Source organism: Lathamus discolor, chromosome 3 (genome assembly GCF_037157495.1).
Source record: "Lathamus discolor isolate bLatDis1 chromosome 3, bLatDis1.hap1, whole genome shotgun sequence".
Taxonomy (NCBI): Eukaryota; Metazoa; Chordata; class Aves; order Psittaciformes; family Psittacidae; genus Lathamus; species Lathamus discolor.
In genome coordinates this window covers 145850242-145972137 of record NC_088886.1, presented here as the reverse complement: position 1 = coordinate 145972137, position 121896 = coordinate 145850242, and the positions used below count along the sequence as shown (strand labels likewise).

General features: G+C 45.2%; 4 protein-coding genes and 1 non-coding gene across 6 annotated transcripts; 3 read left to right on the top strand and 2 right to left on the bottom strand.

The window, feature by feature from the left end:
- The first annotated feature begins 965 nt into the window (after positions 1-965).
- On the top strand, positions 966-15508 carry SFXN4 (sideroflexin 4). Its single transcript, XM_065672374.1, has 14 exons — positions 966-1184; positions 1264-1329; positions 4010-4084; positions 5033-5059; positions 5148-5202; positions 5972-5997; positions 8019-8069; positions 8155-8220; positions 8336-8404; positions 9601-9691; positions 11232-11347; positions 12319-12404; positions 13518-13632; positions 15129-15508. Exons 1-14 carry the CDS (start codon positions 1146-1148, stop codon positions 15204-15206), a joined length of 960 nt encoding a protein of 319 aa, XP_065528446.1. The 5' UTR covers positions 966-1145; the 3' UTR covers positions 15207-15508.
- A 6784-nt stretch (positions 15509-22292) lies between these two features.
- Positions 22293-36787, bottom strand: DENND10 (DENN domain containing 10). 2 transcript variants are annotated; one of them, XM_065672372.1, is made up of 9 exons: positions 36724-36787; positions 31692-31888; positions 30361-30440; positions 28696-28844; positions 28392-28503; positions 27957-28057; positions 26711-26818; positions 25807-25901; positions 22293-25126 (listed from the first exon to the last, which is right to left on the bottom strand). In XM_065672372.1, exons 1-9 carry the CDS (start codon positions 36776-36778, stop codon positions 24950-24952), a joined length of 1074 nt encoding a protein of 357 aa, XP_065528444.1. In that variant the 5' UTR covers positions 36779-36787; the 3' UTR covers positions 22293-24949. The 2 variants fall into 2 exon arrangements, with proteins under 2 accessions (XP_065528444.1, XP_065528445.1); XM_065672373.1 differs by lacking the exon at positions 36724-36787 and adding an exon at positions 32462-32524.
- An 86-nt stretch (positions 36788-36873) lies between these two features.
- EIF3A (eukaryotic translation initiation factor 3 subunit A) lies at positions 36874-72115 on the top strand. Its single transcript, XM_065672371.1, has 22 exons — positions 36874-37015; positions 41146-41336; positions 41534-41670; positions 44750-44913; positions 46241-46440; positions 47687-47895; positions 48662-48833; positions 49812-49916; positions 50409-50507; positions 51211-51327; positions 52262-52447; positions 55316-55663; positions 56209-56313; positions 58049-58162; positions 58436-58558; positions 59055-59208; positions 59722-59906; positions 61622-61710; positions 66120-66970; positions 68311-68485; positions 69031-69200; positions 70840-72115. The coding sequence occupies exons 1-22, from the start codon at positions 36967-36969 to the stop codon at positions 71079-71081; spliced, it is 4185 nt and encodes a 1394-aa protein (XP_065528443.1). The 5' UTR covers positions 36874-36966; the 3' UTR covers positions 71082-72115.
- On the top strand, positions 50874-51006 carry LOC136012418 (small nucleolar RNA SNORA19). The gene has a single exon (XR_010611717.1). It is a non-coding gene; the product is annotated as a small nucleolar RNA SNORA19 (small nucleolar RNA).
- A 6998-nt stretch (positions 72116-79113) lies between the features above and the next one.
- Positions 79114-80224, bottom strand: NANOS1 (nanos C2HC-type zinc finger 1). Its single transcript, XM_065672370.1, has one exon. The coding sequence runs from the start codon at positions 80139-80141 to the stop codon at positions 79353-79355; it is 789 nt and encodes a 262-aa protein (XP_065528442.1). The 5' UTR covers positions 80142-80224; the 3' UTR covers positions 79114-79352.
- Between the last annotated feature and the right edge of the window lie 41672 nt (positions 80225-121896).

Genomic DNA, 121896 nt, shown 5'->3' with positions numbered 1-121896 from the left:
AAACAGAAGCATAAGCTTGTGTTATAAAGTGAGCTTTGTAACAGGTACCAACACTGCAATGTAAGTTCAAGGGTAGAATAAAGAGCCTGATGTGGTGCCCAGTGATGCCGTGTGTTTCAGTACTTGCAATCTTTTCAGTCCCAGTATTTTAGTCCTGTTTTGTTCAAATTGCTATTAACCGTGCCCTTCTCCCAGTAAACCTGAACTCCTGCACCATAGTACGTGAAGTATGGAACAAGTCCAGAGGAGGCCACGAGGATGATCAGGGGACTGGAGCACCTCCCGTATGAAGACAGGCTGAGGAAGTTGGGGCTGCTCAGCCTGGAGAAGAGAAGGCTGCGTGGGGACCTCATAGCAGCCTTCCAGTACCTGAAGGGGGCCTATAGGGATGCTGGGGAGGGACTCTTCATCAGGGACTGTAGTGACAGGACAAGGGGTAACGGGTTCAAACTTAAACAGGGGAAGTTTAGATTGGATCTAAGGAGGAAATTCTTTCCTGTTAGGGTGGTGAGGCACTGGAATGGGTTGCCCAGGGAGGTTGTGAGTGCTCCATCCCTGGCAGTGTTCAAGGCCAGGTTGGATGAAGCCTTGTGTGGGATGGTTTAGTGTGAGGTGTCCCTGCCCATGGCAGGGGGGTTGGAACTGGATGATCTTGAGGTCCTTTCCAGCCCTATTCTGTTCTACTCTACTCTACTCTATTCTATGTTAGCCCCGCACAGCTCACTGATGCAGAACCACAGCCCAGTGGCGCTGGAGCAGCTGAAGCAAGCCACAGCCGCAGGTCAGTGCTACGCTGCGCCGGTACCCGTCTCTTGCCCGGGTCCCCGTAAGTCACTGTGCACGCGGCGGGGGTGTCTCTGCAGTCCCGCTCCTTGGCTCTGCCCTCCCGTCTGGCGCAGGGGGCCTCAGCTGGAAGGGGAAAAGCCGATCGGAGCTCTCCCAACCGCGACCCGGCTCCCCGGGGCTGCAAGGCCCCGGCCCCGGCCGGGATCCGCCTCACACCTCGGGCCCGGCCTCAGGGCGGCAAGGCGGCCTGGGCACCAGGTCTACCGGCGGGGGGACCGCAGCGCTGCGGCTCCGTGCCCGGGCGGAGCGTGCGGCAGCCGGACCGCTCCCCGGCAGCGCCGTTCCGGTGCCGCGGCTCCATGGACGCCAACCTGCGGTTCTGGAGGGCGGAGGGGCAGGTCGGCGGCGGGGGCAGCCGGGGCGGCGCGGCCCGGCCCGGGGGTGAAGCCCGGTCTGACCGCAACGCGTGTCCCACAGTCTTTTTTACAGAGGTTTCTGCTATGGGCGGACGTGTTGGATCCCCTGCTGCTGTTCAAGTCCTCCGTGAGTAGTTACAAGGCCCCTGAGGAAATACTAATTGCATAGATATAGATATAAAATGTATTTTAAGTTATGGTACCCAAGTCTGTTACAGGTCCTGCAGGCTCTATCAGTAGGTTTAGCTGGGTGAGCATGTCGCCAAAGTCAAATACAGGCGTGTGGGGTTCCACTTGTGAAGGCAAAAGTAAAATCTGCGTTAGTGGTACTTGCACGTGTGCCTGCAGAAGAGAAGGCTCCGGAAGGGGAGACCTGAGAGCAGCTCCAGTGCCTGAAGGGGCTGCAGGAAACCTGGAGAGGGGCTTGGGACAAGGGCCTGTAGGGACAGGCCAAGGGGAATGGCTTGAACCTGCCCAAGGGGAGACTGAGATGAGCTCTTAGGCAGAAGCTCTTCCCTGTGAGGGTGCTGAGGCGCTGGCACAGGGTGCCCAGAGAAGCTGTGGCTGCCCCATCCCTGGCAGTGTTCAAGGCCAGGTTGGACACAGGGGCTTGGAGCAAGCTGCTCCAGTGGAAGGGGTCCCTGCCCATGGCAGGGGTTGGAGCTTTAAGGTCCCTTCCAACCCAAACCAGTCTGGGATTTTATGTTAATGAATAGAATTACAGCCGAGTGCATTTCTCTGTATAATTAAGTAAAACAAAGGGCATTTCTAGACACCACCGCTTCAGCAGTCCTGCTTAGACCATGGCTGCTGTGCCAGCAGTTGAATTAGAATTAAGAACCAATTACAAACCAGAAAACCCCCAAAGACAAGAGCTGTGGAACAAGCAGCTGGACATGCTCTTTTTAGATACAGTCAGTTGTGATGTGGAGCTGTCACAGCTTTGGAGAGGACAGGTTTGCTGAGCTGCACCCCAGACACCCCAAATCTCTGCTGCCTAATCCACACAGCCATCCTCGTGGTGCAGCTTAGTCTGAAGCTCATGAAGGTCTTTGGTTCTCTTCCAAGTGGCTGTACTGAAATGGATCCTCCCCTGAGAGGAAGCACAAGTGCTGAATAGGCCCTTTTTATACCAGAGAATGATTATTGCAATTTTAACATTGATTATTGAAAGTGCGATACGTTGTTGGCCGTAACGTGTAGCTTCCAAATTTCGGGAACTGTTTTGACGAGAGAATTCTGGGGAAAATGTGCTTTTCTGTCCATCCACTTCTGTGTAGTTTTGTCAGGGGTGACAGACGAAAAAGCACATTGGATGAGAGTTGGCTGGTTGGTCAGTATAGAATCATAGAATCATAGAATAGTTAGGGTTGGAAAGGACCTCAAGATCATCCAGTTCCAGCCCCCCCTCCTATGGGCAGGGACACCTCACACTAAACCATCCCACCCAAAGGCTCTGTCCAGCCTGGCCTTGAGCACCGCCAGGGATGGAGCACTCACAACCTCCCTGGGCAACCCATTCCAGGGCCTCAGCACCCTTACAGTAAAGAATTTCCTCCTTATATCCAATCTAAACTTCCCCTGTTTAAGTTTTAACCCATTACCCCTTGTCCTGTCACTACAGTCCCTGATGAAGAGTCCCTCCCCAGCATATGCCCCCTTCAGGTACTGGAAGGCTGCTATGAGGTCTCCACGCAGCCTTCTCTTCTCCAGGCTGAACAGCCCCAACTTCCTCAGCCTGTCTTCATACGGGAGGTGCTCCAGTCCCCTGATCATCCTCGTGGCCTCCTCTGGACTTGTTCCAACAGTTCCATGCCCTTTTTTTGTAGATTGATTTTATTATTGTTCTTATTTAAGGGAAAACTCCATTAAAGCAGTAGAACACTGTCAAAATGTGTGTACCTGGGGTATTTCCTTGTCACTTGCAGAGTTAGTGTGTTGTGTCTATCTATTCATCTATCTCTATAATTATATATGGTATGCATGCATACCCCTATATGTATTTACATGTACAAATCACATGATTTAGTAAATGTACGTTATATAAATATATGTAAATGTCAACAATAAAATTTCATGGTATGTTCAGGATTTGGAGATCTGGGATTAGTTCCCACCTCCTGGAATTAAAATATGCTCTTGCAAATAGAGATGTGCCTGTTGAGGAAAAGTCAAACCATCTCATCAGTTCTCTCTAGAGGGGCAGGGTTTTATGTAGACTATGGATAACTACACGAGTTCACAGTTTAAGTGTACCTGTTTTCCATAATTAAAAGCTTAAGCCAAGTTTAAAGGAAGAGTGTATGGTCCAAAACTTGATCACACGTTTGCGAACATGCAGGAGCATCTTGTGATGTTGCGACTTGTTTCTGGTCGCTTTTAAAGGTCTGGTTTGGAATTCGGTTTTAAAATAGCCATCTAAGTGCCTGTGGCGATATTGGATGGTTGCTTTGGCAGCAAATCTTTATGTTTGCCAGCACACATGGGTAACTTTGAGTACAAGATTAACTCTTGATTTCAGTGAGGTTTTTCATGTACTTCAATTTCCAGTGCACTTGTGTAGCAGGTTGAGGGATTGATACAGAAAGGGACCAAGGGAGTCTGAATAACCTAAAGGTTTCTGTGGTCGTGAGCTGGTTTTGTGTCTAGGTGTGTTCTTGCTTTTACTACTCTGGTGAGGGACAGGTGCATTATTAGCTCGACATTCTAGGTTCGTAATTAGAATGTCTTATAAGGGATCTGTTGCACTCCAGAATACTGAAATCAGGGTTATTTTATCTGTTTGTTTTGTTTTTTCTCAAATACAGGACGAAATAAGAAGGACCAGGTTATCCATACAAAGCCCTGGGAAGACCCTTAATGAACCCATACAGAATGCTCAGGTATTTTGGAGTGCAGTGTATAGGAAATAGAGGTATCTTTTCTTCATGGCTGAAGTAGTTGATATTAATATAAAATGTAGCAGACAGAATACTGAGATTCTAATACAAGTGATAGCACAAGAAAAACTCACTGATACAGATATTTTTCAAATCTATCCATCTAAATTCAAATCTATCAAATCTATCAAATCTAGAATTCCTTTGGATTACTACTGACTTTAATGCCAAATCACAGTATTATCGTCCTGAAGAATGCTAGGTTGTATATTATATAGCTAAGAGATGCTCTCGCATCCCTGTAGGAATCATTGCTCTAAGCTTGTCCATCCTCACTTGGGGTGATACAGGTAGGTGATAAATATGCAAAGAACTTAATAAGCTCATTTAAATCTTCGATGTAACACCATACAGAGGGCAGGTTGGTTTAGTTGCACGTCTCACAAAATGAGCAGTAGCAATACTTGGGTGGGAAACCTACTCACAGAGTTAGTGGGAAGTAGTGCTGAACCCGTGCTTCATTAGGAGGAGTCTTTCTTTTCTTTTTAGGCTCAGTTCTTCCCATGTGGCGTTATACCTTGTGTGTCAAAGCCTGAAAGGAGAAATAAAAACTTCTGTGGTTCCAGAAAAGCTAAAGTCTTAACATAAGTGTTTGGGCTTTTAGCCATATGTAAACTGTTGTTTTCTGGTTGAAAACTAACTTTCTGTTCTGCCATAGTGTGTGCTTTGGTGCTGTCACATGGCATGTAGGATGTAAGTTATATTCAACAAGGAGTGTGTTGAAGAGTATGTTGTTAGGGACAAAAGTAATTACAGGGGTGTATACGTATATAGCACTATATTAAAGTGAGTTATTGGGGAAAAAAAAGGAAGATATAATAAATGTAGACAGAAGATTTTACCCAGTCTCTTCCAAAGCTTGGTTACTAACCTCATTTTCAAATTGTTTAGACAAAGCAAGCCTTCCTGCTAAGCCTGGTAAGTTCACAAAATACTTACATTGGGGTTTTTTTCTTTCTCATTCACATATGGCAACAGTGGTCTAATATTCCTTTTCTTATTTAAGTCCAGTGTGCATCCTGATACAGACGATATAATTCCTGTTTTGTTTAGACCTCCAGGTAAGTTCCCTTAAGAGAAGATTTGTGTATGTGACTGAAGCATCACAGGGGACTAGCTCATAGCGAGTAGCTGCTGTGATACTACAGTGGTACTCTCCATATACAAAAGCAAGTAGACTGTTACTTCTGTTAGTTGCATTAGCATAGCTGTTGAAGATGTATTTATTCCTACAATCCCCTTGAGGAATTTTTTCCCTGTAGTTTATCTGCTCATCTAGATGGAATTAGACTGAGCAGTCTCTGATCCCACTGCATAATGAGTTACCAAATCCCTCCCCATATAAAGCAGTCTACCATAAGCTTTCCTTTGGTGGAGGTGGCTACTGTATGAATTTACTTGCTGTGGTGACAGACAAAGTCTGCTTGGGTGAGGCTAAGACAGCACAGGTTACTAATCAGATATAACCACAGTGAGGCTATTTACTCATTATCTTGTATAACCACTCATAGCTGTGGTAGCTTTTGTTGCCACCTATCTCTTTTTGAACAGAGAGTTGATTTCTGTTCAACACTCAGTTGTACTGTTGAGTGGAGCTCACAAGGGCTCCTTTTGGCTCCAAGCTGTGACCAGGTATTCTGATTTCTGGGATGTGGAATGAGACACAAAGGTTAGAATTGGCATCTCTGGTGATGGTGTGTTTTTTGTGGGCAGTGTTTTACTTAGAGCTGAAACTAGAGGGGGGGAAATTAGGGGAATTTTCAGCTCAAGACCATCCATCTAGACTCACAGCAGTTATTGTTACTGAAATAAAGTTTTCTTTCTTTTTAGCCTTCCTGCCTATATCTCTTCCATTGGTGAGTAATCATGAAAGATAGTCATAGAATCATAGAATAGTTAGGGTTGGAAAGGACCTCAAGATCATCCAGTTCCAACCCCTCTGCCATGGGCAGGGACACCTCACACTAAACCATCCCACACAAGGCTTCATCCAACCTGGCCTTGAACACTGCCAGGGATGGAGCACTCACAACCTCCCTGGGCAACCCATTCCAGTGCCTCATCACCCTAACAGGAAAGAATTTCCTCCTTATATCCAATCTAAACTTCCCCTGTTTAAGTTTTAACCCGTTACCCCTTGTCCTGTCACTGCAGTCCCTGACAAAGAGTCCCTCCCCAGCATCCCTATAGGCCCCCTTCAGATACTGGAAGGCTGCTCGGAGGTCTCCACGCAGCCTTCTCTTCTCCAGGCTGAACAACCCCAACTTCCTCAGCCTGTCTCCATACGGGAGGTGCTCCAGTCCCCTGATCATCCTCGTGGCCTCCTCTGGACTTGTTCCAACAGTTCCATGTCCTTTTTATGTTGAGGACACCAGAACTGCGCACAGTGCTCCAGGTGAGGTCTCACAAGAGCAGAGTAGAGGGGCAGGATCACCTCTTCTGACCTATTTTTCCAAAGCCAAGTTTTATAGGGAGAGAATAGAAGATTTTACTCTTCTTGTATGTTCAGCACAAGCTTTTTAAAACATCTGTTTTATGGGAAGTGCTGAGTAACCTAGAAATCAAGCCATTAAGGAATCTCATTGGAAGTCCAAACCAAGTTAGATACTTTTCTTTCAGCAGCGTGCAAAGAGGTTGTTCTTGAATGAAGGTTGCTTCTGATGCAAGCTTAAATTCACTCAGCATTGAGAGCAAGGCTTGGTTTTGGTCTGTTTAACCTCCTACTGAACTGCAGTAGGAAGGAGTTGGAGCCTTGTGTTTTGTGTTTCAGACCCAAAATATGGGATTTTTTTCTTATGTAAATTGTGTGATTGCAAGGAAGAAATGGTGTTGTCAAGAAATTAAAGATGTAGAAATAAACTCCTATTACAGTGCTCAAACCTTGCACCATTTTGTTTTATCATCATAGAATAGTTGTAGCCGTAATTATATGCGTGTTTATTTGTTTAGATGTGTTTGGGTTTGGCCTATGAGTATACAGACTGAAATGTCATTCCATACAGAGATTACAGCATGGATTTACATGGCACTGCTAGAAAGTACAATGAAAGTCTCAATGGCTGTTAAATTCCTTAAGAACAGTGGTAAAATTAACAGAAATACTTCTTTTTGGTATTTACAGCTTAATGTTCTTTCATAGATGTGGTTAGATTCAGTGTTGGTATTAATAATAAAGGTAGCACGTTCACTAATATTAAATGCATTACTGTCCTCTTCACGGCTTTGGACATTCCCTGCCCTCCTCCTATTCATATTATCTTGATTGACTCTGTCCTTTGAGAGTGCTCCACACCTTGAGCATGGTTGGTCAGGCTTCAAGAAAGGCTTTATTAAAACTGAAGTTCTAATTCACTGTCTGAATTTGAGAAGGAATTGGGAAGTAACTCCTAAAAGCTTTGATCTTAGATCAGTAAGAGTTAGTATTCTATATCCCCACTAGTCAAAACCATCTGACCCTTTCTCATTCACTTCTTTAATTACATTTTTATTACCTTAGTTATTATATTTGCATCTATTTAAGCTTCACAGGTACAAATGTATTTGTTATTTGGGGTAAGAAAGCATCTTGCTCAAATGTTCTTGCATTTAGTGTTTTAATCACTGTGTTTCTGTGGTTTATATTGGATAGAAAAAGTGAGTGTTTCATATCCGTAGCAAGAAAGTGTGTTAACCTGGAGTTAAGGCAAATGGTTTTAGGCACTGACTGAAGCCTTTGACACTGCCGCAGATAGTAATATAGCCATCTGTTACAGATAGTAACATAGCCATCTGTTACAGACAGTAACATAGCCATTGTCTTCATGCTCTAGCCAACTACTGCTCACCAAAACCTTCTAGACTCACCAAACCTACTTTTCTTGTGGGGTTTTCCTCTTAGGTTATTGCTTCAACTCTTCAGCACCAAGCAAGGCACAACTTTTTGTATCAGGTAATTGCCTCTTTCTGTCTACATTTACGTGCCTTCTCGTCTCAATCCCAAATTCATTTTTTCTTGTAATCTCTTGTTTCTGCAGTTCTTGTTTCACCTGTACACCACGGGATTCACCCTCTTCAATGGAAATGGGACCCCAAAGGCTGAAGTATATATTGATCTTTATTTCTGCTATCATCTTAGTAGTACAAGACCATTTTGAACATGATTTATAAGGGGTTTACAAATGGACTTACATAGTGTGTTTCTTCTGTCCTCCTTAGGGGTACTCAGTTCAAGAAAAGCAGATCTTCCTCAGCCTGGGAGCTGTTTCCTATGCAGCATGTATTGGTGTACGTATTTGCTCAATGGTTGCCTTCCTAATAAGCTCTCCAGAGAAGGAGTAGGCACTGAGATAATCACACTGCCAAATCATCCTTCGGCATTGTGCTCTGATGCTCTACTCTGGTGTCTTGCCCCAGAACTGTTCAGGATAACAATTTTCCTGATCATCTGCCAGCCAATACCTTGCTTGTCTTCTTCTTATGTTTCTTTTTCTGTCCTTTGCATTCTGCAAGCTTAGGAAATGGCAATGAGAGGAAATAGGCAAGGTTTACAAACACAGAGTAACCCAATGGGTTGGAGTTGATATGTTTATGCAGTACTGTGGAAGACATCTGTCTGTCCCTAAACAAGTGATGAAATCATGAAAATACTGCACTGAATGCAAGTAAATTAGCCTTCCTGAGGGCTGCAGAGCTAGCCCTGTGCTATGCTGGAATAGGTATTTGGTTTCTGGAGTTTGCTATGTCAGAATGACCTCTGGTATCCTCATGACACTCATTGCACGTGTATTTGCCCCTATAATGCATTTCCTCACTCTCCACACTAAACAGTGATTTTTATAAGCCTTCTGGCAGAAGAATATGAGTATTCCTGCTTTTGTTAGAGGGACTTGCAGCCACTTTCCACTAGGCAAAACAGTCTGGCCAGTAGTGCTCATTGCATACAGAGGTCTGGGGAGGCAGCTATGCCTTTGGGTGAATGTGGGAGTTCTTCCCCTTTGTCTTCCAAGGGAGACTGTGAGCACTAGCTGGTATCCTGGCTGTTTATTCCTAAAGGAAACTTCCCTGTATTATGGGAATATAGAAATGGGCTGAAACCACAGAGAATCAGTAACAAATACACAAGTAAACCAGGTTTCCTGTTTGGGGGAGAGAGTGGTATGGGATGCAAGGCAGCCGGATGGGTGGCCAAGGAATATTAGTCAGAGGTAATTGTGTTCTGTCTTTATTATTCACACTGCTGCTGTCCTCTACATAATAATGTTTAATGCTTTTTTCATCATGATATTTTGTATTCTTATCTAAAAGAGTGATTACAGACACCTTCAGAGCACACCTGCATTTTGCTGGGATGTTAAACCAAGGCATTTATTTTTATAGATGATAACTATGTGCTACAGCTCTATTTTCCTAACCTGCTGCACACACTGGAATGCTGCACATTTCCTTTAATAGAAGGTCCCTGTTTTCTCCCCATGCATTAGGCTCTTCCTCTTGTCTTCATGAATCGTTACACACTGAAGAGTCCATTAACGCATCTAATCATTAAAAAAGTCCTACCTGCTCCTCTCCTTGGTGAGTAAAGAGGAACTGTGCATCGTGCAGCTGGTCTGAGGGCCGTTTCCTGACCCCATCTCACTGTAGAGTTATCTTGTAGAGGTGTGGTCTTACTGTTTCCTAGCCTCCTTCTGCAACTGCCTTTGCTGGGTACCATCCTTTCTGTGTGAGAGTTGATGCTCACTGATCAGTGGAACTGACTTCTTGATTCTTGCTGGTTTTCAGTTGTAAAGCTGCAGAGCACTCTCCTGGCCTTTGTGTGTGCATGACATGCAACTGTTTCTCCAAAGGTATCTAGGGATGCATTTCCCTTCGGCTTGCACATCATACTTGAAACCATCAGGACTGCCAGGACTGTAATAGATAATGACGTTGTGTGGCACATACGTGACACCAGAGTGCAACATAGCTCTGGGTGTGCACTCCATAGTTCCTTACTCATGCTGCTGGCTATGAAACTCTTGACAGCATAGAGAGTTGTTACACAGAATATCACTAACCTTGCAAGGTAGTAGCACTGAAACTCTCTACTGACATGGTGAAGTTGCACCAGGACAAGTTTCACTATTTGATGTCATTGACTGGTTTTCTAATGCCATTGAAGACATTTTTGGCTTTTCCTAGGGGAAAGCTGGTAGAATTAAAACACGTCATCTCCTCTGTTCCAAGTTAAGTGAGATGGCTCCCCAGATTGTTCTGAGGATCTGCATTAGAGCTTTCTGACTTGTTTCCCTTGGAGTAGGTGTCAAAGTGTGCTTCCATTTCCTTAAATGCAGAGAGAAACCTGAGGGTAATTGTCTAATATTAGGGCAGCATTTGAAAAGTGCCATCTGTTACACTGATGCATTTATTGAACAGCACTGCCCAAAAGTAATAAAAAGAGAAATCTACTGTTTCAAGCACAGTCAGTTTGCCAGGCTGACCAAGGTCTAGAAAAGAGAAAGGAGGAAACCACCAGATTATTAACTCCCATTAGATATGACCTTTGTAAGTGCCAAGGTTTGTGTTTTCGGTGACTGATGGTGGGATGGATGTTTTCAGGCACCTTGTAAAGCTGGGTTTGGAGGAGACTGGAACGTTTTCATCTAGGATCCAGCTGAAGCACTGCCACTTCTCTGCCTAGGTGTCTGCCACAAATCCATAATGGAACATATTAGAGCCAGTGTTCCCCTGACACCCTCCCTTTCAAATCGGGAATGCAGCCTTTAAGTAAAGTCTGTTCCCTTCTGGGTCTTCTCGTCTGTGCTGACCAGTACAAAACCTATCCATGACACAGATCCATCCACAAAGTACTCACGGCTTGAACTGGATGACAGCGATTGAAAGCTCTGAGTCCATAATGATAAAGCACGTTTTAGGATTGGGGCCTTAAAATCTAACTCAAGCTCCTCAAACAAAGATTAAGATCCCAAGCAGGTTTTTGTGGGGCAGCCTTTTAAGCTGCCAGGTTATTCAGTTGTGAGCTGCTGAACTGGAAGTGTGAAATGCATGTACTTATGAATGTTGCTATTGAGGTAGTTCTGGATCTTTTAAAGCCAAATCCTCTCTAACTCTGCAGGCTTGACGACTGCATTTACTGTGGTGGTGGCGAGAAGCCCAGAATTTGACAATGGAATTAACGTGATGGACAGAAATGGCAAGGTTGTAGGAGTGTCACAGAAGGCTGGTGAGAAGGTAGGTGACAGGATGGAGGCCTCTCCTGGTGTGCCTTTTGGTTCCTGCTAAGAGCTGAATGTGGTGCTGAGGGCTGACAGAGTTGGATATACTGACATGAAGAATCCTAGGTCAGGTGCTGAGCCTTTGGGTAGGCTTTGGGCTAGGTTTCTGGAACCAGATTCTACAACCCTTGTGTCTTCAAGGGCTAGCAGCCTCCCCTGAGCAATATACTGATAGTCAGAGTTGAGCCCCAGGGACCCTAGCACAGGCATTGCTGCTTTCCCTTGTCATCTTGGAAGGAGACAAGACTTCTGGACCTTCTTCTGATGGGACACCTCAGAGAAAAGCCCTGTATTGTACGTATCACATGCACCTCCTCCAGCGGGAATGTTATTTAAAGGCTGTGCCTCCCACAGGGTAGTGCCCTGATCTATAGTGTGCTGGTGCATTTTAGCCTTGGGCTCCAGCTGCTTACCCTGGATCTGCTCCTTGCTCTGCTCATCAGTGCCCGCTGTAGAGCCTGGCATAGGAACTAGGAGGAGTCATATTTTATGTGCTGTCAGTGACCCTCCTTTTCTATGCTGCTGTCCAGAGCAGAGGAAGCAGCTATTTGAGCATAAAGATTTATGGAGAGCTGGAGGGAGAACTAGTTAGGATGCCCAGAGGGTACAGCCATTTGGAAGAAGTTCAGCACAGCTTAAAAAGAGCAACCCTCAGCAAAATTACTATCATGGTAGGAAAACTCGATGTGGCATCAGTAGTCTCACTTACCCTTTAAGGTATTTCTTCGTCACAAGTGGAGTATTTGCCAGTTGTAGGAGTTTTGTTTCCATGTAAGAAAGAATTCCTCTGAGAAATGTTCTTATTCCTCATTATCCTGTTGCTTGAAACACCAGAGCATTAGACAAAGAAGTGCTCAGATAAGCATGCAGTATTTGAAGCTGCACAGACACTGCTTTAACATCATTGCTTTTCCTCTCTCCCTCAAGGCTGTTAAAGAAACAGCAATATCACGAGCAGTCTTGTTTGGGACAACGTTTTTCCTGCCACCCGTGGCTGTGTACCTTCTGGAAAGGTAGGAGGGGCTGCCAAAGGGCTGGGGTGCCTGGTTGAGGTGTCTGCTGGTGTTCAGTCTGGATGCTACCACTTGCCAACTCTTTCTTGGGTTTGCAGTATTGCCTTGGTACAAGTGATGATCTGGGATGTTTCTGTTCAGCTACTGTGATTCATTTAGATAAGTGAGTCTGGTTATGCCCACATCTGTGCTGTGAGGGTTTGCAGGAGGCTGTGTAAAGCTATGAGGATTTCCTCTCTGCTCTCTTACAGGAAGCATGCCTGTGCTCTCCTGGCAGGCTCTTTTCCAGCACCTAGCTTCCTTAACTTGATTTGGGTCCCAGTGTCTGGTGTACAGGGTAGTCACAGCACTTAGCTTAGATCTGTTAGTGCTGCAGAGGAAATACGGCTCTTGAATTTGCAACAAAAACTGGATCCCAGCTTGGAAACAGTTATTTGTATATTGTGAAACCTGCTCTTGCAACCTTTAGAAACCCTGTATTATAAGAAGAATTCATTGTATGCTTTGTGAGAGAATTCTTAGCCTGCCCTGAGCTTTTGGTAGGGATCATCTATATCCTGTACATAACACAAGTAGGGATCATCAACGTCATGTCATTTGGTATTGCCTAAATCAATTCCTTATCCCCTTCTTTAGCTTAAGGGACTCCTGTTACCAGAAGGCATAAATGCTGATGTAAGATAAAACTTTGAATATATGTGGAGTAATAAATTTTTGCACAAGGCAAAGTAGGACTTAACAAGAGGAGCTAAATCCAAGGGGAAAGAGAGTAATGCAAGAAAAATCTTAGGCACAGAACTGAGATGCTTTAAAGTACTAATGCAGCTCTTCTTTTGTCACTTCGGTCTTGCTGCTTGTTTTCTTAATCATGTATTGACAATCTAGACTTGGAAAATGCTGCAGCTAAATACAGAACAGAGGGGAAGAACAGGAGTTAGGAATAAGAGCACAGGACATCAAGTAAGGAAATATTCTTAGGATTTCTAAGCCTTGGTTATTACCCATTTCAGTGCTATTTCAACCACTAAAATAAGAGCTAATGTCTTTTGTCTCACTGTCAGGTTACTTTTCAAGCCTAAACTGACACATTTACTTTCTCAATGTCTTGGGCAGAGCAAAAATGGTAAAGACTCCACGTACTTTGGCTTTAATGAGAATGTTTGCGATTACATCAGTACTAACAGGGATGCTGCCGGTCTCGCTCAGCATGTTCCCGCAGTGTGGAGAGGTAAGTCCTGTCACAGGAACTGATTTAGGATTACTGTTACATTAAACAGGCATTCCAGAACTATACCCAGCAGTCTTGAGGCCATGTAGAAAACAAACAATAAGATTAATGTGGTTGTGCATTTTAAAAGGGGCAGCAGAGGCTGCTTGTGAAGGCTTATGCACTAGGCAGAGGATTACAAGGCTTTCTAGGTCTAAATTGCGTTGTGTGCTACAAATCGGCATTGGAAAGTGTAAATATAAATCAGGTTTTCACAGCACTTTGAAGCAAGCAAGGTCAGGAGAGCTGTCTCAAAGACTGAAACCAAGGCTCTTCCAGCACTGTTTTCAGTCCTGCTGGAGAAAGGGAAGATGTAGATGCAAAGTCAGCATGAGCTTGTCAGAGGTAAACCGCCTCACATGCGACAGACATCTTTTCACCTGCCTTATTGAACTGTGAAGTGTAATTGTTCCCTGGGAAGGGCAGCTTTCCTGGCAGGCACTAAATGGACAGGCTGAGAGAGCTGTGCTGGGGCAGCCTGGAGAAGAGAAGGCTCCTGAAGGGGAGACCTGAGAGCAGCTCCAGTGCCAGAAGGGGCCACAGGCAAGCTGGAGAGGGGCTTTGGACAAGGGGAATGGCTTTAACCTGCCCGAGGGGAGACGGAGATGAGCTCTTAGGCAGAAGCTCTTCCCTGTGAGGGTGCTGAGGCGCTGGCACAGGGTGCCCAGAGAAGCTGTGGCTGCCCCATCCCTGGCAGTGCTCAAGGCCAGGTTGGACACAGGGGCTTGGAGCAAGCTGCTCTAGTGGAAGGTGTCCCTGCCTGTGGCAGGGGTTGGAACTGGATGAGCTTTAAGGTCCCTTCCAACCCAAACCAGGCTGGGATTCTGTGTAGCCCTTGAACCTTGGGCTTTGGAGAAGGCCACGTGGGAGTTGAGCCTGGGATTCCTTTCTGCATTTATTTCCTCTCCCTTACCAGCACTGTGTGAATATGCTCAGAAAATCACAGACTGGCTCTTCAGTTTCCAGTGGTTTCTTCTATTTGCCTGAACTTTCTGGCACTGTAATCTCTTTTTTAGATTTCTTAATCTCTTATGGCAACAAAGGTAAACTGAACAGAAACCTGTTAGAAGCTATGTACTGAGTTTGGGGGTTGGTTCCCTTTGAATTTCCCAGTTGCCCAATCCACAGGACACATTCTCCTGGGTGCATCACCCAAATATATTTACAATTGGACTTGATGATCTTGAAGGTCTTTTCCAACCTAAATGGTTCTATAGTGACTGGAGATAATGGCAGTAATGCTGTTTAGATCTCAGGAGTACCTCCGATTTTAAATGAAGCATATTTCTTCCTTAGAAGGAAAAAAAAGCCCCAAAACAAAAACCTCTTGGAACCCCAAATCCCATCCAGTCTTGCTCCACACACTATTACAATCTGTGCAAAGTTCAATGCGGTATAGAGGGTTTATCTTATACTTACCAGGAATGGTGTTGATTCCCTTTCTCTGTACCTTGCAGATAAAGCGAGCAGACCTTGAGCCAGAAATTCTCTCATCTACAGAAGAAACAGAGTTCTTCTACAACAGGGGAATTTAGAGATTGGTTTAATATAGGAAAGCGTGCTCTGGTGGAAGTGAATTCTGAATGTATGAACAAATTCATCCGGCCTGTGCGCCTGTATCATGAATTTATGGTGGCATACATGCAAGACTTGATGTACAGGGCTGTGGTCTATGGAGAGGCAGACGTTGCAAAATGACACTGCAAGGCCCAGCCCACAGGGAGATACACATAGGACTTGTACCAGGAAGCAGCGTAACACGGTATTTGTCACAAACGGCATCTGGATGCTTCCTCCTGTGATTGATTTCTTAATTAAAGGATTATTGAATACAAAAGGGTGTGTTGCTGCTGATGTGGCTGCAGCTATTGACATGCTGCTTTACACAGCCGGTAAAGGTGGTTGCAGCAGTAGTCTTTTGGGTGAAGTTGAGCTGGTTCTTGGAATACTTACTCCATGGGTTCCATTGTATTTAGGAACACTCATTGCAAGGATGAGGCATGAGTGAGGTAGCCATTAAAGTGGTACTAGAGAAAGCAACCCTGATGGCAATATAATATGTGTTCAATAAGAACTCTTCAGGAAATGGGTGTCAGACTTGGTTTCAAAGGGATTCCTGTCTTTCTCAACATCTTTGAAGGAGTTTTGAGGCCTGATCCTCTTGAGATTTAGAACTTGTTTTTACACTGAAGCCACTGGGAAATCCTGTGGCTTCCTGACCTTGTTGTGGACAATGAGGGATCCCACCTTTGCAATTTGATGGTGCTTATCTAAAGAGAAAAGCTGCCTTTTGAGATGTGGCATAAGCATTATCCTGGTGATCAGTGCAGTGATCATCAAAATTAGCCAGGGGACCAGGGCTGTCTGTGAAGAGCTGCAGAAAGAGTTTTTAATACCAGATGTTAATGCAAATTCTTTTGCCAATAAACAGCCATGTCCAACACTTAATGCTTGATGAGCCATCGGTAAGCACATATATCCCCATCCTCATCAATAAAGAGGTTCGATAACCTCCATTTGAGTACACAAAATGCAGCAGACAGAACAGCATCTGTGGTAGCTAATGCACACCAAGCAGATGCACTCAAGCAAAACATAAAGAAATCAACAGGTCAATACATGCACATAAAATATTATAATGAAAACTTAGGCAGACAGAGTCCAAGAGGGAAGAAGACGGAATGGAAACAGAGACTAAGCAATTGCCAGTCACGAGTGATCAGCTCACAGGAGGGAGGGCAGTGAATTGTGCTTAGATTGGTGCTAAAGGGACTATTAGAATTACATGTTCCTACTTCTGTTCTGTTTACTTTGCTGTAGCTATTTGCAGTGCCGTGAATTTGGCCCATGTGTTTTGCCTGTTTCAAAAATAAGGGCAGTAATAGAGTTTATCATAGTGACTTCAGGGTGTGTGGTTGGCTCCTTCACATTCTGGACTGTAAATCATTGCAACCTCTCCATCTTATCTATGAGGATGGCTGCACAGGTTTGCTTAGAAAAGGAAAAATTAATATTTCTGCGTAAGATACATATGTGAGCCACATCCTTACTGTTTTTTTTTCTCGGTGGTATTGCTCCTATGCTTCTGGTGACACACCTAAGTCTTAAAGAGTACATCACAGACTTTACCACTCTGGCCTGCTTTTGAGACTTGGCAATACACACAGCAACGTATCTTTGGTGAAGTTTTCTCAGCAGTGCTATGCAGTCACTGTGATGTTGCACGCCAGCATCAACTTTCAGCATCTCACCAGTGTTGGCTTGAGACATATTTGTACTTCTCACCTGCAAGATGTACCTGTGGTGTACTTGAGAAACTGGAGATTGGTGAAGAGAGCTGTTTATTTATTCTAAATGGAACCTGAAACTCCTTGAGAAGGCAACAGCTAAACAGCAAGAATTTCCAGTCACAGGTATGGCAGAAAAGCTCTGTCTGGAGAAGGGATACTCCTCTTCGACATTTCCAACCTCTGCCTATTGTCTTTGTGTGTTAAACACATCTTTAGAATATCAGCAGTTACAGCTAGGCACACATACTGGGAATGCAAAGTAGTAGCTCCTGCATTATAGTAGTACTTGTGAGAAAGTGTGTCACTTTAGGCTTGAGAGAAAGCTAGGAGAAGGAAGTGTTAGACCAGGGGTAGTTTAACAGCTTCTACACTTGATTTTTTAAAACAGAGAATCCTGCTTTATGGGAAAAAAAAAAAAAAATCTGACCCAGAATTCCTCACTGACATGAAAAAGAAAGATGTTGCCAAACAAAATGAACTGCAAGGAGTAGATGATAATATTCTTGATTAATCTTTGTACCCACATATCACATATGATTAAGTAGGGTGCACCCATATGTGCATTGTTGATCCTAGAAAAATTAATTCCCACACAGGAGTTCCTATCCAGACATGGATGTGCAGTTTTCAGGTTAGTCATATGCAGGCTCAGAAGAGACAGGGTATATTCTAGCTAAAGTTCCAGGGTGATCTATCTACTGATCTAGCTCCTGTGGAGTCTTTCAAGAGAAAACTTGTCAATGCATACCCATGTGTTGAGTTACCACCAACCATTTAACCATGATGAAATAGCTTATTCTGGCACATGCTACCCATAAAATGCTTGTAATTAACTCAAGGGAAAAATGCACTAAACTGTAAAACATCAAAACCAGAACAGCTCTTTCAGCTGTGTATGGGATATACTGGGATAATTCCAGTACTGGGAGGTTTCCAGTTACAGGAGTGCTACTTGAAGTGGTATTGCACGGCTCTCATCAAAGAGGTTGGTGACAAAGCAAGCTTCTTCAGTGACTATTGATACGTGTGATGGAGGTCACAGGTGCCATGACACAGCCTCAAAGCTACGTGGGCTACTGACGGGAAACATCTCCAGTTAAGGTGGGAAGCATTTGCTCACCTGGGTCACTATAGAATTTTCTTCTTTCACTTGTTATCAGTTCAGCGTTCCTGGACTCCATTTAAGACAAATGTTCTTCACCCAAAATACAGTTTCCTTAATGTGTTGAGAGGGAGACTGGTGCTTCACACACACATTAAACACAGTGTGAAACGCTTATGCTAATGAAGTCAGCTGCAATTCCAGTATCTCAGCACCACATGAAATTGTGCCATTAGCTCACTCCATATGCCACATTAGAAAGGGAGTGGTTAGTAGGTCAAGAGAGGTTCTCCTCCCCCTCTACTCAGCCTTGGTGAGGCCGCATCTGGAATATTGCGTCCAGTTCTGGGCCCCTCTGTTCAAGAAGGACAGGGAATTGCTTGAAGGAGTCCAGCGCAGAGCCACAAAGATGATTAAGGGAGTGGAACATCTCCCTTATGAGGAGAGGCTGAGGGAGCTGGGTCTCTTTAGCTTGCAAAAGAGGAGACTGAGGGGTGACCTCATCAATGTTTACAAATATGTGAAGGGTAGGTGTCAGGATGATGGAGCTAGGCTTTTTTCAGTGATATCCAGTGATAGGACAAGGGGCAATGGGTGTAAACTGGAACATAGGAAGTTCCACGTTAACATCAGGAAGAACTTCTTTACTGTAAGAGTGACAGAGCACTGGAACAGGTTGCCCAGGGGGGTTGTGGAGTCTCCTACCCTGGAGATATTCAAGGCCCGCCTGGACAAGTTCCTGTGTGATGTACTGTAGGTTACCCTGCTCTTGCAGGGGGGTTGGACTAGATGATCTTTTTAGGTCCCTTCCAACCCTTGGGATTCTGTGATTCTGTGATTCTGTGATGTTAAAACAAGCGAAACACCAAATGGGTAAGTGAAAAGTAATGAGCTTGGCAAAGGGGATAATCCAGCTTCACATGGGGCTGCAAGCCACTGGGAGTGGAAGATTTAGATTAGTAAAAGACTTCTTCCTGAGGCACTGGCAGAGGGTGCCCAGAGAAGCTGTGGCTGCCCCATCCCTGGCAGTGTTCAAGGCCAGGTTGGACACAGGGGCTTGGAGCAAGCTGCTCCAGTGGAAGGTGTCCCTGCCTGTGGCAGGGGTTGGAGCCGGATGAGCTTTAAGGTCCCCTAAACCAGTCTGTGATTCAGTGGATTAGGGGTGGTGCAGAAAGCTCAACATGTAGTTGGACTTCAAATTACTTGCCAAAGGGCTTTACAGATACTAAAAGGTGACATGAATTTAAGAGAATGGGCATTTCCATCATAGGGAATCCATTGAAGAATACTAAATCCATGGAAACTACACCAGCAAAAGAAGGTTGTAAGTTCCACACTGCTGGTCAGTGGAAGGGACATCTGATTTATTTGCCTGTTGTCACTTTCTTCTTTTGTCTCATTTTGGTGGCCGTCGGGATATGACATTTGGCCAAACAGATATTTGTCGGACCCAGTACAGCTGCTTTCATGTGGTTTTGCTGACCTGCTACAGACTCAAGATCAAACCTTCTCCTGGGGGAATAATGTGGAAAGAAGCTCCACAAGTGTGGTAGGAGAGCCCGTGGTTGTGGTAACTGTAGGCAGAGGTCACAGGAGACATGGCTCTGCAATAACTGATGTTAAGATATGAGGTGCTGCTGAAGCTGTGTGTGACAAGGATAAATACACACTAAATAACATAATAATCACTTCCACAGCAATAATTTTACACCTACAAAAAGTCTGCCATAATTTAACTTCCTTTAGCACAACACACAGGTCACTGCTCTCCTATTGCTGGAGCATTAGATTTCTTTTTACAATGTGAGAGAACCAGTTTTTCCCAAGCTGCTCCATCCCTACAGGAAGACAACAGCCTAGAGCAAAGTAAGGCAAAACAGCAGGTCTTTTGCAGGAAAACAGTTCCTGCTGTGCTTTTGGCACTGAACAAAAGCAGGAAGTAGGGGGTTGAGTTTAGCTTCTTTGAGTTCTGCCTTTTCTGAGCCTTCCTCTAACGACATACTGCCAGATGAGAGAAGAGGACAAGGATGTAGCAGCACATCCTAAGGACCTGGAACCTGAGGGGAGCATGCTGTGAAGCTGTTCCAGGAGGACAGTATGGATACACACATCTGCAACAGCAGCCAAAGGAGACACAAGCAGGGAAGATCACATCAGCCTCTGCTCTCCTGAGCCAGAAGGACACTAGGAAGGAGGAGGCTTGCCCTGCTCTTTTTCCTTGGATAGCTCAGGGTCAGCTGGAACAGGGTTACAGTCTCAACCTGCTGCTCTCAATGAAGTGTTTGTCCCCTTCCAAATCTTCATTAACAGTGGCACCATTAACATCCTACAGTTAAATGCTCCAAACCCCCATTTGTCTATTAGTCCTATTCCAATAATGCACCAGAAGAACCTCGGCTGGGGTCTCATTCCACTCTCAGCAAACATTAAATGGCAGTGCAACGAAGACCTGCACCTCTCCCACTCCTTTTTAATCGTGATTTAAGAATAGCTAAAGTAAATACCAGTTCCATGAGCCACAGTGGGAGCAAGGAAAAGAAAACAACAGAACAACAAAACAACCCAAACCCCAACATTAGAGCAAAGCCAACAAATTGGAGATAACACATCCATAACCTTGAGTCGTCCTGGCAACCAGACAAGCCATAAATTCTCTGGCACCAGACTTGGATGTTTTAAGCAAATTGATGTCATTACAGCTCTGTGAATAAGGCTGATGGAGCAGAGCTGGTGACAGTGGCTGTTATTACAGCTGCCCATTAGCAAACTCTGCTGGCTTCTTACTGAACACCCCAGTTGAAACTTGCCACATTAAACACAGCACCCTCCAGGTTATTAAATCCCTCTTTGCTTTCCCCCTCTCTCTATTGCCCTAACCAGAATTTTCCAGAAGAGGAGGGCAGGCACCTGCCACTTAAATTGGGAACATGGGTGATTCAGCTGCTTCCCAAATCAGGGCAGGGAAAATACATTGCTAAAAAGGCCCTGACACCCTCAGTCCTGAAATAGAGCCATTGTGAGACTAGGAGGAGAACTGTCCAGATTTACTGGTAATGCAGTGAGGAGAACAAGACTGGGACAAGCAGCAGAGCATCCTGTTTGAAGGACCTGAGAGTCAGCACCTACAGGAAAACCTTCCCTTTGTAACATGGAACAGGTTAACAGCATGCATGCCCGAGGCAGGGCTGTCTCCTGCAGTTAGCACCACAGCTGTGTTAAGTGACAGTGCACTGGTGGTGGAACCAGTTTAAGGTGTGGTAAACTACGGTAGATGATTTCGGCTTCAAGGAAAACATGCCTCAGAACAGCACAGTGTGCTAACACTTCCCTACCTGCTCAGCTTGTCATCTTGAAATTGAGGAATATGGACATGAGGCTTCCATGTCTCTTAAATGGACTTTTAATATAGTAAAATCAGCTACTCCCATGTTAGGGAATAACCAGATCAAAGCATTTCCCCAGCTGGAGCTGTGTTAGCCCCAAGCCTGTAACACAGCCATGCTGTTCTTCCCTGCAGGCCACAGGGGTGGAGGAAAGAAGGAGGGAGGGAGTCCTGCACTGCAGCTCCTTCGCTGTCAGACAGGGAACAGCATGCTACACGGTGCACGGCATGGCTCGGGAAGCAGCTGTTGCCCAGGCTTTGGAGTCTCCTTGGAGTCTCACATCATTTGGCAGCTACAAGGAATGACCTCACCTGACCACAGATCCCTCTGACTCAGTCCAGCTGCTGCCAATGGAGAGGTGTAAGGCAGTGCGAGGCAGCTGCGGACTGCCCACACAGAGCTTTGCAGCTTGGTTTTTATCTAGCAATGAAGCTGCTTCAAACATCATCTCACAACACACTAGTGACAAATCCTCCTTAGCCCTTTTGGCAGCAGGCAGAGGCTGAAAGCAGAAGCAGCTTTCAGTAGTTCTATGACTAGGACTGTTTATGCTGCTCCCCATGGCAAGCCTTTGCCTTGTTCACCATCTACCTTCCAATGTCTGCAAACATAGTGAAGTTATACTCCAGCTAGCACAAGAGCTGGTTCATGCGAGCAGAGTGAGGCAGTGCTCAGGGAGCACCTTTTGCCTCAGCTGAAGAAAGAGCAGTGCTACAATTTTCACTTGAATTCCAGACTTTCAATTATTATACACCCCTTTCGAGGCATGTCTCACAGCAGGTCAACAGGAACCATCATTCACTACTTTGTATTTATCAGGAACAGAAAGGCAGTAGAACATGAAGGTATGAATGAAAACTTCATTTTACAGAGTCTTTGCTTCAAGGAGGAAGAAGAAAGAATGTCAACTGTGTCATCTGACTGCAAAACCAGCAACTGCACACACAGTCTGCTTGTACACATCCTGGGGAAAGGGAAGTGAGAAATAAGCAGAAATCCTTCCCTCTCCTGACCCTTCAGATTTTCCTATTCTAAAACTTTCTGAGAGGAAACAGTGTCAAAAGTCATTAAGAAAACACAGAACATCAGGAAAACCCCCTGAAAGCACTAAAGCTGGGGGGGGGAGGCAGCGGGGAAGGAAATACATTTTTCAAAGAGCTGACAAAAGAAATTAGCACAGATGACAAAACTGGTTGAACATGTAGTAGTCCATTTCCAACTTCCTTAACATCAAGCTGTAGCTTGACCCCAGTATTGCCAAACTACGAGCTGAGGCCTGTGACTCAGTGCTCACAGCTGTCCAAGAATAAATTTACATAAATTAAAGGATAGATTATTCAGGGTTCTTTTAATAGACATGAGCATGCTCCGAGTCCAGTTCCTTAAGTGCAAAATCATTTCATTGGTTTCACACACAACAGATCTACCATAAACCAGAGATTTTCAACTGGAACGTTTCCAAACCAGAAAGCAAACCAGGCATTCAACATTTAGTCTGTAACTGGGCTTCTCTGCTTTTTGTGGTTGTCTCTTAACAGCCAAACTACCTTAATGATACACCTGAAGGCTTTCTGTTTAGAAGAAATTGAATTTCTCTACAGTTACAAGGTGGTGGTAAGATTGAAAGTGTACTCTGCTTTTTCTTGGTGAAAGACTTCCAAATAGCCCCTGAATGGAATTTTCAGCATCATTTCGCAGTTCTGCTCTTCCAACTCTTGTAAAAGTCTCAAACCAGAAGCAGCAATATTAGAGAAACCATTAAGAAAAAGCATTAATGAGCAAATGGAGAAAGAAAAGCTGCAGAGCACATACAGGTAACCAAAGGCGACTACAGAATTCTTCTCAGAAGTTAAAGGAAAAAGGCACATGCTTCTGTGTTCAGGATTTAAACGGCAGAGGGAGTGTTTAACGTAGGATTTTAGACCCCTGAAAATAGGGGTTTATTCTGAAGCACTTTCGTTTACTGACTGCAATAACACCATTTTCTATATAGATGCCACGTTCCTTAATCACATTCCAAAACATATTTTCTTCACGTATCACACATAGCAAAAGACACCCCTGTTTTCAAACCAGTTGCACATGATTAGTGAGGAGCTCTACCAGTTTCATAGTAGCAAACATCCAACTATTTAACAATATAAATATTGATTACTAAAGTTTTAATCCTAAGTATAAAAATCTCTATGTAAAACCACATGCTAGCTGTACAAAGGCCAGGAAAAGGGTTCTTAATCCAAAGTGCTACTGCAGAATTGACTCATTTGTTGTGGCCATTTCTGAAGGAATACAGATTGTTTGGCTCAGTATTTCCCTACAAAGGCTCTAAGTTCTTCTCAGAAGATTACAAAACAGTTAGTTTCAGGCTGCTCAATGAAAGAACAATAAAAACCTCTTGAGTTATGGCTATGCAACCAAACAAGTAGGCAAATTTTAATTCCTTCTAAACTATCTTCCAGTTTTCACTATTACTTCAAAAGTTTCCATCTAGATTTAGGCTACACAGAGCACCATCAGATAGTACCTGTGTTACAGCTCAAGCAGTTTAAGAGGCTGATGTTCTACTTGTGGTACCTGACCATTTGAACATCACTAGTCCATTAGGCTTTAACTCATCTGGTTTTCTGTCAAATGGATCAGAGATGAGTGGCCAGGTATCTTCTCAGCTGAGAACACCCGTTTCTTACTTTACTTCAGCTGTAAAGCTGTGCTTGTCTATGACCCCCTCCCCCAGGGAAGCCCCATGTTACATACAGTCATCCTGTCCTCTTCTCCCTCCATTAGAGGCATGGGAGGGAGTGAAAGGGGGGAAAAACTCTAAGGCAAGAGTTCAAAAGAGGTGCTCAACTCCCACCTGAGCTTTAAGATACCTCTTCCTTTATTTACTAAGGCGACCAGATCAGATTTTCCCAGGCATCCTTTTTTACATCTAGACACTTTCAAGTAGAAAGAAGAGAACTCATCCATTTATTTGGGATTTCCAGGTATGAGGCAGTCCAGAGCAAGAGCAGAATCTGAGAGGCTCACATACCTGGAAGCCCAGAATGAACACTCAGCCCAACTGCATGTTCAGTGTATCCCTGTGCAGAGACCAGCACATCCAAACTGCACTGGATTTACACCTGCAGCCTGTGTTCCAGACCCCAGGAAGATGAGTCAGAGCTGTCTGACATCTGAAACCTGCAGGACAAACAGCCACTATAGTCGCGTCTGGCACAGCCTGGACACACAGGCCTGTGTCACTTGTATATACACTCATGTTCTGATATGAAATACAGGAGCCATATATACAAAATTATACTTGGGAAAGATAATGACATCAGCAATGCTCCCAAATATGCCTCCATATGTTCCCAGTCAAGCTCCAACATTCTACATTATCATGGTAAATATGACTTCACTCTTACACCTTTAATTTTTCCATATAAAATATCAGAGATACCTAGCTGTATGGCAAAGACGGTATTTTGGAATTGGTCCGTAAGACTGAAGTGCACCAAAAATCAGATTTTGAGCATTTGTTCAGCAGCTGCTAAATGAAAAAGGAAGTTTTCTGTAGCTGGTGGAAATCGCTTTTGTTTCAGAGCCTCAGAGTTCAGGGTTGGTTTTTCATTGCCATCAGAAGCTTCAGTAAGCGAGGCTAAAGTAGCCAGGATTTCTTTTGTCTTCAGAGAAATCTCCTTGAAAAACAGAAAACCAAGCAATGGTGTTAGGAATTTTAATGTTTTAACATACATTTATTAAAAAACCCTCAAAACCCAATAAAATCAATGCAAATTAAAAGTAAAATATTGATAAAGAGTGAATTTTAAATAAAGATCCCGTTTATTTTAAGGCAAACTTGCAACAGCTCTGTGTGTGACGCTGAATAAATGGAGCATAGCTTCTCCACAGGCTCAGCCTCTCCACAGGCTCAGCCTCTCCACAGGCCTAACTGAGCTCTTTTGATTAAGCTGCTCTGTTGTGAATGTCTAATAATCTATTAGATATTGGATACATCACAAAAATCAGGCTTTACAGCTGAGAAGCTGTATCTCAGTAGGACTTTTTCAAAGGTATTGACAATGCTATTGACAAGGTACTGAGCAAAAAACATGCTTCGCAGAATAAACCTGGGAAACTCATTTTACTGAAGTCTTACAATCAATACAGTATCTGAAGTTTCTTCAGCAATGTGGTTACCAAAGAGGTAATATAAAACAAGTCATCCTTAAAAACTTGTATGAAGAATAAAAATGCTCATTTGTACAAAGGCAGAGAGCAGGAGATATTAATTCTCAGGGACAATCTGCCCTCCTCTCCCCCCCTTCCATGAAGATTTAGCAATAACAGGAATTTAATTTAAAATTTCAATATTAACCTTAATGACTTGGCTGTCTGACTTCTCTGGGTCTTCTGCAGACTGAACAATTAGTTGTCCGATTTCTTTGTGAAGTTTTCCCATTGTCATTGCCTCTGGGTAAGGAAAATAAGAAAGCACACATTCACACAAAAATCACCATTTCTGTGGTACCTAGAAATGTGTATGAATAACAAGCCAAAATAAGGAGTCCTCTTCATGACTGATGTTTGAAATTCATCAGTAAAGGCAGTAATCTGTTGTACCAACAGCCATGCCAGCACAGGCAACCTGTCTACATCTAAAGTGGCCCTAAGCAGGTGATGAGGACCAGCAAGATGACAAGCAACATACAAGCTTTGCTTTCACATCATCCCCAATCTCCAAGTATTTTATACACTGCGATTCTAAAGACTCAGGTGATGTCTCTGCATTCAGCTGAAAGTCTCCTCCATGTAACTGTCTGACATGGATGTTTTGAAATCTCAGCTGTACATTTCATAGAGTCACAGAATGGTTTGGGCTGGAAAGAACCTTAAGACCATCCAGGTCCAACCCCCTGCCATGGGCAGGGACGCTTCACACTAGACCATGTCACCCAAGACTCCATCCAACCTGGCCTTGAACACCGCCAGCGATGGAGCATTTACCACATCTTTGGGAAACCTCTTCCAGTGCCTCACCACCCTCACAGTAAAGAACTTCCTTGTGTCTAACCTGAACTTCCCCTGTTTAAGTTTAAACCCAAGTCTTTCACCAGTCTTCCAGGGTGTCAATAAAACTAAAAGACAGAAGCTTACATGTTGACTTTTCAGAACCTGGATGGAAGAAGGATAAAGAATCCTTGACCTGCAGTGAGGCTGAGCAATTACTATCAACTCTGGAATAAAAGGCCTCTGAATCCAAACTATAAAAAGCAACCAACCTTTGACTAGGGGAGAAATGGTGATCTCACTATCTGCCAAATTCACAAACACATCATAGAGGTCTGGTCTACTGTTCACTTCAGAATCTGTGAATCCAGCAATGTAACCTAGGGAGCAGAATTTTGGCAAGATTAGGCTCTTCATGAACAAAACCAAAACCCTGCAGAAAACCACAGTCCTAAGTCTGTTCTGAGAATATTTGACATGATACGTATCGGACCCAGGAGGTTGCTCGCTTCACATTATCAATAATTTAACAAGCAATGTCCAGCAGAAGCTTAAAAATCAGCTTCTAAAATTGCCTCTAACTAACACTAATTGCAGTATAAAAAGGTTATTGATTTGACATTTTCAATTCTCTCCCTACCCTGCTACTAAAATTATTCATTTGCAAATGAAAAAGTCACTGAATTTCCTCTTTAAAAGAATCTGAATTCTGGAGCTCCTTGTCACTAAGTCAGTATTAGACTGGAATAGAGGAATAAACCCAGCAGATCTTATTTATAGCATGCCAGGGGAGCAAACTAAGAGCAGCTTTTCTCTGTAGAAGATGTTCTGAGAGCTGAAAAAAGCAATGTTGGTAATGCAGCAGAAATACTGAAGAGGAGTAGTCTTCTTGCTCATTACTCTGTGTAGAGAAGCCTCTTAATTGTCACATTATGTGTCATACTAATCTTTGCATACACCAAAGGCCTCTTCCTGGATTATATGTTAAGTACTATGCACACACAGCAATGTGTCATACAGATCAAACTCTTACAGAGATGGTCAAGTCTACCTGTGAGCAGGAGCCAGACACTTCACTGGCAGCAGTCAGAATAAAAATACAGAACTTAAGAGTTAGAAACTGGGGGGAAAAAATGAGGAAAGATTCTAAAATTCAGCTACTGGCTCTGTGTAGAAGTTGGTACAAAAGTACCTTATCTAAGGTGAGCTGCTTCTGTCCAGCAGTGAGACATTCAATCCCTCTGATCTCAACATCAGAAAAGTCTCAAAGCTGCTTTGCACCTGTGATTAGGAGTGGACTGATGTGGATCCAACAAGAAACACCAGATTAACTACTCATCATCTAACGCACCTGCTTAGTCCATTTGCCTTTTCTAAAGAAAATGATGCTGTTTAACTTGTAACAATACCATTAACAGCAAAATAACTGTATTTCCCCACCCAAAGAGCACGGTGCAAGAATTTGCAGAAATAGAAACTGAATTAAGTTTTATTTTCTGATGAATAAATTCTCCCTACCTGTGCAGGCTTTTAAGGCTTCCACTTCCGCTTCATTTAGATGCACATATGAATGAAGAATTGACCAGTCTTGCCGATGCCACACTAAAGTGGGCAAAGTCCTGGGGACATTACGTTGACACTTGACACAGTTGTATGAGTTATAGTTTCACAGTATTAAATGCATAAGAAAGAACTAGTCTGGTTAGGTCTCATTTGGCATGCAGATACATGAATTAAAGAGATTTCTACTATCAGTGCAAGCAGAGCTTATTGCTCATTCTACAGTTAAATCTCTCTGAGCTGAGGAAAACATGACTAAAGCCTTAAGAGGAATGTATCAGGATTCCAATAAACAGGTTTAAGAAAGCTTTTCTCCTTAAAATATGGGCATTTCTCTCAAAGAAGGTTCAAATATGTCGGACTTTTGAGGGCGGGTAGGGATTGATAAAGTACCTGGTAAACTCCTGAATAGCTTCTATTCTAGGATGGTACACGACAATTCTCTTCTTTAACATCAGTGCTGTATACAAGATAACTGTTTCCATTCCAAACTGAGATACTATATCTAGAAAAGAGGGAAAAATATTTTATAGAAGATACACATGCAGGTATTATCATTTGGTTTTTTGAAGAAGCTTAATGACAACAGCACAGATAATACTGTTAACAATATTTACTTGAAATGCACATAAAAAAATGGAGTGTATTTTATATTGTACAACAGAAATCAGAAGAGAGACTTTGGGTATTAAATAACCTTTGATGGAACCAGCAAGATAAGCCTTCCGAGCATCAAAATCCTTGCTGAGGAAAGATCCATTTTCTTCACTTTGGCAGATGCCCTTTGTAAGGACTGCAATGTAACTCTCCATCATCTTAACTGGACTTCCATGCTTCAGGTAGATTCTGTGTGAAAAGAAGAGAGTCTGGTGTTCTGACTGCAATCAGTACCAGCAGATATATGAACACAAAAAATCAAACCACAGTATCACAAATAGCAATGTTGTTGCCAAGAATTTTTATTCTGGACACCTGTTGAGATTCTAAATACTAAGATAGAAGTCTTACAACATGCAACAAAAACCATGTCTATGTTTTAGGATAAAAAACTTCCCTGTATTTACATTTGAGCTTCTATTTGATGAAAGGATCAACAATTTACCAACATAGAAACAGGACAAAGGAGTAAGCAGGTGTTCAGACTAAGGATTCTTTGCAGACTTGGAAGGTACCTGCTTTATGAAAAAGCAGCTACTACAGCAACCTCTATTATTACATGCATGCCATGTCATCAGGTAAGTTTTATTTTCTTTACCCATTTTTATCACTAGACATTCTTTTGTACACTTTGTTAAATGACAGAAGAAAAATATAAACATGTCCTTGATACCAATTTAAAATAAAACAAAACCAACACAAAACAACCATACCCCAGTATGCCCCATGTGCTTTTAGCTGTCTCAGAGACAGCAGAGAGACAACATAACCTATTTCACATGTTAAGGTATTTCAGGAGCAGCACTGAAGCTCTCAACTATGTATTTCCCTTATAAGCTTTAACTTTCCTTATGTTTAGAGGATTCCATCCTGGATTTGGAAAGAAATACTAGCTGATAAACCAGCATTAATGTGATCCACAACGAATGTAAGTATTTCATGTATCAGTGAAAACCAACAACCTCAGTTTTTCATTACCCCACAGAACTGGTAAGCCTGACAGCATACCAAATACAAACAATAACCTTACAACTGCATCTAATTAATTGCAATATCTCAGGGAACACTCTCAGTATCAAGAGCCAGGACCCAACTAGCTTGGGAACTGAAGGAAACTCAAAGAAAGATGCAGAGAAAAGATCACGAGAATGGGGACATGGAGGAAAGTGAGAAAAGGAGACAAGGGAAGAAGACAGCAGTCTGGTTGGAAGAGGAAGGAAGACACAAGCCACAGATCTTGAGATGCAGAGGGTTCTCATTTTCCTGCAGAAAAAGCAAAAGCATCCCTAAGTGCAGTGGAGGTCAGAGGAGCTACAAAAGAAATATCTTTAGTAAAGATGTTATGAATGGATGTAAGCTGCCGACCATACACATGGTGACCTCTGACTACATAGTGACCTCTTCCCAAATGTTTGTATGTTGTAAAAGTATGCTCTCAGAGAAAACTAGCAGGTAGGTGGTGGTGTGTGGCTGCAGAAGACACATTAAAGCCTACTGGGCATCTGACATTCATCCAATGCTTACTGCATGAACTCAAGTTAAGCTCAGATCAAGGATTTACAGAATGGGATCCACAGTTTATAGGACTGAGTTTCCAGCAGATTGTCAGACCAAATGCAAACCCAACACAATGCAACTGAATCTTTTGCTGTAGCAAGACCTCAACATGCACCCAGCAGTATCCCACAACAACTTTTATACAGACCTACAAAGTATCCTAGTGAAGGCTGCATATTTCTCTGGGTTGAAGTCTTTGGCCATCAGAACAATGGAGAAGTGGGTCACCTAGGTAAAACAAACACACACAGAAAAACAGGGCTTATTTAATGATCCCACATGAACAGTCTTTTTCACATTATTCAGCTTCCTACAGTGCTCTACCACAGTGTTTCAATTAAAACCCAAAAGTAAGCAGTAGCACCAGATCCAAGTCACTAACTGCAGAAAAGGCCTGGTTAAGGGATTTCTGATGTGACTCATTTCCACTGAGTCAGCTCTAGTACATACTATCTTTTGCTTAATCTACTGTCTAAGCATTGTTTTTCTTTAATCTCATAAGATTATTTTGAAGAGAGAGAGACATTTCTCTTCCCCACAGCAAGTAATAAACTTCCTGAATTTGTTGCCAAAGGAGGCTATGGAGGCAGACAGCATCAACACATTTAAAAAGAAACTGGAAAAAAGAAACCATGGATTGCAGGCCCATGAACAGAAATACTCTTGAACTTCCTTAATCCACTGATTGTGGGCAGGGACAATGTAAAGCTAAAAGTGTGCACACTATGATCAGGCTCACATGTCTAACTCAAATAGCATCTCCTACTGTTGGAGACAGCACTCGGACACATTGTGTTAATTTTTTTTACATCTTTAAGGTTCATAGGAGAAAGGCAAGCAACGTTCTGCTGTGGGCATGCGAAATTTCCACATTATCCTCGTACTAAACAATACAGCATGAAGGATGAACCTTGAATAAGCTTAACAGAATTTAATGATCTTCATAACAGGGAAGTATAGAAGATAAAAGCATATTTGTAGTCTTCCAGTTATCAACGCAGTGGCAAAGAAAGTACCTATGTAGCTCAACCTTTTAAATAAAAACCCCATCAAGTTCTATAGAAACAAGATTTTGGGACAGTATAAAAGACCTTTTGTAGAAGATTTTTGTTTTGTTTGGGTTTTTCTGAAAAAATAAAATAAATAAAAAAAACAACCCAAACGTAATTGCTGAACTTGAAACACAAAGTAATTAGAAACAATAGCATAAAATAGCATTACCATTTTTATGCAAAGAATCTATATTGGGTAATGAGTATCTCAACCCTTCTGCAATTCCATCCAATATATGACTGGGTAAAAACTGAAATGTGTGGACTAGTTAGCTGGGTAAAAGCTGCATTTGTGAGCACACAAAACCTCAAATACCTTCCCTTCTTCATAGCATACAACAGGAAACACTGTTTAAACTGCCAGAGGAAGCTCTGCAGAAGCCTTCCCTGCACTCTACTGAAGAAAAACCAGCTGGCCAAGTCCTACCTTTTTCAAGGCTGGAGAATCTTGAACTTCCACAGTTGTGATGTAGAACCACGACCTTTTATACTGCCCAAATACAAAGGTATGAAGCAATTTGTTTTCATCTGTAAGGCAGCACTTTCGCAGCAACAGACTCCTCAGTTCAGCTGTTATGGATGGATAACACCAAACCCACAAAGCATCTCCGTTGGTGTCTTTTTCTATGGTGGAAAGATGTTCACTGTGAGAATGCCAAACAGCAGCAAGGAAGTAAATCGATGGGTTAATCAGGTTTGTTTCCTGGAATTCGATTAAAATTCCACCTTACCCTGACCCTAGATATCCAGTTCTGCCACTAAGGTTCAAACTGCAGAGCAGCAGTTGTGCTATGAGTTTTAAGTGTTAATAAAGATCCCCTCTTGACCTGCTTGACGAGGTCAAGTAAGCACCAGCACTGTGAACAGACATTCCTATGAGCAAGGTATTGACCAGCAAACACCCAGACCAGCTCATTTATGATTTCTCCCCCTTTTCCTATTTCTGATTTCACACAGAAACCCCACAAGCCGTGAACTGAAGGCACTTTGCCCGAGCTGCGCACGGTTTAGCTCTGTAACAGGCAGACCGAGCCCCCACCCCTTGGCACAACCTCAGGCTGACAGCGCCCGGCCGGACAGGCCCTGCTCGGCGGGCCACCACTAACCAGCAACCCCCGGCCGACCCCTAGCCCCGGGCCGGCCCTCCCGGCAGCCCCCCCACGCCCCAGCGCGTCCCCGGCCCGGGCGGGCCCTCACCGATCAGCCCCACGGCCAGCAGCAGCTGCGGCTCCGGCTCTGCCATCTTCCCCCCCCGGCCCCGCCGCCTTCCGCCCTCCGCAGGCCCCGCCCCGCCCCGCCCGCCGCGAGTCCCCTCAGCGCCCGCCGCCATTGCTGAGCCTCCCCCCAAGCGAGGGCGCTGGCACCGCTTGTGAGGAATGTGGCCTGAAAGGAGAGGCTCTGAGGGCAATTGGTCCCCCAAGTCACGGCCAGATGTACACAGCCCTGAAGAACGGCCGCAGTCACAGAACCATAAAACCCCAGACTGGTTTGTGTTGGAAGGGACCTTAAAGCTCCTCCAGCTCCAACCCCTGCCTCGGGCAGGGACCCCTTCCACTGGAGCAGCTTGCTCCGAGCCCCTGTGTCCAACCTGGCCTTGAGCACTGCCAGGGATGGAGCAGCCACAGCTTCTCTGGGCACCCTGTGCCAGCGCCTCAGCACCCTCACAGGGAAGAGCTTCTGCCTAAGAGCTCATCTCAGTCTCCCCTCGGGCAGGTTCAAGCCATTCCCCTTGGCCTGTCCCTACAGGCCCTTGTCCCAAGCCCCTCTCCAGGCTCCCTGCAGCCCCTTCAGGCACTGGAGCTGCTCTCAGGTCTCCCCTTCAGGAGCCTTCTCTTCTCCAGGCTGCCCCAGCCCAGCTCTCTCAGCCTGGCTCCAGAGCAGAGCTGCTCCAGCCCTCGCAGCAGCTCCATGGCCTCCTCTGCACTCGCTCCAACAGCTCCACGTCCCTCTTGTGCTGCTGCCCCAGGACTGCAGGGGGGGTCTCCCCAGAGCGCAGCAGAGGGGATGAATCCCCTCCCTCGGCTGCTGCTCACGCTCCTTTTGATGCAGCCCAGCACACTGCCCGGGCCCACTGAGCTGCTCACCAACCAACACCCACCAGACCTTTTCCCCAGGGCTGCCCTCAGTCCAGTCTTCACCCAAATACGGGCGTAATGCACATAAAGGCTGGTTTGTGCTTCAAAGACGGCCCAGGTAAGGTGAGGAACATTCACAGAGCACAATGGCTATCCCTGTGTAACCACACATCAAGTTTATTTGTGAATTAGCCCATCTTATTTTCAAGTTTGGATGAACCTGAATACCACATATGGAAGCCATGGCATGCTAATGGTCCAGAGCAGCCACTGATGAGGAAGAATAAACTTCCAAATTACCTGGGATAACGACAGGAACATCAGAAGTGTCTGAAGAAAATGTGCGGTCCTGGAGACAGGCCAGTCCTGTTAAGGACCACACCTGGATGGGGAACACATTCAAGGGTATGATCCAATTTTCATAAGGTTAAATGTATTTAGCTGCCTTGTAAAAAGAGACATGAGGAGTCAGACCATAAAAGCTGCTTCTGATAGAAAATCATCTTGATTGAAGCCTGGAAAACTTTCAGGAACTTCAGAGAGATTCAAGTGGAGTGAGCTCCCAAATGGCAAACGCTGCTGTAAACCAGCAGTAAATACTGGGCAGCAAACCTGTGGTTCCCTGCCAGAGCCTGGGTGACCCCAGAGAAGACTGCAGGGTATTGGGACAGGCACTGGCTTCAGTGACACGGGCACGGGCAGCCTGCGGATGCTGGGAGGTGGTGTCTGGTACTCATCAGACAGACTTTTAAATTAACTTTATAAAGACAAGGACTTGTTCAGCACTATAAATAGATTAATGAAGACTCTACTGACTGTACAGCTGTGGTTTGAAACAGAAACAACCAGGCTGCCAGCGACAGTTCAGAGTGCAGACCGTACTTAAAATACCATGGTATATAAATGAGTATGTGGCCTGATGGAGGACACTGTGTGCAGTACGAGTCACTGGGCCCCAGAGAGATACCAAAGGACAAAAGGACATGCAGAAACTCCCTGTCGTGGTTTAAACCCAACCACAAACCTCGTTCACTCACTCCCCCCTTCTTGCCCTCCCCCTGCTCCTGGAGGGACGGAGAGGAGAATCGAAAAGAATGCAACTCCCACAGGTTGAGATAAGAACAGTTTAGTAACTAAGGTATAACACAAATCACTGCTGCTACCACCAGCAATAATAATGATAAAGGAAATAACAATAGGAAAGAATACAACACCTCAACACCAGCTGACCAATAACTCGCCCCACTCCCCCCAGCCGAGCACCGACCGATACCTCGTCCAACCCTGCAGTCCCAGCCCTTCCGGGTAACTCTCCGTTACATCCTGGGCATGACGCGCTGTGGTATGGAATACCTCTTTGGTCAGTTTGGGTCAGGTGTCCTGTCTCTGCTTCCTCCCAGCTTCCCCTCCTCCCTGGCAGAGCATGAGGCTCAGAAAGTCCTTGGCCAGACCAAACATTTGAGCAGCAACTAAAAACATCAGCGTTATCAGCTCTCTTCCCAGGCCAAAAAATGAAAACATAGCACTGTACTAGCTACTAAGAAGGAGAAAAAATGACTGCTACTGCTGATCCCAGGACACTCCCAAGTAAAGAGAGCCTGAAAAAGCAAGGTTGCTTCCCCCACCACCATGTTTTTTTACTCTAGAATGGATGCTCACGCAATAGAGCGGAAAGGGATCAGTGTTACATGGATACCCTCATGGTGCTAAAGCTTCCATACAGTGACTGTGTCTTTGTTGTTCTTAGTTTTAACTATTTGGTTTTTAGCAATAAATTGTGAATCATAGAATACCAGGTTGGAAGAGTCCTCAAGGATCATCTGGTCTAACTCTTCTGGGCAAAGCATGGCCTAGACTGGATGTACCCTGTCCAGCTGAATCTTAAGAGTCCAACTCTGGGGAATCCATCACTTCCCTGGAGAGATTATTCCAACAGCTGATTATTCCCACTGTGAGAAACTTCCGTATTGTGTCCCAGGAGTAACTTGTGCCCATTACCCCAGATGCAGATACCTGATTTTCAGTTGACCTGATTCTGTGGAATAACGATCATATATATTCTTGATCAGGTGGCTCTAGCTGCAGGTTACCCAAGTCATTTGGCCGACCTTAATTACGTAGTCCTGTGATTACAAACCAACATTAAAGTTTTACATTTTACACTGCATAATGGTTATGAAGCTTTCTGGTGGCCAAGCAAGAGGGTTGATGTGAACTGGATGCAAAAAGAAACCAAGTTAAGAGAATAAAGAAAGAAATGTACCAAACCAGAAACTCCAAAGACAGGAGCAGGCAGTGTTAAGTAATCATGAATTCATCCTCTACATCCATCTTCGTGTTTTGAAAACTCATACTTGGATATACTTAAGGAACCAGCATCAGACAGCCAGGTCTGCAGAGGGTCACAGCTACAATCACCATGGCACCGATGATGCAGCTGCAGAGGTGCACATTCCTGCCTCACACGGTGTGCTGTGCGGGTGTTTACTCATCCGAAATAGCCCATTAGTCACACAGTCACTTGCTGCTGTTGCACTGCGTTTGTTGCCACCATTACAGGAATTTGTGTGTAATTCACACACGTTTATACACCTTCCATTATCTCCATACGCCAATAATCACATCAGTGGCTTTGAAAAATACACACTGGCACTAGTAGTTATCACATGTACACTCTAATATTGCTGTTACTATTGCTCTTAAGAGGAATGGCTGAGTTCCTCTCAAGGTTTCCTAGATTTTTCACAGTAATGAAACCTGCAGCTGACAGTGACCATGTGGACACAGAAAGGCCTTTCTGCAAGTTCTTAACTGCCTCACAGTACAATTTCTGAGCCAGCTCAACAAGCTGTGAGGAGCAAAGACTCAGCCTACTTGATGACTATTTGCCAAAATCCTAGAATGCTTTGGGTTGGAAGGGACCCTAAAGCTCATCTGGTTATAGCAGGGACACCTTCCACTAGAGGAGGTTACTCCCAGACCTTGTTTCCAACCTGGCCTTGAACACTGCCAGGGATGGGGCAGCCACAGCTTCTCTGGGCACCCTGTGCCAGCGCCTCAGCACCCTCACAGGGAAGAGCTTCTGCCTAAGAGCTCAGCTCAGTCTCCCCTCGGGCAGGTTCAAGCCATTCCCCTTGGCCTGTCCCTACAGGCCCTTGTCCCAAGCCCAGGTTTCTTGTAGCCCCTTTACGCACTGAAAGCTGCTCTAATCGTGAGCTGCTGGTTACGATTCTTTTGATGCAGCCCAGGCCGCGGTTCGCTTTCGCACACTGCCCAGGAAGAAAACCTTCTGCATCGATTTAAGAGTGAACGCACAGCACGGGATGTCACCGCGGCACCAGCCACGGAAGCCAGCCACAGTACGGCTCTGCGCTAAGGGCTCACCGAGCGCCCCGATGCTCCGAGTCAATCCTCCGGTGCTGGACATTCCCCACCGCATTCTCCCAGAGCGGCCATACCCGTCTCGCACTCCCCAGCCCCACCCGCGCACCGGGAGGGGTTTCCGCTTCCGGCGGCGTCAGTGCGCGCGGGCGCGGGGTTGCCCTCCCTTTCCGGCCTCGCAGGCTGCCTGGCTGGAGCACGGAGCGAGCCGCCGCCGCCGCCCTGTGAGGAGAGGCCGCCGCCATCATGCCGGTGTACTTCCAGCGGCCCGAGAATGCCCTTAAGCGGGCGAACGGTCAGTGCGGGCCGCCCCCCACACCACCGCCCTCCCGCCGGTTCGCTTCCCCCGCTCCCCCACGCCGCGCCGGGCACCGTGCGCCGCTCCTCGCCCGCGGCCGTGCCGGGTCGTACTCGCCTCTTAAGCCCCTCCGCCGGCCCCAAGGCCCGGCGCCTCCCTGGCACTGGGGAGAGGCCGCCTGCGAGCGGCGCGGCGATTCCCTGCCGTGGGGAAAGCGCCGAGGCCTGCCGGCGTCGGCCGCACCGCATGGCGGAGGCGAGGCCCCGGCGGCCTCGGGGAGCGGGCCCGGCTCCGCCTCTCTCCCCGACGGGGCCCCTGGGCCGCCCGCGGGGGCAGACTCTGGGTGAAGGGGTGGTCGCGGTGGAGGGGTCTGTGTGCCGAGGGCAGCACGGCCCGGGCTCCGCGGCGCTTCAGCCTGCATCCCAGCGGGAGCTCTCCGACCCGGGATGGGGCTCGCTGCTGGCCCGGGGCTTCGCATGAGGTATCTGGCCCCCATCTCTCAGCCGATCCGGGGTCATTTCAAAACCGGGTCAGATCCCAGGCGGGATCTGCTTTATCCTGTGGACTTCGTGTTTAGGAGTGCCAGCCTTCATGTGGCTTTGGTGAGAATGTAAATGATTAAACTCCTTAAACATTGTGCAGGCTGATGCATAAGTTTGCCCAGGAATAGACTCCAAAGAGGACAGCACTGTAGATACCTCTCACAGACTGCCACATACAAAGCTGGACTGGATATATTTGTCAGCTCTCTCAAGCTAAATATAAGGCTTTGACACTTTTTTTTTTTTTAATAGTGTCCTATTTTAAGCAACTTAGCAAAACCATTTAGACCCTCAATTGTCACAGGACTGATTGCAGGATGACACTTGAACACATCCAGAAATTACAGATGATGTATGGGTCTTGAAATGACAGCTGAAGAAGCTGTGTAGTCTGGGGACTACATAATTGAAGTACTATGTATTTTAACTAGAAAATTTTAAATGAATTACTGCACATTCTTAGGATTTCCAGTCTAAAAGTTATTGTAAAAATCATTTGACGAAGATAAAAAGATCAAAGATAAATTCAGCTTCAGTCAGCTGCCAAAGATGGAGTTGTATTTTAGCAGTCCTTTTACTGGGAACAATGCTCATACAGTATATGAGCTTTATTAAGCTTCCGAATTCTTGGATAGAGTAAACTGTACTTGGTGAGCCAGTCACATTGCTGGAGCATGTCGTTTTGTTGTTGCTTTGCTGGTATTGGAGACTAGCTTTAAATTCACATCTCTGTTCTGACAAACTGAAGGGGTAGAGTAGAACTGAAGGATTGGAACTGAAGGGAGTGTTCTCTGGACAAACCTTAGCAGTTCTTACTTGACAGTGTCAAGCCTTGCAAACCCACTCTCACCATGGCCAAGTATAATAAAGATGTGAGAAGTTGTAGCTAAGGCAGATTGTATGTTGCAGGAAGCAGTTTAATGTTAAACCGGCGTGTCAAATTGGAGCATTTGGCGAGTTTCCAGAGTTCCAGTGTTTGTGTTTTATAGGTAAGGTTTAGGTGAGCATTTAGCAGCAATTTCTGCTTCAGGTTCTCAGTGTCCTCAGCATACATAGCAGATGTTTGGAAATAAGAAGAGCTTGAATGATTGTAAATATGTAAAGATACATAAGGAAGGCTGGTTTTCCTTATAAATGGTAAATGTAGGTCAAAGCCAACCCTTAGAGGGCTGGAGCAGCTGTGCTTTGGAGACAGGCTGAGAGAGCTGGGCTTGATCAGCCTGCAGAAGAAAAGGCTCCGGGGACACCTTAGAGTAGTTCCAGTGCCTAAAGCTACAGGAACAAGAGAGGGGCTTTGGACAAGGGTCTGTAGGGACAGGCCAAGGGGAATGGCTTTAACCTGTCAGAGGGGAGATTGAGATGAGCTCTTAGGCAGAAGCTCTTCCCTGTGAGGGTGCTGAGGCGCTGGCACAGGGTGCCCAGAGAAGCTGTGGCTGCCCCATCCCTGGCAGTGCTCAAGGCCAGGTTGGACACGGGGACTTGGAGCAGCCCGGTCTAGTGGAAGGTGTCCCTGCCCATGGCAGGGGGTTGGATCTGGATGAGCTTTAAGGCCCTTTCCAACCCAAACCAGTCTGGGATTCTTAGTGTTAATATTTGACATTGCTTTGTAGTCAAGGATGTAATGCAGCTTTTGGGGAGTAGTATTATAGATATTGAGCTTGCTCTCTTTCAGAGCTATTGGATAATGGCATCTTCACCTTCTGTAACAATGTACATTTTCTCAGATAGAAAATTCAGCTTAATTTGGCATTTTGGGGTAGCAGTAGTTGAGTTGTCAGTGTGTGTTAGCTAGTTCTTGACCACTCAGAGCTTCAGTTGGTGTTTTGAATACTTTTTAGCATTTTAAGTGGTACAACAGAATGTAATCCTAACAACCATTCAAGACTAAGGCTTTGCATTTAGTCTGTTACAATCTTAGTTTCCATAACTTAGAAGTTCCTACTGCAAGGCATGGTGTATTTGACTCCTCAGGTTCACTTTGTATGTGCTTCTACTACAGTGTCTGTTAAATTAGCCTTAATTAGGTGACTGGTTTGTAAGAACTTGCTTACCCAGAGTTAATGAGAAGTTTCAGAGCAGTATGAGTGAATTTTGTGCTTTGTCCAGTTGTTATTGCCCACTGTGGTTGGAGCAGCCTGGCCTGGCAGTGGCATTGGTGCAAGGTGAAACTTGCCTTTCAAGTTTATTTTCGGAAGTAAAAAATGGTAAAGCTGAGCAGTAATTGTCTCCGAAGTAGCACTGAGATAAAATAACAGTGTAAATTATGGGATGGAGCATAACGTTATTAATATTCCATTGATATGTAAAAAAAATTCTGCTGAATACTTTAAACTGCATTAGATCTGAATGTAACACTTGTTTTTGCTGGAAAAGAACTTGCTCATCTTATGCAAGCTCATTATTTACATAAAGTCAGCTCCAAATACACACTCCTCTGATACTGAAATGAAAACTGTGCTACTGCTTTCAAAATACATCCTTTAGGTATGTTTAGACATCTTTAGCCATGGCTAAAAGATTTATTTTTGAAAGCAGCAGCATGGTTTCTGTACTGAGATTCCAAAGGTCAGAAGCTCTGTCTGATGTCCGAGCACCTTGAGCAAGCCCCTGCTTTAATCCCTGGTGCCATAATTTCTTTAGGAATGTAGTGATTTCCAGAGTACAGGGAGTTCTGACTCCACTCCTCAGCCTGTAAGAGCACACTCATTTCCTTTTACCTGTACTCGACTTCTCTTTATCTTTTAAAGCTGTTTGCTTCCTATTCTGGGTGTTCTTTGATTTGTTTAACTTCTTAAGAGTAGGTTCTATGCAGTGCCTGTGTGTATACTGGTAGCTGACTGCGCTGCTTTAATATTTGCTGGTGGATGGTTTACTATACTGTACCGAGCAGAGCGTGTGGTATTATCGGAGATGGGAGTTGCTGTGATGCTGAGAGATGCTGTTGGTAACAGCAGCTGCTTAGGGAATGAGTAAATGGGGCACTGCTTTCAGCAGCGGGGCCTTAAAAGATGTCTGACTCTTTAATTGGACTGTAACAGCTTTTAGTGGAACTGCTCTAGAAACTGAATCTCTAAACGACTCTGATGGTCTAGAGATGGTTCTAAAACCAGGAAAAAAATTGAACAAAGTTTCTGAGTGAAGTTTGTTTCCTTCTTTTTCCTCCTTTTTTTCCTTCTGGGCAAGACTTTTTTTGAGCTGTTCACTGGATGGTTTGCATCTTGTTGAATGATATTAGTATGTCCTGTACTACAAGCCTCATGGTGTGTCTTCCTTGTCCTTCTTGATGTAACTAGCTTGAAAACTGGATGTGTGTACTTTATTAATATGTATGAAGTGCCCAGTCACACCTCGAGGGATGGAGACATCTCTGATGTCCTGAAATCTTCATGTTAATGGCATTCATTTGCCATTTTGTCATTGAAAGCCACCGTAGTTGCCTTTGCCACCACTTTTGTTATGGGCAAATAAATCAAGCCATCAATGGACTTTGGTTAGAGTTGATTAAATTCTTTGAAGTTTACACTGTTGAGCATAACATGCATCTTTTGGTTTGCAAATCTTTTACTAACTGGTTTTTACTTCCAGAATTCCTTGAGGTTGGCAAAAAGCAACCTGCCCTTGATGTTCTCTATGATGTTATGAAAAGCAAAAAACACCGAACATGGCAGAAAATCCACGAGCCGATTATGCTGAAATACCTGGAGCTCTGTGTGGATCTCCGCAAGAGCCACCTGGCAAAAGAAGGTCTCTACCAGTACAAGAACATTTGCCAGCAGGTATGGCTTCTATTTATTTATGGTTGTATTTGTAGCAAGCATAGTGTATGTCAGCTGATAGGAACTAAAAGTAACTGACTGGTTTTGAGTTAGAGCTAATCTGCCTTACAGATGTTCCTGGGTTTGCAGCATGTACGTTTTAAAACTTGGTGCTGTTGTGGGTGAAAACATCTTCCCATTTTCTGCCTTTGACGTAGGTGAACATCAAATCTTTGGAGGATGTTGTTCGAGCCTATTTAAAATTAGCTGAAGAAAAAACAGAAGCAGCTAAGGAAGAATCCCAGCAGATGGTACTGGACATAGAAGACTTAGATAACATTCAGACTCCAGAAAGGTAGGCGGCCTGTCTTCAAAATGTCGCAATTCACAGGAAAGCATCCTTATTTTCATGAAGGGTGTTTGCAATTCAGAGATATAAAGATGGTGGATTTGGAATGCAATACATGTGGTGTTCCAGAGGTTCTAAAGGTAGGAAAGCAAGGAATTTTGCATTGAACAAAATCCCATGTCTGAATAAAGAAAAGTAAAGAAATTAAGGACTAAAGAACAGAAAATGTAGATACAGTTGGAGCAGTTCTGGGAGTTGGGTATGGCTTTCTGAGGTCTGCTCAGATCTCCATCTGTAGTGGTATTGGAGAGTTTGTTACTGAAAGCTGCTCATTACCAGTTTAAGGTATAAATGCTATTAATTATATTAGACCAATTTAATTCCTCTATGTGGTAACCTCCAGTCTTTCTGACCACATAGAGTATGTGCAAACAAAAGGGAATGTTTCTTTATACTTGTTTGGGTAACTGATAATGGAAGAAAGGGCATTAAAAGTAAATTCAGGGTTCTAATTAACTGGGTGGATAATGAGAACATAGAAGGTAAGGAAAAAAGGATCAGTGAATATGTCTGCTTTAGGCTGTGTATAGACCTTCATTGGCATGTGGTGCCATGACAGGATAAAACTAGTCTCCAGCTCTGCGAGAAGACACTAGTCTGTTGTCAGAATGTTGTGTGGGAGAACTTCATAATCTGCTTCAGGCAAAGTGAGTTTAGTTCCAGTTGTATGTTTGTGTCTTCAGATGAATCCGTTGATTTAGGAAATGCTCACATTAACTCCAGTAGTGCAGGTATGTATGTGGTTACATCTGTGGAAGTGGGTGACAAGGTGGGGATGAAGAAATGTTTTAAAGCACTCCAGATGTGTTTGGAAGATGCCATCTGCCCATATCCTTTAAGAGAAATTAGAAAGTGTAGGGAATAAATTGAAGTTTCCTTAAGTCAACCCAAATTAAAGCTTGCAGAAAAAATAGCAAAGGGATCTTCAGCCATAATTGGAGAAATCCAGGGAAAATCGTGGTAAAATTCTAAGGAGAAGGGTTGAGATTAGCTACCTAGGTGTGCTCTGAAGATGAATGCAGTACTTTGCTACTGATTTTTGTAAGGTTATTAATTCTGGAATAAAGAGATAGGGTACTTTCCATGCTCTAAAAAAGCTGAGGTGAATGAAAAAGTCAGTTTTCTCCTCATGTTGGATAACAGCATCATTTCTAGCCTGGAGTTTTAAAAATACCATTAGATACTTTGGGTACTAAAGCTCTGCAGACACCCATCTGAGCAGACAGCCTATTTTCTCATCATCCATATGTAGGAGTAAGTAGTGGTCTTAACAGTTGCTGATGTGTTCTTACCTAGATTGTGATAACATTCAGGTCTTTATGATGAGTTTTGAAGGAAGGAAGTAGTACATGGAGTTAAAAGTCAGATCACATTCAGCACAGGCTTGCCAAAGGGTGGGTGACATCTGATTGTGTTAGAATTTTAGTTGTTAATTTAATGTTTTAGAGTCAAGAAATGCTAGAGATAAGAAATCCAGCCTGGGAAAAAGTGAAGCTATTGGTACCATACCAGAAGGGATGTTTGCAGTTGTAAGGGGACTAAAACATTGCCCAGTATGAAACTGGTGACATGTAATGACGACAGGAGATGGGAATCAAGAGTGAAGTCAGCGGGAATTCTTTCAATTAAAATCTTGGCACAGAAACTGAAAAAGCCAAAGTTGTATCTAGTGATGATGACAAATTGGAAAAAATTGTCAAAGTAGAGGACATTTAGTCTTGTGTAGGCGACTATGAGGAGCAGAGTTATATTAGTCGAGTAGTATGCGGAAAGGCATGGAGTGGAAGGCTGTGGATTTTCATGTGGCTCTGGTAGGAGTTGGGAACTCATTGGCTGCAAAGAAAGGAACATGTTACAGACCTTTTCTTTAGCCTTCAGCAGTTGGTTCAGGATGGCAATGCCAGTAATGTTATTTCCAGTGCCTGGGCAGTCTTTGTTACAGAGGAATCCTACTGATAGACATTGAAGATTGACTGACCTCTCTTTTCCTCATTCTCTTTTATATAACTGAGGACTAGAAAATGTGTCTTTCCAGTCACACTTTATCTGAACAACCACAGTTTCTGTAGTGATTTTTAGGTCCTGTGTTCTACACTTGTACTTTTTTGCTGGATTCACTGCTTGATCTGTTGGAGAAGGCTCTGGTGAAATGTCGTCTTTCATATCATATGTAGTGCTAGTGCTCAAGGAAGTAAATTAGAACTAGAAGCAGTGTGGTAGAAGAGAGTTACAGGAGTCGAGAGTTTGTATTAGAAGCATAGTTCAAAAAGGATTTTACGAATGAAGGGAAGATGATTCATTTTAAGCTTGTCATGCTGGGTGGTCTGGTTAGCAGAAAGGGATCATGTGGGGCACGGAATTTGTCTCAGTGTCTCAGGAATCCTTTCCAATCTTGTATTTCTGTGAATGAGGGAATGCAGCTGTGGCCACTAAATGCAAGGTTATCACATCTTCTGGCATCTTTAAGCATCTTTTTCATGTCAGAATTTTTAAAGGATTTGATGCTTTAATGTAGGTGTTCTAGGTTTTGATGTCTGCAGGTTGTAAGGCACACAATGTTTCTATGTCGTATGTCAACCAGAAATGAACTCTCTCTGGCAGCATTGCTGGTGACAGGAAGCTTCAGCAAGTGGGAAGGTGTCTGAGTAGATAGACACTTCAAGTGATACTTGAATCTAACAGACGTACAGTGAAAATCCTGGAGTTGGTTTCCTTCAGCTTTTAAGTGAGGGATACAAAAGCTACTGATGTCTCTTACCTCTGGAGCGTGTACATGGCAGTCATACATGCAGGTGCCAAAGTTTAAAACTTAGCAGCAAGAAAAATTATCTACATGCTTTAAAGGAAAAGGGAGAAGTCTGAGGGACCAATTTGAAAACAGACTGTGCAGCAGAATTAGCTGTTCACATTTGTCCAGTCTCACCTTGGATCTTGATAAGAAAAACTGGTGAAGATTATGGAGAATAAGCCACTTATTTTTCTTCGGGTTTTTTTCACCCCATTTACCTCCTTGCCCCAACTGTAGTGTTCTTTTGAGCGCTGTGAGTGGAGAAGACACTCAGGATCGTACTGACCGCCTGCTTTTGACACCCTGGGTTAAATTTCTATGGGAATCATACAGACAATGTTTGGATCTTCTCCGAAATAATTCTCGAGTGGAACGCCTGTACCATGACATCGCACAGCAAGGTAAGTCACAAGATGGAAACGTAAAGTATAATGAGGTCAAGAACTTCTGTATTTCATCCTGTAAAGCTAGAAAATGAATGGTTATTTCTATTTGGATATTGGAAATAGGTTAACTTCTCAAGTCTGTGTATGTACACACATACTGCTCTTAAAATTACATAGGTTCCTTAAAATCACTCAGGTTTCTGGCCACTCTTGTAACAGAAATTGCAAGGAAAGTTGTTTTTTTTTTTTTTTCTGGACATACTGAGAATATGGGAATTACTGGTCCTGTGTCTTTATTTTTTCTAACTAACTGATCAAAATTAGTCATGTTTTCACTTTATTCAGAATGGCAAATGTGTCTTCCATTAATGTGTTCTGTGTCAGGTACCTTCCAAAATGAGTGCACACAAAAGGGTAGTTTTGTGTAAAATCACGATGCGCTTTTAATTTTGACACAGGTGTAACTTAGGAAAATACTATGCAGAAGGTAATAGGACAAAGTCTTGTGTGATTTTTATCTGTCATTCTGTAAAAAGTGACTTTAGAAGAACGGATACTTATAGGTTCATCTCTTCTTAAGAGTGAGAGATGAGCAGAAAAATGTTTTCTTTTGTGTGTATAACTTGCGGGTCTGTATCTTTGAAGGAAGAGTCTTAGATTTTTAACTCTGGATCCGTATTTTGCAAGTACATTAGGGAGGATGACTGTGAGATGAGTTCTGGGTGCTTTAGTGTATTGAAGTCTTTGTGCTGCAGTGTTTAGACTTCTTTTTGTGCCTGTTTCTGGTAGCAATAACTTAGAATATTCAGAGGGAGAATGACAAATTGAAAACAGATTTTTGAGAGGAGCTACAGGAACAAAGACAGTTTCGGTTTTCCTGTGTCATTTCAAGTCATTTGAAAGCTTCATTTACCTTCACCATCTTTAAATGATTTGAGAATTGTTTTCTCCGTATTTTACAAAGCCAAAAGCTGAATTCATGCCATTCACAGAGTTTCATTTGCACTTAGTTCAAAACAAAATCTGGAATCTCTACTTAAATCAGAACATTTTAAAGAAACTCAAAGTATTTCCTTTACTCTGTCAGGTTAATTATGTGGAAGCATCTTAATTTTTTCAGGTCAAAAGGGAAGTGCTCTGCATTGTCACTAACTCATCATGTGTGACAGATTGCATCTTCTTTGATATGTTTTTGAGTTGTAAATGAAGATTGTTCAAATGTACTGTATTGCATACTTGAATCCCATTCAGAACTACCACGGAGTCACCACTTAAGGTCCTTTCTAGCCCTAACCATTCTATGATTACTGTGCATGCTTACTTTATCTTGTTTGTTTTGCAGCTTTCAAGTTCTGCCTGCAGTACACACGCAAAGCTGAGTTCCGTAAACTCTGCGATAACCTGCGGATGCACCTGGGGCAGATCCAGCGTCATCACAACCAAAGCACAGCGATCAACCTCAACAACCCTGACAGCCAGTCCATGCACCTGGAGACCAGGCTGGTGCAGCTTGACAGTGCTATCAGCATGGAGCTGTGGCAGGTATGCAGCAGGGCTCCTCTAATCACGCTCTAGACTACAGCCTTTCCGGAATCTGTTCCACGCAGATCATGTTTCATGGTATATACTCCAAGGTAAAGACAGAATAAAAGCTAAAGACTATAAAGTTTCAGTATCTAGAATGTGGTACTACATACATACTGAATACTTAGTCTGATGTACTTGGAGTACTGTGTTCAGTTCTGGTGTCCTCAACATAAGAAGGATATGGAGCTGTTGGAGCAAGTCCAGAGGAGGCCATGAGGATGATCAGGGGGCTGGAGCACCTCCTGTGTGAAGACAGTCCGAGAAGGTTGGGGTTGGAGGACAGAAGCTGCATGGATACCTTATAGCAGCCTTCCAGTGTCTGAAAGGGGCCTACAAGGATGCTAGAGAGGGACTCTTCATCAGGGACTGTAGTGATAGGATAAGGGGTGATGGTTTCAAACTAAACCAGGGGAAGTTCAGGTTAGATATAAGGAAGAAGTTCTTTACTGTGAGAGTGGTGAGGCACTGGAACAGGTTGCTGAGGGAGGAGGTAAAAATGCCCCATCCCTGGCAGTGTTCAAGGCCAGGCTGGACAGAGCCTTGGGCAACACAGTCTAGTGTGAGGCATCCATGCCCATGGCAGGAGGTTGTAACTAGGTGATCTTAAGGTCCTTTCCAACCCAAACCGTTCTGTGATTCTGTGTTCCTGCACAGGATTTCAAACCAAGCTTCTGCTGGTAGTAGTAAATGGTAAAGTAGCTGAAGTTACTTTGAGTTGTGAAAGTGAGAAGTTGGTGATGGCACCTTCACCTCTGCCATCCTGCATTCTTATAACCTACATCACTAGGAGGTGGTTGGTACACATTAGTGTCTGCTGCTGGGCTGGGGCCCCAGCAATGCTGCTGCCTCATGTTACTGTCCAGCCAGGGAGAGCATTATCAAAGCAAATTATTCCAAGGTGTTTTGCTTTACCAACCTTTCTAATGAGAAATTCCTTAGAAAGCCAAAGGTTGTCTCTTTTGGGGGGTTTGTGAATTTGAAGAATGTTCTGTGTTTTGTTTCCAGATGAGGTATGCAAGTAATTACATTTGAGGCATTTCCAAGTATATCTGTATTCTTAGGGAAACTATACCCATGTTTGATCACAAAAGTGATTTTTATGAAAAACCATAAAACCAATAAAATGTGTATTTTCCCCATTTTTGGATGCTGCCAACAACTTCTTTAAGGTGTTGTATTTGTTGCTTGGTTTTTTACTTAGGAAGCTTTCAAAGCAGTGGAGGATATTCATGGGCTGTTTGCACTGTCTAAGAAACCACCCAAACCACAACTGATGGCAAATTACTATCACAAAGTTTCAACTGTCTTCTGGAAATCAGGAAATGCTCTTTTCCATGCGTCCACACTTCACCGACTTTACCACTTATCAAGGGAAATGCGAAAGAATCTCACACAAGAGGAGATGCAGAGGTGGGGAAAGAGAGTTCGTGTGATCTTACTTTCTAATTTTAGCCACATAAGTTCAAAGATAAACTAAATTGTACCCCAGAAGAAGGTGATGACATGTATTGCTGTGAGCAGCTCTGCTTAAAGTGGCCAGTACTAATTGCCTCTAAAGAACCCTGGAGCAAGAAGGACATTTAACAGAGCTGTGAGGGTGCTGAGGAGCCGGCATAGGGTGCCCAGAGAAGCTGTGGCTGCCCCATCCCTGGCAGTGTTCAAGGCCAGGTTGGACACAGGGGCTTGGAGCAAGCTGCTCTAGTGGAAGGTGTCCCTGCCCGTGGCAGGGGCTGGAACTGGATGAGCTTTAAGTTCCCTTCCAACTCTGAGATGAAATTGTGCATCTGACTTGCACAGTAAATTGTAAAAATTGATGCAATTGATGTGACTGATACGGATTTGCAGCTGAAGTAAGTTTTTAAAGTTGCTTTCTGAAGATATAATTATGTAGTATTTTGATATATTTACAGTGGTGGCTTAAGTTTCTTTATAATTTCTGTGTATGTGTACTCATCTGTAAGTAATGAAAAGGTGTTATCAAAAACTTTCCCCTGGTTGCTGAAGAAGATTGTATTCTGTACTCTTATCATACAGCTAGTGTATTTTCTGTTACTGCTGGTATTTTTACACAGTGCATCATGAGTGCTACTCATTCCTTCTCTTGAGTTGGCACATCTGTGAAAAGGAATTAGCATTCTCTTGCAGCTGATCATTTGTGGTTATACTTTGTCAACAGGATGTCTACTCGAGTCCTTTTGGCCACTCTGTCCATTCCTATCACTCCTGAGAGAACGGACATTGCCCGTCTTCTGGATATGGATGGGATCATCATGGAGAAACAGCGACGTCTGGCAACCCTCTTGGGTCTTCAGGCCCCACCTACACGTGGTAGTCTCATAAATGATATGGTAGGTAGTGGTGTTAAGATGAGCAGCTTTGAGCCATTGGTTCCTCTTCTTTTCCTTTTAGAACACTGCTTAGTTACGGGACAGCAGTTTGAGTTAAAACGGCTCTATGGTTAACTGTGTAACTTAGGGCATAGTGCTAGCATTTCAGATTCACAAGAAGGACTGTTTGGAAATGGCAGCAATAACACAATGCTTGTGTGCCCTAAGGAGTCGGATTCAGTATCATCTCTTGTATCACCCAAGCAACAAATGTTGCTTTGAAAGTCTGAGGGTTCTGAAAGGGCTGTGAGCTAGAACACTCTAAGGTGTGTGATTAACTGAACCAAGTTTTAAATGTATCTTGGATAAGCACAGGTCAGATACTAAATAGCAGACTGTAAGGGCTTAAGTGATTATGAAATCTTCCTTGTGTTTAACGTGAAGGGAGGCTGTATTTCTCTTCCTTCCAGCCTTCATAAACAAATCAGGCATTCGGTCACAATTAGGTATCCTCAAAGGATGGTGAATTTCTTGCAGTCATTTACATGCACACCTGTAACTTAGATTTAAGGTTCATTTTACAGTTTACAATAATTCTTCTTGTATTTCTCCAGTTTGCCTTAAAACCACAATTTAAAGCTTCAGAAGTTTCCTCATGAACTGAGATATGTGGGTTTAGTTTAGATGTGGGCCTACACCTGTGTAGTAGGGCTGTGTCTTAGAAACAGCGAAGTTGAGGGTAGTACTCTGGTCTAAATATCTGTCTTGCCTATATGGTTTTTGTCTACTTTTCCATTTTTAGCTACAGTTAAGTGGTGTAGTGCAGAGTTACTGCCACTGCCATTAAGAATGCTGTAATAAAAATAAGTAGACTTCTCTATTAGAAGGTACATCTGGTGTCTATTTAACTTCTTAAATTTTAAATTCTTAACGTATAACTTATTTGTTAAAATTGTATTTATTGAGATCTTTGGATGTTTTCGTTGTTGTTGTCTGTAGGTAAGGTTCAACGTGGTGCAGTATGTTGTTCCAGAAGTGAAAGAACTTTACAACTGGCTTGAAGTAGACTTCCACCCGCTCAAGTTATGCAGCCGTGTCAGCAAGGTAAGTTTTATAGCTCTGTGTATATAGTAATTGCTCTTGACTAACATTAATTTATGGAGGAGGATTGGTGGGAAGTGGAAAAATACACCAACGACTGTTCTTACTATTAAAATGTAGATTATTGGGAGGTAGAATAATGTGATGTTGATGGGGTAATGTAAATTCTGCAATTGCTGAAGCACATCACATTCTTTTTCTTTGATAGTGGGAACAAAGAGACTTGAGGTGCTAAAAAGAACTTGAAGGTAAATTAGCAGCGTGGTAGATGTTGCCACTACTGTCAGTCGCCTTCATACAAAATATGTCAGGAATCCATTATAAAGTGTTCTGATTGAAAGATACACTTCAGAAAACAGTGTAGTAGCTGGACAGAGAGATGCTGTTTTTTCATGAGCTGTAAAACTGAAGTATTTAAGAACCATGCTTCTTAAACTTTAATGGTGAAGGTTGTAAGGGTTGATGCAGATAAAGTAACTTTCAGAATTTTGATAGGTTCTGAACTGGGTGAAGGACCAAGCTGAGAAGGAACCTGAACTGCAGCTCTATGTGCCTCACCTGCAAAACAATACCATCCTCCGCCTTCTGCAGCAGGTATGAGTAAAGAAAATGTATGTTCTCAAGAACGTAGAAGTTAGAAAATGCCTTGGAAGAACATCAAGTTGGAAACTTCCATGCTGAAGTAAAATTTTTCCATCAAATAGAAGCCCATTGTGATATTGAAGTACCTTTTGGGGGAATATAACCTGTGTCTTTGGGTTTGTACATCATCCAGATATAGCTGTAGTAGCTGTACTTAATAGTGATTGCATACAGTGCTGGAATCTCTTGCCTAGATTTTCTACATTATGGATCTCTGAGATCTTATTTAAGGTAATCCATCATTTCTTCAAACTATTTTTTGGAGTAAGCTCTGGTTGAGATATTTCAGTGGGGTTTTTGTGTCTAGATGTTGTATAAATGCACATTTCATTGACCTGCTTTCATTACAAGTGATGAGCAGTGTTATTTCTGGTGTGCTAAAGAACTAGTTGAAGGCTAATTAGCAGTATAGCTGTACGTAGCTACTGCTGCCAGTCTCCTTCATACAAAGAAGCCATTCAGAATGGCTTTGAATCTTAGCTTAAGTTTGACTACAGCACAGATACAAAATCCCAAAGGAGTATTTGCAGTTATATTACTATGTATACAGTAATTTCTTGGCAATTTACTAAGCTTTATAGCTTATACAACAGCTCTTTATTTCTGATCTGTTTTTTACTGAAGGAAAACACCTAATACTTGTGTTCACATTCAGGTGGCCCAGATTTATCAAAGCATTGAATTTTCTCGCCTGGCCACCCTGGTTCCTTTTGTTGATGCTTTCCAGCTGGAACGCAATATTGTTGATGCAGCCAGACATTGTGACTTACAAGTAAGTTCTTCTGTGATTCGTGTATATGAATCATGTATGGATTCATGTGTGTTACACTGGATGAAAGCTATCTGGTTGACATGGAATCCAAGGAAGACAATTGGTTCTGATGGAGATAAGCTAGAGTAAAATGTGACAATATATTAAGAACTGATGATTATTTACATTTTGATGTCTGTTTTTGATTTAGGTCAACAACCATTAATGTAAAGTCCAGTAGAAGTAAAAAGTTGAAATGAAATTTACTGAAACTTGCCCTGTGAGCCCCAGTCATTGAATCCAGCATATCCTGAAGCAAGTCTAACAAATAGGGATGCAAATTGCTGGCTGTGCTGCATTAGTTGTGCAAGACTGAAGAGCTGAGCAGTTGCTAATGTGTTTTTTTATCTAACCAAGTAACTGAAGGAAACCACCACTGTCTGAAATGTGCACTGATGTCTGAGATGTTTCAGCTGCTGTTGAAGATTGCCTTGTTGGTAAAGTTGTGTGTATTGAAAGAGTGACAGCCTGTAAGGAAGTGTTTAAGCTGGTGATGAGATACAAGTATTTTTTAGTAAAGGTTTCTTAGTATTTATCCATTTAGGTTTTTAGATAAAGCTTAGTTAATTCATTTTGGTTAACACACAATTTTGGCTTATATTTTAGATGTGTTGATATAATCTGTATTAAAGGCAGGATTCTTGTTTGGTGTATTACTAATGTGGAGGAAGAGGCAAGAATTTGTCGTGCAGTGCTCTCATTTCATAGAACCATTAGAAGTTTAGCCTCTTCCAGTGATGTTTTTTGTTTGTGTGGGTTTTTTTATACAAACCATGGAAATCAAACAAACTTTTATTCAGAGTAATTTCTGTTTAGAGCATCTGTTGACTCATATTGGTCATAGGCAGAGAAACAGAGAAATTGTTTAATACAATACTTATTTTTTCCCCCAAAGGTTCGCCTTGATCATACCACCCGGACACTAAGTTTTGGCTCAGACCTGAATTACAGCACTAGAGAAGATGCTCCTCTAGGCCCTCAACTACAAAGCATGCCTTCTGAGCAGATCAGGAATCAGTTGACTGCTATGTCCTCAGCTCTGGCTAAAGCTCTTGCAGTCATTAAGCCTCCTCACTTACTGGTAAGTCACTTTAAGTCTTCTTGAAGTGGTGACAGGTTCTGACATTTCCCCCATGTGGGTTGTGTGATGTTTATCTGTTACCCTTATGGAGCCTTTTGCTTGTCTGAGCAAGTGCTGCTTCCTGTAATCTGTTCTCAGTGCAGGGGTGATCAGTATTGATATGGCTGTCCCTTCCCTTCAGAACAATTGACCTGGAGGTGTTAATGTATACAAATGTAGTGTAACATGAATGTATTTATTCATGACCAAGTATCCTTCTGCATCTGTTATATAGTCATCTGGTCTAATAGACCTAAATTTTCTGGTTTAGCAAGACAAGCTTCTTTTGCAGTTGTGAGATCATAATTGAAGGAGATGCTAGTTTGCCTTTCCTTGACAGGAGAGGCAGTGAGCTATCTAATGATTAATTTAACGTGACATTGCAAGGCTCTGAGTAGGTACATTTTGGTATTTACTCAAATCCTTGTACATTTTGTAGGTGGGTTATTTACAGAAGTGTGTTGTTCTATTTTTTGGAGCATTCTGATAACAATCTCTGATCTAATTCGACAGTAATGTTGGGCTGCATTTCTATACTTGTGGAAATAAAAGTAGAAATGTAAGCTAATAACTTGAACTTTATACCTAAGTTTATATTGTAATGAACGTGTTATCTCAGATTAGGTATACCTTTTAATTTCATTCTTTTTCAGCTATTTGTGCTTGTGAAGAAGAGGCCATTCTTAAATGCACCCAACTAGTTTGTTTAAAATGTGCACAAGAGTCTTGAATTTAAATTGCCAGTGTTGAATATATCAGGTTTAGGATATACCATATAATAACTTACCCGTAGATGGCCCTATAGACGTAGGATTTGTTTAATGCACTTTTGAAAATCCAAGACCCTGCTTTCTTTATTCTTCCTGGAGAAACTGCTGTTGTGAAGAACCTGGAATGTAACTTCATGGTGGAATCTAAAAACATGAACAAAAGATCCCACAATGCAAGACCTGATCTGTCCTTGTCACTGCCTGTCCTCTTCACTGGGACTGGTGGCTTCAAGGTCGGACTCAGGGATGAGCTCACATTTCAGGTTCTCCAGAGTGCTGTAGGTGTAAAATCAGTCTCAGATTTCCAGCATGCTTTGGTTGTGGCAAGTTCAGCCTTCACTTCTCTTTAAGGAGCGGTGGTAATTCCTTCTTTTGCTTTATGTTTATGAAAGATTTCATAGAAAACATATACTTTTTTCATCTGGAAGCAAGGCTGATAGCAAGATGCCCATGTTAGATTCTTTATAGGAGTTGAAACGCTAATATTGTTAAGATATAAGCACACAAGTAGGACTATATCATGACACCTGTATACACCTCATAAACACCTTTATGGTGTTGAAGATAAAAATACTTCCATGTAAGTTTTCCCCTAAGAAGATTTTATTAGCGATTGCTATTAGATTGTTGGTGTGAAAGAAAAAACGTGCTTCAGCTGTACATTCATAGGTAGAAATGACAAATGGTCTTATACTTCATATTAGTACAATCAGCCGAATAAAACAAAAGTGCTAGTAATTACAGTTGTAAAATGGGAGTACAGTATCAAGGTTAACATCAGTCTGTGTGGTTAGAGAAGCTACAGAGCAAGTTGATAACTTTTCTCCTTGTTACTCAGGTCAAAACCTTACATTTTTGAGGTGCTTAAAAACGAAATATCTGTAAGATTTGTTACGATTCACAAAGCCATTGCATTCAGCTAAAGCTCCTAATTCTTTAGTTTCTGGCACCTCTGTTTATCTTTAAATGCTTTCAGATCTGCACCGAAGTACAAGTGTATCAGTGTTTTTGTTGAATGCCCTAGAAGTGACAGAGTACTAAAAATACCCTGGCGGTAGGTCACATTTCAGGAGCAGCATGACTGAGGGAGTTCAGTGAGCTGCTCAGGCTGCAGTGCTTTGCTGCTTGCTGGGGTGATTAAAATGGGCAGCTCCATGAGCTGGCACAGTTACACCTCTCCAGCATGAATCTCTACACAGATCTGTATAGGTTCTCTGGAGGAGAATGGGGAGGTGGTGAGAAGGCTGCTTGAAGAACAGCCTCGTGTCTAGATGTGTAGTGCTTTTTATAACTTAATTGGAATGGGTTTATATACAGCATTTATATCTAAATTGTTGACTCATCTGTTCTTTATCATCTCACAGATAGTGCTTTGCGTCAGTTAGGATATTTTTCTCTTTATGTTAGCTTGTTTGGAAAGAAAAAACCGTTAAAAACAAGGGAGCTTTGGTGTAATACAGTTTATGTTGTGCTGGACTTGCTGACACATGCAAAGACAAAATCGATTAACCTTCCCACCCCTTATTCAGTTAGACTTTTAAATATTAGTAATAATATTACTATTTTTGGACAGAAGAAAGAGTGAAACTTGTAGCTCAGATGTGTTACAGAATATTGTCTTTTACAGACAACTTTCTTGTCAGTTGATACTACCTTGTGTGCCACTTGGATGAGTGATTATTTTCAGGTTAGATAAAAGGAAGAAGTTCTTTACTGTGAAGGTGGTGAGGCACTGGCACAGGGTGCCCAGAGAAGTGGTTAATGTTCCATCTCTGGCAGTGTTCAAGCCCAGGCTGGACAGAGCCCTGGGTGACATGGTTTAGTGTGAGGAGTCCCTGCCCAGGCAGGGGGTTGGAAGTGGATGATCTTAAAGTCCTCTCCAACCCAAGCCGTTCTGTGATTCTATGATTAGATTGGCCATTGCAGCTTTATTTCCATGTAGTGACACATTTGGAGAATAAAACTAACTTTGAGGGTTTTTTGAGAAGCATTTGCTGTGCTTTGTGCGTTTTAAAGTGATACTCTATACGTCATTGTCTTATTCTTAATTTCAATTCAGCAAGAGAAGGAGGAACAGCATCAACTGGCAGTCACTGCCTTCTTAAAGAACTCAAGGAAAGAGCACCAGCGTATACTTGCACGTCGCCAGACTATAGAGGAAAGAAAAGAGCGCCTGGAAAGCTTAAATATACAGCGTGAAAAGGAAGAACTGGAACAACGTGAGGCAGAGTTACAGAAAGTCCGGAAAGCTGAAGAAGAGAGGCTGCGCCAGGAGGCGAAGGAGAGGGAGAAGGAGCGTATCCTTCAGGAGCATGAGCAGATCAAAAAGAAGACTGTTCGGGAGCGCTTGGAGCAGATTAAGAAGACAGAACTGGGAGCCAAAGCATTTAAAGATATTGACATTGAGGTAGAAAACTTACTGTTGATGTTTTATGTTTTTATGCTTTCGGTGTTACATTGCCAGGCTGTTGGAATGTCATTCATTTAGTTTTGAGCTGTAACTGCTCTTAGAAACAGTCTCTTGAAAATGAGACAGTTTGACACTTAACGGTTGGACTCGATGATCTTAAAAGTCTTTTCCAACTTAGTTGATTCTAAGTAAACCTTAAATCTCAGTTTGGATAGGACCTTTTTTCCCTGGAGGAATTAAATCCAGCTATGTTTGGGCTTTTATGTTTGTTTGGTTGAATGGTATCTGAAATACAGACTAGGCCTGCAGATCCGGTTTTGTAGTAACTGGACTGTGTCTCAATTTAAAATAAAGATACGAATGCTATAGAGTTTTTAAAACATAAAATACTCTTCCAGAAGAGAAACTGAGAATGTGTCTGAAGCAAATTACTTTAAAAGTTAAGGGGAGAACTGCAGAGAAGCAAATAAACCAGCCAACTGCATTTGTAACAGCAAAAACTGTTCGCTTTATTTTGTACTGATAACTTTACTTGGTTGTAGGATCTTGAAGAACTGGATCCTGACTTCATTATGGCTAAACAAGTTGAACAGCTGGAGAAAGAAAAGAAGGAACTTCAGGAAAGGCTGAAGAATCAGGAGAAAAAGGTACAGAGTATGAAGGGTACAAACCCATGGCTATACAATGCTTTAGTTAGTGTTTGTGAACTCCTATATGGAGAAGCAGATACATAGATATAATATTGTTGTTGAAAATGTTACTTTTTCACACTAAAAAAGGTAGATGTGTTATAAACCAACCGGGTTTCTGGTATCAGTGCACAAATGTGTTCTAATGAATGGGGTTGATTTGAAAAAGGACACTCAAGGTCTTTGTGAACTGAGTCTTGGTTGGGAGACTTGTAATTGGAAATTACTGAAAGAAGTTGGGGCCATTACAGAGAAGCTGAATTGATTCGTTGTATTCCTCACTAAAACAGAGGAAACGCCACTACTAGAGCTCTTCTAGATGACAGAAGAGGACATGCCTGAAACTTGGATGGCTATAAAAGCATGAGGAGCATGTTGTCATAGTAAATAGAAATACATAACCTGGGCAAGGTGAAACTTGCCCAGGACTTCCAGCTGTATTTAGGAATGAAGCAGAGGTTACATGATATAGTTGGTTATTCAGGTCACTTAAAACTGGCTTGATAACTAGAAAGTGGCAAAATTAGTTAAAAAGGTTCCAATGAGGATCTTTTTACTGCAGGCTATAAATCTGATTCTCACACGTTGCAAATTAGCAGAAAATACATTAAACAATAGAATTAGTCACCTGGGTAAATAGGATCTACCCAGAAAGGTCAGCACAGCTTCTATAAAAGTATAAAAGCATTCTAAGCCAGGGTTCCTCTTGGAGTTCTCTGAAGTGAACAAAACAGATGAGTAAGGGTGATCTGATTGGTGGAACTAAGTTGGATTCTCCAGAAAGCTTTTTACAGAGTTGTTCACCCAAGAAAATTTCAGCAAAGCAGCTGTGGGATAAAAGAGAGTCTTTGAATGATGCTCTGTTTAATAGATATATCTCATGTAGGGAAAGCATAAAAAATTAGCCCAGATCTTTAGCTTTATGTATTGAATGATAGGTTCCAAGCTTAATGTTCTTACTCAGGAAAGAGAACTTGGTTCTTCTGCGTCTCTGGTCTGTACCTCAAGAGAGGATGCAGTTGAACTGCAAGTTTGAGAGGAGGGATTACCAGTGATGCGGATTGGCTTCTGTGCAAGAAATGTCTGTGTAAAATAGTACCCCTATGTCTGAAAGATTTCTAGAGGGAGGATGTGGTACCAGTCTCTAAGAGTGTATCTGTTGTAACAGCTGATGGTGGGGAGCGGTTGTTCTTACACTGACTGCAAGGGATAGTGTACCAGGAAACTAGTAGGAGCCATATTCAGAACTACTTGTAGGGAGAAGGTGCGTCTTCATGCTGTGAGCCATGGACACACAAGAGTTCTTTCCAAAGTACATTTTTGCATAGGAAAACCTTCTATGAGTTCAAAAGAACAAGAGGAGGAATCCACCAATGACTACTAAATACAAAAAAACTTCAATACAGGCAATGCTGGAAGCTGGAAATTGATGATGCTGAGAGAATATTGTATATGTGCCTGTCTCCGTTCTTGCATCTTTGCTTAGGAGTGCATTTAGGTGCCAGCAGGAGAGGCAGGTTCTTGGTTAGGCGGACCTTTGATGTGGTCCAATATGGTTGTTATTCTGTAACAATAGTACATATTGCAGAAGTCTCCAGATATTGGGCTTTTCTTTGGGGCGTGCTGGAGATTGAGTCTGCCAAGATCTGGTCTTTGCATCGAGGCATGCTAAAGGTGTGTTATCTTTATTCAGATTGACTACTTTGAAAGAGCCAAGCGCTTAGAAGAAATTCCTTTGATAAAGACTGCATATGAGGAGCAGAGAGTGCATGATATGGAGCTGTGGGAGCAACAAGAAGAAGAAAGGGTAAGATGGTTTTTGTTAGATGATAAAGTCCATTAGTGGTGAATGAAAAATACTGGGATTTGCACTTCTTTCTTCCCCCACCTCAATCCAAGGGAAGAAGTTGGTGTAACAAGTGAAGTGTTAGCTTCACAGTTTCATTGTGCTAGTGGGCAGCAGTGTCTTCTGCCTTAGATCTGAAAGAGGAAAAGATTATTCCTAGTGGCTGAGGTAGATTCAATACAAATATATAGCAAGATTTTACTGTGTAATACTTTGTGTATTTTCTGTTTTTAGATCACCACTTTGCAGTTGGAGCGTGAGAAAGCTCTTGAGCACAAGAACAGACTCTCAAGGATGCTGGAGGATAGAGATTTATTTGAAGCCAGGCTCAAAGCATCACGACGAACAGTTTATGAGGTACAGGAGCTATGGTATTGTAATAAAATATTCCCCTAAAGTGAGGGAATGTACTTGGATAAGATAATATGCACAATAATATTGAAATACTACTACTAGGTGTTATAGCTTTGATTATTTGGCCATGTTGCAGCAAGAACTGTTTAAAAAAGACCCATCCAGCAAAGTATTAAGTTCAATAGCTGCATATGATTCTTTGCAACAGTATAGGTAATTTCTATATAACTTTAGGTGTAGATAAATTATTCAGGTAATTCCTTTCCTGAAAAAGCAGGTGAAGGACTGGAATTGTGCATGGTGATTGTCTTTTACATAGGAGTATATTCCCTTGTATGAAATCAACTGCAGAACAGGTTGCAAGGGCAACCAGGTGTTTTCCTTCAGCACAGCAAAGTTAATATGCTGCAGTTGGTTTGCTTTTCAGCTTTATTTAGCAATCTGTGTAAGTGTCTACCTCTTAAATGTTACAGTTCTGGTGTTTCCATGTGTGTTTCAGGATAAGCTCAAGCAGTTCCAGGAACGATTAACGGAAGAGAGGCGTAACCGCCTGGAGGAGCGCAAGAGGCAGCGCAAAGAGGAGAGGCGCATTACTTACTACAGAGAGAAGGAGGAGGAAGAGCAACGATTACGAGAAGAACAGCTGCTCAAAGGTACCATTGAAAACATGATCATTTTGTCCTTTGCATCCTTCACCCATTCCAGATGGGTATGTAGGTAACTCCTTGTTTCACTGTGTTGTGATATTGGATATCTTTTGACGTCAGTGGTGAAGACTCTTCACTGCTATTAGGTACTGTACTTTATTTTACCTGATGCACCCTCTGAATGCTTCTTGTGCACATAGAGATGAAGGTAAAGCTCTATAGGAAGAAGAGAAAATGAAAGCAAACGAATGCTTCCTGCCCTCCTGTTCTTCCAGAGAATAAAGGATGATGTAAGGGATGCTAATGAAAATTAAGTCTTTGAATTTAGTCATTTAGTTTGAGTTCTGGCCGCTTGTTTGTGCACATCTGAAATAGAATAGAAAGGGAACTTTGGTGTTGGGTCAAGAACTTAAGCACTGTAAGCAACTCACACCTTTCTTTATGAATTGCCTTGTCTGGTAGCCAGTTGCAAGGCTTTAGAAAAGGCAATACAGTGTATTTATGTTTCTACCTCTGCAGAGCGTGAGGAAAAGGAACGCATTGAGCGTGAGAAACGTGAGCAGGAGCAGCGGGAATACCAGGAACGGGTCAAGAAACTGGAAGAACTGGAGAAGAAAAAACGTCAGAGAGAAATGGAGATAGAAGAGAGGGAGCGTCGTCGAGAAGAAGAGAGGAGAGGGCTGGATGACCCGTTCTCAAGAAAGGTGGGTAATACCTGCAGGATTCTCTTCTTGTCTGCTCCTTCTTCTGTAGATGACTTGGAAGAAGATGGTAGCATTGGAAGCTTACTTGTAGGTTAATTCTGGTTTTGAAGTTGTAGCATAAGTGGCTAACTTAACAAGTCAGGTGATGGTCACTTAGTTTCAGCTCGCTGTCAGCATTTGGAATCTGCAGTTGAGTAATAACGTAAAAAAAAGAAATTGCTAAGACCTCTAAGTTGTTTAATAAAGACTAAAAAGAATATTGAATAAAACCACCTATTTCAGTAACACTAAAGAATGAAAGCTATATTGGAAGCAAGTGTAGTGACTCTTGCCAAAGTCAGGAATTACAGTAAATACTGAAGGAAAATCCCAAACTAAACATAAAAGCATAGTTTGATAAAAGATAAGAAATACTCAATAATTAAAACCAAGAGGTGTGTGCAACATTCCCACAAATATGAGCAACAGGAAACAAAAGCTAAAATAAATGCTTAATGATTTAAAAGAAAGTAACTGAGTACCACAAACCTACACTCCCACTTTCTCAGAACTTCTCAATAAGAGAACTAGCTTCGAGTTTCATCCACCATAGCCATAATCTGTGTTTAATGAATACTCCATTGAGTGACCCTGTGAAGATAAGTGATCAGAGCCCGTATAAATTGTTTTCATAGTCCATAGTCCAAACACCGCTGGTATTTTTCACATCAGAGGTACTCCCAGCCATGGGCACTTGATCACAGGCAGAAGCTGGCTCAGGTTCTGAGAGAGATAACTGTACCACTTAGAAAAATACCATTTGCAGTTTTGGGATTCTTTCTTTGCTTACTCTGGTTTGTTGGGGTCAGTTCAAAAGCATTTAAGTAGGCAGTCATGGAGTAGTGGATATGCAAGATCTTGTGCAACCTCTGTATTTCCTCATATTGAAGCTCTGACAAATAAAAACACTTTCAAAGAGCAGTTTTAATCCAGAATATCCTGTTATAATGAGGTTGTGTGGTGATGTGAAATCATGTATTTTGTATGGTTTATCTTATTTGCTTCTTGTGGTGGAATTAGGGAATGTGCTAGAAGTAGTTAAATGGTTTGTCTTTGTCCAGCAATAGTAAGAGAGAGTTCACCTGTATTAAAAAAGACAATATTCGTTACTGCTCTGCCCTTCAGCTAAACAGCTTGTATAAAACACAAATCCCTCACCTGTTCTGTGCATTGGGGTGCTCTGAACAAAATGGCTACACATAGCTTTCAGTTTATTCGGTTACATTTTCTGATCTGATTAGAAAGCACAAAAGCAAATAATTCTTTTCATTCATTCCTACTGTCATTAAGCAGCAGGGAAAGTGAAACTGTTAGAACCTCTTTTTCTGTTCATAGGTGGGAGCTGTGGCTCACTGTAGGTATTTATTGTTCATGCATTTGTTCATACACTTTTTAGTGTATTTGCATATGACTTACCCTACTAGTAAAGTATGGCACAGAGGGAAACATATTGTTTGTTGAACAGTGCTAGAAACACTAAAGTCAGTCAGTTAAGACCATACTTAAGTATGTAATGTAACATAAGTTACTCAAACTCCTGATAGTTCAGTGTTATCTACAATGTGACAGGTGAGTTTTTAAAGCCAAAGTATGCTCTGAAACAAGTAAATTAATATGTTGAAAATCTTCATTTTGAAGTATTGAGAGAGAACATTCTGATTTCTTTTGACTTGCAGGAGTCTCGCTGGGGTGATAGGGAGTCTGAGAGCTCCTGGCGAAGAGGTGGTGAGGCAGAATCGGAATGGCGACGAGCACCGGTGGAAAGGTAATCCCTGAGTTACTGAGCCCTGGTACTGGGCTCAGAATGTGTAGGCTGCCTTGATGTTGTCACTGTTAAAGCTGCACTAACTGAATAATACTTCATGCCTTACATCTCTGAAAGTTGCTTTTACTGAAACAAATCATTTGTAAGGATCTCAAAATGAGAGGGAGGATTTATCTTGGAATTCATTCAGGTAACATTCCTGGTTATTTTTTGTCCTGCTCAAACACCGCTATCAGTTGTGTAATTGTCGAATGGGGAAGGTTGACAAGCAAGTGCAGGGATCCTGGATGATGAAACAGTTTGAGATTTTCCATTTGGAAAACTGAGAGTAATATATAAGAACAGGATAGTCAAAATTCACAGTCTTAAAACTATTCAAATCCTGGAGTGATCCACAGAGCAGAAAATCTGTGCCATAGGTGAAAACAGTTCTGAATGAAGGAAGAATATTCCGAAGGTACTTTGTCCTTTAAAAACCAGCAACGCAGCAAAACCCCTCCCACAAACCCACACAAAACCCCAAGAAAGATACTTGTTCACATGTACGTATTTTAGGAGTTGTGGGTATGTTCACCTGTACTGATGGAGGTACCACTGTTTGGTCCAGTTGGCAATATGTTTTGTTGCTTAATAGCCTTCCAAGCAGATAGATTTTTACAAATGTCCAACCATGATTGCCAGTGCAGCAATTTATATCCATTACACTTACTCTGACTGCAATGAAGCAAATTCATTTACATTCTGTAGTTATTTCTTCTAACATTGGAAGAGTACCATCTCTCGATAAGCAAAATAGTCTTTTCTGTCTTTCCTTAACAGCTGTGTTGCCTTCCTTAGTAGTGATTCACTTTCTTGTGAGTTGCAACATTAAAAATGAAACTCCTGGATGAAGCCTTGAGCTATTAACATATTGCAGAAGTGTTTAATGCATCTAATTATATGCTTCAATGTGATCTTTCCCCCCCACCACACACACAGTGATACATGTGACCCATATTAATTTCTGAATCATTATAGCATAGGTTTTTTTTGAATAAGTGTTGTCTTAGTCATTTTGGAAGCCATGGCTGCCCCATCCCTGAAGTGTTAAAGGAACAGGACAAAGGGGATGGCTTTAACCTGCCAGAGGGGAGACTGAGATGAGCTCTTACGCAGAAACTCTTCCCTGTGAGGGTGCTGAGGCGCTGGCACAGGGTGCCCAGAGAAGCTGTGGCTGCCCCATCCCTGGCAGTGCTCAAGGCCAGGTTGGACACAGGGGCTTGAAGCAAGCTGCTCTAGTGGAAGGTGTCCCTGCCCGTGACGGGTTGGAGCTGGATGAGCTGTAAGGTCCCTTCCAACCCAAACCAGTCTGGGATTCTATGATTTCTCATACAGCTTTTGTAGAAATCAAGCTGAGTGACTGCCAAAGGGTTAAAATTAGGCATGTTTTGCATTGTTATGTAGCATGTTCAATAAAACTTTCCTTCTGTCTTTTACTAAAAGGAATATACTGAGGAATACTAGAAGGAAGTACCAATAACAGTTAAAATTAATAACACTGCGGAATTTCAACTAAAGCAGTGTTTAACTATTTTATTTTTGCTGAACTTAGGAAATAACAAAGTGATGAGGCCCAGGCATAATTGCAGTGAAAAGTTTAATTCTGCATTCTTTAGTAGCCCCATTCTACCTTCAGTTGGATTTTAATCCTAAAGTGGGGTATATTGAATACAAAGACAGCAGTGCAACCTCACTGTTAAGTAATTCCAAAGTGTATTTCTAAGTTGAGTGATAAATTCAGTAACAGCATCAGATTTAATTTGCAGCATGTAAGTACACCTATTGGATATATACCGTAAAAAGTCTTTATAGATGCTAGTCAAGGAGAGAAGCTATAAAATCTGTCTCACAGACAATGGAAATGGCACAGTCCTGGTATACATGTTCTTTTGGTACAGAGGTACCAAAGTCATGGAGCAACCGACTGTACCAAGCAGCAATCCCCAGAATGCTGAACTCCAGGGGACTGGCATGTTCCAGTGTTAGTCTGTTCCATATCATGCTTCCAGTTACAAGAAAAAAGATTACAGAGAGGCAGAAGAGTCCAGCAAGGGCTGTCTGCCTTTTGGACAGCTTTACAGTGAGGTATGACTATCTTGTGAGTATTTGCTTTGTTCCTTCACTCTGCAGGAAAGGTTAAAGTTCCCATAAGAAACAAGAGCAAAACACAACTAGGAAGAGAAGAAAGTCAATTCTGATACAGAAAAATATTACAAATATTGTAGCTGGAGAAACAGGTTAACATAGAAGTGCTGTGGAGGAGTTTAATTAAAAGCCAGTTTATTTAAAAGAAAAAGTAACCTCTTGTTCTTTAGATCACAGAAAATCCATAAAATGCTGCCAAGAACTGGGTGCTTGCTCAGTGAGACCATGAAATGGCAACTAATACAGACCTGGTGTTCACTAGAAGAGGCAGGGCAGTGCTGCAGGCTTTCCTACCTATCATAGCCCATTAGAGCTGTTACCGCCACAGGTTGTTATCCCAGAGGATCAACAAATGCGTATGTGGTTATGGTCAAAAAATACTAAAAGCTAGAATGTATAGAAAAGGGGAGTTGACCCATATTTTATGACTGTGCTGTTTGTGCCTGGGTTAAGACAAGCAAAACAGTTACAAACCTGACACTACAGTGTGGATCTGCACCAAGTTTGTGCTTTGTTTGGTAAAGCAACCTAAAGGCTTTCAGCTCTTGTAGGTGTGTGTGTAAAGTTTTGAGAGGTTATTGCAAAATGGAGATAGCAACTGGATTGCATTGCTAGCAGTGACTGCTGTTCAGTAATGTTCTTAGTATTCATGCATCCTCTGTTCTTACTCATCTATCAGATGCTGTTTGATTTAATGTCAGTAAACTTTTAAAGTGGGAGTTGGGATTTCTAAGAGGGAAAGAAGGACAAAAGCTGAAATCTGAACACTAAAGTTGTCAAATGAGAAAATATATAAAACCAACAGAGGTATAATTTCACCTGCAAGCTCAAAAATGGGTTTAAAAATCCCCAACCCCTGAAACAATACCAGAGTATGAATGAATGAAATGCTTGCTCAGTTTATGAACTTTATAACCATTTCTCTACATGTCTTTTTATGTCAAAATAATCAGGTTTTTGAAAGGAGATGATCCAATTTGAGTCTAAATGGAAGCTAACAATCTCCATGTCTTGTTTTTATCTCACAGCTCAATGGTAATTGCATTCTTCCAAAGCTAGGAAATAACACTCCTCTCAATTCTTCGATTTTCTTGAGCTGCAGAGTTGTCACAGACTGTTGCCTCTTTGTTCTCACCTCTTGCGGTCCTACATCTGTTGTTTTGTAGCAAGTCCTTGCTGTGCTTTTGTTTGTATTTTAGTAGCATAGTGGATTTCTTAACCAGGGAGTGGGTGGTAGTTGGTTGTTTTGGTTTTGATTTTACTTCTTGAAGCCATGAGATTCAGCCCCAGTGCATTTTCTCTTGCCAGGGAGCGGGTACCAGTACATCTCTGTGATGTACTGGTCCTTGTTTATTGCTCAGGAGCTAGCTTAGATAGGGTAATTTCCTGAAATAAAGAAATTAATCTGGTGACGAAGCCAACGCTTATGGTCTAAATCTGGGTGTAAAATCCTGTGGACATTGAAGTAAATGGTGCATCCAGCAAAGAGACAAGAGTGGAAGCCTCTTAATTGTTGTTCAGCAGTGTCAGATCTTTCCAGTGTTACACATCCAAACGTATTTTCAAGATGAACTGATGACTCAATAGCCCAGGGAACGCTCACCAGTTCTTCACATCCCACGTACATCCCTGCTAAGGAGAGTCTGTACAAGCACTGCCAGGGCCTGGTGCACCCTGCTCACTGTCAAGTGGTAGCAGTGGGTTGAGTCGTGAGTTTACTACATTGTGCAGCTCTGTCTAGTTGTGGATGCTGGTCAATGAAAGTATTGCCAATCTGTTGGGCTGGGACTTTGCCAAAACATATGAAAACAGGGACTGAACTAAAAGGTTGGCATGTGAGTGAAGAAGGGGGATACTTACTTGATGTGGGGGTTTTAATACTGGTTCGACTTAGCTCGAGTTTGTCAAATTAGGCTTAGTATAGAAGCCAAACCTCTTCTCTGTTGTGTTGCAGCCGATAACCAACAGGAACTGTAGTTATCCCCTTCAAACTGTAGTTCTGAAGGAAATAGTAAACTACTCAGTCTACTGAGGCCGTAGGGATGGCGACCTGCTGTTTTCCCATAGCAATAAAGGCAGTTAGTGCATTTGAACACTTGCATATGTGTTTGCAACCACACACTAAGTGGATACATTTAGAAATGGCCTTGAGGGGTTTGATACTGTCTAATATGTAAAGCTTTCCTGGATGTTAGCTTCTATGCTCATTCCCTATGGTTTTGTAGAGATTGGCGGCGAGGGGAAGCAAGAGATGATGAAAGATCTTTCCGACGTGCTGATGATCTACCTCGACGTGGTGACGATCTACCCCGACGTGGTGCTGCAGAAGAAAAGGAACGTCCTTCTGTGGATTCAGCAGAGGACAGGCCACCTAGACGTGAAGGGGAGGAGGACAGACCCCCCAGGCGTGAAGGGGAGGAGGACAGGCCGCTCAGACGTGGATTGGATGAGGACAGGCCGCCCAGGCGAGGTTTGGATGATGATAGAGGCAGTTGGCGGGCTGCAGATGACGATAGAGGTCCCAGGCGTGGAATGGATGATGACAGGCCACCTAGACGTGCTTTGGATGATGACAGGCCGCCCAGACGTGCTTTGGATGATGACAGGCCACCCAGACGCGGCTTGGACGATGACAGAGGCAGTTGGCGTGCAGCAGATGACGACAGAGGACCTAGACGTGGAATGGATGACGACAGGCCACCCAGACGTGCTTTAGATGATGACAGGCCACCCAGACGTGCTTTGGATGATGACAGGCCACCCAGACGTGCTTTAGATGATGACAGGCCACCCAGACGAGGGCTGGATGATGACCGGGGCAGCTGGCGTGCTGCAGATGATGACAGGGGTCCCAGGCGCGGGATGGATGATGACAGAGGTCCCAGGCGTGGGATGGATGATGACAGAGGCCCCAGGCGCGGGATGGATGACGACAGGATGTCAAGGCGTGATGACGACAGGGGGCCTTGGCGGAGCACAGATGACGACAGGCTCTCCAGACGAGATGATGACAGGGGCCCATGGCGTGGTGGTGATGATTCAAGGCCAGGTCCTTGGAGACCATTTGGGAAACCAGGTAAAATACGGTGACACACTAATCTTCCCTCCTAAGAGTGTCTTAACCCAGTAGGTAATGGATGTAGTGTACTTGGTGCCAGAGGTAGGAGAATCAGCTCTGAAAACATCTGGATTAATTTGGCTAATATGGGCACTCCGTTACTTAGTATAATGCAGACTTTTTGATTTGGTTGAATTAAAGATAAAAGAAGTGCGGTGTCCATTGCTTGCTTGGAAGATACCTAAAGGTCACAGAGTAATGCTGTGTGCAAAAACTACACAAGTTGAATGCTCTTGATGGGAGAGAAACATACTCTCTTAGCACACCTCGGTCTCTTACCCTTTCTCCTCTGTGTCTGCAGTTAACTTCCTCCTGAGGAGGATTTTGATACATCATTGAAGTGGGTCTGGTTTTGAGAGGCCTTTTTTATGTGTACGAAGATATTACTGGTGTTACCATGGCTCTTTTTAGCTTTGGTGTCTACCTTTGTTGAAGATCCTACTTTGAGCAGGAGCTGGTAGGGGATGTGTCAGGAGGTTGTCCACTCCAATCTGAATTATCCTGTTCTAGTCTAGTTTATTTCTAGTCTTAAACCATGTTGACAGTGAGTAGAACAACTGTTTCTGATTCTTTTTTGAGCTGTTGATGTTTAAATATTAAACATTATTTTAATCTGGTTCTTTTTATTCAGATTTATGTATTCACAGGCACCACATCAACTTCATAGACACTAATTCTGTAATCCAAACCTCTAGGAAAGTTACCGTAAATCTCAAAATCCACACTCCCAATAGTTTTCTCCTTTCTCCTCTTCAAAGAAAAAGCACAATAAAGAGCTCCCAGTCATAAATAACTGCATGATACTGCAGGACGCACTGTGTAAGCAGATGGTGAATGAGAGCCTTATTTTAAAGTAGTGCTTTAAAGAGCAATAAGCTCTTAAAAAGTTTTCTTGCCTTAAATCTCCTCCTTCGTAGATTTTCACAAAGAATCTGCTGTCTAAGCTCTAGTCCCTTTACTCGTTCTCATACTGAAGTAAAACCCCTCCTGCGCTTGTTTTGCCCAAGACCCTTGAGAGGTTTGTGCTTTCTGCCTGAAAGCTGCAGGGTGTAACCAGCTCTGCTGCAGTGTTTCAGGCAGAACTGATGGATAAGGTACATAGTAGTGTCCTCATATAATTCTACAGTGTGTTGTGTGTGGCTCCCACTCAACGTGCACGCTTTGTACAGGCATCTTGAGCTGGATGCTCAGAGATGAAAACCTGAAGAACCAGTTTCAATGAGGGAAGTAAAGGGTTCTTTGTCTCCAGGGAGGTCAGAGGTCAGGCACGTATTCCTTTCACTGTTTCTTATTTACAGGGGGATGGAGAGAACGGGAAAAGGCTCGTGAGGACAGCTGGGGGCCTCCCCGGGACTCCAGACCTCCAGGAGACCGTGAATGGGATCGAGACAAAGATCGTGATGAAAACGAGAAGGACCGGGAGTTCGACAGAGAGAGAGATTTCGATCGAGAGGATCGTTTCAGGCGCCCCAGGTTGGAGTCCCTGCCTAATGCTCCCACAATGTTTCTTTTTAAACAGCAGTGCCCTGTTGATAATGTGACCTGACTGAGTGAAAGAAACAGTGTTGGGTTGTATGAAGCTAAGCACTTGAAGGCAGTAACTGGATAGAGGCCATGCTGGACAGGGCTTGGAGCAGCCTGCTCTAGTGGAAGGTGTCCCTGCCCATGGCAGAGGGTTGGAACTGGATGAGCTTTAACGTCCCTTCCAACACAAACCAATCTGTGATAGTATGATTCTATGATTTTAGAGCCTTTTTTGTTACTTTTAAGACAATGTTAGCTGTTTACAGAAGAGATTCCACAATGCTTTACTGCGTTAAATTTATTTTTAACCTGTTCTCAAGAGAATTTCATGTTAGGCCTCAGAAAAATGGAAGAGGCTTTGGAAGTATGTCAGTACATTAAAGAGAGGCCCGCTGGGCCTGAAAACAGCTGTGCTGTGATTTAGCATTGCTGCTTTCCATAGCAAAGGTAAAATCTTAACATTTAGTCTTATTTCATATTTTGAATGGCAATAGGGATGATGCTGGCTGGAGAAGAGGACCAGCTGAGGAAACTTCTAGCTGGAGAGATTCAAGTCGTCGTGAAGACTGGGACAGAGGTGGTCGTGACATGAGAGATCGACGTACTGATGACAGAGATACACCCCTCAGGAGAGGACCACCCCCCAGATCTGACCGTGAAGAACGTATGTTTATTGCAGTGACAGGCCAAGGGGAATGGCTTTAACCTGCCCGAGGGGAGACTGAGATGAGCTCTTAGGCAGAAGCTCTTCCCTGTGAGGGTGCTGAGGCGCTGGCACAGGGTGCCCAGAGAAGCTGTGGCTGCCCCATCCCTGGCAGTGCTCAAGGCCAGGTTGGACACAGGGGCTTGGAGCAAGCTGCTCCAGTGGAAGGGGTCCCTGCCTGTGGCAGGGGGTTGGAACTGGGTGAGCTTTAAGACCCCTTCAGACACAAACCATTCTGTGTTTCTATGATCATAAGGCCTTCATGTTACTCTGACAGTGAAAGGATATGGTAAAGTGGGAATAAATTATATTTTCAGGCACTTAAACACCCTTTGCATAAGCAAAGTGACAGAAGCTTTAGTGTCATTGAGAATTCTTCCTTGAATCTTAACTTTTTTAGCTGCACTCTTTTCTAGCACAGTAGCATTTCACATCTGCAGGGGAAGGACAACATTTGAAATGTGCTGTTTTCATAGTACTTTTCATGTTCAGGGTGAATGAAATTCTCTTAGTGAAATTATCAAGACAGACCTCCCATTTTTGGTTCATTTCTGTCTCGTTTCTGAATTTCATTTCTTAAAATTGTTCAAGTATGAGGGGAAACAGTTCCAGACAAGGCCCTATGGCTTTCACACTATTAATGCTACTGAATTTGATGAATAACCTATTATAATTACATCCATTTACCTGTTTTAATTATGTACATTTATTAATCCTTTGCTGTGTTCTAAAAGCACAGGAACAGCAATACATTTAGCCTGAGATGCCACGTCTTCCAGTTCTGGCATTCTCATGTTCATTTGGTGTCTGCCTCAAGTGTGGGTGCTGTCAGGGGGCAGAAAAGGACCCCAGGGGTGAGGGTTCTCAATGTGAAGATTATCTTTATCTATATTTTTAATGTATCAGGAGGTTTCTGTGTTTTCCTGGTTGGTGTTGGACACAGCTTTGTTCACACCTAGCTGGGGCAGAGTTCTGAGCTCCCTTCTAGTGGACATTAACAGTTCCTCATACAGTAAAGGACGGGAATGCTGTTACCAGCAGGGTTGTGTAGTTCAGTGGTGTGTAAACCTCTGGTTTCAGGAGGCTGAAGAGTAATTTGCTGTGTTTTGAGGCAGTGAACATTTTCCATGAGTGTTTAAGTAAGTTCGCATTTTTCCATTTCAGGGTTCAGTCATGGCCCCATAGACTTGTCTTTGTCTGAGTGGGAGCAGGAGGTCACCAACCATTTCTTCCTGGATTATGGGGACTTCAAGCTCCTCATCTCTTTGCTTCTCAATTGCATTTCAATGCTTTGTGCTTTTAATTCTGATAATAATACAAGAATATATTTTTACATCATAAACCCATGTACATCAATAGAACATTCTTAGGTGCTTTAAAGATGACGCTTGGCTTCCCAACAACAATCCCAAACCTGGAAAGAGGCTCAAGTAGTCCCTGTCCATTACTTCACTATCAAATTAAACTGCATTTGGCTGTTGTCATCACGTTACCTCTTGGCAGGAGTGAGAGTCAGTAAATCAGGTTGTTGGTGGTGGGTATATTTGTTTAAACTGCTGGTGGAGCCTGACAAAGGTGGTTTTATTGTCTCTCTCTGTAGCAAGCTCATGGCGACGTGCTGACGATAGGAGAGAAGAACGCGGAGAAGAACGTGAGACAGTTCGGCGCTCAGCCCCTGCTTCTGCTGCTTCTCCAGCTTCTGCTCCCGCAGCAGCAGCAAAGGATCGAGAAAGAGATGGGGAGAAGGAGAAAGGTTCCTGGAAAACAGAGAAGGAACGTGAGCCCGTTCGCCGTACTAAAAACGAGACAGATGAAGAAGGGTGGACCACAGTACGACGTTAAGTGGAGATCAGCAGAGTTTAACCAATGTTTTAGCTTTGATTTGTTGGAATCCACAGATTATATTTGTGCTTATAAACATTCTGAATTGGAATTCTTTAACAAATGTTTTGAGGTAACATGAAAGCATGAGCTTGAATTACTTACTCATATAGATTGATCATGCACAAAACTCACAGCAGAAGGTTGGGAATTGAATGCCAGGATTTGAAATTCCAAACGATGCTTCTTTCATGGGTCACTGGTTGCTGAAATAAAAAGAAGCAAGCCCAATTGTCCTGAGTAGTGCTTCCATCTCACACCAAAACAGGATGACCTTTTCACTTTTAGTGCTTCTTAATTTGGAACGGGGTGTTAGCACCGCAGAACATGCATTAAAATCACCTCTGTCCACACAGTGGAAAAAGCAGAGCTAAATGAAGCTCCATAATTAACCAAAAAGATAGAAAAACCAATATAAAAGCCCTCTTTTACCTGGGTATCTTTGAGGGCAGGCGGTTTGAAGCATGTTTTATTGCTATCTAAATTCAGTAAGTTGTTCAAATTTGACTTAAATAGGATAAACATGAGCATCAGCTGTGCTGGGATGTCTTCTGTAGATTCACTTGAATCCATGAGCCTGCAAGGCCACTCTGCAGTTATGGTTCCAGTACTATGTTCTGCTGCAACAGGACAACCACCCAACTTCCAGCTTTTACAAACGCAGTGTTTCGGTAAGCATATGGCTGTGTATTTTCTGTTGCCAACATCACAACTGCTTTTTCCATTCCTGGATAATTCATTGCCTTTCAAGGATTTATAAATATTGTCCTATTTAAAATGTGTGGTTTTTGGAGAAATTGTTGAATTTTCCCCCAATTCTTTGTCTTCAGGGTCAATTCTTTCCCTTTCAAAAAAAAAAGTGATCTGTAGTAATGGCTGTGTTGACTTCAACTTTGGGTGCAGTAACAACGAGTAATTATCTGGTTATACTGAGGCCAACACAGAACTTGCTGCTGTGTGTTTCTTCAATGATAAATAAACAACTTAAGGAATTAGCTGCTGCAGCGTCTTGACTTCTTAGCACGTTATGGCAAAACTCTTTCCTATCCGTGTACACCTGTTTCTGCACTAGATGGAGACCAGTGGAATACCTGGGATAGTTTATTCATTCCTGAGAAACCTGGTTTAGCCCTAATGGGTGTGAACAGAAGTTGTAATGCTCTTTGTGTCCTACCTATCCTTGCTCTCTTCTGAGTTAGCCAGGACCAGCAGGTTTCTCAGGGAGAACTTGGTCAGATGTTTGTGCCTTTAGAGCCTGTTACGTCATTGCTTGTTGAGTCACAGAATTCCTTCAGAAGAGTGGTGTTTTCTAAGAAAAAAACAAACCTGTGGGTTTTGCTTATCACAAGAGTTCCTATAAGGGATGGAACTAGAGAGAAGCAGCTATCCAGTAACAGAAAATACCTATGGGCTTTGGAGCAGTTCATGCTGCTGCTGTTCAGCTGCCTTTTCCTGTCCTTATATTCTGTGTAAGGGATCACTGGATCATGCCTGCTAAAGGGGACCCAGGAGCTTACGTCCCCTCTGGCTGTGAAATGACTGTTGCTCAGAACACTTTTTTCTATTGTGGTCTTGAAAACCTGCAGGGCTGTAGAGGGCACAGCCTGTCCAGGCAATGTGGCTGCTCCTAGGCTGAAAAAACAGAATCGCAGACTGGTTTGGGTTGGAAGGGACCTTAAAGCTCATCCAGCTCCAACCCCTGCCATGGACAGGGACCCCTTCCACTGGAGCAGCTTGCTCCAAGCCCCTGTGTCCAACCTGGCCTTGAGCACTGCCAGGGATGGGGCAGCCACAGCTTCTCTGGGCACCCTGTGCCAGCGCCTCAGCACCCTCACAGGGAAGAGCTTCTGCCTAAGAGCTCAGCTCAGTCTCCCCTCGGGCAGGTTCAAGCCATTCCCCTTGGCCTGTCCCTACAGGCCCTTGTCCAAAGCCCATCTCCAGGTTTCCTGCAGCCCCAGGCACTGGAGCTGCTCTAAGGTCTCCCCTTGAAGGAGCCTTCTCTTCTCCAAGCTGAACCAGCCCAGCTCTTTCCGCCTGGCTCCACAGGAGATGTGTTCCATCCTTCATCATTTTCATGTTATTTAAAAAGCTTAACCCTCTCTTCAGCTTTTACCTGTTATCTCATCCTCCTGCCGATGCACTGCTGTGTGAAGTCTTGAATTTTCCTGGTAACTTCCTGGTTGTCTGCTGTTGGGTCTCCCCCAGGCCTTCCCTTCCCCAGCCGACCAAACCTCTTCCCTCAGCATTTCCTCCCAGGCACCTGCTCCAGCCCCTTACCCCAGTCTTACACAGCCAGAGCTGCTTCCTTGACAGTGCAGGACTTCTTCTCCTTGTGGAATCTCATCAGGTTCCTGCCCCGCTCTGCCCCAAGGGTCCTGTGGCTTTGGTGTCATCCACAAACCTGTGCTGCTGCCTCCACGTCCTTGATATTAGTTCAGGTCCCAGGACACCCCAGTCCAGGGGCAGTCCAGCCACTGACCGTGACCCTCAACACCCAACCATTTGTCCTGCCCACCTTGCTGCTTAAGCTGTAACAGCTTAACTTGGGTGCAAGAATGCTGTGTGAGTGCGGAAGGCCTTGCTAGAGTTGAGGTGATGAATGTCCACTGCTCCTTCCACTGTCCACAGAGCTGTTTTGTTGAAGGCAGGTGAATCAGTCATGGTTTGCCCTCAATAACTCCATGCTGACTGTTCCCAGCCACCCTCTCCAAAACCATGCTCTGACACAGCTTCCTTAACGGTTGTCCCAGGGAACTGAGGCGATCCCATCTGGCCTGTAGCTTCTTAGATGTCCTTTTGACCACTTTTGAGGATAGGCACAACATCTCCCTTTCTCCAGTCATCATAGAGATGTAAAGAGTGATAATACCTCCAGTTACAGATCTAATCTTATCCATTTGGACATGGGAATGAACATTAGTGATCGTTGCACCAGCTAAAGCTCTGTTCCCAAATCTCTGTTCTTAACTCCCATCACTTGTGATAACGGTGCCAGGATGATGTAAAACACTCAGAGACGGGCAGCTTGAAGAAAGACCTGCGAGGTGTGAGCTTCACAGACATGCTCAGCGTGCTTATTCTATCGCTTGATCATCAGACAGAACACTAACCACAGGGATCAAACCCAACAGCTAAAACCCCCATCTACTGCCACAATTACACGTGAGCATAGTTTGGTTACCTGAAAATGTTGGAGTCAAATGAATTCTATGCCCAGGATTGCAGTGATTGATTGATTCATGTTCGGTTAGCACCACAGGCTCTATTTAGAAGGCAGAACTTCAGGCTGCTGCTGGCTAAATGGGTGTGAATGTTGCTCGGCTAAAACAGGTCTCCAAGAGCAGAGCAATGCAGGTGACCAGGTATGAACAGTTCCAGTGTCTTTCCTGCTCCAGAAGCAGCCCAGAGGCTGGGCCTCAGGTGGTGGGCAGGGCTGGGGACCATCAGGGTGCTCAGCAGAAATACGGCACAGATATTTTGATTGCATCCTTTAAGAGTTTTGATTATGTGCCACAGACATTTTAATAATGCCATCCAGAGGTGGCCCGTGCGAACCTTACAGAGTCCAACAAGGCCAAGTGCAGGGTCCTACATCTGGGTTAGGGCAATCCCAAGTTAAAATACAGGCTGGGGGAGACTGGATGGAGCAGCCCTGAGGAGGACTTGGGGATGTTGGGTGAGAAGCTGCCCATGACCCCACTTCAGTGTGCACTTGAGCCCAGAACCCACCCTGTGTGCTGGGCTGCATCCTCAGAGTGTGAGCAGCAGCTCAGGGAAGGGATTCATCCCCTCTGCTGCAGGCTGGGGAGACCCCCCCTGCAGTCCTGATCTCAGCTCTGAGGCAGCAGCATGAGAGGGACGTGGAGCTGCTGGAGCGAGTCCAGAGGAGGCCATGGAGATGCTGTGAGGGCTGGAGCAGCTCTGCTCTGGAGCCAGGCTGAGAGAGCTGGGCTGGGGCAGCCTGGAGAAGAGAAGGCTCCTGAAGGGGAGACCTCAGAGCAGCTCCAGTGCCTAAAGGGGCTACAGGAAACCTGGAGAGGGGCTTGGGACAAGGGCCTGTAGGGACAGGCCAAGGGGAATGGCTTGAACCTGCCCGAGGGGAGACTGAGATGAGCTCTTAGGCAGAAGCTCTTCCCTGTGAGGGTGCTGAGGCGCTGGCACAGGGTGCCCAGAGAAGCTGTGGCTGCCCCATCCCTGGCAGTGCTCAAGGCCAGGTTGGACACAGGGGCTTGGAGCAAGCTGCTCCAGTGGAAGGGGTCCCTGCCCGTGGCAGGGGTTGGAACTGGATGAGCTTTAAGGTCCCTTCCAGCCCAAACCAGGCTGGGGTTCTGTGATTGCTAGAATGCCTTTGTTCTAATCAAAAATAAAAACCTCCGCAGTATTGAGAACTGCAGACCAGGGCAGGGCAACAAATGAAGTGGTTCCACTCCAGCCTGGGCACAGCCACAACTGTATCTTGGGACTCCGTCACACAGGCCTCAGCGGGAGCAGGATCAGCACACTGCAGCTGCAGTGCAGGTGGGCAGGGGACAGCAGAAGGCCATCTCAAACAGAAAGAATTCTCCAGCTCTTGCTTTGCTGTAGAAGTGATGCTTCATTGTTTTAATATCCACGGGCTGCAGCCATTGACAGGAGCTGCTAGATGACATGAAGTTTCCCTTCTGTAACTAAATGGTGCTGTTCAGTGGTGTAAGGCTACAAAGTGAAGGGTTTTGGTCTGTGAAACACACAATTCCCAATTTAGCCCTGATTCAGACACTGGTGCCAACCTTGGTTGTTTCACCACAGGGTCGCAGGAAGCAGGCACACAAGTGGCATAACAACACCCCCTGATTCTTCCTATTTGATCACAGCAGGACCGGCTAGAACTGAAATGTCCTGCACTTTGTCTTGTCCTCCTTTTAAAAAGAATTGTTAATGCCTTTAATTATGGTAGGATGGAAATTCGTGAGCTATTCCACTGCTTTATGCTAAGCAACATCTCCCCTCCTGCCATTTAAGCTTCCTTAGCCCTTTCATTCTTGGGCAGGAGGAAGATCTACTGCCTTCCTACAGCAGTTTCTATGTATTTAGTGCATCAATTCTGTTTTGTTCCAGCAACAGGCACATCAGAAGGAATCCTCTTGCTCCCCATGTGATGGGTCACAAACCACCTCCAGTAAATATTCGGTGGGTCAAACTGACATCTATAGGAAAAAGACACTTTATAACCATTGTGGTTTAGTCCTATGGCACTGCAGCAAGCAGAGGGCCTCTGGTCAGGAAATGATGAGCAAACCCTGTCTAAACAGCATTTCCACTCCAGATGGCTCCAGACTTACCTGACTTCAGCCGATAGAGTTATTTATGCACCTGAAATTAGTTTTTCATTAGAAGTAGCTTGCTTGTTGCCAAGACTAGGGTCAGCTGAGGGTGACTATAGGCTGTCCAACACTGTTCACTCCTTTTATCAGAATATCACTATGGAAAACCCCATCCCTTACATGCTTAGTAGCATTTCCCTGTAACACAGTGATCCTCTGAAGATAAAGTATTTGATGTAGACCAGTGGCCATACTAGTTTGATTTGCAGACACACATAGAATAAATGAAAACAACATCTGCTTTTCTTAGACCTCTTTAGTGGAGCATAAACAGCTCCAACCCAGGCTGCTTTCACGTTAATCTATTTGCTGCTGCTAGGATTTAAATTACTAATGTAAATGGTTTTCAGTATTAAAGAAATGAAAGTAACATGGTAAGCACCATCTATTGTAATAAGCTTTGCAGAGTGACCAAGAACAAGCATGTTTCCGCTCACTTGGTGCCACAAGGAGTGTGCTGGTGCACAGGAAATCACAGCTGTTTACTTTAAAACCAACCCAAAACGCCCTTAAAGGCTCACTCTTTACAAGATGATGACTTAGAAGATTTTAAAGGGCAAAATACCCTGATGAATGGTCACATAAAGTAACTCAAGAGCCCTGTTCTCAGGCTGCCTTTTACCTGATCTGCATCTTGTCATTTGCTTTCTGGAATAGTTTGAACTTACCCCAGAACCCCAGCTGGTCTTTTCAAGTTGCCACCTTACCTGTTAAGCCTTTGATCAGATGCCCAATGCCATGCAGCCGCTGCAACGGGCAGCTCAGCTATCCCACAGCAAGGCTGTGAGTACAGAGGTAGGAGGAGAGAACAGGCAGCAGCAAAGGCCATTGATTCAAGTCTGACACAGGCAGAGGGAGGAAACAGGCGCTGCAAGAGGTCAGAGCCATCCAAAGCCGGGGATCTTCTGTTATCTCAATGAACTTCCAGGTGTTGCTACACAGTTAAAATACAGAGCAGAGGAGGGCTGGGTACATCACACACACTGCAAGGAGCGCCTCGGATCCAGCCCTGCCAGAGTCACCCCTCAGAAAACACCCGACACAGATTGTCTCACATCTTTCTTGCTTTTGTGTCCAGTAACAGTTAATGGCATTAAAATGTATATACTGATCTTCAGACTTCCCACAAGGAGGTAACAAAACTACACAGGAAAACTCTTGCCATAGCATCACTCTTGAGCTTGATTCTAACGGCTGGTGGTACAGATTAAACCTAGGAGGACCAAGCAGCACAAACACAAACGCATCTAACAGAAGAGCCAGTGGTGTGTGACCGTAGAGCAAGAGACAACACAAAGCTATTTAACAGGAGGAGGGTCAGCTGGGAAGTGTCATTTAATGCAACCGCCCCGCATTCAGTAATTAGACCTGACACCATCTTTGGAGCCATTTCATGAAGAGAACATTTCCACACAAAACTAGTTTCTCCCTCCAAACCACTGTGATTCAACAGCATAAGTGAATAATGAACCCTGGGCCTCCTCCCCATCTCCCACCCCACTGAGCAGCTTATCTAAAGGAATCCACATCACCCCTCATTCTCCCAGCTCCCTGTGCCAGGACCTGTCTCCCTTCCAACCTTCTTGGTTATGCCCCTGCAGACCCTGCACAACGTTCTCTTCACCTCTCTGCTTGCAGCAGGGCAGCCCCCCCAGCCCCAGCACTCATCCATGCTCCATTGCTAAAGCCAACTACAGCATAACCCACTTTGGGGTGGGTACTCAGGCACCAGCCTTCCAGCTTTGGAGGGCTCCTAAGCAAACCACAAGCCTGCTGCTGCTGCCTATCCTGCCTCTGACTCACAATAAAAGCAATTTTCGATCTCTCAAGGGTCAGAAGCAACGCAGCCCTGTCTCGTACTTGTTACCAAGGAGCTGCCATCACCCGGGGTCCAGGTCTTCAGCTTCCATCTCATGTTTTGTATAGTCTACGTAGCATTAAGGATATCTGTTTACCACACGGGTAGGTCCTTTGCACGTTGCAATGAGTTAGCACCACGTTCTCTCAACTCCGAAAACATGCAACCTCCCTTTCCCCAGCTCTCCTGCAGGCACAGCCTTCTGCTTCACCTGGCTCTCCTCTCCAAAGGCTTCCCATCGCCTCCCTGCTCTCCACCACAAACAAGCTGCGTCAAAGCTCAGTCCCTGCCATACTTAACGCCTTTCCTTCGGCAGAGAGGGCTCAGATTGCCCCTCAGCCCACAGTCATTACACTTCCGAACGCCACTTCGATGCTTCCTCCCCTAAAGCCGCACACCAGACACAGGGATTCACGAGTGTGACGGCTCAAGGGGTGCTGTGGGGCTCGGGGCTGCTCTCCCACCGTGCCAGGGGGTCTGTGCCCATTTCGGGAAGGATAGGGTGTGCTTCATTAGCGAGCGCAGGTTTGATGACGATTTGCTTCCCGATGCTTAAGATCGGCAAAGGGAACCGCTCGGTTGCTCACTTCCAGACCCGAAGGGTGCTGAGCCCGACTAAACACCCGGCTATTAGCAGGCACCGCGACAGCTCTCCCCCTTTCCCTCTCCTCCCGTCCCAACGGCGCGGCAGCGAACGGACCCCCGACGGCACAGAGCAGTTCAGGACGGGGGCTCCCTTCTCCCTCCCCAGTCAGATCTCCCCGTAACTCCGTTTCCGTAAAAATCACATATATATATATTTTTTCTTACAATAACCAAACACAGTGAGTCTACGCTGCGCGATCCCCGCGGCCCCGCGCCGGGCTCCGCACCGACCAGCGCGCACCGACCCCGGCCCGGCCTTCAGTACACCGACGTGTGAGGTTGGTGGTGGTGGTGTTGGGGGGGAAGATTCCAAAGGCCAAAACCCCAATGGGCAGGAGCGGGAGGCGGCCGCCGGGGTCCCGGCACCTAACGGCCCTTCTTGCCCAGCGCGGTCCGGGCATGTTTGAGCTGCCGGGCCGCCTGCATTTTGGAGAGGGGACAGTACTTGATGGTGTGGGCATTGTCGCCGCTGGCGCCGCAGAGGGGGCAGGTGTAGCGGCGCAGCACCGGGCACAGGACGCGGCCGTCGGGTCCCTTGAGGATGTGGGTGGTGTAGAGAGCCACGGCCTCCTTGTTGTTCCGGCAGAAGACGCAGACCTGCAGCTCGGGCTTGAGCAGGCGAGAGGCGGCCCGCGGGTGCGCCGGCAGCCGCCCCGCTACCACCACACCGCCCCACGCGTGGCCGGAGCCCTCCCGCACCGGCAGCTCCCCCGAGCAGTCCAACACCACGGCGGCGGGGCCGCCGCGACCGGGGAACGGGCTGAAGTCGGCGAAGCGCTCCTCCAGCAGCCCCTCGCTGTGGTGGTGGTGGTGGTGATGGTGGTGGTGATGCCCGCACAGGTCCAGGTCGTGCAAGTCCAGCGCGCCCTCGAAGTACGGCCCCGCCGCTTCTTCCTCCTCTTCCTCTTCTTCCTCCTCCTCCTCGGCCGGCGGCACAGCAGCCGCCACCACCACCGAGGGGGGCTCGGCGCCGAAGCCCTTACCGGGGCGCACGGCTTTAGTGATGAGCGTGGCCAGCCCCAGGTAATCGTTCCAGGAGTTGAACACGTTCCCGCAGGCGCTGTGGCTCCGGCCGCCGTAGCGGGCGCCCGGCAGGCACTCCACGGCCGGGAGGTGCCGGTGCTGCTCCAGCTTGCCGCCGGGGAACGCCTCCATGTGGGTACGGCCGCACCGGAGCCCCCGCTCCGCCGAGGGCCCTGCGCTGCGGACCCGTCCGAGCCCCGCTCCGCGCCCTCCGCCGCCGCCTCTGCGGGCGCGCGGCCGCGCAACGCGCCTTAAATAGGGGGTGGTGGCTGAGGGGCGGGCGCGGGGGAGCGGGCGGGGTGGACACCGAGCTCCTATTGGCCGCTGGTCAGCGCCCCCTCAAGCTCATTGGCTGGAAGGAGGAGGGGCGGGGTGTGTTGTGGTTTTGGGGGGGGGCAGTGGTGGAGGCGCAGGTGTGGAGGTACGTGCGGGCGGGGCCGCCTCAGCCCCTCAGCGCCGCCCTCGGTCCCTCAGCGCCGCCTCAGCCCCTCAGAGCCGCCCTCGGTCCCTTCGGAGCCCTCCTCAGCCCCACAAGACCCCCCCCCAGGGCAGCTTCAGCCCCTTCAGAGCTACCTCAGAGCCCCCGCCGCTGGAGAGGAGAGCTCCGAGTGAGCCGGATCCCGCACTGCTCTACCCAGCCCCGCCGGCGGGGAGCGGTGCGGCCCGGAGCGCCGGCACCGCCTCGGGGCTCGGGCTTCATCGTCGACGGAGCCGTACAAGGAGGAAACGGGCTTCAGGCCGGAGAAGACTCCGGAGGGACCTTCCTGCAGCCTTTCAGCTCCTAAAAGAGGTCTATAAGAAAGATGGGGGAGACTTTTCTGGGTTCCTCCCAACCCAAACCGTTCTATCGTTCTGTGTCTATCCTCGGTGATAGACAGCCTCAAATAGAAAGCTGTTAGTGCTGGGTAAGCTTAAGGACAACGGATGCCTTCCCATAGGTGCTGTAGGTGTGTGGGGAGGAGGTGGTTTCTTCTCTGGGCTCCTCTAATAAGTGGGTTTGGTCGTTGTTATCTAAAGCTAATGAAAGTTTTGGATTGCATCGTTGCTGTTGTAACTCGGCACCACACAGCCGCTTGCTCACACCTTGTATCCCCTAAGGCAGGATGGGGAGGATCGAAGCAATGTAAACCCCATGTGTTGAGATAAGAACAATTTAATAACTAAAATATAACATAAAGCTACTGCTAATAATAAAGGAAATAACAAAGGGAAAGAATATAAAACTAAGAGGGGAAAGGGAAACAAACAACAAACATGAGTGATGCACAACACAACCGCTCACCACCTGCTGATGGATACCCGGCCTGACCCAAGCAGCAATTGGTCCCTACTGCGTAGCTCCCCCCAGTTTCTATACTGGGCATGGTGTGGTGTGGTATGGAACACCCCTTTGGCTAGTTTGGGTCAGCTGTCCTGTCTCTGCTTCCTCCCAGCTTCTTGTGCCCTTCCTCACTGGCAGAGCATGAGACCGGGAAGTCCTTGACTGGGGTAAGTGCTACTGAGCAACAACTAAACCATCCGTGTGTTATCAGCATTGTTCTCAGACTGAAGCCAAAACATAGCCCTGCACCAGCTACCTGGAAGGAAAATAACTCCATCCCAGTCAAAACCAGCACAGTCTCAGATGAGGTATATGCACCTGGGTGTGTGGAACTGGTGTGGTAGATTCAACCCCAAAAGGGCCGGGAGCAGGCTTTGGGCAGTGGGTGCCCATGGAGGGTGCTGTGTGAGGGACCCCAGCAGCAGGATGGGCACTGGTGTCTCACAGCACCCACTGGGTGAGCTTGGTAAGCTCAGGTTTTGGTGGACTCACCCCTCTGACCTGAGCTGCTGCCCACACTGCTGGATGAGGGACAAGGTATAAGTCCCCTTTCCTACCCCTGATAATTCCCATCCAGCCTGCCTTCCCCCAAGAAAGCAGATCCTCCTCTGTGAAGCATGTGCATGCTCTTCCATTTGGGCATGAGGAGTTAAAAATGCAGCTGCAATTAAAAATCCTATTAATTCCCAGCCTCTGGTAAGAGCTGCTGGGCTGAGCAGGGTGGGTGGAGGTTTGTCAGTAGTAAATCTGTCTTCCCTGTGCACAGCCTTGATTTGTAGGTCTGACAGGCAGGTGAAGCAGCTTTACAATGTGGTTTGTTTGCAGCTGAAATCATAGAATCATGGAATGGTTTGGGTTGGAAGGGGCCTTAAAGCTCATCCAGTTCCAACCCCCTGGCACAGGCAGGGACACCTTCCACTAGAGCAGCGTGCTGAAAGCCAGGAAATTGGTAGGTTTCATAAGCTCAGATACCAGAAATACCCCCTGAGGGGCCAGTGTACAGCACTCCAAGGCCTTGATGCATTTCTCCAGCCTCCTGAAGCAGCTGGGAAGTGGGTGTACCAAGGGTGAAGGAACAATGCAGATGGCTGCAGGGAGTACAGGTGGCTGGAAGCAGAGTGTGAATGCTCAGGCTGGAAAATGGGGCTCCTTTTAGTAAAAGAAGTCTTGTTCTGGAGCTGTGCTCACTGTGGGGCACGGTTCTGCACTAGGTGACCACAGGGACATTTTAGTTGTGCATCATCAGGCTCAGCCTAAAGCCCTTCTCCTGGATGCAGTTACATGAGAAGCCCTTCCTCTCTTCCTTGGAGCATTTCAGTGCCTGTGCGGTGAGGCACAGGGACACAGCCTCTCAGAACACAACTGCATGGCCTGATCTACGTGAGTGATGGGTGCTTGCAAGTTGTGCTGAAGGAATGGCAGAGGTAACAGATGGGTGAAACTGCACAGGGTGATCAGTCAGAGTGTTCCAGCATTGCATCCTGGGGCAGTTGTTGTCACTCATCTTCATCTCTAGACGTTTTAAGAGGAAGTCTTGGAGAATAAATAATTCAAAATCACTTCATGCTGTAGCAGAGAGGAAAAAGATCCTGTTCCCCCCACTGCTAATGAAGGGGGTGATGGAGAACACAGAGCAGCACCAAAATAGCCTCATTAGACAAATACCATGAAGGATGGGTACCCGTCACAGCACTGCAGCAACAGCACCCTCTGACCGACAGCTCTGGCAGAACTCAAGTGCATCAGCAATCCAAGCGTACAAGTTATGTTGCCAAAGTTACTTCCCTGCTTTCCTTTTCCAGAGGGTTGTCAATGGCCCCTCATGTTGAGCAAAGACTCAGCAGCTCAGCTTTGGCACTGGGTCTCTGCAGAGCTGTCAGGTGTTAACAGAGTTCCATCATCCTTGTACCAGCTCCTTGGGTGACACATCACAGCGCAGGTGAAAGAGTATGCTGCTGTTCACGCTGGAGCAAATCAGTGTCCTGGGAAAACTCCTTCACCAGTTTCAAGCAGTAAACAAAAGCTATGGTCAAGAACAGCTAACGGACAAGTGACTGCTCCTAGGAAGGATGAAGCATTGGCATTTTGGTGCTCTCTGGAAATGTTTTTCATTTGAAACACTTAGAACTGCATGGAAAACTATTACTTTGTCCTCAGCTGGAGTTTGGAACTATTTCTGATTCTATCCCAAACTACCCTTTTGGCAACAATTGTAAGGACCTTGACAGCGTAAGACCACAGCTGTCTTGCTGGTGTCTGATGTGAATTCTTGTGGCAAGGCTGCACAGCAACCCTGGAAAACCATCGGCTGGAGCAAAAGTGACAAATAGCTGTTGGCACCGTGACTTCAACACCACAGGCCAGAATCTGCCTGGTGAAGGGGAATGTTTCCTGCAGTCCTTCAGAGCAGCAAGAACCCATGTCAGAGATTTAAGCTGATCTGAGCACAGGAAGCCATCAGATCTGCTGGGAGGGACTGGTTTGGAAGCTCCTGCTGGGTACAGGAGCTTGTTGAAGATAAGATTGCTCCTGGGAATATACATATACGTATATATATATATGATATATGTATATGAAAACTGGAGCCATAGAACTATAAACCATGGTAGTGGACACCAGCATACATGCCACCCTGCTCCGAGGAATGGTGTGGGGATGACTGGGGCCACCAAACCATGTCTGGTTGCTGACTGCCACGGGGAGAGCCTCTCTGGGCAGCTCCCCCTGGCATGCCATGGGTGCAGCATCCCTGGACATCGCTGCCCACCAAGAAGCCTCTGAAATCCAGTGAACCAAGCAACATGGTGCTGCTCTTATGTGTGCCAACAGCGATGTCTTTGTGTAGGGTCGGAGGAAACACTTCTTAATATTAAAGGAAAAGTGATCTACAAGAATGACAGAAGGATTTAAGCACAGGGGTTTTGGATGCATGCAGGTCAGCTGTCAAGTTTGGAGAGAAGATTAGCAGTCCATTTGAGAGCTACGTTAGGAAAGAGCTTACTCCGGGGAGGGAGGGTGAGGGGGGCTGTTAGCTCCCTGGAGGCTGCTGAGGATTTAGTGTGTGTAAGTGTTGATGTATTGTGCACGTTGTGAAGCTCACCATCCCAGCAGCTTTGATATGTTCCAGCTTTCTTTAAAACCCCTGTGGATGTTAAAGTGACTTTCATTTAACGTGGGAGATGTTGACAAGCTCCCCCAGGAGGCTGGCGACTTCTCGGAAGGGTCTTGTAAAATACTAGCTTCACTACCACTGCTAGATAATTTTTTCTCCCTCCCCTTCTCTGGAATATCAAGGAATGGTTTGTTTCTGACAGCACTAAAAATACATTAGGTGCCTGCTGATAGGCAAAAGATATGGTCTGTGCTGGTCGGACCCCCAGCCTAGTGTTCAGGGATTCTCTCTAAAGCTTTTGGCTTAACAGATGATGCTTGTGTTCAGAAAGCTGAAGTTTATAGCACAGAGTGATCCTTCTGTTTGGAAGATGGGAAGCAGCTGGTGGGACTAACATGGGTGAGTTATGTTTCAGCAGAGGAACACAAACACCAGGCAGCTTCAGCTTGGAGTCTGCTCACAGGCTCCAGCGCCCATATTTGACGCACCCGTAGGTTAAGTGCTTTCCTCAGTGTTTCCCTTTTCCCAATGGAGATGTGCGCAAGGGGTTGTCCTCTATGTGCACATGGGGTGGCTGTGCTGGTTGGGGCTCCGGGGAGGAAGCCGCTGCTCTGTGTTTCTGGTGTGGGGAAGGTGAGGGGCACTGGGCATGGCAGCCTGCAGGCCTTGGGGGAAAGAGGGCTTAAGCTGGCATGAGGGTATCAGTAAGAAACGTAATGAGATGATTCTAGCTCTTTTTACTGCCAAAAATACACTGGGATGGAGGATTAGGAAAGGAAAAGCCAGCTGTGAAATACGACTTCGATTTGGGGAATCTTTCTTTGAAGCTGTGCTTTTGCTTTTATTGTGTGGAAGCAGCTGATCCTTCAAGGAGACAGGAATCTGTTTGACTGCACAGGAGGCAGTGGTGGTCTCGCCTTCCTCTGATCTGTGCTGAGCCCAGTGGGCTATTTCTCCAGACCCAAACATGTTCAGTATTTCCATACCAGGTTATCAAGCTCCTCCAGGGTGTAGACCACAATTTTAACACACCACGCTGGAGGCATGAATGACTGTCTGGATCCTCTGTCTTCAGCAGTGTTAGACTTACATGACAGTCCTCAGGCAACTGCAGCTAATGTTTACTTGGGCAAACGTTGCTGGTGAGGGCCAGCTGTATTTTTATCTGTCTTTTAATTTGATTCAGCCATCAAAAATGCAGAGCAGCACACACGGATAGTCAGCTCTCTAAGAACTAATGCTCCACCTCTTCACATGCAGATGACTGGAAAGAGCTGAGAGGGAAAAATAAAGGTGTTTCCAAGGGTACATCATTGTTGGGTGAAGAGACAGCATGATGTTAGCCTGTTTCATGGGTGTAAAACCAGAGGAGGCAGTTGTAGGTCCCCAGTGAAGCAGAACTAGACTGTTGATTCGCAGCTCTTGGTATCCAGAGAAACTTCCCAGTTCTCTGTGATCACAGTATCCAAGGTTGAAGTGAGGAACTGGGGCTGTGATCCCAGAGCAACTCCTAGAAAACCACACAGAAATGAATAATCCTATTTAACTAGAGCCTTTGACTGATGCCACCAGTTGATAGACCTGGAGTATAATCCTGATGAGCTATCTCATAACATGGGCACTGGACAAGCTGGGCTTTGGGTGGCATGGAGAAACCAAGTAGTGATCACGTAAGTAGTAATGTACAAGTCAAGTTATACAGGCAGGCTAACTATGGCTCTGCTTGACTGTTGAGTGCTTGATTTTCCAGCATCATGACATAATTTTCCCTGTTTTATTTTATTTTTAGCAATGGCATCTTCTGCATCCTTTATGTTTTGAACCGGAGCCTTCAGTAGAGCCTGAACTGCAGTCGGGCAGCACCAGTCTGGCTATGGCTGTAGTGGTCAGTGTGCACAGAGGCATTCGTAGGGGCTGCTGAGGTGACGGCTGAGCCCTTTCCAGGGCTGACAGCAAATGGGAGGAGAATAGACTTCATGTTTTGGGTTGACAGTGTAAAGAGGAGAGAAGCTGATTTTCTTCTACCTCAGAAAGGTTTCTCAGCTAAAACAGCTAGTTTTCAGGATGCAAAGTGTTTTCTGGACACAGACCTTTTCAAATCTCCAGATTTAGAGCACTGCTGAATGTGTTGAAAATAGTAGCTAGTAAAAAAATCCATTACAAGCCAATTTTTACAATCAAAAATGTATCCACTTTTATTATTGTGACTGATAAACAGCAGACACTATCAGCTGTTCCATCATCTCTTGCAAATGCATGGAATTTAAATGAGAATACAAAGGTTGCAGAGGACCAGCCAGGGTTTTGACTTGCCCATCTCAACTACTGCAGAACACACATACAAGCCAAGAATCAACTGTTTATCAGCAGAAGCATATTTTTCCTGAGGATATAGTAACTCACATTCATATCTCATGGAGAAGGGTGTCAAAGTAACATGGGAATCCATATAGACTTATGGTGAGAAAATCAGGTTTTATGAAAACTGAAAGGGGTATTTTGTTTAGGAACAATTTGTGTTTATGCTTTTATGAATACATCAGGGGTGTGTAATATATGCTATAAGCAATCCAGTTTCTGCATGTTGAATAAGGTTTCCTTCTTACAGCAAATCAGACTTGTGTTCTTCCATAATGATCCTGTGAACCTGAAATAGCACAGAAAATGTGTTCATTTTACAGCTTTATAGTGAATGAAATCAAACTCTAGATTATGGACTTTATTATCACTGGATATTTTTGAATGATGAGAAGTTCACCATGTGTGTGCTTGAGCCCAGAACTGCTCTGTGTGCTGGACTGCACCCCCAGAGCATGAGCAGCATGAGGTCACTCTGCTGCACTCTGGGGAGAACCCCCTGCAGTCCTGATCCACCTCTGGGGCAACAGCACAAGAGGGACGTGGAGCTGTTGGAGCGAGTCCAGAGGAGGCCATGGAGATGCTGCAAGGGCTGGAGCAGCTCTGCTCTGGAGCCAGGCTGAGAGAGCTGGGCTGGGTCAGCCTGGAGAAGAGAAGGCTCCTGAAGGGCAGACCTTAGAGCAGCTCCAGTGCCTAAAGGGGCTACAGGAAACCTGGAGAGGGGCTTTGGACAAGGGCCTGTAGGGACAGGCCAAGGGGAATGGCTTGAACCTGCCCGAGGGGAGACTGAGATGAGCTCTTAGGCAGAAGCTCTTCCCTGTGAGGGTGCTGAGGCGCTGGCACAGGGTGCCCAGAGAAGCTGTGGCTGCCCCATCCCTGGCAGTGTTCAAGGCCAGGTTGGACACAGGGGCTTGGAGCAAGCTGCTTCAGTGGAAGGTGTCCCTGCCTGTGGCAAGGGGTTGGATCTGGATGAGCTTTAAGGTCCCTTCCAACCCAAACTATTATAGGATTCTATGTTATCTTAAGTTGGAACGACTAAGACAGGATGGATATGTGGCATCCAACCTCTCTGATCCATGCTGAGCTGCTCAACTGCAGCTGATGCCACTGCACTCGCTGACACCGGCCTATGACCTGGCCTGTGCGTTCTGAAACACGGAGGTTGAAATCCTGGCTTGTTGGTCTCTGCTGTAGCCAAGGTGTCATCTTCAGAGCTTATTGTGGCCAGCAGGTTATTACTATGCACCTCTGTCAGTGTCTGCCCCAGAGCTTCGTGTCAGAGGTTCATGTTGTCAAGTGCTTCTTGGAGGGTTTGATAGTTCAGAGGTTTCACACTTCTAAATTTGAAGTGTAATGCTGTTTCACACTGTCTTTTAACTCCAGGGTAATAATAAATGAAAGCCCATTTCAGCAAACACTTAAGCACGTGTTTACCATCGCGGCCTTCCTACGTTATTTGCAGTTTTCCTCAAAGTTGGCAGTTTCTGTTAGATTTCATGAGGCTGCAGAGTTTTTAAAGCACAAAGAAATGTTATGGTGACTTGCAATGCAGGGTGAAATACTGCTCAGTGATGAAACTCTTGCTTACTTCAAGGGGTTAGCCAAGAGTTTATGTACTGATTGCATCGTGTGCTGCCCATGTTTTCTTGTCTCCTGTGCAAGGTCACGGAAGTGGAAAGCCAAGCCACACCAATGCATTTGGGAAAAAGCACAGGCTTTTTGTTTTGGACAAGTCTTTGGATTCATTGAAAAGAGTTATTTCAAATCAAATTTTGGCTAGACACTCTGCATTCCATTCTGTATTCTTCCTCTCCCAAAATTACTGCTCCAGGATATGCTTGAGAGAGCTGGATGCTTGCGTGAGGATTTATTGCTTTTCCTTTCTGAATCGGTTCTGAACCTGAATCACCAACTGCTGGTGCATATTTCTAATAGCAACAAGAATTCCAGCAGAATTTCTGAGGTCTGCCTGGCTGATTCCATCCAACCAAGGCTCCTGCTAAGCTCCCGGGCAGAGCCAGCCACAGCAAGGACTTAAAGACAACCACAGATTGCCTTCTGAAGGCTTTTTTTGTGTGAAATTTTACCAAGCACAAGACATTTATTAGTTGATCACATAAATGTCACACACACATGCAAGACAGGGGGTGAGTTCCTGATATATTAATTTCACGTGGTGGGGATAAGAGTATTTCTCTTGACAACTTGATTAAATTTGTAAAAGAATCCTAGTGAAAGCCATCTTTAGTCAAGCTGATAAGTATGATTTAACTGTAAGAGAAAAGCAAGTGACAAAATCAGGCTTGAACTTGAAAACTACTCTTCTTGTGTCCTCCTTTGTTATTTGGTAAAAGGAGTAAGCAGAAGGTTCTTTGTTCTGCTTGGTGGGGCTGCTTTTCTTAATCTGCAATTGAACTTGTCTCTATTGGGAAGAATAGTGACCAAGAGTGAAATAACTGAAGAATACTCAAGTCAAGAAAACAACCCAAATGATTTCTATTTCGAATATATTCCGGCATTTTTTGTCTTTTCAGAAGTCACAGTGAACTTTGAGGCTTAACACTGGAGGAAAGAAGCCCTTCATTAAGGATTCATCACCTCCACCTGAGATTTTCAGCAGACATGTTTGGGACCTGGGGTGTATCCTCTTCCCTGTGAGGGTGCTGAGGCGCTGGCACAGGGTGCCCAGAGAAGCTGTGGCTGCCCCATCCCTGGCAGTGTTCAGGAGCCTGAGATCCTCTGATCTTATAGGAAAAGAGACACAATGGCAGCAAGTTGTTTCTTAGAGCATTTTGTGATGCACAAGGAAAATGCCCCTCAGGATGCCCCATCCCTGGCAGTGTTCAAGGCCAGGTTGGACAGGGCTTGGAGCAACCAGCTATAATGGAATGTGTCCCTACCCATGGCAGGGGCTTGGGACTGGATAAGCTTCAGTGCCCCTTCCATCCCAAACCATTCTATAATTCTATGTTAATGTAAACTTCTTGGGTCAGGCACATCTTCGTTTGGGGAGGGTTCCTGGAGATTCCTGAGGGTCAGGGTTTGGGCTGCAGTGCTGTGCCCCTCTTGGATACTGCTGCTGTGAGGGCTGGTGCCTGTGTCAGGGGAGATGGAGGTTCCCATGGCAAAGCTTTCTCCCTGTGAAGGCCTCAGCATTGTGGAGGGGCTGGTGCTTCCCTTGATCTACGATAATGCCCATGCAACTGCAGCCACCCCATGGAATCATGGAATCAACGAGGTTGGAAAAGGCCTTTAAGATCATCAAGTCCAACCATTAACCATAGGACTGCCATGACCACCACTAAACCATGTCACTGAGGGTCTGGCTGAAGCCACATGTGCAGAAAGTATCATCCACCTCTCACTGCTCTCCACCATTGTGTGTGCTTCCAAAGGGCTTGTTCCTCGGCTGCATCCTCCCAGCTCATGCTCACAGCTTAGGCTGGGACACAAACCCTGTCTGCCCAGAAGTCTCCCTCACTTCCTGGATTATAGGGTCCCCTGTGCACCCTCCTGCACAGAGGTTGGGGCTTGCTGGCTCCTGCCCACCCGTGCTCCTTATCCCTGTGAGTCCTGGGCACGGATGCGTACGGATGAGGATGAGGGTGGTTGGGTGCTCCTGTGTGCAGGTCTGTGCAGAGCGATGTGTGAGTGGACTGCAATTTGCACTTCAGCATTTCACATCCCCTGGGAGCCTGTGGTAAGTTTCCAAATTCTTACACCTCTGTCGCTCCATCACAAATCCCATTTGGAGCCTGACCCTGAGATCACGATTTCAGTTGTGTTTGCAGTAAGAACTATTTTGTTCAGACTTTTGGGTGCTTTTGAATGATTATATTTTATTTTTTTTTTATTTCCTGAAGGGATAAACCACTAATTATACATGGAAATTATACCTCAAAGATCCATCTTAATAATATAATTGTAAGAGCAAGGCAACTGGTATGATTATGTGCATCACTGCATTTTTCAGCCATTAACCAGCTTTTCTTGGTTAATGAAGTTAGTAAAATGTAGAATGTGCTTTGCTGGAATATATCCAGTGGAATCTCATTATCACCTACAAGCCTTTATAATTGGGGTGATAATGTGCAAAATGTTGTATTGCTGATAAATGAGATGGGATTAAAAGAGGGCGAAGTTCTGCTCTCAGACACATGTGACAGATCTGGGGATTGTGGTTGTGTGTTTGTGCAGCCCTGTTTTGAGTCTGGAAGGTGACGTTTCAAGCAAGAGGAGGTGCACTTGGAATGAGTCTGGCAGCAAAACTGATGAGAGCTGTGACCTCTCAGGAAAGGTAGAAAGAATCGTTGCTGTCGAGTCAGGAGGAGCCTGTAGTGAGGCATGAAAATGGTCTTAAATGCCTTCAAAGCAGGGAATAATCTGTTCTTCATGATCCTGCTGGATGGGACACAGAGGAATGGGCTTAAAGCACAGTGAGGACAGTTGACATTGGGTATTAGGGAAACGCAGGATGGATAACTAAGGACTGGCTGACATTGCTTGGACCAGGGTGCTTTGCTGGATTCCTCACTGCTGGCAGGCACCAGGAGGAGGTGAGGGAGGTGCTGGCAGAGGAGGCACGGTGCGAGTGCTCCTGGCTTCAGGTGGTGAGGAACTCAAGCACCAGTGGACCACTATGATGTAATTTCACAGTTCAAGGCACATGCAGGTGAGAGACTATTAGCAGAGAGACCAGAGATCCACTTGGTGCTTGCACACAGACCAGACCTGCCAGGAGGATCTGTGATCAGAATTACACCTCTTACACACTTGGAATTACTGTCAGCACTGCTGATAGGGGGAGAAAAGACCATCACTGCTATGAAAGCAAAAGGGAGCATTACTGTTTGTTTCCTTGGGTGATACAGGTCATAAGGCTGCTTCTGTCTGCACTTGTTTGAATGTCAGCAGGTCTTTTTAGGAAAAAAACATACCCAAATGTTATTAAAAACACCCTGAAGTGAAGATCTTCCTGTCTGCTCCAGCTCTGGCTGCAGCAATAAATTCATTATTTGCACATCTTTGCAGTCAGAACCTGTCTATTTTCAGTGTCAAGGTTTTCCTCTGCAATTTGGGGACCCCGATCACAACATTTCTTTCTCCCTGGAAACACTGATAATCTTTAACCAAGTCATTCCTTAACTTCCTTTCTTCATAAGCCGAATAAATTGAGCTCCCAGATCTGTAACTGCAAAGGCTGTTTTTCTGCCCTTCATATTCCTCTCTGAACTCTCTGCAGCTTGTCAACATCCATCATGAACTGTGGGCTCTAAATTTAACATGGTCCTCCAGCGGGAGTCACACCAGCAGAGCCAGGAGCACGGCAAGATTTGCATTCTCTGCTACCGTGCTGTGCTCAAATATTGTGTACGACTGAACAGGAACACAAAATCAGGCTCAGACCAAAGGTTTATCTAGCTCAGTGTTTTGTTCCTGACAGTAGCTTGTAGTGGGTGGATACTGAAGGGTGATATTTCCTGTGTAGCCCCCACCTTCCCTTGTCTTTTAACACTAAGACGCAGTCTGAAACTCCACGCAAAGCTCTCGGTATTTATGTGGTTTTGGTGTCTAAATGGTCCTCTTACACCTGTAGGTTTTCAGCATTTGTATCGTGCTGCCCAAGGAGTTAAACTGCAAAGCAGAGGAGCTATGTCTGTGCTGAGCGGATGGGAAAGGGTATTTTTAAATCACAGCAGGCAGGTGAGAGCTGCGCTTCAGATGGAGGGACAGCACGTTCCTGCTCCCCGGGGATGGTGCTTGTCTGCAGCCTGGTTTCGGAGAGGCTGACCCGATGCCCTGTGCCTGATGGCTGTGGATGCGCCAGGAGCAAACACTGCAGGAGCTCTGAGAGCAACCGCCTGAGCGTCAAGGAAAGAGTTAATGCAGTGTTCATAATGCTGGGGAGCCCTGTAGCCCTGTCTGTAATAAATGTACTGTGCTCAGCTAATGAACCACTGAGATCATAGAAACACAGAATCCCAGACTGGTTTGGGGTGGAAGGGATCTTCAAGCTCATCCAGTTCCAACCCCCTGCCACGGGCAGGGACCCCTTCCACTGGAGCAGCTTGCTCCAAGCCCCTGTGTCCAACCTGGCCTTGAACACTGCCAGGGATGGGGCAGCCACAGCTTCTCTGGGCTTGATGCAGGACTGCAGGGGCAGGGGTCTCATGAGTGGAGTAGAGGAGGTGTAGATGAGTATTTGATACCCACATCTATTGTAGCATCTCTGACTCCCAAGATTAAGCCCTGCCTTTTGTGAACGTGGAGCTAGGGAACTTGTCTTGGCCCCACCAAAGCGCATGGGACTTCCTTGCCTCCCCTTGGCCAGCTCCTTGGCAGTGATAAATCCTCTCCCTCAGTTATCTCTCCACTGCACTGTGTCATCTGCAGCTTTATTAGAGCATGATTTCATGTTTTCTTCCAATAAGGATGTTACACAGCTGAGAACAGATCACTGTGGAGCTTCTTGGAAACTCCTGGGTGATGATTCCTTGTTTTCAGTTACTTGGAGCGTTGTCAGCCCATTTTCACCAGGTTAGTTTTCTGCTGTTGAAGTGTCTCGGTCAGTGCAGTGTATTAGGTTGGGTGTCATGCAGCATTGGGTGGCATCAACATTAGCATGTCTGTCAACGCACTTCACCATCTTACAGTTAAAAGACATTAAGCTAGTTCAGTAGTATGTGCTTGCTGTAGACAGAAGCCCTGTGTTTAGGCACTGTTGTCTTCCTACAGCTCTCGGGCTGCTGGAAGGATGAAAGTGTGGGTATTCTGGACTGTTCCATTACCCATCTAACTAAAATAAGATATAACCCAGTGTCATGGAACTTTGTGCATGAAACTTTCATGGGAAAAGCAAGATCTTCAAAGATAGTCAGTGCTAGAGGGAGAAGTGAGTATGTTTGTGTTTCAAGCCGTTGCTGGCATGCAGATAACCAAAGACATGCTTGGTAGTGGCGTGCAAGTCTGGTGGTGCGGAAATGTGCTTTAGTGCAGGGGAAGGAGATCAGGAAAAGCCATTGCTTTAGGGACCTGAAATTAAGAGCAAAGTCAGGTGAGGCCAGCAAGAATATAGACAAGAGTCAAGCAGAAAGAAACCCCCAATCTATTTAAAAAGGTTTAAAACCCATTTTCTGAATAGACAGAACAATGGATGTTATAGGTCACTTAGAAGATGTAAATGTACACACATAAATGTAAATGCACAGTTCCAGTATGTCCCTGGATCCCAGTCTTTTTGAAAGACAAGCTCATGGTGTTCTAGTCCCATTGAAATTAATGGGAAGATTCCTGCTAGATTTATCCTTTTTTATTAATTTATTCTAATCATAGTATCCTGGGATGGTTTGGGTTGAAAGGGACTTTCAAAACCATATAGTTCCAACCCCCTGGCATGGGCAGGAACATCTTCCACTAGACCAGGTTGCTCCAAGCTCCTTCCAACCTGGCCTTGGACACTGCCAGGGATGCGCCTGAGAACCTAGATCCGCATTACCTGTGTATCGGAACCAAAGTGAATCCCTTTGAAAACAATATACTCACAAACTTTCACAGAAATCAAAGTGTTTCACACATGTGGAATTCATCAGTATTTGAACAACAGTTTTAAAACCTTATGGTTAGTTCGGAATGCTTCTTAGCGTTGTTTCAGCAGCTGTAGCTGTCAGAACTATAACACTGGAGTGTCTTGGCCTTGTTGAAAGAAATATTTTAAACCCCTCATTTGAAAATCCCTGGTATTTTTTCCCAGAAATTGTGAGGCGTTTTTAACCTGTCACTGTTTTATTCTGACACATGCCAAGTCTCACCCAACTCTTGATGTGCTGTCACTCAGGAAAACCTCACAACACAAACTCACCCGCGCAAAATCCAGATGGTTTCGTTTAGACAGTGATTTCAGTCATAGCCATCACTGTGGTGTGGGGGAATGGGAGTGAAATGACAGCGCCTGCAAGAGAGGGAAAGGGAATGGGAGAGGTTGTCATTCATCTGCAGATGAAGAGAGAGGTGAAACTCATCCTAAAGCAGGGCTGTGTCTTATTAAAGGAGTTTTAACAGGTACCATTGCCAGTTAAGAGAGCAGGCAGAGCTGCTGTGTTGCTGTTATTAATATACAGCATTTTATATATTAATACACATATTTTTATATATATATACATATTTATCTACATATATATTTTATCTACATGTATTTATATATTTTACATGTATTTTATACATATAATATGCATATAAATATGCTTATTAATATATTTATATATTTATATATTAATATACATATGTCCCTGCCCATGGCAGGGGGGTTGGAACTAGATGATCTTGAAGTCCTTTCCAACCCTAACTATTCTATGATTCTATGATATACAAGGGTCACCGTTACTACGAAATGAAACAAACAAACTAAATTAATTGTCCTTAAACCCTATCTATCTCTCCTGTGAATGTGGCCATGGCATCTTTGACTTACCTTGAACCAATTTTGCCAGGGACACCATGCTAATGCTTTCATGTGTCCAGGATCTGTATGAATCCTGAATTGAACTGTAAATCTGTGCAGGACTGTCTGGGTGATGGTGACTGCTTTCCCCTGTGGTTGTTACTGGCTCACTCCATCCCTGCCCCTCTTCCCATTTCTTCTCAGACTCATGTTGGGTTAAACGTAAGCACATTTTCAGCATTTCAAGCTTTTTTAGGCAGGACAGAGAGGTTTAAAAAGTCCAGCCTATGTTTAATCTGTTGTTTGGAGGCATCCTATATGCCCATATGGTGGGGCAAATGACACCCAAATCTTTGGAATTCTATTAAATGTTGCCTGAAATGTTGTCTGAGGGCAGGCTTTTTACCCCTTACTTGCTTGCTACAGATCACTGCATCTACTTGGAGGAGGTTGTTTGCTTTGTAAAATAATGAGAGATTCTGGGCTGGATCTTTAATGTGTTTAACGCAGATTATTTTTTATATCACTGATTTTTATGTCTTTGCAAAACAGCTGAAATATTTCCTCATGGAGGCTTCTGTTGTTTTCCTTCACTGTTTGCTAACACGTTAGGAAGAGATCAGACACATTTTTATCTCGTTGTAAAGAGGAGACTTCCATGGAAACCACAGTGGATACTCTGGGGAATCCCATCAAGTATTTTAAAGTCAGAAATCATAGAATCATAGAATAGTTAGGGTTGGAAAGGACCTCAAGATCATCCAGTTCCAACCCCCTGCCATGGGCAGGGACACCTCACACTAAACCATCTCACCCAAGGCTTCATCCAACCTGGCCTTGAACACTGCCAGGGATGGAGCACTCACAACCTCCCTGGGCAACCCATTCCAGTGCCTCACCACCCTAACAGGAAAGAATTTCCTCCTTATATCCAATCTAAACTTCCCCTGTTTAAGTTTTAACCCGTTACCCCTTGTCCTGTCACTACAGTCCCTAATGAAGAGTCCCTCCCCAGCATCCCTATAGGCCCCCTTCAGGTACTGGAAGGCTGCTATGAGGTCTCCACGCAGCCTTCTCTTCTCCAGGCTGAACAGCCCCAACTTCCTCAGCCTGTCTTCATACAGGAGGTGCTCCAGTCCCCTGATCATCCTCGTGGCCTCCTCTGGACTTGTTCCAACAGTTCCATGCCCTTTTTATGCTGACGACACCAGAACTGTATTTGGAAACAAGGAGCAGTGAGCCTTGCATGGGAGCAGAGTTGGGAAGTCTGGGTGCCAATCCATCCCTCCAGAGTCCACGGCAGTGGTCCCTTTGCTCTTCCTGGGTGACGGCCATCCTATAGCGATGGGATGTCAGTAGTTAAGCTGTCCTTATTTAAGCCATTTTTCCTCAGCTGTAACTTCTTACCTGTAGGTTACTGTAGCTATAGGCAGTGAAGAGGCTGCCCACATTGGCAGCAGATCCAGCGTGGTCTGAAGCACATCAGCAGCTCTGGCTGTGACCATGGCTGGGCTCTGCCCTCCTCCCTCCCTGTGCCTGTTAGCTGGGGCAGAGCCCTGGTTTTGTGCGTTTTGTTCTTTGGCCGCAAAAAAAGCACAAGTTATCTCGCAGAGCTAATCCCAGGCCAGACAGAGGGAGGCCTGGAATGGTTCATTATAAAACCCTGAATGTGTGTCAAATATGGAAATCTGGGTTGGCTTTTACTCACTCTGAAAAAACAGGTAATAATGTGTAAAAGGAGAGGAGAGAGAGGTGTGAGAGGAAACCAGGTTAAAAGCTCCAGTTTGAAGCAATTTGAAGCAGATAGGATAATCTTTCTGAATGAGGATGATGGGAGGACAGCAAAACCCTTTGTGCAAAAGGTGCTTGAAGGCACTTGGTGCACCTGGACAGTAATTTCTTCCCTATGAGGGTGCTGAGGCACTGGCACAGGGTGCCCAGAGAAGCTGTGGCTGCCCCATCCCTGGCAGTGCTCAAGGCCAGGTTGGACACAGGGGCTTGGAGCAAGCTGCTCTAGTGGAAGGTGTCCCTGCCCGTGGCAGGGGTTGGAATGGGGTGAGCTTTAAGGTCCCTTCCAACCCAAACCAGTCTGGGGTTCTATGTTTCCCAAGCAGACCACTTTTGGCAGGGCAGAGGGAAGCAATGAAGCTGCATTTGCTGCAGGTGCTGCTCAGAGACCCAAACCAACACTGTGATCCAGTGATTTCACACAGGCTTTGAGCCAGCACTGCAGGGCTTTTTCCATCTTAGTCTTCTCATTTTTGCACGTGTTACTGTGACATTCCTCCCACTAATACCTGAACCTGCCGCATCCTCCTGTGACAAAGGGTATTTTAATCTCCTTTTTATGGTGGGGGACTCCTAAGGTGATAGAATTTGTCCATAGTCACCTACTAGGGCTCTGAAAGAGCCAGGGATAGGTTTGTTTCCCCATCATGAGCCTTAATCACCACAAAAATCCTTCCACTCCAGTGAAGCTGCTTTTGCTCCTGTGAGCATTTGTCCTGCAGTTCCCAGTCCTCCCGCATTTAATGGTCACATGCTGCAGACTGAATGCCAGGCTGATCTTCCAGCCTTGTGTTCGCAGGCTGGAAGGGCGAATGCTGGCATGGAAAACCTCAGCTTCCATTAGGCCCTGTCTGAACTCAGCTAATCTCATTTGAGTGAACATGGAAACGGCGATACTGTCAACAGAGCTTTGCTGCTTTGGGTATCACTGGGGGATACGGCCACAGCAGAGAGTGTCCTGGCTCTGCTGAAGCCAGCAGCAGGCTGCCACTGGCTGGGAAAGTGTTTGAGCAAAGCCAAGAGAGAGCTGAAACTGCCGAGCTCCCGGATACCGACCGCTGGTAAATAACAATCCTGCTTGGAAATGGTACCTGAATAAAACACAAGTGACCTTTGGTATCCTCAGGGAGCTTTGTGGTCCCCAGGTAGCTGGAGTTCAGGTGTCACTTCCAAAGCAGGGGAGGTGATGATTGTTTTCCCTCTGGTACCTGAGCTAGAACATCCTCATGGTGTGCTTTGCTTTCCCCTGACTCCCGTTTCCAGGCCAGCTGTGGGACCTGCTTTTCCACTGCTCTGGGAGCTGTGCCCACACTTGTGTCTGTATTTGTGTATTTCTATGTGCCAGCAACTGCCTCTGTACTGGGTTTATCAGCAGCACTGAACACAGGCCTCCTTGCTGCTCTGGAGTGGAATAACCGGTGATAGCAACCAGTGCCTCTGTAGAGTCATTGCAAGGAGCTGAACCGTCCCACAACAGCCCAGGAGGTCTTCAAGCCCTTGAGGTTACAGGGTACATGATGGAGGGCCAGAATCACCTCAGAATCTCATGTCTTCATCGCTTCCCAGCACACTGGAGCTGACAGTGGTCTCCCTCTGCTTGTCTTGCAGCACAACATCAGGAGACATAGCTTGGGGCTCCTGCCTGTGTGTTGATGTGCCTGGGGCTGCAGCTCAGATGTAGCTGTGGGTGCAGCACTGGCAGGTCACCGGGACCCCAGTTACATTTGGGGGGTAGAGGAAAACAACTCACATGTGAGAGGAACATGTCTTTAAATGAGCGTTTTGCTAAATGCATTCGTTCCTCTGATTCATTGCTCCAGCGCAGGCTTTCAGCCTCCCCAGAGGAGCTCATTGTTCACTCATTTTTGCTCTATTAATAAACATGCACAAGCACTTAAATAGAATAATGTACCTCGTGGAAAAAAAGAGAAGAACAAAACAACTTCGTGTGGCTGTGGGGGGAGAAAACTGCACAGAGGAAACCGGTGCCATTCAGGTAGGTCCTTGTTTACTGAAATAAGCTTCTTGCTCAGGCTTAGCTGCTGGGGCTTTGCTGTGTGGGCCAAGGGCAGTTTATACGCTCCTCTCGTTTAAAGCACGTGGCATCTTTGTTCCCCCAGATCTTTCCTTCATACGTTGTTATATTTCGTATCTAACTCAAACCTAGTGCTAATTTTCTGAGGTTGTGTTTGAGTCGAGGTTAAAGTGGTGTTTAACAGGGGCCTGGGTGAGACTCACACCACTCATCGTGAACAGTGGGAGGCCAAATAATGTTGGAGAGGATTGCATGTACAAAAGCTTGTTTCTGAGGTCTTTGTCCTTTTAAGTCAGGTTTCCTCTCCTTGAGCGGCTCTAACGTGCAGTCACATCACCTGTAGGGGTGTTTGGGGTGTTACCTCCCCTTTTCTCTTCTTGCAGGGGTTTTTTTCCACACTGGAAGGAATCTCAGAGCAGCTCTGAAATGCTCTCACCCTGGGGAGCCATTGCAGAAGGTTTTCTCCTGGGCAGTTAACAGCTCTCAAGGGACCCATCTCCTCTGAGCTCCTGGGTAGAGGTCGTATTTTATACTCATGCTGGATTATGGCAATGATGCCAGTTTAGAGGAGCTCTCTTGTTAAGCTGTGCTTTGTTTCCAGTCATGTGCGTGTGTAAGACAGAGGCACAGCCCTTTCCTGAGCATCAGGCATTCAAGTCCCTACTGCCTTGCCAGGGGCTCTGAAGGGCGGAGGGCACCTATGTTCATCTTCTCCCCCTTGGAGAGTCCAAGCTATCCTCTGCCCCTCATTGCCAACAAAGACTGTGCCCCTCCTCTTCCTCTTCTGCAGCAGCCAGGGCAGCCTGGAGCTTCTCTGCTTCTGCTTGGCTTTCCCTATCCTCTCCCACTGTCTTCCCGGGATGGAGTGCAGGAGGCTTTGCCTATCGGAATGAACAGGAGCATCCTCAGCACAGCCGGGAGCAGCCGGCTGCCTGCCTTTGGGCTCTCCTGGCAAGAGGGAAAGCAAAGGCTCTTGAAATGAGTGCAGTGTATTAATAAGCCCTGCTGCCCCACATAGCAGGAGCAAAAGTGGGACAGGCAGCACACTGCTAATTTTACACAGGCCCAGGGGGATTAGGGTTTTTTTTTTCCAGGGAGTGTGTTATCATTATTTTGTGTCCTAAAGGGCCTGAAATGAGGGCTTGTCAGAAGGAAGCCGCTACTAGAGGCTTCATCCCCAGCAGCCCAGGCCTAGGTAGGGCTGGGTCTCATCACATGCCCTGTCCCAGGAACACCTCAGCCTGGCAGAAAGAGGTGGAAACAGATGCTGACTGCAAATCACTGCCTGCAGCCCCCATCCCTGTCCTGTGCTTCTCCCAGCCTGGCACTGAGGAGGTCCATTCGCTCTCCTCTGGTCCCCAGGGGCACCCACACTGCAGCAGGGCTCGGCTGCTGCTTCTCTATCCCTGAACCAGGCTGCGGCTGCGGAGTGGGAGCTGTGGCCAATGTTAAATGAGGGATGTGCTTTTGAGCGTGAAGACTTTCACTCCGTTAATTACAGAGAACATTTGCAGCTTCCCTTTAAATCCCAGCGCTGCCTCTCTGCACCCTCCGACACAGGCAAACTCGGATGCCATCCAGGAAGGGATCAGGGGCCCCATCAGTGGATCCCTGCTCTTCCAGGGCTCCTGGCTCCCCCACTGCACTGCTGGCAGCAGCCAAGGATGCACTGGGGTGCCCATCACCCTGCCCATACGGCCTCAGGCAAGTCTGGGATTCCAGTTATCCCTAAAACCTAGGCTGAAGGGTCCCCTCCTGCAAGGAGCCAAGTGTGCCAACCCTCAGTCTTTAGTCAATAGGTTTGTTCACATGCTTCAAGTTAAACACTTCGTTAACTGCTTTTGCTTAATTAGGGCAGACCGTGGTTGTTCCATGTGGGACTGGGTGCCAAGCGAGGCACACTAGATCAGAACTGATATTTTCAAGTGAAAAGCTAAAATTGAAGCATTTAGCCCCCAGTTCTGCAAATAATTAAGCACACGGGTAATTACTGATTTCATTCCATTCATTGGTCTGTTGGTTTCAGTTGGGACATGTGATGCTGGTACTTACTCGTCTGTGTAAGCATATGCGAGGTCGGGCCCCCAGGTTAAAAGATCTCATAGGCTGGGGAAATAGAGCTTTGTATAGTGTCTAGCACATGGGGTCTGCAATGCCTGTCGTGCCTCCCTGGGTAGTATGATAGGAATAATAATGCCATGTTTAAGTACTACTGACTTTCAAAGCTGCTGCGCACAGAAATACGGCTTGGGCTTTCTGTGTCAAGCAAGCCTCATTGTTAGTGGTGCAAGAGAAACGGCATATGATATCTGGGCAAGGAAACCTGTAGCTTTGTATCCACCTGGGCTATTCTTTTCCCGAGTGTGGGTGTTAAAATGCTATCATCTTCACTTCTGCAGCCCCTCATCCAAAAGGAGCAACCTGAAATCTGGGCTGCAGTAGGTGTTGTCTCAACAGGTCAGCAAGAAAGGCTTTTGCCGCTGTTCTTTTGTCTGTTTGCTTTTCCCGGAGTATGTTTCCTTTTAAAACCAGATACTTATCAGCTAGGAAAGACTTAACTCTTGATATCTCTTTGTTCCCCTGCAGATGGTTTGTCAGTGACGTTTACAGAGCTCATGATGGAGAAAAAGAGCTCATGATGAGGGGGGGAAGCATAGGAGGGAACTGAACTAAGGTGACCCAGGAGAGGGTCCTGCCACTCCACCAAGCAGCTGTTAAAGATGCCTTTGATAATGTGCCATGCTGAAGGGACCATTACACGACTTCTATTCTGTATCCAGCTTTAAGCTGACTGTGCGTGCCCTCAGGGGCGGGGGGGTTCCAATGCCATGCTTCAAACAGAGCCACCAGGAAGCACCTTGTGTCACAAACAAGGCTCATTAGCGTAGCCCAGCAATTAAACCCCGCTCAGCCTGCTGTCCTGAGAGCAAGAGCTCCCAGTTTATGGCCCGGTTGACTTTCACTGGAGACGAATGGGCTGACAGCTTGGAGTGGTGACGTCGTGTCTCATGGGTACGGCTCTTCGCAAGGGTGATCTCGCAGAATGTGACTTTTCCACAGTCTAACCAAGGGTATTAGCACTGACTAATTACAGGGAGAAGCCAGGGGCGACGGCTCTCTAGGAGAGGGAACATCACAGGCCCCAAACAGATGCATAGTGCTGGTGCTTTTCTCTCTCTGAAAACAAGAGCCCTGCTGGAGGAGAGCTCCCCATCTGGCAAGCTCTTCAGTTCCTATAATAAATGCAAATGATATTTATCTTAGTTCTTTTCTGCTAGACTTTAATGAAGTTTAGAAGGGACCGGATGCACGTGGCAAGGCATGTGCCTTCTCTTCAGAGCAAACATTGCATTTGGTTAGTGGCACTGTATTAAAGGAGCTGTCACCACATCAGTTTGTGTTCAACTTCATGAACGCTGTTTTCAGGAAAGGAGTTTCCTGCTGTTTGCTCCTCAGCCCAGTGACATTTTGCTGTTTGGTTTTGGTTCTTTTTGACTGAGCTTATACAGGAAGACTTTTAATGAGTTTAGGTATTGGTGCTGCTGGTTAAAAGCTGTTCATCTTCATACAATATTATAGTTGCTGCTCGTAGGCATAAAGAGAATAAAGTGGCTTGAATCCCAAAGCAACTTTAAAGCAGGGGTTCTTCACGTAAATCAGGAGCTGGAGGATGCTCTTCAGGATCTAGCAGAGAGGGAAACACAAAGGAAGAGCTCCTGGTGAAGCAGTGGAAAACGAGTCACTCCAGAAGCCCAGGGAGGAAAAGGCACTTGTCAGGGTCAGGTCCTGCCTCAGCTGGGAATTCACTTTGCAGGAAGTGTGCTCCCAGGGCCATGCCTTAGACAGATACAGCAGCAAATGTGAGCTGTAGGCTTGTCATCACCTGCTTCATATCAGCTGCAGATCCGTGTGGACTGTTCACATCCACTGCTGTCAAAAGTGCAAGAGAACTGCACCCTATAGCTGGTGTGGTTTGTTCTGCTAGTAGTAAACACAGTGGGATTGCCGCAGGTGACTGAGGGTGTTTGGATACCAGCAAGCTTGGAAGTATGTCCTTAAGCTTGTTCCAGGAGTTTGTGGCTGGGATTTGGGGCTTCTGAAATGTTAAGTACGAGCCTTTGTTGCCTAAAACGCGTTGGGAAGGGGAGGGGTGAGCTGGGGTTGTGTGTATATATCGATACACACATTATATATAATAGATATTTGCATAAACAGATATACACCTATCTGTATATGCATATATGAAGCTGGGTGTGGTAGAAGAAGGTTAGGTATGGAGCTGAGGACTTGAAGAAGCATTGTGCTAGCCTTCTGCAGCCTCCTGCATGATGGCATCTCTGCATCTTGTTAATCTATTTACATCAGAGCATCACTGCTTGGTCCCTAAAAGGCATTTCTGGAGCTGTGATAGTGTTTTCCTGCTCTGTTGGCATGCTCCGTGTGCACCTAAGGGGGGTAAGAATCAGACTCAAGCTTCAGCACCCTGTGTTTTTGGAAAAGGTCAATGGTCCAGCAGGAAAAGGCTGACAATCTGGTAAGTCAGTATAGAGGGAGGTCATCAGATACCGAGCTGGTCAGTGTGCATGGGTACAGTACATGCAGCGGGTGCTGTGTGCAGGAGAGGGGCTGAGGGCCAAGAAGGTCCATCTTGGAGAATGAACTCTTTGTGCAGCGAATGTCTGCAGAAACCTTTCTTTTTCCTTATTAAAAAACCTTCCCAGTGAGTGTGTGGATCCCCATGGAGCTGATTTAGGCCCGTTAACAATAGACTCACTTTGCTTAATTAACCTTTGCAGAATCATCCTGGGATTCCCAGGTGTCCATGGCCACAGGTTGAAAACTATATGTTGAAGGATAAGGTGTCTGTTGGTGATTATGGATATAGAGCACAGTATCTGAATGAAGGAGGACTTACGGGTGTTTGTTATGTGGTAATCCCTCTCATTTACCCCAGCTTGTAACTCTTTAGGAAACACTGTGTTCTGAGCAAGAGCCAATAATCCATCCACAGACCAGGTGGCCACAAGTCCGATTTAGTTCTGTGTTTGCTGCAGATGACATTGGGTTTGAGCCTGGGCCAAGCAGTGAGCCAGCCTGGAGTGCATAATGGTGAGGCATGAGACCATGAGACCCTGATCTCTGCTTGCTGCCAAATGAATGACAGCAGGAGCCGTGGTGTGTCTGGGGCTGTAAGATCCGCTTGTGTTGACTCTTTTAGAGCCAACATAAATGCTGATTAATCTGTGTGTGGCTACTTTGAAATGTCACTGCCTCCTTGGCAGCAGTGACTCAAAGGTTTCTCTGGATGGATGGTGGTGGGGAGGGAATAAGCTGCGTGCATTGATGGTTAACTGCATGGCTTATCTCTTCCCAAGTGCATAGGATGTCCCAGTTTCTCTTTCTGTAGCCTGCTGCTCCCAGATGCCACTAAATGCTTGAGGATCCCTTAGCTCCATGTTTCTGCGCATGTTCAGGGTATCCATATGGAACAGAGATGTGTGGCCAGCGTGAGCTCCAAGGATCAGGACTACGAGGTCCACTACAGCATCTGCCTTTGCTGCTGCCCAGACACAGACATTGGGTTTTCTTCTGTGCTTAGGAATAGGGTTTTTGCCCTTTTTGGTTGTGCTGGGCAGCACTTGCAAAGAGCGCTGTAGTTTGCCTGTTCATGAATGGGGAAATGCTGGGGAAATGAAGAGAGAAAGAAAAAGGATCATGAGAGGAGAGCCTGGTCTCTGCTTTGTGATGATGGTGCTGAAGGCTTGGGCAATCCTTCGTTTTGTTGAACAGCTCCTGTGATTAGCAGTGATTTTTATGGTTTCTTAGTGATGTATTTGTACTGCCGAGGGGGAAGCATTTACTGATGCTAAAGCTGTTTTTACTGAATCTCTGAGAAATGAATAAAATCATAATGCCAAGTATGCACGCAAAGCCTACAGAGACCCCAGGCTTCCTCAGGAATTTCTCAAGGTGGACATCATCCATCAGCATGGGTATGCAGGTGAGTGTAACCTTTGCATGGCTTGCGGAGGAGCATTGGTTGGCTCCAAGGTGTTTGTTCCACCGGTCATGTTTGGGAGAGCCTGGTCTCACAAAGAAGTGTTCCTCACTCAAGCTTTGGCTCACTTGCTGCTCAGTCTTTCAGACCTGTGTCACTTGGTGTCTGGTGGTGTCCATGCTCTGCATCCTTAGTTGCTGCTTTAGTGACTCATTCAGTGCCTGCAGCCCTACTTTGTGGCTTCCACAGGAGGCTGTTATTAGCAGTGCAGTTCTGGTGCGTGTTTGCTGTGCTGCCAACATGGGATCAGCCAGAGACCGCTCATGGAAACCACAGTATGTGTAGGAAATGAGACCATTCATGCTGTGCAAGTGTCCTGGATTCACGATCAGGACCATAGTGTGGGACAGGGCCCCCTCTTAGTGTTGCCTTAGCACCTGAGTGCTGAACCGCTCATTGCCATGAGACAGGAAGGTACTGCCGTTCCCTGGGAACAGGACTCAGACCTGGATGTAAAATGGGGTTCTAAGTGATTTAAGGGATTGAGGGCCCCAAAGGTCTCTCCTGCAGCAAGGAAGAGGTGGGTGCCCAGGAGCTGAGGGCTGGCAGCTGTCTGGGGACCAGGATTTGTGGGCATTCCTTGGGCTGGCAGGGCAGCATCCATCCTAGTGCACCCAGCCGGGAAGCAGAACAAGGTGCAGCCCCCAGCCCAGAGCACCAGGCACCTCTGAGGGGATAGGGATGGGCTGAGGCCATGCCAGGATGTCAGCCTTTGGGTCAGGACCAGGACCGGACCTGTTAGACCCCAAATCCCTGCAACCAAACCTCCAGGAGACGTGATGATGCTCTCATGGCCTTATTCACTGTACTGCTTCTCAGGGGTCCTTAACTTCCCAGCAAGGTTTTCTTTGCCAAAGAATTTGCAAATGACAAAAGAAAGGAGGAAAACCTCAGTGTTTGTTTAGCCGAGGAGAAGATGGGTAACCTCTCATCAGCGGGGGATAGATGTTTGTCATCCCACGGTGAGGAGGAGGCTGGTGTGTTTCCACGTGCAATCCAGGCAGTCTATACTGACAACTTCATGTTGCAGAGTGAGTATTCCTGGCAGAAATGTTTCGGGAAGTAGGAAAAAGCAAGATTGAGCTCAGCAAAGCCTCAACTTGGGCTCAGTGAGCTCTCAAATATACATTTGTCTTCATTATTTCCTCACTGAAGCGTGCTGGTGTCTGATGGAGCATTATGGATGGGCAGAAGGAAGGAAGTGTTAGCAAAGCCTGAAAGCAAGCTACTGCTCTGGCTAATGAGGCACAAAGGAAATTGTGGCTGTAGTGGCAATGAAGTCCAATGGGAGAGAATTGGGTTTAAGCTGGAGTGAGGGAGCAGAGATTGCAGAAATATCCTACTGGGTCAGACATAGGAAACCTTTCACTTTACAGCTTCTCCCCATATTCTTATCTAGAAAATGAATACTCACATGGGCATAAAGCTCACACCCACCACTGCATGGATGGGATTCACATTCAGCTGTGCTGAGGGTGACTGCTATAATTTCTTGTGGTTTTGATCCAAGGATCTCTACAGCCTTTGGAGGATGAGAAAGAGTAGGAATCAGCCTCTCACTGGACACTTGGGAGGGGCTGGAAACAGGTTAGTCATCCCCCGCACCAGAAAGAAATACATCATTTTTCACTCAAAGCAGGAAGAGTGAAGAGACATTTTGACCTTTTCAGTGTAATTGTGAAATCACAAAGTGGTACGTGAAGGCTGAGATGCTCTGCCCCTGTGGCACTAATGTCCTAATTGCGTTTTGGGTAGATATGAGTGCCCCAGACATCACTGCTGGAGAATGATTCCCTGGGGCAGGACATGCACTGTGGCATACCCAAGTGTTGGACCCACAGGGAATGAGGATTACATCTACTGCTGTGCTGCAGAGCGTGGATCTAATGGTGTGAGCTTCACAACAGCCCAGTCTGGGTGCTCTCAGCATAGGTTGCAGGGGTTCACCGTTTGCAACTGTCCCAGTTCTTCTCCAGTGCTTTAGAAGTCACACCAGTCCCCAGGGTGGTGACTCTCTGGCTGGTTCAAAACAAGATGGGTGGGAGATGGACCTGTGCTTTGTGGGTTGTGAGGTTGCAGTGCCTGCTTAGGAGATGGTTGTTGAAGGGGGGCTACAAGGAAGCTGCAGAGGGACTTTTCATTAGGGACTGTAGCAATAGGATAAGGGGCTATAGGTTTAAACAGGGGAAGTTCAGGTTGGGTATAAAGAGGAAGTTCTTTACTGTGAGGGTGGTGAGGCACTGGAATGGGTTGCCCAAAGAAGCTCCATCCCTGACAGTGTTCAAGGCCAGGTTGGACAGAGCCTTGGGTGATGTGGTCTAGTGGGAGGTGTCCCTGCCCGTGGCAGGGGTTGGAACTGGGCGATCTTAAGGTCCTTTCCAACCCAAACTAGTCTGGGATTCTGGGATTCTATGGTTGTGGGTGCAGTAAAACAGAATATGTCACTCTCTGACATCGATTTTGTTACTAGAAAACAGAGACTCCTGTGTGACTGTTATCACACACTGATGAGCTGAGCATTTAATGCTGGCCATTTGTGGGCAAGAGATAAACCAACATTCATATCCCCATCGGCCATATCGGGTAAAACACAGGAATAAATGAATAGTTTGGATCTGGCATGGCTGAGTTGCCAGGTCTCCCTGTTGGCCATTGCTGTGGCAGCGCAGGGAGAGGGCTGTGCTTCCAGCCTGGCATTCTCCCAGGTAACCAAATTCATCTGCTATCAGTAGGACAGAGTGGCTGGTGCAGACTCAGCCATAGGCTGGACAAAGCCTTGCAGGGGCAATCCTGCTTGGTGATTTTGGAATTCCACACCAGAATATGGTGCAGCAGAAGTAAACACCAGCTGGGTGTCATGTGAACGGGGGGGATGGATTAGTGAGACTCGATGGCCCCTGCATACAACCAGCAGTCTTGAATTTCATATTCCTTTAGAATGAGGAGATCAAAGCACTGTGATTTGGAAACAGCCAGCAGCCTGTCAGGGTGCATTAGGAGCGAACAACAACGCTGTGTCCAGGTGAAAACAGCTTTTGTGTGATTTGGTATGTGGGGTTTAGGATGGGAATCCCCAAATGCCCAAGGATTAGGCACACAATGCACGAGCCCTTTGTGAGCTTGGCTAAGTGCTCTGCAGCCTGGTGGAATTTGCCACCTGGGTTACATTCCCCAAAACAGGGAATGAAGAGAGGGGCACTTGTGGGGTTACACAGATGGGGATGGTCAAGGGGATGCTGAGCTGCAGTTGGCACCTCTTATCTCAGAAGCAGGCGCTTAGCTTGGGACCACATCTGCTTTGAATTTGCAGCTGGGATGGACAGGGCTGGCCTGAACAGCTATGAGGAAGAGGAAATGGAAGAGCCACCTCTGAGTCATGAACACAGCAGTCATGTTAGTGATGCCCTCCACCTAGGCTCATGTTTCTCCATGTATGGACTGGGCCTCAGGTGAAGACGAATACACAACTGTTGTACCCATCTACGCAAGGATTTCTGTCATAGAATCATAGAACAGTTAGGGTTGGAAAGGACCTCAAGATCATCCAGTTCCAACCCCCTTGCCATGGGCAGGGACACCTCACACTAAACCATCCCACCCAAGGCTTCATCCAACCTGGCCTTGAACACTGCCAGGGATGGAGCACTCACAACCTCCCTGGGCAACCCATTCCAGTGCCTCACCACCCTAACAGGAAAGAATTTCCTCCTTATATCCAATCTAAACTTCCCCTGTTTAAGTTTGAACCCGTTACCCCTTGTCCTGTCACTACAGTCCCTGATGAAGAGTCCCTCCCCAGCATCCCTATAGGCCCCCTTCAGGTACTGGAAGGCTGCTATGAGGTCCCCACGCAGCCTTCTCTTCTCCAGGCTGAACAGCCCCAACTTCCTCAGCCTGTCTTCATACGGGAGGTGCTCCAGTCCCCTGGTCATCCTCGTGGCCTCCTCTGGACTTGTTCCAACAGTTCCATGCCCTTTTTATGTTGAGGACACCAGAACTGCACACAATGCTCCAGGTGAGGTCTCACAAGAGCAGAGTAGAGGGGCAGGATCACCTCCTTCGACCTGCTGGTCACGCTCCTTTTGATGCAGCCCAGGATACGGTTGGCTTTCTGGGCTGCGAGCGCACACTCCCAGGCTATGGCGACATTTCTCTTCCGTGTGTTTATGCAGTCTCTTTTTGAATCCATCCACACTCTTGGTGTTTGCATCCATGGGATTAGAAGCGGTGACAGTCTATTGAAGTCTTTCAGAGGGACTAGCCCTGGATGCCAGAATTCCTGTGAGACTTCTACGCTTAAGTTACCTCTGACAGGATGCTCAAAAGTGCTTCGTACAAAGGCAGAGCTCTGCTTTTATTAGAGCTGCAGGTGCTGATGTGGCTGTTTAACAGGAGTAAAAATAACTTACGCAAAAGATGTCCTTTTATTAAGCCATCACTATATCCTAGGTGAAGTGTTCTTATTCTATAAATAGATGTCACTTTGCCCTAGGAAGAGCCTGACAGTTTTGTTAACATTGTCTCTTTACCAGCACTTACCACCTATTCTGTAGTGCTAAACTGGGAAAAGCTCTTAACTTTCACACCCTATCTCAGGTCTTTTGCATTCAGGCGTCTGTAAAAGCATCACATTTGCTATAAGGTCCAGTTATGACCTTATAGATGGACACTTTTTGGTTTTGTTTTGACTTTTCCCCTCCCATTGACTTGCATTGCTACAGAAAATAGCAGCTGAATTACATTTGGCTTCTCCTGCTTCCTTTCTCTTCGAGATGAGGTTACAACGACCTCATCTACCTAAATCAATAATCTGCACCCAAATCTAATAAAGATTTAGCAGGGCCTGTAAAATGGCATGCAGCCCAGATGGAAAGGGAGGTCCTAATGTCCAATCCTCTCATTAGCTATTTGTCAACCATTAATGATGAAAACAGCAGTGTGTGGGGAAAAGGATGCAAAACAAGAGAGCAGAGAACCTTCCTGAAGGTGAGATGGACACAAAGACTGTAAGCTGCATGTGTACAGGTTACAGCTGGACATTAGAATGGGGAGAGGAAGGTACCTAAAAAGTGGGATTTCCATAGGAATAGCTGATTTTTATATGCAGAAACCATGTATCTTCATCCTACTCTATGAGAGAACACATTGAGGAGCTGAAATACGTTTGGCTTCCCATTGGCTGGGCCTGCATCCCTTTACAGGTGTGAAAGCGGTAAACCAAAAAGCAATATTTCCTGGAACTGAATATTATATCCCCCTCCTTTTCCCCTGCCCCAAAAGAGAAATTGCCTGTGTGATAATGGGCCTGTCTCTTGATTTGTGGCAGTTAGGAGAAACCTGCAATTTCCCAGTTCTTTGCTTTAATTCCAAGGCTTTTCTTTCAGCTGAAGGAAATGAACATGGGAACTGGCCATCAAAGTTTTTATCTTCCACCAAATTGCTGGAGCACGGAACTAGGCAGGCAGTTGGGTGAGCAGAGAGACGTAATTCTTCATCACCGTTTATTGACCAGAAGCTGGCTTTATGACAAAATGGGGCTTTTCACTAGTGTCAGCAACATGTTATTTTGCATTTGAAAACTAAAACCACCCTTTCCCCCCTTTTAGCTTTAAAAGAAAACTGTGTTTAAGTGGTTAAAGGTTAAATATTTTTATACACTTTGAAGCTTTTGTGCTTTATTTGCGGAGGGGGAATACTGTTTTTAAGAGCTGGAGTAACAGAACAAAAGGGAATTGAGCATCTTTGGAGTCTGTGGTATGCATAAATATAATAACGTTCCATGAAACAATATTTCAGGTTCCAGCAATGCAGAACATAGCAGCAATTCTGAAGAAAACAGGAAATAGAAGTAATTAGGCAGAGAGGAGGAAGAATCCCAAACATTATTTGGATGCCAAATGCTTTATAAAACAGTAGCCATGCATCTTCCTTGAGTATTTGCATCTTCCTCTGCAGGTGGAAAGTCAGGATCAGTTATAGTAAACTTGCATTCTCTTTAATGAATGCTGACTTTAAATTTACCTATTAAATAGTTGCTGCCAACTCTCCCTCTTCTGTAAACCGAACTATTCCACACTCTATAGACCTCATCTCGATACCCTGCACTGAAGAGAGCACAGCGGCAGCCAGGGGCTCTTTGGCACGGTGGTTGCTGGAGCCAAATCCCTCTTTAACAGCATCTCCTACAGCCGGAGCTCTGCAGTGTGTGAAGGAGAAAGGTGTCAGCAGTGCTTCTTGCAGGGCTGGCCCTTGCTATGCATGAGCGGAGGCAGCTGTGCAGCATTTTCCAAGCTGCACTGAGGAATCCACCGCATCCTTTGCCAGTTTGCTCTTAGTGTTTAAAAGCTGAGCTGTGTTTTCTATTTGAAGTTGCAGGGTTTTAGCTTCCAGCCATGGGTTCTCCTTGAGCTTTTCTCTGTAGATTAAAGAGCCTTTTACAACTGGTATTTTCTCTCCATGGAGGTGCTTAATACCCTGTAATCAAGTCACCCTTGGTCTTCTCTTTGATAAGCTAAACAAATCCTGCCCGTCAAATTTCTCAGTGGAAGCACTTCCTCCTTGCCAGCCTTTAAATCCTTTCGCTCCCAGATTTCTTCGTGCTCTCAGTATTTTCAGTTTCCTCTAAGGCAGCACAGATCCCAGAGCTGTGCATGGTCTTTCTGCATTAATCCCATCCTGGTTTATGGAGAAACACGGCTGCAGCTCCACAGCAGTGCCAGGGGAACACGTGTGACTATAACCGCGGAGATGCCAGGAGAGGCACCTTGTTCCCACATAGACTTGTAAGGCATCGCCTGTATTCCTTGTTCCTCACTGTATAACTGTAATAAAAGCATTATTATTAATGAGCCCAGCTTACAAGGAAAGCCATGGATTGTCCACAGCAATGAGGACCACTTGTGCAGAGCTGTGGGAATAACATCTTTTCCAAGGGCAGGTTGGACAGAGCCTTGGGTGACATGGTCTAATGTGAGGCATCCCTACCCATGACACGGGGCTGGAACTGGATGAGCTTAAGGTCCTTTCCAGCCTTGAGGTTTTACAAGCAGATGTCCTCCAGGCAGTGCTGGATGAGGACGGAGCCCACAGTGTGCTCTGCGAGTTCTGCTGTTTTGCCCTGGTGAAACACGTCCTCTCTTTTGGCTTGGTGCAACCAGCTCTGCTGGGGCCTGCTCTGTACCTGGTAGGGTTTGCATGCCTCACAGGAGAGGTTCTGGATAAAACATATTCACTTCCTCCTGCAAATACACCCCTGTTTGCATGCAAAGTTTTCTCCAAGTTGTCTTTCTCCATCACAGCTGCGAAGGCTGGTTTGTTTCTCTTTCTCTTCCCCTGCAGCACTCAACCAACAGGCAGTGATTAAAGAATTTGAGCAGCTCATTCATTTGCCAGTCCAAAATGTAATTTTACTGAAGCATCTCTAACTAGCTGGCAGCTGAATCACACATTTTGTAGTTCTCCTTTACGGAGCAGGACAGAAAACTGGAGACACCATGTTCAAAGACGTGTGTGGTTGTTCCCCCTCCTTCTTTCAGAGAAAGGTCTTTTCCATTACATAGCTCCAGACCTGTATTTTTCCATTCACTACTTGCTACCGTTGTTCTCCCTTTGTTTCCAAAAACACACAAAATAAAAGGGAAAAATCCCAGATGGCTTTAGTGTTGTTTACCCCAGGAAACATTTCGAGCATTCAGTAATAAAACTGGGAGGAAATCCTTCACTTCCTTTATGCCTCCTAGCAAGTAACCACATCAATATGAAGTGAGGATGTTTTTGGGTACTGACCCAGTGTCACCGACCAAAACACAACCATAAATACTTTCAAGATGCAGTCTTGAATCAGGCTGGTCCATGAGGAAAAGCCACTTCTGTTTTGGAAAGGAATTCTTTCCTTCTGCAACCACTTTCTAAATTGCACTGACATTTAGCAATTAACATACAAAAGCTTTTATATCCGCAGGATCATTTTTCATGTCAATAAACACATTCCTTTGCTTTTCGGTGCAATGTTTAATAATTCTCATTTCCTACAGTGGAAAAGAACCCTTGTACTTTATTTGTATTATACAAATTACATGGGCGAAACAAAGCTATATCTGATCACAGTTATTAAATTAAGAACATTTGCATAAATCCTTTTTCTTTACCCTCCCCTAATCTAGTTTGCTGCTGGTAAACAGCGTGTTATCTAGGTTTAGCAAAGCCTTTGGTTTCCAGCCAGGTTTTGGCTTTCCCTCTGTCCCCTTTTGAAGTTCTCTTGGCAGGCAAGGTCCGCTTCTCCTAAGCTATCTGTCATCACACAAAGTGGATTCCAGCTTCAGACAATAAACGAGTTGCTATTCCAGATTCATGGACTGAGCTGTCATTAAGTCCCTGCTCCCCTTGCTCCGGGGTTTTAGGACGTGTCTCTCTTCCAGCCTGAGGCTCTGCTCTGGGAGCTCCTTTGAGGGCTCTTCATACATCACCGAAAGCTAAGCACTCAGTTCAGTGCTGCTCCTGTCCCTTTGTGGTCTCAGGGCAGGATGTGTGAGGGGATGGTTTGCTGTGCCCCATGGCTGCCTGGCACTGCTCACATGGAAAAAGGACTGTCTGGTCTCCATGGGGTCCCTTGAGTGTCCAAATCTGATTGAGGAGAGAACAAACGAAGTATGATTTTTACTCTTTTTTTCCCCCATGCCTGGAAGGGGGGGTGTGTGTTGGGAGAAACGATCCTTCCAGAATGTGGAGACCGTGTCCCACAGAACAGGGGATAGAAGAAATCCCGGAAATATCCATGAAATCTGTGTGCCTCTCAAAGCAGAGCCCTGGTCCATGGCTTGCTCTCAAGGTACTGTGATACTTCCGCTCTCTGTCTATGCACCATGGGCAGCCTGTGGTGGCACAGTGCAAATGTGAGCAGTGAATGTTGGTGTCTGCTAAACTTCCTTGTTAGAACCTGCAGAACTGGATGATCTTTAGGTCCTTTCCAACCCTAACTGTTCTATGATTCTATGTATATGGAGTGTTGATAGGAGTCTCCAGTTACCTTTTTTCCCTTTCAGGTAGGTTGCCTGGGATGATGGAGGGGTTGGGGATTTCAGTTGATGAAATATCCACCTGGATATGGCTGGGGCTATGTCTGGGCTGGTGCTGCATGTAGGGATAGTCAGGGTTTCTGGGAGATTACTCATAAGAGGGTTTGGTGGCTCTGCGTGAAAGGATAAGGCCTCCCTTCCCATGCCCAGTGCAACCTGCTTTAGGACAACTGGATTTCATTCTGCTGCAACTACCTTCTGCTGGAGAAGTGCATCTTCCCCTCAGCTCTGCTGTTGGTTATTCATGTTCAGTGTTCTTTCTTTCATTACAAGGGAGGGAATTCAACAGCGATGCCTCCCATGCATGTCAGAGGTTTTCTAAGGAATGAAAAGAAGCTTGATGCTTTTGACAGCAACCTTAATGACCACCTTGTAAACAAATAGTGGTGCTTCCCTCTGCTACTGCAGAGAGCCCAGTCAGATGCCAGTCTGGAACCATTTTCCTTTAAAATCTTGTCATTTCGTTGCTTACTTTTCCTCACTGGAGATGCACCAGGCTTCCAAAAAAGACGATGGCAGCCACAGCAAAGTTGCCCTGCTGAGATGTGCACATCCCACATGGGACATTGCTCTGGCCTTGGGCTCACTCCCAGGTATGTACGTCCGCAGTGCTGTGCCATCAGCACCTCCTGGGTCTGCTCTGTGGTGCCTGGTGCTGGGGTGATGGGCTGTGCTGCCTTGGAGCCCCTTACTTAGCCGGGGCTGGGGTCTGTGATGTGTTCCTTTGCTGCTCCATGCCATGGAGCTCTGCCTCGCTGCATGGAGTAGGAGGAGGAGGTTAGACATGAGGAAAATTGGATAGTTGTATCTATCCGGACAATACTACCTCCAGCATTGCAGGTATGGCTCATGCACTGTAGGTGTCAGGTTGTATCTCCATAGTGTCTGCAGTCTGGGACTGGACCGACTGGACACCATGAGCACAGCCAGCTGATGGACAGCCTGCTTCCCAAGGGCTCAGATTGCTTAGAGACCAGCCTTGCTGCCACGGAGCATCCCCGTTGCCTGGTGACAATAGGAGGAATTGCCACCACGAGGGGCTTGACAAATCCTGGAAAGAAGGGTCCAAGAAGTGAGTGCGAAGGGAGAAGTCCTGTATTTGTGGAGCCCAGTCCAACCGCCTTTAAAGGCAAGAGGCTCACATTGATTTAAATGGGATCTGGGTTGGCCCTCTGTAAATGAGACCATTAAACTTTGCTTTTATCCCCCTTCTAATCAAACATGAGGCAAAATTGAAGCCTTTGTTTATTTGCTGGATGGGAGCCTAACTGTTGGTGGGGTCCTGGAGACAGAGATCCAGGCACTTAAGTTGAAAATGACTTTGCTGCAATAATGTCATTACGTTTTATTGACCAAGCATTTCCACAAGTGGTGAAAGGGAATTATTGGGAAATTGGGATGAATGTGCATTATGTCACTTTTGAATCATATCCTGTACGTGGGGAAGATGTGAGCCCTGATTAAGTGACCCACCAGGCAGAGGGGGTTTGTCTGTGGTTGCTGTACTACTGTGCGCATGGGAGCTGAGGGCTGCTATAAGGAAAGATTTTAGTGGGAAACTAGAAAGCTGTATTAGAGGAAATGCTTTCAATATATCTAAATGAAGATGTATGTGCTTTGATTTCTGCCTGCGTTACATACCCCTGAGCTCTTTTTGGCCAACTGATAGTCATTAGACAAAGCTGTATTGTTTTGCTATTTACTTATTGCGGGACTATGACTTAACTGCTAACAGAATATTTTCCCTCGTATGTAACTTATAACGTGCTGGATGTGCATTCAGCTCCTGTCATGGATTAAGCTTCCAGAGAGGTGTGCTACTGATCTCCAGGCACTTACAGCCTTCAAATGGCTGTCGAGCACAGCCAGATGCAAAGTGTTAGCACAAGTGCTTGCAAAGACCTTTTCTCTTGCATCCACTCTCAGCTAGGAAATGAAATACAAGATCACTGTGACATCAATGAAACTTGCTGTCAGCAAGACCTGTAAGTTACCTGCAGCTGAATTCCATTTACAGGTGGCAGTGGAGGCTACTTCATGTGGGTTTTATCCCCCCAAGAATCACTTTTGGTGATTGATGGTGTTCGTGTCGTGTGAATTTCGTTTCCATTTCTGGCTTTTTTGGAGGGCTTGTGAAAGTGAGAGGTCTTAAGGTTTAGGAGAATGGATTTCAGGAAGAAACAGTAAGATTGGAAAAGATTTCTTCTGTTTGTTCATATTTAGCTGGGCTTGGGTGTTTAGGTCCTAATACTCTGCATCAGAGGCTGTTCCAGAGCTTGTTGCTCATAGGAGAGTCTTTTGGTACATGTGTCTAAAAATACCAAAACATTTCTCATCAAAACTAGCTAAATGACCTTTTCCCACACTTTTGTGCTTTTCATTGCACTGAACATGCCAACTTCAATGATTCTTACAGACACAAATTCCTGCCATGGTCATCAGAAAGCATATGTCCTGGAATACCTAAGGAATAGCTCAAGGCCAGAGCAGAGAGCTGTGAGGAATAGCCTGGCAGCAAATAATGCTGGGTATCTCATTTCAGCACAATTTGTCATTCAGTGCCAGAAGGGATTGCCTTGGATGTTGTCATTGCGAAGTCAAGAAGATGTCATCTTCATCTTCGGGGGTTGGACTGGATGATCTCCAGAGGTCCCTTCCAACCCTAATGATTCTGTGATTCATTTAAAGCTGATAAAACAGAGGCACGTACCTCCCACTGCCTTTCTAGGAGGAGAATAGTACAGCTGAAAATCAAGTCTCTTTTATTCAGATGCTTAGAATATGAGTTAAATGTCATGATTTAGATAGCGCAAATAGAACTAAGGGTTAGTAAGATGACTGGTTTTCTCCTTGCAGGCCATGATTAATAAATAGCACTGTGTTCCTACTTCTTCTGTACTTAATCTCATCCTTGAGACTAGTAATAATCTTCTCCCCCTGCCCAGGCAATGTGGCACAGTGGAGGGCTCCATGCCTGCATCAGCCCATGTTTCCTGCCCCGATCTTGCCCATCTCTTTGCCTGTTGTGGCCACTGGCCTTGGGCAAGCACATTGTTTGTGTTTGGCTTGCAAGGACACCCATTGCCAAACAGTTTGTGCAGCCTAATCCATGTTCGTGGCAGGAAGTCCCACATCTCCCAGAGTGACGTTTCATCTAATCCATTGCTGGGTTTAAGCAGATTATCCATTTCTTCCACTGAGTTTCTCTTTCCAGAGAAAGAAAAGGGGACTCACAGAGGAGTTTGAGCGAAGATTTGTGTGTGTGTGCATTGAGGATTTATTTATTGGATCTAACCACAAACAGTTTAATGTTTTTGAATTACTGCTCAGTCTCATTTAGTTTGGTTGTGACCTTGAGCCATACATTTCCAGGGCTCTTGCTAATGGGCCTGTTAAATGATGACAGTGAAAGACACCAGGCCCTTTGATAAGGGGACCGTTGCTACGTTGCGCATTATTTTAATGTTATTCTACAAAATAACCATTATAATATCGTTATTATTTTTTTAACTCTGGCTTTATTTTGTCACACCAACATTACAACAATCCACAGCTAAAATATTTCCCCATTTGTGCAAAGCACATTTCTCTGCCAGGGGTAATGAAATGACCAAGCAGTGACCCTCATTTTTATGTTTCTCCTACTGTGAAGAGGAATTGAAGATGAAATGTAGAAGCTAATAGCTGTGCAGCCCCAGTGAATCTAGCAAATCTAAAGAGCCCAGCCATGGGATACATTTAAATATTAAAGCAGTTTTTATGTGCTCTAAACAATATTTGATGCAGCTCTCAGTATGCTTTAATCTGCCTAAATGGTTATTGTGCTATGTGTCCTCACTGTAAAACTGTCTTTCGTGGTCAGGATACTTCCCCCCACTGCAATTTAGATTGGATGTGGATAAACATGAAAGACCGTTCTCCAAAATGCATCTTGTGCAGGTTAATCCTGCATGGAGCAGGGTGCTTACAAACCATTCACATTTATTTGATGCTCTCTTCCTGATGTGCATCGTGACAATTGCTTGTAGGATATGGAAGGTGATGGTTTAGAGGGGAAAAAATAAGAGGAACTTGACATTAGCTCATTCCTATAGGGAGAGTGGCATCCAGCAAGGTTCTTGAGTCTTACCTTTGCCTGGCTACAATGGGAGTTGTGTGTTTGCATGTTTGAAATCTCTTCTTGTCAGCTTCATTGCTGAACACCAGAAAACACCATTTTGGGGGGGTGAGATCCTTCTCTTTCCCATTAGCAGACCTTTTGGGCACAGGCACTCCTGCTGTGCCCACGGGCAATGCTCCCGCTGTTGTGATGCAGTGAGGATGAGGAGGCAGCTTGCCATCCCATCCAAGTGTCAGGTCTGAGGCAGGCAAACCTGGACTAGTGGCTTTTCTTGATTGTATAGAAACAAACACCTTAATTTCCTCCGTGCTTCAGACCATTTTGGCTGGTGTATCTGCTTTGGAAAGGAAAATGCTGGAAGTTGGCTGCTGCAGCTGATGGAGCATCTCCAGGTAGAGGCATCAGACTGAAAGTTGCTTGCATGCATTGGGGCTGTGACTGAATTTCCTGCAGGTCTGTGGATTTTGTGGGGGTTATGCAAGGCTTACAAAGGTGAGGATGGAATTTTCCTGCTTGTGCACTCTTCCTGACTGAGCTCTCTGTGTCCATTCATGACTGAGCTCAGGTTGTATTGTTTTTCCAAGGAGCAGTAATGATTTTTCTGCCTCCTTTCAAACTGCTTAATTCATGTCAATGAGATGTGTAGGAATCACTTTTCTATTGCCCTCTCTCTCCCAAATGTGGTTGAAATAGGCTAGTGCCCTCAAAAGTGAACAGGATAAATATTATATGCGTATATAAATATGCATATAAGTAATGTAAAGGATGCTAGGTTGGACAGAGCTTGGAGCAACCTGCTCTAGTGGAAGGTGTCCCTGCCTGTGGCAGGGGTTGGAACTGGATGAGCTTTAAGGTCACTTCCAACACAATGGGATGATATGATAAAAGCTTCTTATTCCATCTTTCTTTAGGAAACCAGGGTAAATACAGAGATTATACACATTCTGATTTTTTTTTCTCCTAATCATTCCAATAAAACCCCCACCACTATTTCCTCTCCCTCCTACCCCTGAAGAACAAATCCAACCCCCAGTGCAGCGTGGTTGTAGTAGTAATAAGGGGACAGAGCGTTTAGTAACCTCTGGGAACGGGGTTTCTGAATTATCTCGGAGTCTTGAAATTACTTTAGCAATCTCCTCTAAATCCCAGGTGGGCAGTGATCCATATTGTAAACCCTTCACACGTAATTTGGCACAATTAGCAAATTCTGCTTCTGAGACTGTCTTGTGACTTGTGCTGGAAGTGTTTCCTACAGAGGAGCTGTGGGCTGACTGGGTCTGGATGGAGGTAAATGAATCAGCTGTGGGGAAGGCTGGTATTGTCCAGCTTATCCCAGGCCAGGATGATGTTGATGAAGGAAAATCTAGTTTATCGACTGTCAAAGGATGTTTCACAGGTCAGATATTATAGATCATAGATTGGTTTGGGTTGGAAAGGACCTTAAAATCATCCAGTTCCAACCCACTGCCATGGGCAGGGACACCTCACACTAAACCATCTCACCCAAGGCTCTGTCCAACCTGGCCTTGAACACCACCAGGGATGGAGCATTCACAACTTCTTTGGGAAACCCATTCCAGTGCCTCACCACCCTCACAGAGAAGAACTTCTTCCTTATATCTAACCTGAACTTCCCCTGTGTAAGTTTGAACCCATCACCCCTTGTCCTATCACTACAGTCCCTGATGAAGAGTCCCTCCCCAGCATCCTTATAGGCCCCCTTCAGATACTGGAAGGCTGCTGTGAGGTCTCCACGCAGCCTGTTTGTTTGTGTTTCCCTGTATATGTTGCACAAATAAGGCAGAGCATTGCACACAACTCCAGTGCAGGTCCTTTCTAGACTCCGAGTCATTTCTGCTCTAACCTGTTTTCCTTAAACAAAGCGATTGCCCAGTGTCTGCATCTGACCATCCCATCGCCAAGTCGAATGATCTCTGTCAGTGTGACTCTTTTATGATCTTGCTAATGAACTTTCCTTTTTATGCTTCTTGTCTGATTAGTAATGCCAGAGATTTAACCAAGCAGAGATAATTCATTAGCCTGAGCCATAGCTCCAGGGGCACGGTGTCAGACCCTCCCTTCCTGCTCCGTGCACTCCATTAGTTTCTCTGTGCTCCGAGGTCTCTATTTTTATTTCTGAGGGAAATGCAGAAGTCTTCTCCTCCTGCAGATCCCTTACGTATTGGTCATTCCCGACTCATTGACAGTGAAATGTATACGATCATTTTGGAAAGTCTTAGGCAGTGATTTTCTTTTTAAATCTATATTAAGTTTCACGCGGATCAGTGGAAACAGAAAAAACCATGCACAGAATCTGACTTGCAGTGTGAAGAAGTGATTAATTGCAGTTTGTTGATGCAGATATGATTGCTTATGCTGCAATTCCTTTCCATTCTGATGTTGTTTTAATTTGCAGCCCTTGAAGTTCAGAAATGAAATATTTAATCTGTTACTGAGTAAGTGTTGAAGTCAGTGCAGTGCAGTGTAGAGAAGGAAGGAGATTTCTATGAGAATGACTCTGTGCATGACTCATTGTGTTGATTTGATCTTGTGCTTCTTGTCTGCTGATCCCAGAGGGGGTGTCTCCTTTCTAGATGTGCTTTCAGGGACTGGGAAGTAGACACTCAATGGGCTAATGTATGTGCATGCTGCTGACACATCTACAGTGGGTTAGTGGGCTGTCAAGGTTTGACTGTTGCTTGGCCACTAGCAGCTTGTATCAGTTCCACATCAGAAACCTGGCTCTGCCAAATAGGTAGGCTGGGGAATAGGCAGCAGCTGGTATGGTGGGGATTCACCTGACAGAGGGATTAAAACCATGGAAGGATAACTCCCATGGCAGAGCAGCTTCCTAGGGTGAAGCTGGCTGCAGCAGGGAGAGTTGCTGGGGAAAAAGGAGGGAATCACTGACAAGGCAAAGTCATGTGTAGGAAGAGTAGGAGCAATTGCAAGGAAGATACCTTGGAGTAATGTGGGAATGATCCGTAGAGCACTATTGATCGTATTGCATGGATTGTGCTATTCATATATGCTCATATGGATCCTGTCACGTTTTCAGGCTAAAGCAACGGAAGAGATCTGTTACTCACAAGGAGCGTGTCTGCTCCTGCAGAGCGGCTGGTGTTGCAGAGAAGATCAGCTGATGCTTCTGGGAGATGTGCTAAAGAGATTGGGGCCTTTTTCTTCTGGAAAGAGAAGCAGAACCAGGCTTTGCACCAACTCTAACAGAAAGGCTCAAATCAGAGTGAGTGGGACCTTGCAGGGAGTAAGCATAGATATGGGTGTGAAAGTCATCTGTGTCAGAACCTGCAGCAACACCCAGGGGAGGTTTTGGTTGGTAAGTCTCTACTAAGACATCTTGGCCACTCTAGTTCCTTTCTTTGGACCTTGTCATTAGTTTTGCCCAGTTTCGTAACTGCGGCAAACAGGGTAGGTTCACTGTAGTACCAGATTGTGCCAATGATGATTTTAGTTATTCCCTCGTAAGCAGTGGGGGCAAGCCTGGATTCCTTGTGTACCCACAGCTACCAGAAAATGCAGTCCTTATTAATCTGTCAGTGACCTGCTCATTGGAGCAGACAAAG

Coding starts and splice junctions, on each gene's coding strand:
- NANOS1 (XM_065672370.1), bottom strand. CDS start 80,141: ATGGAGGCGTTCCCCGGCGGCAAGCTGGAGCAGCACCGGCACCTCCCG.
- SFXN4 (XM_065672374.1), top strand. CDS start 1,146: ATGGACGCCAACCTGCGGTTCTGGAGGGCGGAGGGGCAG. Junction 4,085..5,032: donor AACCCATACAGAATGCTCAG/GTATTTTGGAGT, acceptor CAAATTGTTTAG/ACAAAGCAAGCCTTCCTGCT. Junction 5,203..5,971: donor TGTTTTGTTTAGACCTCCAG/GTAAGTTCCCTT, acceptor CTTTCTTTTTAG/CCTTCCTGCCTATATCTCTT.
- DENND10 (XM_065672372.1), bottom strand. CDS start 36,778: ATGCGGTGGGGAATGTCCAGCACCGGAGGATTGACTCGGAGCATCGGG. Junction 30,441..31,691: donor ATTCTCCAGCCTTGAAAAAG/GTAGGACTTGGC, acceptor TGTTTTACCTAG/GTGACCCACTTCTCCATTGT. Junction 28,058..28,391: donor GCTATTCAGGAGTTTACCAG/GTACTTTATCAA, acceptor TAATGTCCCCAG/GACTTTGCCCACTTTAGTGT.
- EIF3A (XM_065672371.1), top strand. CDS start 36,967: ATGCCGGTGTACTTCCAGCGGCCCGAGAATGCCCTTAAGCGGGCGAAC. Junction 50,508..51,210: donor TCCTCCGCCTTCTGCAGCAG/GTATGAGTAAAG, acceptor GTTCACATTCAG/GTGGCCCAGATTTATCAAAG. Junction 61,711..66,119: donor CGACGAGCACCGGTGGAAAG/GTAATCCCTGAG, acceptor ATGGTTTTGTAG/AGATTGGCGGCGAGGGGAAG.